Source organism: Leptidea sinapis, chromosome 36 (assembly GCF_905404315.1).
Source record: "Leptidea sinapis chromosome 36, ilLepSina1.1, whole genome shotgun sequence".
Lineage (NCBI taxonomy): Eukaryota > Metazoa > Arthropoda > Insecta > Lepidoptera > Pieridae > Leptidea > Leptidea sinapis.
The window spans coordinates 6,869,051-7,013,229 of NC_066300.1; the positions used below are offsets into that span (position 1 = coordinate 6,869,051).

At 34.4% G+C, this 144,179-nt stretch overlaps 1 protein-coding gene across 1 annotated transcript; it reads left to right on the top strand.

The window, feature by feature from the left end:
* Positions 1-2,977: 2,977 nt before the first annotated feature.
* LOC126975453 (F-box/LRR-repeat protein 7) lies at positions 2,978-89,897 on the top strand. Its single transcript, XM_050823365.1, has 8 exons — positions 2,978-3,167; positions 60,903-61,127; positions 65,880-66,071; positions 70,888-71,032; positions 73,874-74,059; positions 79,231-79,376; positions 80,657-80,830; positions 85,219-89,897. Exons 2-8 carry the CDS (start codon positions 60,912-60,914, stop codon positions 85,429-85,431), a joined length of 1,272 nt encoding a protein of 423 aa, XP_050679322.1. The 5' UTR covers positions 2,978-3,167; positions 60,903-60,911; the 3' UTR covers positions 85,432-89,897.
* Positions 89,898-144,179: the final 54,282 nt, after the last annotated feature.

Consider the following 144,179-nt stretch of genomic DNA (forward strand, 5'->3'; position numbering starts at 1 on the left):
ATAAGTGAGCCACAATGACTAACATAAATTACTTGACTCATAATATATTACAAAAATACCTCATACGGCGTACGGAAGAAATGTTTTAAAATTCCAAACATACCTACAGGCTTTCAGTTCAAAAATCTATGGGAAAGTTATTCTTGGAATGAACGATAAGCATACTTCCTCTGCAGCCGTCCCTTTCGCACGCATATGATATGCTACCGACGAAAGATATAAACAACAAAGAATGTCCCATACTCGATACAGAATCGAGCATTATTCAATAGTGGACTGGAGACGCGTGGGTGGACATTGTTATTTTTATCAAATTGTAGTTATAAGGCCCTTGGCTAAAGTGGAATAGTAAATAATTGTAAAATACTTGAAGAGAAATCAAACTGTTTGATTTTTTTATTTTATCAAATATCAACATTCGAAAATGTATGTGTCAGACTTGAGAAGAAGAGCCTTTTATTTTTTTTGTATCAAATTTCGTTACAGGCAAATTTATTATTTAAATAGCCTGAGGGCAGTCCCGTGTCACCTGATGTTAAGTGATCACCGCCGCCCACATTCTCCTGCAATACCAGAGGAATGACAAGAGCCTTGCAGGCCCTTTAAACCTTTACCTATAATTAATTTTTGTCATAAAATACCCATTGTGGTTTATGAATATGAATTTTATCCATAATGTATAGCGGATTTATTGTCTATTTAGATGAATGGATGTTTCTTATTGATAAGATAAATATTTTTGCAGAATATATATGGTTGGTATAAAGTAGTTTCTGAGAGCGTATTTTTTTATTTTGTTTTATTTATATTAGAAAAAAATATTCAAAGGGCTATATCGGCTGTTCAAGCTAAAAGTTGAATAACATTAGCACATACTTATTTCTTTTCAAAAACCTATTACCAAAGAGGATGTAAATACCACGTAATAAGAGGAGGCAGTGCCAAAGTAAAAATTGCAGTTTAGTTTAGTATGAAACGCGCAGTCATTTGACATGAGTGAAATAGTAGTAATTACAGTATAGCGATTGGCGATGAAGTATAATCCGGCTAAGTTGAAAGCGAACAGTTGCATAAGACGTAGTGGATTTCGTCTTTCTTTGTTTTTTACAAGATTATAGCCGTCATCTGTCAATCTATCAATGACTGCACGTTTACTACAATCGAGTGAACCGTTTTTTGCGTTCTCATTAAGTTACTACTGATATACATCATCCCACAGATGGGCAAAGCCCCCCCCATTTCCTCCATTTATTCTTATTATTTATAACATAACATAGTGATTGGTATCTTGTGTGAGGGATATTTCTGTGCGAACATAAAATATTTAAAACGTTTTGTTTATTATACAATTAATTTTGAAACATACAGAATAAAATAAAAATCAGAATTAGGAGAATTATAAAAAAAAACTATATTAAAAAAACCGACTTCAAAAACTGAAAAGTATCAAATAACTAAAAGTTGAATTTAATACACCTCTTATTACCGATCGAATTGATTTTTTTATTTAAAATAAAACTACTCTTCAATTAAATAACAATTTCTACTTTTTTAGCGTATTTTTTAGTTTTTTATATAATACGAATGGTACGAGCTTGGATTAGTTGTGTCGAATCTCTTACACCCCACCACAACCACTTAAAAGAGATAGCTATATCATATATATCACTATTTTTTTAATTTAATGATCAAAGGGGTATTACATAATTATTATCTGACACGAAGATACATATTCGAATATATACCACTCTACCAATAGGCTAGACAGCATTATTACCAACATTATTTTAACAAACTCTTTGTATTATCTTAAGCTTCTAAATCAAAAGAAATATTCCTCTCAACATATACTGCTTCTAATAACATCTTCCAAACTGCGCCAGATTCGATTTCATACACGTCAAAATAATTTTGATCGTTAATAAATGTCACATCAAGCTCAGCTAAATTACAACGGTAACGTGAATCTGGAGTTGTCCCGCTCTATTGTACGATATAGTGGAGAATGGAGCGAGACAGAAGATACAAGAACTTGGCTAGCGGGACTTCGACCAACATGAGAAATCTTGATCACTTGCAATAATATTCAAACCGAGAATTCTTCTTTTTTAATAATCTTTATTGTTATAATAACTTTGATTATAAATGAGTTATATGCATGCGTCAGATACTTAAAGTGTTTCTCTACAAACTTATTATACCAAAGACAAAAATCTATACCTAATTCTTGACGCGAAATTGATTTAAATAATAAATATGCGATTGTTTCGATAAAAATTCTCTTTTAGCATACAAGGTAACACTTATAAAACAGCAGTTACAAATTGTTATATTTGCACTAGCACTAGTTGTCATAATATCACATAAAAGAAACAGTCCTTAATGACAGGATTAGACTTACTTCTTAAATAAAAGCCTTCAATCAAATAATCAAAGTCCGAGGGACTAGGAAATTAAACACATGCGCTCGTGTACCTTCAAAGATTCACGGATTTAAATCCATCATATAAACATAAAAAAGGGATTTATGTACCTTAAAAATGGTAACTACCTGAGAACGCAACAAAAAGAATGTGAATTACTAAAATTTTACGATTATTTGAAACTTTTGTTTAAAAAGCTCTTGTTTAAAATCCCTAAAAAGAACCTTTCTCAAATTAGACTAATATGTTCATAAGTCGTATCTTTTACAGTGAGTTATAACACTAAGCTTAAATTACGATTACAAAATGAGACGATATTAAAAATGCAGGCTTCTATGTTGTTGATATTTTGAGAAGCCTCTATAAAATATTATGTTACACGTAACTACGGTGTAGTTCGCCGGCTACTTGCCCCATGGACATCAACAAAAACTTTGTTGTGTCCATGTGTGTGTGCGCGCTACTTGAACACTGAACACACACAGGCTCACCGCATACCGACTGCGCGGGCGCAGGGAAACTTGGAACTTTTGCATCAGTTGTAAAACGACTTTTAGGGTCATCATTCGCTTTATAGCGTTCCTGTGTGTCAAATTTATAGAAATAATGTTAGTTATGTTATGATGGATTGAAATATAGTGTTTGTGCATGTGTTGTGAATACGATGTGTGATTTTGTGCGGATTTGAAGATGTGGGATATTATCTACGCGAAATCCGTGAGGAAAAAGTGTGGTGTATAACAAGTAAGGCTTTTAAGTTCTAGATATCTATTATCGGTCTACACTTCTATATGTACAACTTTACTTTATCAATAATAAGTTGCTTTCGCATTTTTGTTATACAAAGCTAGTTCTAAACCTAAGATTAAATGTGATATTAAAACTTTGTTCAGGTTAAAATTTGAATTAGATGCAACGAAAAGAGTAATGACCTCTTCATGTTGCGATACAAAACTTCAGATAAGAATTTTGTAGTCAAATTATGCTTTCTTTATGACAGCAAATACTGTATTTATATATCCTTTATTAACTATAGACAGGGTAGTGTTTTACTAATAAAATAGCTTACATCTACATTACTCGTTATTCTGTTGTTTTACAGATGTGTTTCGAGGTAATTTTTAAATTAAGAGGCATATCTAGTTGGTTATTAAAAAAAATATGAAAGTATTTTTTTTATATTAAAATTATACCCGACAACCCGAAAAACGCGTTAATGCTTGAACATTACTCGAATAATTTTAAACAAAAAACAAATTGAAAAAACAAGAAACAAATTGAGTTTGAATTTATACACAAAATTACATCTAAATCTGCTTAAACATTCGAAAGGAGCCGAGTGACAAATGCTCGTTTGGGTTCAGAAGAATTGATTTCATAATTACATTTAAGTTTTTATATATTTAATTGTTGGATAAACAGAGTATTGGATTATTCCAGCTTTTCAAAACCAATGAGTCTTTATAAATACCTCGAACTCAAAAGAGTTTTTGACTTGGATGAATCTAAGGTCAAGTTTATTTTGTCACTGCAGCAAAACCATAGAAATTTAATTAAAAAAAAAAAGTGACACAGCCGCGTCAAAGATGTCACTTAACTGGTGTCTTATAGACCACCAGCGCATAAGTAGTGATTTAGTATTAATCGGAACGGGTATGACACAACGCGTAAAATATCTATACTTTGTTATTAATAAACGCGTATTCAATCTTTCAAATTTAAAATTTTAAACCTTATGTCTTTATCTTACGTTTGTCACTACAGAATTACATGGCAGGGAGTTGGAGTGACTTTTCATTGCGTTTATAAATGAGACAGTAGAGTATTGTTGTATATTTAATTGCGGAAACTCTTCCACAAGCTGCAACTATATCACCTTCGCACGACACGCCACAAGTTAGAATATCATCCCCACCACCTGGATGTGTGGTGGTCCTCCACAGTGCGGTTTTAAAGGAGCTTTCTTCCTTGTACTACAAAGCTGTAGAATGAGGTTCCTTCATTTTGCATACAGTTGCTGTACAAGTCCCTCAATATCCGTTGAATTGTAAGTGTACGTAGCAATGTAAGGATCATCATCATCATCAGCCGGAAGACGTCCACAGCTGGACAAAGGCCTCCCCCAAAGATTTCCACGACGTCGGTCCTGCGCTGCCCTCATCCAACGTATTTCAGCGATCTTGACCCGATCGTCGGTTCATCTTGTGGGGGCCTACCAACACTGCGTCTTCCGGTACGTGGTCGCCATTCGAGGACTTTACTGCCCCACCGGCCATCTGTCCGCGGAATTATGTGCCTTGCCCACTGCCACTTCAGTAATGAAATGTAATGATATGAACTTTAAAAAAAAATCAATAACTCTTTAGATTTCAAACATTTTGTAGTATCAGTATAGGCAAGTCAAGAATACTTTATGGCAATGTATTTAATTGTTAGCTTACTTAACCCCAATGAAAATGAATCACCAACTTTGTGGAGCCTTAGGCTAAGATCTATAGAGCCTACTTAAAATTTGCTCAGACTTTACTTACGTTAAACGTAGCTGAGTGTGATAGAACACGAACTTGACTTTTGCATTGGCCTGTCTTGGCTTAAACATTTCACTCAAACAAATAACAGCTGTGAAATGGCTATTAAAACGAAATCAAAGATTATGCTAAGCTCACACTCAGCTGAGTTTTACGTAACTAAAGTCTGAGCAAAGTCTAAGTATGCTCTGCAAATCTCAATATAAGATTTGGAACGGCGAGCTTGAATCTACTTTTGGTGTTAAAGCTCTGTATATCGGGATTTTTAGAGATGAGATGGATGTATGTACATAAAGTTGCTAGTCTATCCTCAAGGATTAGCACTTATAATATTTTCCTTTACCCGGATTTCGATGAAAAGCACACAGTTGATCACGGATTATGTACGAAATACCATCTGGAACACGGACTTAAGATTGAAAGCATGTCTTAAGCCCATCATAGACTCAACGCTATTCTTGCTATACGGATAGCGGACTTTAGTCCTTTTTGTACATCGTCATGCAGTTTCAAATTCGTTGTCCTCTATGGTGTAATGGAAAGGCATATTTAATGTTGCCTAAAATTGGCCATAGCAGTCACAGTATTATGATCTGAGTTGTAATGGATCGTAAAACGACCTAAGAGCAGGCAGGCTGCAATACAATCCCAATTATATCACTTGTGTAACTTCCGCTACTACACGTAATATAAAATATCTTATATTGCTATCATACAATTGTTTACTCTCTCGCCGAATTTCACCAACGATATAATACAAAGAACGAAAACGCCTAGAGGACGACACCAACCATATGCCTCACGATTTGAATATGTGGTATTTCTAGAGAATGCAGTTCTAGGAACTTTCTTCTATACGAAATGGTTACCTTCACAAATTCTATACAATCACCTAAGGTTAGAGAGTGTGGGTGAAGGTGATCACTTTACATCACGTCACAGGTGACCCATGCAAATGTTTGTCCACCTCTTCCATAGGTTTCATGTATAAAAGCCCTAGGCGTAAGGGTTCAATCTGAACTTGTTCGGATTTAATATGCTATAATATATTTGGTAATCATGTTAATGCTCATGAAATGGAAAATTATGATCTGGTCTGTTAGATTGTAGTACCAGAGAATCGAAAATAAAACAGGAGTTGAAATAATTGCTAAGTAAGATCAACGGATGCCAGATGGTTGGTGGGCCTTGTCGATTAGTGACATCTTCCGGCTGATGATGAAGCAATCTCTTCAGTAAATTTTGCAAAATACCCTGATCAATGGATGATGGTCATGTTTGCAGTGATGCCCATTTAATTTATTCACCTGGCCACCTTTGAATGAATGAATGAAAATTCACCAGAGAAAATAACAAGAGCACTGCCGTCCCTTATATTAATTCCCGCTTCAGCAAGGCAATTCTATAAAAATCTATGAATACAGTTCAAAATGCTTTATAAATTAAAAAAAAAGTCTTCTTTCAGTAAATTATTGGCATTGGGACGCCATGTATATACCTATATATATATATAATAATAATAATAATATTGACACACTTTTTTTTACACAAATTATCTTGCCCCAAATTAGGCCTTTGTTATGGGTTGCAGGACAACGATATATTTAATACTATATGCTTACTTAAACATACATAAATACATATAAACATCCATCACTCGGAAACAAACATCGATATTAATCATATAAATGTTTGCACCTACCGGGATTCGAATTTGGGACCTCTAGCTTAGTAGGTAGGATCGCTAACCATACCGGCTATACAGGTCCAATATATATATATTAGCTGACCCGACAGACGTTGTTCTGTACATAATAAATAAAATATTGTTTTTTTTTAAGAATTAGTCAATAATAATGCAGAACATAAAGAATTATTTCGTAAAATATGCTGCCTGCTGTTATAATGAAACTGGTTCACAGGCCACAGCAGAACTGTCAAACCGTGCATCAATAAATTCTCTCATAGAAAATGTGTCCATACAAAACAAATATTGGAAATAAAAATGATAATGGGTCCCAAATCGAAATAAAAACTACTCTATCTCTCAAGTTGAACTAAACTGAACTCCATGAAGTAATCCTCATTAAAATCCGTGCATTAGTTTCTAGGAGTTCACTGAAAACAAACATGGACACTGGATGTATATATGTTTATTAAGATATATTATAAATTATAATAATTAAATAAAACTTAAAGAACCTTTAAAACAATATCTAATTAATGATTACCATTAATGTAGCTAGTAGTTAAGGTTCCCATTATATGTAGTGGTATACCACTACATATAATGGGAACTTTTGCCCTGCACTTTTCCCGGGGCGTAAAAAGAATAGGGGAGTCCCAGGCCCATGGGTGTCGTAAGAGGCGACTAAGGGCTTTTTAGAAGTGGGAGAGTCCGTCTTTTGACGTCAGCACAATCGGGCCAGACTCGTCCGGGTTAATTACCACACTCGCACAGAATACCGGCGGCCTAGTGCCGCTATGTTTCGCATAGGTTAGTGTCGAGGACCGGTGGCCATTCCCCCCCCACCCCTCCACCCGAATATGACAGCGGTAATCAAAAACATTTTACCCCAGGAGAGTACCGGCTCTACCAGAGTTGGAGAATCCCTCCCCGGGCACTCTAGCTCGGGCTGCCCTTCGTATTCTGGGGAGGGCACAGAACCGCGCATGACCAAGGACAAACGAGGCAGTATCACCACGGCACCCCGCTCCACACTCAACGTGGACTTTTGCAATATCAGGGGAATTCACTCTAATTTAAACGCGGTCCACCACCACCTTGAGACGGCGCAGCCGGCCTTGTGTTTCCTTACTGAGACGCAGATATCTCGACCTAGCGATTTTTGCGAGCACAATTTTTTGCCTCATGCCGGGGTATGTGTGTACGTTAGGGAGGATATCTGTCGCCGTCTCGGCAATTTTGAGGGTAGGGACCTGTCCACTCTCTGGCTCCGCGTAGATTTAGAGGACCGCGTCCGCATCTATGCGTGTGTCTACAGGTCCCATAGTGGTAACGCTGAAACCGATCATCTCATGGGCTGCGTTCAAGCGGCAATTGACGACGTACTTGCACAGATCCCCTCTGCTGAAATCGTAGTCTTGGGTGATTTCAACGGGCACAATGCCGAATGGCTTGGATCACGTACCACAGACTACGCAGGGCGATCTGTGCACAATTTTGCATTGGCGTATGGTCTGTCCCAATTGGTTGAGTCGCCAACGCGGCTCCCGGATGTGGATAGCCACATGCCGTCCTTATTAGATCTTCTGCTACCTACACATCCCGATGGTTACCAGGTCTTTGTCGACGCCCCTCTCGGAACGTCCGACCATTGCCTGGTCAGGAGTGTAGTGCCTATCCGACGCCAACGTCGCAGACCACCAGCCACCCGCCGCGTTTGGCACTACAAGTCAGCAGATTGGGATAGGATGCGTTCCTTTTTTGCAACCTACCCTTGGGGCAGGGTTTGTTTCCCTTCGGATGATCCTAGTGCCTGCGCCGTTGCAGTAGCCGATGTGATACTACAGGGTATGGATATTTTTATACCAAACTCTGTAGTACCCATCGGTGGCAGATCACAGCCCTGGTTCGATGCGTCTGTTAAAGCAGCATCTGACTGCAAAAAACAGGCGTATCGAACTTGGGTTGCGACGCTGGCCACAAAGGATCCGAACTGCACAGTTCTTAAGAGGAAATACAACCGTGCCTCCGGATGCCGTCAAAACACGTCGTCAAAATCAGCGAGCAGCTTTCCAGTTACCCGAGCGGAACACGCAAGTTCTGGTCGTTGTCGAAAGCTGCTCTTGGTAACTTCAGCCAGCCGTCCATGCCGCCGTTGCACATGAGGAATGACACCCTGGCCCATACGGCAATAGAGAAAGCCGATCTCTTGTGCACTCTTTTCGCCTCCAACTCGACTCTTGACGACAACGGAAAAACACCGCCGACCATCCCGTGGTGTCAGAGCTCTATGCCTGAAGTACAGTTCAGACAGAAAACAGTTAGGCGAGCTCTGTTTTCGTTGGACGTCAGAAAGTCGAGCGGGCCGGATGGCATTTCTCCAATCTTGCTTAGAACGTGTGCCCCTGAGTTGACGCCGGTGCTAACGCGTTTATTCCGGCATTCTTATTCTAAAGGCGTAGTCCCTGACTCATGGAAGTTAGCCCTTGTCCATCCGATCCAAAAAAAAGGAGACAGTTCGGATCCGGCAAACTACAGGCCTATTGCTATTACCTCCCTGCTCTCCAAAATCATGGAGAGCATAATTAGCCGTCAGCTCTTGGTATATCTAGAGGGTCACCAGTTGATCAACGACCGACAATACGGATTTCGCCATGGTCGGTCGGCAGGTGATCTTCTGGTATACCTAACACATAGATGGGCAGCGGCTATTGAAAGCAAGGGGGAAGGCCTGGCAGTTAGCCTGGATATAGCGAAGGCCTTTGATAGTGTATGGCACAAGGCGCTCCTCTCCAAACTTCCATCATTTGGGCTTCCCGAGAGCTTGTGCAAGTGGACCTCCAGCTTCCTCACTGGGCGCAGCATACAGGTCGTTGTCGACGGATATTGCTCGAACCCGAAGCCCGTAAATGCTGGAGTGCCCCAAGGCTGTGTGCTGTCTCCCACGCTGTTTCTTCTGCATATCAATGATATGTTGGACACCTCCAACATTCATTGCTATGCAGACGATAGCACTGGTGATGCCGTATACACTGGCCATGCAGGTCTCTCTCGGGAAATCGTCGACCAGTGCCGGGAGAAACTTGTGTCTTCTATCGAGTCGTCTCTTGAGAAGGTCGCGGAATGGGGTAAATTAAACCTTGTCCAATTTAACCCCCAGAAGACTCAAGTTTGCGCGTTTACCACTAAAAAAACCCCATTTGTCGTATCACCGCTCTTCGAGAACACTTCTCTTAAAGCCGCGCCTAGTATCGGAATACTGGGTCTCGAAATCTCGAGCGATTGCCAATTTCGTGGTCATCTGGAAGGCAAAGCCAAATTGGCTTCAAAGAAACTGGGCGTCATTAATAGAGCACGGCAATACTTCAAGCCGGCCCACATACTAGCGCTCTACAAAGCGCAGGTCCGGCCACACATGGAGTATTGCTGTCATCTCTGGTCTGGCGCACCCCAGTATCAGCTCGATCCATTTGACCGCGTGCAACGCAGAGCAGCTTGAATTGTCGGGGACCCAGTGCTCTATGAACGGCTGGATCACTTGGCGTTGCGTAGAGACGTCGCTTCATTGTGTGTCTTCTACCGCATAAATGCGGTAGAAGACTCATAAATCACGGGGAGTGTTCCGAAGAGCTGTTTAACCTGATTCCTGCCGCCGAATTCCACCTTCGCACGACACGCCACAAGTTAGGATATCATCCTCACCATCTGGATGTGTGGCGGTCCTCCACAGTGCGGTTTTCAAGGAGCTTTCTTCCACGTACTACAAAGCTGTGGAATGAGCTTCCTTGTGCGGTGTTTCAGGGACGATACGACATGGGTACCTTCAAAAAAAGCGCGTACACCTTCCTTAAAGGCCGGCTACGCTCCTGTGATTCCTCCGGTGTTGCAAGAGATTGTGGGCGGCGGTGATCACTTAACAACAGGTGACCCGTACGCTCGTTTGTCCTCCTATTCCATAAAAAAAAAATACCATCAAAATATAGGAAGATAAGATAATTGACTTCATCTTTATATGCAGGATTATAAAAGAGGAGTGGCCGATATATTGTTATTTAATTAATTGATTACATTGTGGTAATATTTATAGAACCAATCAACATCAACACATAAACCCATTTTCGATTTGATACAGACTTTCACTATCGCGCTACTAAGGCAAGATTATGCCGGTTTCTAAGTTTATTAAATTTATTGTTTTGCCTTAAGGTAAACATATTTATTTTATAAAAAAGTGTCCGTGTAATCTTTACGCGCGCTTGAATTAAAACTTAATAATAATTAACAGATACATTAATATATTACATTAAATAAAGCCTTGTTACCAAATAAGCACTCACGTATTACTGAGGAGCTTAGTTAGATTTTTTGCTATTTTTTTTCTCGGAAACGTTAACGATATGACTTCATCTTTTGAGCAAAATTGGCATTTTCTCTACCTAAAATAAAAGAATGACGTTGTAATAAATAATATTATTTAAGCAAGTGAGATTTTATATATTTTACAAAGAATGATATAATGTTATATTTTGATATTATTATTATCAGAACATAAACACTTAAACTTTTTACAGGTGAGGTCATTATCAGGTTCTTGATTTTCTCTTTTATGCTTCTTTAAATGTTCTTGGGATTCCGCTATTTTATTTGACTGGTTATTATTTTAATTTTTTATTCTATTTATAATTCATTAATACCATTCGCACATTTTGAAATATTCACTCATTAAATAAAACAAAAGATAGTAAGAAATTGAAGGTTATCAAATAGGACTTTTTATTGAATATTAACGTATGTGGCTGTGTGGGCTCGAACCCTTTGCCTATTCTAATAATGGACGAAGAAACCAAAAACAAATTAACGAATGTCGCTGGCGAATATGTTTTAATCGCAGGTAAATAGATAAAAAATAAACACTATAAGAATAATATGTTACAAATAAACATATTTTGTATGTATGTATCTAAAATAATTTGAGGGTAGTTAAAAAAAAAACTAAAAAACACGCTTTTTATAGGTTTTTTAGTTTGGTTTATCTATAAGAGCGTGTGTTTTTTGTTGTTTTATACTTGCACTTAATTTGTATTGCTGAATTAAAAATTCCCTTTGGGATTCGAAAATTTCCCAATATTAGATAAATCAGTTAAAGATAATGGCTGAAATTTAAAATTATATAAATTAACAAAAATCTTATATCGCAAATGGAAAAATGGAATATTTTTATCAAGTATTGTCATCGGCCTCGATAAGTCTACGAAGTTTGAACGAATTCTGGCCGTTTAAAGTGGATCAAAAATATAAGTCTAAATGAGTCGGTTACAAACAAACATACATACAGGTGAAGCTAATAAGAAGCGTGTAATCAAATTTGACACTAACATTTATTTTCATCGTAAAACTATACGTAAGTATCTATCACTACTCTATAGTAAAACTAAAACTCTGCTACGTTTATACAAGTCAGATTCTTTATAGTTGGAAATTGCATTTATTTTTATGAAAGAGGAGGACAAACGAGCATACACGTCTCACCTGATTGTAAGTGATCACCCCAGCCCATACTCTCTTGTCACACCAGAGGAGAGGAGAGGAAGGAGTTGTCGACGTTATAAAGCGTCGAGTACATTATGAATTCTAAAACCGAATACACATTGGTACGTGGTGGGCGAGGATCACGGGCTTCGTGGTGAGAGACAACGGTTCAAACTATTACACCACCGACGCTTAAAAACTTTACTGACGTAAGCAGTTCTTGGCACTCAGTGTTGGAGTTTGGAGCGTCGCCGCGCCATCTTGTGACAAATTAGGGCAAAATGCAAAGTGCGAAAAGGCAGATTAATGCGAAGCTGTGGCATGACTTTGTCACCATCCTGTTGGTACTTAGCCAATCCTTCAATATGAGGTAGCAACTCCATCATAATTTGAAATCACGAGTAATACCAATAAATCTAGCAGATTCTACAGTTTTTTATTCCTTTCGTGTAACAACTTATGGTGGTACATCTATAAACAAATTGCTATTACTTACTTGTGTAAAGCATTAAGTATTTGACGTTTGAGTATTTTTAAAACGCATTTGTTGCAACATCTTACCACGGACGAGTAAAATAAGAAGGACTCCGTGTCACCTTACATAACAGTGAGGCACCAAAACAAGCCGGTAAACATGTAAATATATAGCCACACGCATACACTTCCACTAATACAAGCCGATCGTCCGCCATTATGAGATTTGCCATCGTCTGTGACAGATCAGTTTGCGTCGCAATAAAATATTTTAAAAATGCCATCGTGCGTTGTGAAAAAGTGTAAAACAATACTATAAAAGTATTTGTGGATATATGATTATTTAAGGGAGAAAAAATTGTGTACCTGGTATATCCTGTAACCGCACACACACTAGCATAAAGGTGCTTCACTTGCTTATATCACGGCGCGGAGTCCTTCTTTTTTTACTCGTCCGTGCACCTTACATAACATATTGTAATTGAAATGATTTGTAAAACGATGAAGAGGGGCAATGAGTTTCTTGCCACTTCGTCTCATTAAGGTTGAGCCTTGAGCGTTGAGCCGAAGTGGTGGTAAATGAAAACAGAAAACTAAACTGGATATTCATTACTATCATTTCCTTGACACACATGAATAAAGTGACATTAATTTGATAATCTATTTATTTAAAAGTCGCAGCCCTGTTCGAATTTTATCAAGACTACAACGCACATACCCCATTGGTTAAAATCAAACCCGCAAATGGAATCTTAAAGATAAGAAGTAGCAGCCCATCGGGCTTGCCAATCAGGTTTGTGAGAGTTCAGTGCTACTGTGTTACCAGCGTTGTTAATTAATTACTTCCAAAATACACTAAGGTCAGACACTGGTAATCACGGCTTTATTACACACAGGGCTTCAATTAATGCGCTTTATTCAGTTTATATTACAGTAAAGTACATTACAACTTATGCATCAGCATTTTAATACGATTTAAGAGAGCGAATACTGCGAAATACTGTTACTTTAAATAATTTAAACAACTATATTGGGGATAATTTCTTTATGCAACAAACATATTGCTTTTTTGTTTGTTCTTTTTTTACGAACCTTAAAATTAAGACAAGTATTACTGTAGACTAATATCTAAATATGTCATATTTTGACATACGTATGTAAACCTTTAAGATCTTAGTCTACTATAGTCCGAAAACTTCGTGCGCGACCGTCCCATGGGGTGACATACGGTGGCGGCAACGGAGTTCTACAGATGTCAGCGGTTAGCGGGTTTACGGCAGTCTTCTGCGTTGCCCTTCCCCGCAACACCACTCGCTACCCACTGGCATCTTACGATATTGTCGGACTATAATAGTCGAGCAATCAACCATCATTCCGCTACTCTCGGTAAGACTCTTAGAAGGCTTCAGCAATCTTGGGGCATAAATACCCCCAGAATGGTCTGATGCAGAAGGGCTACGGGAAACCTCTGTAATTTTCTTTCTCAAGAGAATTGCCATGCAAGTCGTGTGACTTGAATGAAGGAACGAAATTTAATGACAGCCACGATCAATCTGTCCGAAGTAGCCCAGGAATCGGAGATATTAAATTCAGATTTTATATCAATAAACTATTATTCTAAGCAATAAATGAATGTGTTTTCTTGAGCTGACACTTGTGAGTTACATATTTTGTCTGCTGACAAATGACAATGTCGAAACTACCTACCTAACCTACGTGGCCTACTTGAGATAAAAATCGTAACTATCGTTGACTTTTCTGTACCAATAAACTTATCGACGGCAAATTCAAACTCAAATATTTTTATTCAAAATAGGATGTGACATCACTTATTGAAAGTCAAAAAAAACTTCGACCCATTCTAAAAAGAATGCCTCAGGCCTGAGAAGAATGGGCGCAACAAACTCAGCGGGCTTTTTGTTTTCATCAAAAAAATATGTTTACAATACTTTGTAAACATATACAATATTACTATATTGTACAATTAAACTTATCATTTAATAACCTGAGGGTCGTCGCTCCATTCCCAATCTGTGGTATCATTAAGAAAGTCATTTTTGTTATAGTAACCTTTAACCACACAATTCTTTTGAATAACGTTACACTTTTGTTTTGAACATTTTCTGGGATCTTGTTGTAAAAGCATATACATCGCCCCACAAAAGACTTACTAACTCCACTTAGCCGAGTAGTAGGCATTATAAGCTTATGTCTGTTCCTGGTGTTAATATTATGGTTATGACAGTTTCTAGTAAATTCACTTATGTGCCTATGAACATACATTACATTATCAAGAGTATATTGAGAGACAACGGTCACGATGTTAATTTCTTTGAATTTTGCTCTCAGTGATTCTTTAGGACCTTGGTTATAAATAGCGCGAATAGGCCTTTTCTGCAGCACAAATATTGTATTAATATCGGCAGCGTTGCCACATAGCAATATACCATAACTCCTCTGATATTGTATAGTATTATTTTTAATATATTTATAGCAATATTAATTTGTAAATAATGTATAGTACCTAAGGTATTTTATCTGAAAATAATAGTTTTCATCAATTTTTTGTGTCAATTTATTTACCTACATTTATCTTAACCATATCAAATATCAAAATTCTCGTGTTGTACAATTTTTAACGTGATTCATTTCCCTACCATAAAATAAATAAAAACTCTTTGACGTAGAACATGCAAGAAAACTTCCAAAGTCAATCAATGAAAGAAAACTTGAAGCTGGCGGATGCATGAAATGTGCGAGCCGAAAGCTCCAAAAAGGAGTGAAATGAAAAAAACTCTCCAAGAAAAAGGCACGTATGAAACGTGCAGTAATTTAAAGATTTACAGATGATGGCTATAATGTTGTAAAAAACGGAGATAGCCGAAATTCACTACATTTTAAGCAACTGTTCGCTTTCAAACTAAGCTGTATTATACTTTGTCGCCTATTGTAATAACTATTTCAAACTTATGTTAAATAACTGCACGTTTCATATTAAACTAAATTTCAATTTTTACTTACGCAGTTCAGTGTTTACATCCTCTTTGATAGTATTTGATACTTATGTTGTGAAACAGGAATTCTTTTTCCAACTTTCTTATTTATAAGTCAAACAAAGTTTTTTATTTATAACAAAAATTAAGTCAGTTTTAAATTTAAAGTAACATGCAGCAGCTACTCATACTAATTATCTATAGCAATAGACATAGTGAATCATAAAAAAAAAGACAATGGAACTGTAAGTAATTTATTTACGGCCACGGTGAACAAGTACTTAAATACTTCTTGAAATATAATTTGTATTCCGTTAGATGCAAAGCAGTTGAAGGTACATCCATCCTGGACACCTGTATGCTGACTTGACAGACGTTGTTCTCTTCCTCATAAAAAGTGCTGTTTCTATGAGCCATGATGTCAAAAGCCATCTATTATGGTTAAGGCTTTATTAGAATTTATACTGTAAACGTCGTCTTTTCCTATACAATAATAAAATATATACAACACTCATAAAATTTATTTATTATCAAAACATTTATTTCTTCCGTATTAAACCTTATTCTGATACTTGAAGGCGCTCAATTATTACATCAACCACATCAATATCCGTTCCCTTTTGTTGTAAGAATACTAGAACTGTCAAACGTCAAAGAATTCCTTTCATAGAAATGTTTACGAATCGATAGATAAACTTTTCCTTTCTTTCAAGTTAAACTAATCTCCACGCACTCACAATAGGTTGAGTAGATTTAACGACGATTAATTTTTTATATGATAATTCAAGATGGACGAAAAGAATTACGGAATGAATACCTTGGGAAGGCTCTAGACAAAGAGGGAGACATAAGAGAAGATGGAGTGATATTTTTACTCAAACGGTCCAAAACCGGACTGGATGAGAAGAGCCAGAGATAAAGCGTATTGGAAAGGCTTAGGGTAGGCCTTAGCCGTAGAGGCAACAACTACTTAATAATTTATCTAGTATAGTTAATTTAGTAAGTACTAATTAATATTTAATTTATACTTAATTTAATATCTAAGTTAATTATAAGTATTTTTTTTGTAAATATTTGAAAGTTGTAGAAATATAGGCTTTTTTATTTCTAACTTATTTATTTTATTTTAATTGTTATATACTTACTAGAAGACTCGACAGACTTTGTTCTGTTCATAATAAAAAAAAAACTCTTGAAGTTTGAATTTCATAAAATCCGTTCTTAGCTGATCTCGGCGAAAGGTATACTTCTACCAAATTTCTGATCTCTACTCTACGCCTTATATTTCCGAAGATATCGTGATGAATCAATACACAGGGAAATCTCTTAAATATAAGAGATATAAGATTTATATTGATTATACTTATGAATTTCTATGCATTATGTTTTATAGTTATAATTAGCAGAGAGCAAATTGCGATACGTCTTAAGACTAATCAACATTTTCTAACTATTCGATTAGTGTGAAATTGTTTAACACTCAAAGATTCAGGACAAATTTACAAGTTCACATAATGCGGAAACGAAAGTAGGCTGGGTTGGTCGGTGTTAAGATGCGGGTTACCACAACCGCAAGGTTCTCTCGTAGTGGCTAACGAAGCAATCAGCCTCACTTTATTACTGTTTAACAACTTGTTGCAATTTTATTGCGATTGAACTGGAATCGTAAAATGATTCCCAGTGGGATCAGTCTTTATATCATTGAATATCAATTATATTTAAAATGAATTAAATAAAAAAAAACAGACTAAATATGTAATATAAACTCGAGATCTGTACGCTTAACAAAGTGGAATGTCGACGAAGTATAACCACTTGGTTGAAATCTATGAATTTTGTTGAAATGGAAGAGCTTTTTAACTAAACGGAGTAAATTTTTAAATATACCTTCTTAATAACACAATAAGTAGTGCATTACAAAACTAACAATGACACACACCACACTCACGCACAGACACACACTCACATACTCACACACACACTTAGACAATCGGTTCGCATAATATTTTTCTTATATTTTGTAAGAATACATAATATACATGACCCGTGACTGAATTCTTGCTTTGTGTCATCCAAGATAGGTTTGTAACTACATACATAGTTATAGGTGAGATGTGCTTGAGTCGTGAGGAGGCGAGAGGCGAGAGCGGGTCGCGGCGGGAGGACACCGATTCCAAAAATAACAATAATCGTAACTAGAATTAGATTGTATAAAAATACGCATATATTTTCATAATTTTTAGTGCATATTATATTTATTGGTTTGGAAGTGTTTTTGAAGTCGGTTGTTTTTTTTTGTTAATTTTTTTTACATCTTATTTTATACAATGTATAGGGCTGTCCCGTATTACATCTTCCTACCCTTGGTCCAACTCGAGAACCTTCTGTTCTTATCAATCGGATCAAGTTATGTGGCTAACGCATAGCCACTTCAACTTACTAATTAAAATTATTTATGCTATTACAATAATATATACAGTTAAAAACTGTCTTAGGTACAATTCCTTCTTTTTTTTTGAAAAAATAATATTGGCAGCTCATCATCATCATCAACGTCCATTGCTGGATAAAGGCCTCCCCCAAAGAACGCCATTACGATCGGTCCTTTGTTGCCCTCATCCAACGTATTGCGGCGATCTTGATCATATCGTTGGTCCATATTGTGGGGGATCAACCAAAACTGCGTCTTCCGGTACGTGGTCTCTGCCCGAACAGCCATCTGTTCGTCGAGCTCTGTACCCTGCCCCCTTTTCGCAGTCATTTTTGGTTATTAGCGAGTTGTCCATAAAAATGAGAGAGTTTGATGAATTTCCTTTACTAAGGATCGAATCAAATTCGCGTAAGTAGTTATTTAATGATACGTTTTCTCACACTAAAAGCCATTTCCTGTAAAGTGCACAGTCGATAAGTTTACACATACAGTTAAGAGTTCCATATTTAAATATTTTTGAAATAAATATTTAATAAGAAGATCTTACACATACAATAATGTCCCAATTTAAATATGTTTTTTTTTTTGCATTTTAGATATTTAATAAAACCTCCATGCTTCGAACTGTCATAGTCCTAGCATAGCTTTCTCCATATCTCGTTGAGGCACTTTGAGCACCTGTTTTAGACCCAAAAAGTGATAAAATCATGGAAGCCAATAAAGTTATTTCGGCATTCTGTTCGCCGCTATTGAATCGCTAATCATTACAAAGAGATCAAAACGGATGCGTTACGAGTTCCCACGAAATCTCGCCGCTCGCGTGTTCCGTAATAAACAATTCAAATAACATTCAAGCACGCGATACGAATTTTAAAACAATCGATTCCATTTATATTTGATTATACAGTATATTGTTATATTGATGGAATATGTGTAAGATGGAGTTTGTTTTTCTAGAATATTTATTAACTTTTATTGAATTGTTTTTTTTTTCATTCTTCATTATCTTATCACACCCGAGGAATCACAAGAGCGATGCCGACCTTACAAAACGTCGAATTACGAACGTCGAAACTTTTGAATTTTGAAAACCGAAAGCATATGTACCTACATGGCGGGCAAGGATCAAATCGAGGGCATCGTAGTCAACGGTTATAACTGTTGGTTTGGTCGATTTAACAATATTAGGTTGTGGATAAGAAACGAGCGTACGTGTAAGTGACCACAGTATATACTTTCCTGCAACGTCTGAGTTTAGACATGTGTTACCGGCCATTCAACACCAGAGGAATCATAGATTACGGGCAGTTCTCTGATGGTACCCATACCATTACATCGTATCGGCCTGAGAGTAAAACGATACAATACAATGTTTTTATTTTCTCTTTATAAAGGTTCTTTAAGAAGGATGTGAATATGGTATGATACCGAGGCCGAAAATATCAAAATATCGTGGTATACTGCAATTGAAGAGATCTCTTTTATTGAATTATGTTCAGTCCTATGGGAAAAGGCGCAGTAAAATACTAATTTAAAAAAAAATGTTCAAGAACGAAATGAAATTTTCTTCAAGCAATTTCCAGTTTACTCCACAACTCAGGAAATCACCGTTCGCGTAACGCTAGCGTTCGTTCGTAACGAAGTTTTACTTCAAAAAGTCATACAGACCGAGCCTACAGATTTAAATAGTAGTACAGATAAATAAAATATGAGAGACAGTTAATTTTAACCGCAAAACTACATCATACTAGATTGGAATCAATAAGAAAGATTCTGAAATATAGTAATCACAGGAAGCTAACGTTATTATAAAATAGTTCTACGTAAATATAGCAAATAATCGCAAAGCATATCAGACAACTGCAACTATGTTGTTACTTTGATCACAAATAAGCAATCGCTTAATCACCGCGTATCCAAGTAAAGTTTAATTAAAACCTTCTTCTATTTTCCCCACTTGAAGGTAACAAGTTTCACAATAATTAATTACCCGTTACACGTTTACCGAAATAATAAAAGTGTAACAGCCGTTTTCAATAACGTATCTCTAGTTACGGATACAGCAGGTAAGGGACGATACGAGTACGACGTTCAGCTGATGGTAATTGATACGCCCTGCCCAGTACAATGCAGTGCCACTCAGGATTCTTAAAAATTTCTCCAAAAATTCTGAGCGGCACCGCGATTGCGCTCGTCACCTTGAGATATAAGATGTTAAGTCTCGTTTGCCCAGTAATTTCACTAGCTACGGTGCCCTTCAAACCAAAACACATGAATGCTTCCACATTACTGCTTCACAGCAGAAATAGGCGGCGTTGTGGTACCCATAATCTAGCCGGCATCCTGTGCAAAGGAGCCTCCCACTGGTAAATGTAAGTGAGGGATACTAATAACAAACTGTTTAGATTTGCAAGAGCGACATTTCGAATCAATTTTCTAATATGCAATTATTGGGGTTGAGCGGATTATTTACAGTAAAGTAGATCCTGTAGATCAGTGGTTTTAGACCTTTACTTGGCCAGAAACCACTTCGTTTTTTTCATTGTTAGCAGTGACCACGATGTACAAGAAAAATAACTGAAACAATCCGCAAATAAACTTTAATCAAAAACTAGAGTTTAAAAATAGAAATAAATATTTATTTTTTGTTAAAAATCAAATCAATTTTAAATCAATGCTATTTTTGAGCTTGCATCTTCAAGCTCAGTAATCCTAGGACTAATATACTTAAAGCCACGCGTAAATCATAGCCTACTTTCAATCGATTCCTTACTTGTTTACTTACTTGTTAGTGGTTACTAACAAAGCAGAAAACCCTTGGTCGCAAACATAGGTAATAGAGAAAATCATTAGATAGCGCAGGGTGATTTCACGAATTTTGGTGTGAGGAGTTACTTTTTTAAACCAAAATTTCTTCATTGAATTGCATTCAAATGCATCCTAACAGTTCCTATCATTATGAAATTCTATGAGTTCTTCTTGGATTTCTACTGTAACTCTGTTCTGGGAAGTAACGAATGAATTCATCAATCAACATTTGTAGATGACTCTTAAGGTTTTCTTGTACTTTTGCCATGTTTGCGACATACTTTGCATCGTCCATAAGTACTTTGTAACCGACTTCAAAAAAGAAGGAAGTTCTCAATTCGGTATGTTTTTTTTTTATGTTTGTTACCTCAAAACTTTCGACTGGGTGAACCGATTTTGGTTTTTATTTGAAATCTGGTGCTTCCCGTGTGGTCCCATTGTAATTAGGTCCAGATCTGAATGGCATCCATGAGAAAACCATAAAAGTCTTACATTTGCTATACATGCGTGAAAATAACAATAATCATAACTAGAATTAGATTAATTAATTAGATTGTATAAAAATACGCAATTATTTTTATACTTTTTAGTGCACATTATATCTATTGTTTTGGAATAGTGTTTTTGACGGTGGCTGTTTTTTTGTTAAAAAAAATGTAATATCGCAAACTCTGAATAGTTGTTCTCCCTAATTTTGCCTAATCATAACTGAAGTTTGTAAATAAAAGCGCGAAGTTTATCTTCAAATATAAATAAATACATCTGCAAGGTCTTCTGCTTGTTTCTGGAACCTTGTAATTGTAACTTTAATTTATTTATTTTATTGTGTGAAAATATCAACAAGATAAGACAAATTCATCTGAAATGTAGGATCACTGCACTGGAAAACTGCTTAGCAACTCTGACTGGATTGATTATCGTATGTGTAACTTATAAACTTCAAAAAAAGGGGATAAAGCTAAGGTACTGGGCGAACTTTCTGCTCCTTTTCTTGTCTCTGAGAGCTTCATTTGTTTGCGAAGCAGTGGTTATGCTTCATTGACTTCTGAATTCTGAGAAAAAATATATTTTTTTTTGTAACAATGTGAACTTTATAACTTATATGTTAATACGTTGGTAGAAATTGATCTCCAGAATAATATATTTACTAATATTTAATCGAAACATACATACCCGAGTATCACAATTATATTTCAAATGTCCTGAGAAAAAATCCTTTTAGTAATTTAAAATTAAACTGCTGTTACCTACAATATGTAAAAATAAACATTGAATGCTTATTGCATCAAATTTGATGCAAAAATCTAATAATTATTGTCTTCGTAGATGAGCAGATAAAATGGATTACCATAACTTCCATAATTATTCATGAAATTTAATGATTAAAACACCATTTTAATGCTTATGCTTGTCGCTCGTAGCTTCTGGGACGATACGACATGGGTACCTTCAAAAAAAGCACGTACACCTTCCTAAAAAGCCGGCAACACTCCGGTGATTCCTCTGGTGTTGCAAGAGAATGTGGGCGGCGGTGATCACTTAACACCAGGTGACCCATACGCTCGTTTGTCTTCCTTTTCCATTAAAATAGTACCTATAAAACTAGCTTATTAAAATTATAAATTTAACGAAATATGAATAAAACAGTACAATCTGCTGTAAGTATCTATAATCATTGTGTTGAGGATATTTGGGTTGTGATAGGGAAGTAAGATAAGGAATTTAATATCTCTCGGTTTAAATTCAAAACAATCTAATCCCGAGAAATACTTCTGAAATTCATACCAATAAGTCTCGAACATGTTTAAAAAACCAGCCAAGTCCAACTTGCACACGTAGGGTAAACGAGTTTGTAAAAGAAACATTTTTTTGCACGGCAGCCATCTTGGAAGTGGCTTTCTTTGTTTTTGTTAATATAGACCAAATTGTAATAGTAATTATATACACAATTGCCAGAATTACATCTGTCTTACTATTGAAGTTTATGAGATACGCTAACATACTGAAAGATGAACAATGAATTGTTAGTAAAAGAGCTTTAAAAGCACAATTAAAACGCGGCTTAAATGCTTAAGATGTATAAAATGCCGCATTCCCGTTACTTATATAAATAAATACAATCAACAGCAATCTTCGTTTACAGCTCATTGCAATTTATTATCGACATTCCTGTGACAGAATGGCTTAAACAGTGCAAAAAGCAGACCCTAGTCGAGTTCCTTCACCTATCGCGGCACCGAGGTGCGAGTGCGTATTAGAACGGACATTTTTATATCTGCTTTGATTTACAACATACTGGCTACGGTTCGCTACACCTATTTCATAAGTTATTGCTGAGGTTGTTTTATAAAATGATTTTTCATTCCGATTTATTGTTTATCGCGTTGTTCTTAGCCTTAATATATGAGATATAAATAGATATGTGAAATTTACCTGGCTTAAGATATTGAATTCAATTCAAATATCAACATGTTATGTTTGATTCATTCATTTTTACTGAACACTCAAATAACACAAACTGATACACCTTTTTAATGTAAGGATGGGAACATGTTTTTCTTCGGCACCGAGGATTCCGTAACAGACTGTAAGCTCCGAACTAAGCAATGGAGAAACTATAAGAGAAAAATTATTTGTATAAATTCACTATTTTTGTTTAGTATGGTTGTACACAGCAAACGTGCGGACGCTACTTCAGAAAAAGAACTTCTAGGACACAGAAAAGGTCCGCGTTACATATTTTCTATTGAAATTATTTATTAATAATATATTTTTTTACTTAATTGCGAATATTTCGTTACTGATTGTATTAATTTGTAATGGAATTATATTTGAACGACAAAATATTCCTAATGAAAACATCGCCATTATGATGTTTTTTCGCTTCTGCTGTGTCGTAACCTCACGCCTTTTTTTGTAAAAAGGCATAGCGGCCATTTTTTAAATTATTTTTTGTATGTTATAATAAAAAGTAAAAAGAATGACTACTTTAAATTTCCATAGATGGATAATCGAAATGCCGAAAGCGGGAAATGAATTAAAATAATAATATTCACCCAGCTTCAGCCGGGGATATACTTTATACATATATTTTATATATAATCTCTTATTAAATGGTCACAGAATACCTTTGTTTATATACGGTTTGTGTAGCTGATGCAGCTACTGTACTCAATAACTTTTGTTTTGTATTCATTAATTACATTTACTATTTTGACTTACTCGTGTAAGGCATTGACTATTTGACGTTTGAGTGTGTTTGTTGCATCACTTTACATATTATATTGTAATTGAAATCATTTGTAAAACGATGAAAATGTAAATATTGATTTAAAAGAGTAGCCACTCATCTTCTCTTCTAGCTCAACTCTTTACAAAGTAGCGGTAGATTTAATAAGATTTTTTTTAAATTAATTCATAAGTGTTATTTCCGTGACCTACATGAATAAAGTTATTTTGATTTTGATTTTGCTTCAGGGCCGCAAAATACTCATCATAAGATGTTGAGAAAAAGGGTTTCATTTTCAGGGTTTCGTACCTACCGAGTGACCAAAATAATTCTCTTATATAATTTATACGTCAAGATAGAGTCTCTTACTGTTAGAGAACCGATAAAAACTGGCCAGGTTAAATGCTTTAGTGGGCATGACAAGCTAAGCAGATTTGTATATCACTTTGTGCTAGTGTGCGTGCATTGCTCAAAATAAAGGTGAACTATAAACTCAATTTTTTTTCGACGTTTTCAAAGCAGTCATATTCTATCTAAACGTATTAACGATCTAAGGTATTAAGGTATCTATTACTCACGTAATGCAAACAAAATACAATGCAAAAAAAAAATTATTGAAGTAAAACACAAAAATAACATGTTTACATTGTTGAATGAGCAAACAAATTTGGTCCCTACACCATTGTTACGTATCTCTTCCGGGGGTAATACGTCACAACAGCCGACCAATCACAGCGCGTCATTTCATGGGACGAGGGTATAAAAGAGCGGCTCCCGGCTCATTTAATTCTGTCCCGTGCCAGAGTTTTGCGAGTCAACATGTTCTGAGGGTGCCTCGTGTAGATGCGAAACACGTGTCGAATTGTTTTAAGACAAATATTGGCGGAATTAACACTAAGGAAAACTCCAAACATTTGGATGCAAAAAAACAAAATATTACCTACTCAATAATATTACAATTTCTTGTAAGATACTAGGGATCCCTATTTATTCGACTCACACTTGACCTGTTCATTGCTTAGATGCGGAACCATATAAAATATAAATAATATAATACTTGTACAATTGACATCGTATAAGAGAAATACTTAAACGGAATTATTGGAGCGGTAAATGGAATACACGAAGACCTATGTAAACAGATACCTCGAAACATAATATTTGTATTTTAATGTGTTATTTTTCGTAAAAGAGTTGTATATTATTGTCTGATAAAGTAGACTTTTGTGAATGCTTAATAAAGGTTTCCGATGTGCGAATAAGCATGTGTAGTAAAGCAGTATTTTTTTTTGAAGAGGAGGAAACAGGAGCACCAGATGGTAAGTTCTCACCACACGAGCAATGCGGCCATTTTGAGTGACTGTTCGAGTGCTGGAAACACCGCACATGGAAGCTGATTCCAAAGTTTGGTAGTAGAAGAAAGTTCCTTGAAAACGAGGAAAGCCACACATCCAGATGGCTCTGATAGTTTTATTATTATCATGGAATTAGTTCTTTGCGTTATATATTTTTTTTGCTTACCTTGGTTTCCTTTAGCCTATTTCATGATACTTACCTTCGAATTTGACGCTGCGTCTTTGGTCTTGTAAGGACTATGTAAGGACTTTAATTTCATATTTATTCTCTTATTATTTCGTTTTTGTTTATGGAATTTCCAAATGAAATACACTTCTTTAATTATATTATAACTGCACGTGTAGGTTACTCTAAACTACAATTTTTTTAATCTTATAATGTTGCTTATTTCACATTCAATCTTGAGAAGAGGACTATATTTTCAACTAATCTAAGCTTTTTGAGGATTTTCCTGTTTATGTTTTCTGTTTCATGAAAGCCACGCCTCTACGTGTTTGATTATTGATCAAATGATCACAAACGGCTTACACTTTTGCCGTTAGTTTTTAGGATGTTTATATAAGTTTTTAGGGTTTCTTGATGGACCACTTCCTATAGGTTATCGTGGGATATATGGGATATTATGCAAAGGACTTTCCTTTGCATAATCAATAAAAGCTGGACATAAGGGCTATTGTTGGGTGCATGGGAAACACATGGAGAAACACCATGGGTTGCTCATGAGCAACCCATGGTGTTTCTCAATAACTTGTTTCATAGTTTAAGTTTGAAATTAATATGGCTACTCCCGTACGATTTCCCTTCACTTTGCACACCTGATGAGCTGTAGCAGTTTATATGTATCGTGTCTAAGCACACGACTGAGATACTCTTTCTTCCACTCCTTGATACTAAGTATCATTTTTCTGGCCATATGAGTTTCCTGAAGCATCGTTTCATTTTTCAACTTTTGTGTCCTGTTGCGTAATATATGGCGGTACCACTACATTTCGAAGGCTTGCAGGTGTCTTGCTGTGACCTCAGACAAGCCCAATATAACTTTGAAGTAGCTGAAAAGATTATCTAAAGCTACATAATAGAGAGCCTGGCGCCAATGTCATAGACTAATCTATCGTTGAAGTGAATTTTAAGTAACCTCACAAATAAAACGGCTATCTTTAAAACCACGACAGCACCGTCATCAATCAAATGATGCTTAACAAAAACAACTCTTATTATAATAACGTAAACGTGAAAACTGCCTCACGAATTACAACAATCTGGGTTGCAAACATGCAGAGTAAAAACGTCTTTATGTCACGTTGCAATAGTGTTTTGAATTGTGTGAATTTGCGTTGTAAATGCTTGGTACCGATCTATGACTTATGAGGTCTGCAAATCGGTTTACTGATGCATTGTTTTCAAAGAGTCGTTTTTGTGGAATGCGACCCACGGTTCAAGAGAGTTCTCTGCTAAATTAATACAAATAATGATACTTTGTAAGATATTGCTCTCCATTACTTGTTTTGACAGCCGTTTTAAGTTTATTTTAATTTTTAACGAGCGATGGATTCGAAGAAATTGTAGAGTCTTGCTTAATCACTTCTTTTTACTAATTTATCTTGTAAATATTATTTTAACATTTTCTACCTCTTCTTGCCAACTCCTCAAGGTAATTTATCAAACCTCTAATGCCATCAATGATTTCGGGTAGAGTTTTCGGTGTTACGGGCTTGTTGGTGGCCTGACATCTGCACAGGGGACTGTTGGTGACACCTATATTAGAGAGATTTTTGTCAAAAGGACCGTGTGGTTATAATTTGAATTATTTTAAGTAACCAATGGGAGGCCCCTTTGCACAGGATGCCGGCTAGATAATAGGTACCACTACGACGAATATTTCTGCCGTGAAGCAGTAATGTGTAACCATTACTGTGTTTCTGTATGAAGCTAGTGAAATTACTGGGAAAATTAGACTTAACATCTAATGTCTGAAGGTGACGAGCACAGTTGTAGTGCCGCTCAGAGTTTTTGGGTTTATCAAGAATCCTAAGCGGGACTGCATTGTAATAGGCAGGGCGTAGCAGTTACTATCTGAACGTCCTGCTTGTCTCGTCCCTTATTGTCATAAAAAAGATTAGGAGGGCTAGCTTTACTAACTTACGGTCGATGAATGGTAGAGATTTATTCACCAGTCTGGCCTAGATAGTCACCTTCTTACAATGTTTATCATGTAGCTCCTTGGTGTGTTGCCATTGACTGATACAGGCCATCCAGAGAGTAGGTATTTTATATAAATAAGGGACGAGACGAGCAGCACATTCAAATATTTTTATTCAAAATAGGTTTTAAAATCACTTATTGAACGTCAAAAACTACCACACATTCAAAAGAGACTGCCTCAGACCTGAGAAGAATGGGCGCAAGAAACTCAGCGGGCTTTTTTTATATAAAAAATTGATACGCCCTGCCCATTACAATGCAGTGCCGCTCATTATTTTTGAAAAACCCAAAAATTCTGAGCGGCACTACAATTGCGCTCGTCACCTTGAGACATAAGATGTTACCAGTAATTTCACAAGCTACGCCCTTCATACTGAAACACAGTAATGCTTGCACATTACTGCTTCACGGTAGAAACATATAGGTATAGATTCAGATCCATTTACTATAATCCTTTACTTGGTAAAAAGCGATACAGAAAGAAAGATACAATGTAATTATTTAATTACTTAATCCAAGCATAATTTGTCTAATTATGGAAAAAAAAAATTTTCATTCTTGTGTTGCTAAAAATATTGTTTGTGATTTTATTTAATTAAATAGAAAATAGAATATTATCTAAGTTAAAGTTATCTGGCAAAAGATGCGCTCATTTAATGTAGTGCTATTAGGCATATATTGAATAAATATCACTTAAAGAAACTGTGCTCCAACCATAGACTTAGTATGTATTAGCGAAGAACTCACAGCTCCATAATACCTGACCAATTTTGATCTAATAGCTAGTTTTTTTTTTAATAAAAATAAGGGACGAGACGAGCAGGTCGTTTAGCTGATGGTAATTGATACGCCCTGCCCATTACAATGCAGTGCCGCTTAGAATGATTGAAAAACCCAAAACTGAGCGGCACTACAATTGAGACATAAAGTGTTAAGTCTCATTTGCCCAGTACTTCACTAGCTACGGCGCCCTTCAGACCGAAACACAGTAATGTTTACATATTACTGCATCACGGCAGAAGTAGGCGCTGTTGTGGTACCCATAATCTAGCCGGCATCCTGTGGAAAGGAGTCTCCCACTGGTAAAATGGTACCGGTTCCCACTGGTAGTTGTTGAATATTCAAAATACTATGAAACTAATGCATGAGAGGCTGAATGTTTTACGACTTGTCAATAAAAATCGGTTACACTAACTATAGTAGGCTTTAGATTCGCCGTCCTTTTCTATCTTGTTGTATCTCCGTTAGAGATATTCTTCTCTTTCGCACTCTTTGTTTATACACTAGTATATTAAGTCTATGGTTCCAACAATTTGAGTCAATTGATAATGATAAAAAAAAGGATTGTGTGGTTTTCTGACACCATGGTAAAAGTGAAAGTTTTTTCATATTATAGACATTTAATTAAAAATTTTTTGGAATAATATTCCATTAAGGGTAATCGCTTTATCAATCTTAATGTTATACTTGGAAAATTGGAATGATAATGGGAAATAATAAAAGTAGACTAAGTCTCCAACTAATATTTTATCTTAACTATAGGCGCCGCCCGACCGTCGCGCGACATGCAACACACAGACGAAAAAGTTTGAGACGATGTAATAAAAGTTTCACTTTAAAATCGTGTTAACTCAGTTTATTCAATAAAACAGCACTAAATTAACGAGACATTTACTTATGGTCAGATAAAAATTAAATAAAAAGTTCTCCAGTTTATTTTAGGTTCTCAAGCCTTTTATTAGATATATCAATACGAGCTTCGATTAAGGATTGGTCTCCGCTGCGCTCCAACTAGATACCGCAGGCGTAGACGTAAAGTGCGGCAGCTAATACTTCGCCCAAGTGGGCGTGTTCGCGCCAGTCTCGAATAATGTGTGACGTTGACATGCCACATGTTCTGGGGTTGCCACAGGTTGAGTAGTAAAACTTTGTAAAAATAATAAAACAAGAAAGACACTGGGATCCCATATCATCAATAAGTTTAATTTTGTACTTACTTAATTAATTTCAATTTAAAATAACACGAATCGTATGTTAAAAAAATTGAAAGGTGCCATTGAGTTGTCGGGGACCCAGTGCTCTGTGAACGGCTGGATCACTTGGCGTTGCGTAGGGATGTCGCTTCATTGTGTGTCTTCTACCGCATTTATCGCGGGGAGTGATTCCTGATTAATTGACTGTTAACCTGATTCCTGCCGCCGATTTCCACCTTCGCACGACACGCCACAAGTTAGGATATCATCCCCACCATCTGGATGTGTGGCGGTCCTCCACAGTGCGGTTTTCAAGGAGCTTTCTTCTACATACTACAAAGCTGTGGAATGAGCTTCCTTGTGCGGGGTTTCCGGGACGATACAACATGGGTACCTTCAAAAAAAGCGCGTACACCTTCCTCAAAGGCCGGCAACGCTCTTGTGATTCCTCTGGTGTTGCAAGAGAATGTGGGCGCCGGTGGTCACTTAACACCAGGTGACCCGTACGCTCGTTTGTCCTCCTATTCCATAAAAAAGAAAGTGTCAAGATGCCACGCACACAAGCATCTAACAGTTGCCGTAATAATAGAGCTATTGTTCTTAGGTAGTGCGGTATCTCGTTGGAGCGCAGCGGAGACCAATCCTTGATCTAAGAATATGAGTCAACATATGAATATTGTATATATGTAACATAAGCCAATAATTTAACATTTCTCAACGCTTGCGTGATCAAACTTGGTATTTATTGATCCTAGAGACATATGCAAATTGTAATATGCCTATGAATTTTCAATTGCCTTTCGAAGCACTTTAAACAATCAATCAATTGCAGCCTTAAGATTAACATAGTGCAATTAATTTTATTACTGCATTTGACGTTTCGAATAAGGTTTTATATATGTTTGTAGACTATCAACAATTTATACAATTAATATAATCGAAAGTTTTTAATGAAATATTATTTCAAGTAACAAAATATACAAAATTTTATACCTTAATGTCATTTTATTCATAATATACAAGTAGGTCGATATTTGCTTGAACAAACATTTCCTAAGTAACTGTTATCATTTTATGAGACACTGATAGTCCAACAATTGTCATATATTTTTTTCGTGCAAATATAAACCTAATTGTTTCAAAAGAATTATCAGCAATGAGGATCATGAATCAATTTTGTCGATGGTACTAAAGTTACTGAGACCAAAAAATAGTTTTTAAAAAAAATTCTGTCTTCGTTTGGCATGCGAATCTTAAATACGCCTTACGGCCGTTCCCAATATTCAGTCTATCTCTTACTTGAGATAAAAATCGTAACTATCGTTGACTTTTCTGTCCCAATAAACTTATCGCCGGTAACTTACCTTATCCGAACAAACTGTATGTCAATGGGACGACGTATAGCTTACCAGCGATAGAAGTTTGTATGAAAATTGCAATTCACGCGTCCCAATATAACGCGATAAGAATGACTTATCGGGTATATTGGGACAGCTTCAGATTATTGACAGCTAATTACCGACAGTAGAAGGTAGAAATTTATCTCTATCTGTAGATAGTATATTGGGAACGGCCGCGAACCGCTTAAATACGATCTGATCCATTGTGACAAACGCGTAAAGGAAGTTATTTGAAGTATAACATGCGAAGGAGTAAAGGAAATTAAGTAACAAAAAAGCTTTTTGTCATAAAATACCGTTTTTTAACGTAGAAAAGGACGAAAGATTGTATTATTCTTTCTTTGGATTGTGTTGGTGTTAATACGTTTTATTTTTAATGAAAATAAGGGAAGAGACGGACGTTCAGCTGATGGTTATTGATACGCCCTGCCCATTACAATGCAGTGCCGCTCAAGATTATTGAAAACCCAAAAATTCTGAGCGGCACTACAACTCGCTCGTCACCTCGAGACATAAGATGTCAAGTCTCGTTTGACCAGTACTTCACTAGCTACGGCGCCCTTCAGACAGAAACACAGCAATGCTTACTCATTACTGCTTCACCGCAGAAATAAGCGTCGTTGTGGTACCCATAATCCAGGCGGCATCCTGTGCAAAGGTTGTGTAGCGTAATGCTAGCTTGCTTGTAGTATCTATTGGCATATAGTATCCGAGTTATATATCCAGAGATTATCGCGTACAAAGACACAAAAATAACTATTCAGCTTTATAATATTAAAATAAATATACGACAATTGTTCGGACACAAAGTTTATGGATATACTAAATATCATGATAAGAATACATTTGATCTTAAAATATCGCACGCTCTAGGAGGATAGAGGCAATATTTAAATATCTTTATGGCCATATTGCGGCTTGAAATCAATTCTCCTTAAGGCGATGCTAAATGCCAGCGATCTTGAGGGAGTGGGGAGGAGCTTGAGTCACTCCCCGTGACCGCATCAAGTAACCCTCATCCAGCAATGCACTTTTTTATTCCAATATGCTAAGTAAGCTTTCGATAGAGATTTTATAATATTGCTATGGTTAAATTAAGTTACTTACTTCATTAATTGTTTTTTAGTGATTTAGGTTTACAAATCATTTTGGCGTGCACTTATGAACAAATTAAATCGTGGTATAGCCCGAAGACTAAATGAAAGCGCCTACTACAGTGTTCAGCAATTAAGTGCCACTCTTCGACAACACTTTCTTTACAGCCTCGCCTTGTATCAGAATACTGGGTCTCGATATCTCGAGCGATTGCCAATTCCGCGGCCATATGGAGAGTAAAGACAAATTGGCTTCAAAGAAACTGGGCGTCAAAAATAGAGCACGGCAATATTTGAAGCCGGCCCACATTCTAGCGCTGTACAAAGCGTTGAGACGGCCACATATCAAAAATTAAAAAAAAAAATTATTTATTTAGCATTTTAGTAAAAAGTATTTGAAGGACTTCCCTTTTAAGTTCACAGAACCTGTGTAATACAAATGGAGTATTGCTGTCATCTCTGGTCTAGCGCACCCCAGTATTAGCTCGATCCATTTGACCACGTGCAATGCAGAGTAGCTCGAATTGTGTAGTGCTCTGTGAACGGCTGGATCACCTGGCGTTGCGTACAGACATCGCTTCATTGTGTGTCCTCTACCGCATGTATCATGGGGAGTGCTCCGAAGAGCTGTTTCATCTGATTCCTGCCGCCGAATTCCACCTTGGCACGACACGCCACAAGTTAGGATATCATCCCCACCATCTGGATGTGTGGTGGTCCTCCACATTGCGGTTTTCAAGGAGTTTTCTTCCACGTACTGCAAAGCTATGGAATGAACTTCCTTGTGCGGTGTTTCCGGGACGATACGACATTCAAAAAAAGCTCGTACACCTTCCCTAAAGGCCGGCAACGCTCCTGTGATTCCTCTGATGTTGCAAGAGAATGTGGGCGGCGGTGATCACTTACCATTTAACAACCCGTACGCTCGTTTGTCCTCCTTTTCCATAAAAAAACTGCAAACTGTCGCCCGCAACAAGATTATGTTCATGTGACCTCAAATATACACAGAGAATAGAAAAATCTAGAACACAATGAAATTCAATATATACATATAAAGTCTTGTTTTCGCTTCCACATAGTATGCTATTTACAAGGAATTTCGTATTTGATTCCCTACAGTCATAAACTCACCAAAGAACCTTGAGCTTAAGTACGGCTTCACACTTCCAATGCAAATATGGCCCGGGCCCGTCGCAGCTTAGGACCGCTTCACATTATAGAAACTGGTATGAAGTGGTTAATATGTGACCGGTGACCATTACGACTACATGTGATAAAATCTTAATTTATGTCCATTTTGACACTTAACATTTTCATCTTAATGGGGATTATTGAATTTTTATAGGTAAGTCGTAGGCAAGCAATGTTTGGATAGTCTATTTGGTTTAAGATTGTCGATGCTTTGATAATCTTTATAATCCGTTGCATTAGGTCTCGCCCCGGTAAGGCTGTTTGACATAAATAGACTATCAGGTTTTTGTTTGTGAAAGCTTACATAAACTCAATTAATAATCGAAAACCCGCAATATCTCCGTCTTAGATATCGGTTACAATCATTAGTCAGACAATCTTGACTATTTTAACTAAACAAATGCAATATTGTTACGAGGAGTTTGTTACAATATGTCAGTAAAAATCGCTTTCTAATGCTTTCTTAGCGCCATTTATTGCCTCTAATGAAATTCTGATGTTATTTTTTATTTTTATGGCTTCATGTACCATCACTTACAGTTTATCCCAAAGGCAGCTTCAGTCCCCCAAAGCTATCCTTCAAGGTCGATAAGCAATTTGAAAATACGAATACAACCTTAATAATTATAATCATATCTTTGTTAAATTTAATTTATAGAAATTACATATTTGCTCTTGCTTCACTATATATTCTTGTTAATGTATGTATACAGACACATTAACAAATTTTCTAGAAAGTGTGATAATCACAATTACCTATATACATATATACATAGAATATACATAACTTTTTTATACCTACTACTCGATTAATGGCCGTTCCCAATATTCAGTCTATCTCTTACTTGAGATAAAAATCGTAAATAACTCACCTCACCTCACCGTGTAAGGATATTACACGCTGTCTGTTAATGGGACGACCGCGACGTATAGCTTACCAGCGATAGAAGTTTGTATGGAAATTGCAATTCAATGCGTCCCAATATAAGGCTGTAAGAATGACTTATCGGGTATATTGGGACAGCTTCAGATTATTGACAGCTAATTATTGACAGTAGAAGGTAGTAATTTATCTCTATCTGTAGATAGTATATTGGGAACGGCCGTTAGTCGAGTTAGTAAGTCTTTTGTTGGAGGTTAAACGTTAGTTAAAATCTTTGTTAAGCTTATGAAACATAAATGACTTTCTGAATAGTACAACCCTAGATCATTTATACGTCTAGATAGACTATGACAGCTGTGAAACCGTCGTAAAAACAGACTTTAGAACTAACCTCTATTTTGAGCAATTCACGCACTCTAACACAAAGTGTCATACAAATCGCGAGTGTAAGATGAAGCTTGTCACGCTAAAGTTACATTCCTGGCCTGTTTTTATCGGTTGTCTAACAGCAAGAGACTCGATCTTGCCGTATTAATTATCTAAGAGCACAACTTGGGAATGGAGCAACCGCCGCCAGGCTATTTAATGAATAAATTTCATTGAAATGAATTTTTAGAGAGGCCTGCTGTGATTCTCGCGCCTTTCTAGTCCGAACGGGTGGTAGTTTGTGACGTTCAATAAGAGACTCTGAAATTCCATTTTGAAAATGACCAATACCTAGTTTTATTGAACCCGGATATAGTGATCAGAACCGAACGTTTATTGGCCAGCTTGACAAGCAATATATAGCTCAGTTGCACGATAAATATCTGGCACCAAGTTTGGTGTGTTTGTAGATATTTCCTACATTCGCCGACATCAAACAACGAGTTTATATTTAATAGTGTCTCTCTTATGTAACAGCGATGTGGGCTATTGTTTCGTAATTCCGCTGGGTGTGTCCAGATGTAATTCGTTTTGTACAGTACTGAGGCAAATTGAAAGCAAAGTAATACTCAGCTTCGTTCGCTTTAGCCAGGAAACACGCGCCGCACAGTGTTTTATAATTTTTTTATTGTTGCTTTTTAATATTTATAGAATAGAATAGAAAACACTTAATTAGCAACAAAAACACACACAGTACAACAACTCACAAAATTAATTAAAATCTTAAAATACTTTATTACCCAGCTAAAAGGACTGAGCTGACTGACTGAAAAGGAATATTATCTAACATATAAAATTCTCGTGTCAAGGTGTTAAACTTTGAACTCCTCCGAAACGGCTTGACCGATTCTCATGAAATTTTGAGTGCATATTGGGTAGAACTGAGAATCGGACAACATCTATTTTTCATCCCCCAAAATGTTAAGGGTCCACACGATATTTTTTTTTACATTTTTTTTAGTTTGATTATGAGTCAGCATTAAAAATACATACAACTTCAAATTTTCACCCATCCACGATCAACAGTTACTTTTGTATCGCGATTTTAATATCGGCAATACAACGTTTGCTGGGTCAGCTAGTACTTAAATAAATAAATACTTTGTTGATTCTGTCATTATATTGAGTATTATTGAGTACTTAAGATTCTTATTAATCTTATAATTTTTTGTCACTACTAAATTTATTCCTTTTTATTGATAGAAGTCAGTTACACGATGGAGGCTTCTTTCCGGCTTTCTTGCTAGACAGGTGGTCTACGACAGCGGAACCTTTTCATGTTGGTAAAAAAGGGTTTTCATATAAAAGTAAAGTCAAGAATAAAAGAGGGGGCTATAGACCAGTGGAACAAAATTGCTTCCAATCACATGAAATAATATCATTTTATTTTTGTAATTTAATCTTGCAATAAGGCAACAAGTGTGGTGTGTGGGTTGATAAGATAAAATTCATTTTACATTAATTTTATCATAATATTCATAATATTTTTATATATTAACCTATTTAAATATAATTTTCACTACCTTTAAGAATTTCTGTGAACTTGAGGTTTATGCACGGTCCAATAAGTAACCTATTATTTAATAGGATTTAATTAATGCTAAGCCAGACATTTTTGGACCATTTTTTACCGACGGGCATGTAAGCTTTATTTGTGTATCAGTATTAAGAGCACTCTCTAACGGCCGTTCCCAATATTCAGTCTATCTCTTACTTGAGGTAAAAATCGTAACTATCGTTGACTTTTCTGTCCCAATAAACTTACCGACGGTAACTCACCTCACTTCACCGTGTAAGGATATTAAACGCTGTCTGTTAATGGGACGACCGCGACGTATAGCTTACCAGCGATAGAAGTTTGTATGGAAATTGCAATTCAATGCGTCCCAATATAAGGCTGTAAGAATGACTTATCGGGTATATTGGGACAGCTTCAGATTATTGACAGCTAATTATTGATAGTAGAAGGTAGTAATTTATCTCTATCTGTAGATAGTGTATTGGGAACAGCCGTAAATGTGCCTAACGCAATCGCAGTGACAATCAGAAGCTTTGGGTTTTCCAGAATCTTGGGCGGAACTGCATTGTAAGTCAAGGCAAATGACTTGACATCAAATCATCTTACTCGACTTGTGACTGCTTTAATTAAAAAGCGGCCAAGTGCGAGTCGGATTCGCCCAGAACGGGTTCTGTCGTATAAGATAATGGTTCAGGGTTTTTCTTTATGAAATGTTTTTTTTTTATATTTGACTTGATTGAATGAAAGGTAAATTGCGGTTGACGATTTATGACGTATTAAAAAAAAACTACTTCCTAGATCCCCCAAAATCTATTGTTTTGAAAATCTTAATATGGTTCACAGAATACATCTACTTACCAAGTTTCAACATTATACTCGTAGTTCTTATAGTTAAAAGTGGCTGTGAAATATGGACGAACAGACATGATGAATCCATAAAGGTTCTGTTTTTTTACATTGGGCTATGGAACCCTAAAAATGAAGTAAGACAATCCAGATTAAGTCGGTCAACTTGTGACTGGTCAACGGTACCGAGTCTAAGCACTACAGTCTCATTAGAAACCAGTTCTAACAAATAATATGACATGATAGTTTAACCTTATGAACAAGAATGCAAAGTATAGATACTTTTACAGCAGTTACTAAATTATTAATGCAGGGAATAGCTTGGCAATATTTAGATCTATATTATACTGCTAAATCAGACAAATTCAAATTCAAATATTTTTATTCAAAATAGGATGTGACATCACTTATTGAAAGTCAAACTACCACCCATTCCAAAATGAATGTCTCAGGCCTGAGAAGAATGGGCGCAACAAACTCAGCGGGCTTTTTTTTTCATCAAAAATATGGTTTACAATTAGAGTAACATTTACAAAGTAACATTGTACAATTAAACTTATTATTTAATAGCCTGTAGGCGTTCGCTTCATTCCCAATCTGTGGTATCATTAAGAAAGTCATTTATGTTATAGCAGTTTTTACCGCACAAACGTTTTTTAACTACTGGGATCCTGTTGTAAAAGCATATACATCGCCAATATTGCAGATATCTGGAATTTAGCAATCAAATTTCCCAAATGTATACCATAACCATATCTATGGCAAACTTCAATTCGCTTAGAAAATAATGCAATCATGTAGCTGGTTGAAACAAAGTGGAACTGATTGCTTAATATTACAATTTTGATAGCCCAGAAATATCCCAGAAATATCCCTGAAACCTCCAGACACATTAGCATGCAATAGCATAGTCTATCTGTTAAGAGGAAATATTAGCGGCCTTGTTTCATACAAGCGTTCTTGGCTCTTTTTTCTTTTGTTTTTTAACACTTGATCATAATTATTTTCTTATTATGTATTTCTCTCTGTTTCCATTTTGAAATTTTTATTTTTATACGTGCGTCTTCTTCTAGTCTTCTTAGTGGTCGTATTATTTATTTCTTAAGGTCGTGTCCGTACTTCAAAGATTTTGTAACTTTGGTCACTAAAGCCTTCCACTCCTTTCGGTCCTCGGCTTTCCTTATTGCGGTCGTAAGTGGTAGGGCAGTGAGTGTCTTGATGTGGTCCGACAAGCGGCTCGGTCCTCCGCGTGGTCTTTTGCCCTCCACATTGCCTCTGACTATCATTTTGTCTAAATTACTGGGAAACCGTCGGGCAATGTGGCCAAGTACCCAATATCTTTTGGTAGCAGATTGTGGGCAATCTAGTGCCAATGCGTGCTATTTTTATTTTGTGGTACGTACTCATACCTTAAAATTGCTTAAAATAGCTTAATCACATAGGCTGCAAACAGAAGCTTAGCAAACAAAGCCGACAACAATATTTTTAGTTATTAATCACGATTTTGAGTCGGAGCTGCAATTATCCGTATCGCACTGATGACTGTCTCGCCCGCACTTAGCACGACGGTATGTTTTTTTAGAATTCTTAAATCTAAAAGAAGGTTAACTTACCTCTTAAAACAGGCAATATACAGGCGCTGTAGCCAGTGAAATTAGTGGGCAAATGGAACCTAACTTTCAGATTAAAGACTTATATCAAGGTGACGAGTGCAATTATTGTTGTGCCTCTCATAATTGTTGGGTTTTTCAAGAATCCTGATCGGCACTGCACTGTAATGGATAGGGCGTATCAATTCCATCAGCTGAACGTCCTGATCGTCTCATCCCTTATTATGATAAAAAAGATATGCCGGCAATTATTGTAGTATGAATAGTGTTATAAGATTTTTTTTCACTATAATAGATAGTTTATATTAAATTGATAGTGTTGTATTAAATATTAATTTTAAGCACATTAATAATTGTCATTCAGGCTGAGATGGACGGCTAAGGACCTTCTGAAAACCAGTTATAAACCGCAACAAATGCTGATAAATGGTTCTATTCGGCATACTACAATATACACAACATCCCACACCATAGTTAAGTCCAAAATTGTATCTTATTTGTGTATTTCTAATTATATTTCTGTAGCCGCTTGCTGCTATAAAAGTTTTGCCAAGATTTTTGTTAAGATTTTATATTGCAAGAGGACAATGAGCAGAGCGGAAAATCTTGTTCGGATTATGAGTTAGATGTTATCTACCATCAATTGATCTTTGGCTGTTTTGTAGATGGCAATCGAATATATTTGTAAGAGCTGCTAAGCCAGCTCTCACAAATAATTCAAGTCCAATTTTGATCTATCACGACGCCCTGACAGCTCACTACAGATTGATACTAATCGCAATCTGTCGGGGACTTCTCTATATAGGCCAAGAATGTAATCTCGTCCGTCCTTTCAATTTACATGAATAATCTTGGGATTATTCAAGCCTTTTGTGGCGTGAATATTTAATATACACAAATACCTTTTTGGTAGTGCAATGAACCTCAATTTCGTAGTTTTTTCTTTTTAAAGCGAAACTTTTATTACATCGTCTCAAAGTTTTTCGTCTGTGTGTTGCATGTCGCGTGACGGTCGGGCGGCTATTAATAATTATTAAAAGTTATGTATCTCGTACTCTCCCTGATTAAAAATATTGATTGAAAAGTATTGGGAATCAGTCACCCCATGTAAACTGTATATCTATATATATATACATGACAAAGAATTGCAAGTATTCAAAAGTATTCAAATTTCATCATTTTTAATCCTTTTCAATCAATATTTGTAACAAGGGCTGAGATGAGTTCAATAAAAATATTAGAGACATAGTCTACTTTTACCAAGCATAAAATTAAGATTGATAAAGCGATTTTTATACCCTTAATGGAATATTATTCCATAATTTTTTACTTAAATGTCTATAATGTGAAAAAAAGTTTCACTTTTACCGTGGTTTCATAAAACTACACAATCCTTTTTTTTTATTCTATTGCTTACATGCAATCTTTTTTTTCGAAATTTTTTTAGTATCATTTTGTGTATTGACAGAAATCCCTCTAAAATTGAAGATTTGGTCACTGAGAGATTTCTTGTTTGTACTAGTTGTTTTTCTATTTCAAGTTACTGGAAATGGGTAAAAGTTTCCTCTTAATAGTGTGACAAATGCCTGTAATTACGCAGTTTCCCACAACCTAGAAACCAGAAATGATCACTGGACCGTTACGTTTCTGTAGGAATAGTTGGTAGCAGTACTACAGCCCTGAACAAACTCTACACCAAATAGTTCTTTGGTGATGGATGCTACCATAGACTTAGGATATACTAGGTTATATATCCACGCCTGTTACGGTTACAAAATACGTTTCAATAATAAAAGATTCTTTCATTTGGTAATATATGTGTTTGCTAGTTGAAAAATATTCCAAATACTAAAGACCTAAAATCAAGCTGGCTGACTGTTTACGACTTTTCACCCAAAATAGGTTACAATAGTAAAAGATTCCTTCATTTGGTAATATATGCGTTTGCTAGTCGAAAAATATTCCAAATACTAAAGACCTCAATCCAAGCGTGGCTGACTGTTTACAACTTTTCACGCAAAATAGATTACAATAGTAAAAGATTCCTTCATTTGGTACTATAATATGCGTTTGCTAGTTGAAAAATATTCCAAATACTAAAGACCTAAATTCAAGCGTAGCTGACTGCTTACGACTTGTAAAACAAAATAGATTACAATAATAATAGATTCTTTCTTTTTCTGTCTTGCTGTATCTCCGTTAGAGAAGTTCATCCAGGTTGAAAAAAAAATCGTATACACACCACGTGAGATAAGTAGGACATTGCAACCCGCGTTTTTTTACCCTCGCCTTCAGCTCGGGTTTCAATATTCCGCGGGTGAGAAAGACCTACTTTTCTCCCTAGGTGCGTAATATACTATTCGGCACTCGTTGACTTACAATATAGTACATTATAGCATATTAGAAAAACAAACCATGCAAGAAGAAGAACATCTCTAATGGATATACAGAACGATAGAAAAGGAAAGTGAATCTATTGCTACCTACTTTAACAATTTTTTATTGACAAGTCGTAAACAGTTATCCACGTTTGGAATAAGCTGCTTCACATTTTGAATAATATTATTAAACCAACAACCAACTAACATACGCTGTAAGGTGATTTATACGTTCGTATATTCTAAGCCTATGGATCCTAGAAACATCTTCGTTACGATAGCTACATGTTGGTATGACCTCTACTATTAACCACTGGACTGGCGGCTGCCAAAGTGCTTTTGTGCCTGTTTGATATTCCCACATTTTGGCGCTGTTGGCCATGTAGCGAGAGCGCGGTACTAAAACAAGCAATGACAATCTCAGGCAAACAAACATCGATAGATCCACCATCTAAACTATTTACAAAAAAACGTGTACTTTATTTCGTTGATTCCTGAAGTATAAATAACAAGGAAAACGATTGAAATTATTTCAAAATGTAAAAATACTTCAGAGTATTGTATGCTTCTCTCGCAGTCATTTGTATCATACGTCATCACTAGTTCTCTGGACACTCGCGCTTTAAATAGGCACAAAAATTGCTGTCAAACACATGTAACAGCCTGTACAGTGGTATTTAAACAGGTCAGTGATTGACGGTGTCACTATCTTTGAAATCTATCCCTATTCGAATAATGATACTATCTCTACTTCACTTATGTTCGCCTGGTAGCAATCACAAAATTGAACCGTACCTGTATGTAACTTCTCTATCTCTCATGCAGCAGTAGAAAGATGGCGACTAGAAATTTAATTCCAAAGTTCATCATTATCATGCAGCCTTATTAATCCGAAGGTATACCAATGAGTTCCTGTCTCTTGTTTCTATATATTCTTTTTTATGGAAGAGAGGACAAAATGAGCGTATGGGTCAGCTGATGTTAAGTGATCACCGCCGTCCACATTATCTTGTAACACTAGAGGAATCACAATAGCTTTGCCATCCCTTTCAAAAAGTGTCCCCGCTTTTTTGAAGGTACCCATGTGGTATTTAATATCAGTTTAAAAAGCCAGTACCTACTTATAATATACATACATTAATGTATAGTCATTTCACGTGAACATAATTTACAAGGAAGCTAAACAAACTCATTTGCATTCTATTACGAATAATTTAGTTTCGTTACAGTACTGCTTATTGTTAACCAGTATTATCTTATCATGTATGTCGCATTGAAAACAGGGAACGGGTATGAATTCATTGGATAATATCGATTCATTTTGCAGCACTATTTTGCACTATTTTGCTAAGGGAATATTATTCAAATCACTGAAGCAGTTGAATGATGCTTAATAACATCTAAATTGTCAGGATAATAAATACTGTAACGTCTAATAACGCTATATTTAACTCTTACTTTTAAATATCCCGATATTTCGACGCAGTCACAGACATTATGATCGGGAATTACAGTATTAGTGACTTCAATCAATTTAGCTGCAGTATAAGAATAAAAAGGCTGAGAAAGAGGGTGAATATTCGTTAATAGGTTTGTCTTGTTCAAATCTCAGGGTGTGGCTTCATCTACAGGATCTACTTTACAGTTGATACCTGCTCAACTCCAATTTGCATGTTAGGAAATTGACTTGTTACCTCATTTCTGGGATTAATGTTTATTACTTAACTGCCGAAGGAGGGTAATACAAAACATATTCTTAAAAAATCCAGTTAGTTTTTATCTGCGATATTATATATGTTAACTTTGTTCTTTAAGTCTAACTGCAAACCAGATCTAACTGTATTTTAATTAGTGCAAAGCGTAAATTAATTCCAATTGTTGTACAAGCGCTACATTATGACCTTTGCCGATCGTGATCGAAACAGAACCGATTTAGAATCGATAATTGTAATCGTATTAACTCGATACTAATTCACGGTAATCTACATAAATTCAAACCGCTATAAAGCGAATAGCTCGGTACATCACTCGATGCGCAACTTTACGACTATCCTTTGACATTAAACTACATATCTTCGATAATACGAGCGATTCGTGACACCTATTTAGTATATTAACAAATTGCGATTGTCACTTAGCTGAATTAGAATGGAAAATCGTTTAAGGTTCGTAAAATGGGTAATTTAAAAGGCATACAATAACTTTTTAACATCTTATATTATTGAAAAGTAATATACGTCAGGTATTGGAATGAAGTTATTTTACGCGGCTTATAGTAGAGTCAGAGTGAAATGGGTGATATCGTTACGAAATGAAAAAGCGTTATAGGTTACGCTTATCAGATCTTTTTATTCGTAAACCACCCCGTAACGTAACGCGTAACGGCGCCAGCCTGTCTGGCTTCCCTTTCTCTCACGCATATGGCAGCGGTATGGCTTCTCCTCTCTCACTCTAACCAATTGTTACTTTAATAGGATTAAATAATGATAATCATAATGTATATACACAAAATTCTAATGTACATATCAACTGTAACTAACAATAAAATAAATTTTATAACCAATAAAATATTTTATTAATATATAACCTTTCCTTGCATTATCATTTTAATGTACATAAAATTTAAGTATTAAATAGTTCAACTTACATGTTGTTGTATTACGTTGTTTGTATATATGTGTGTGTTCGTGAGAGTATCTAGATTCGAACTGCATGGCGTACGCTTTATTTTTTTATTGCACAGACTGCGCTGTCACGCTATGAAGGCCCGTTCATGTAAAGTTTTACCAGAGTAATTTATGCACAATTATAAATATATTTAATGTAAATATTATGACATTATACAAATAGAATAAAAAAAGTTTTTACATTTTATATAATTAACTGCAACTTGATAAAGTTCTTACTTCTGTTGTGGTGTGTCCACTGCTTTATTTGATACAGTATCAACTCAAGAGTTTAAAGCAAGAATCTGCAGCAAGTGCAAATAAAAATAATAATAATTAAATCATGTTTGAGTTGAATAGGAACGTCGACCCCGACTGCACAAAATGTGCCTCAAAATTTATTAAAGTGTAGCTTTTATTACATCGTCTCAAACTTTTTCGTTTGTGTGTTGCATGTCGCGTGACGGTCTGGCCGCGCCTATAGTTCGCAGGAGCTGACCGTGTAGTTTATCGACTATTACTCATTTGAGCTCCACGCTATTTTGTTTGTTTTTGTCAGTGTTTAATGTAAATGTTGTTATTTATTAAAATGAAACTTTATTCAATATTTTTGACCAGGGCTAAGACACAGAGTTGAATAAAAATATTAGTTGGAGACTTAGTCTACTTGTATTATTTCCCATTATCATTCCAATTTTCCAAGTATAAAATTAAGGTTGATAAAGCGATTTTTATACCCTTAATGGAATATTGTTCCAAAAATTTTTAGTAAAATGTCTATAATGTGAATAAAAGTTTTACTTTTACCATGGTTTCATAAAACCACACAATCCTTTATTCTTTAAGAATACCTTTTTGACCTTCGTCAGTTAAATCACTACCATACTAAGTTATCACCGCTCTGAAAAAACAATGGCACTTTAAGATAGACTGTACGGTGCAAGAAATTCTTCTACTGCTCTTATATGAGCTTTAAAACGCCATTAATACTACTATGATGTGCATAACTTTATAGTTACGGTTTCCATTATCATTTTTGAGCGTAGTAATGTACCTTCTCCACGCCACATGTCAAGGGTACCATATATATATATATATATATATATATATATATATATATATATATATATATATATATATATATATATATATATATATATATATATATATATATAAAAGAGAATGTATGTTTGTATGTTCCTTAATAACTCCTAAACTATTCGACCGATCTCAATGAAATCTTTGTAATAGATTCGCTCAAGGAAGGTTCACATATATAATTTATATGGCAAAACAACGTTTGCCAGGTTAGCTAGAATATAATAGAGACCAAACGACACAAAGACGTATGAATTACTGAGAGCCATGAATCTTCTCTTAGCCTAATAATAAACACTCTTTTTTATGAAAATAAGGGACGAGACGAGCAAAACGTTCAGCTGATGGTTATTGCCTTGTATACGCCTTGCCCATTACAATGCAGTGCCGCTCAGGATTATTGAAAAACCCAAAAATTCTAAGTGGCACTACAACTCCGCTCGTCACCTTGAGACATAAGTTGTCAAGTCTCATGAACTTAATATAATCAGCCCGTTTTCAGTTACTTTAATCCAACTTACTTAATCGAGCAACATAATGCATTTATTTAAACAATTATCGATGCTTTGGTGTTTATATCAATAATTAAAAACACCTTTATGATTAAGTTGATCAATGATGTATTACAAATATGGTAAAAGTTCATTTAAATACAATATTAAGTGTCGTTATCGTTAAAATAACCAATGAACATCCGAATTGTGTTATTAAAACGACCATTGGCAATGAAAAATACATTATTGAAAGAGAACTGTTATTACGTTTACGTATTTACGCTTCGGTGTCTTGTCAGATCAGGATTTAAAGTCTCCTAACATTGAATGTCTTAATTAATAACATACGCGTAAACACACTCTCAGTTTCACGAAGTTTTTACAAAGCTATCAAAAGTCTATCACTAATTCCTCAAAAGATGAATGAGAATCGTTATGAATACAGGCTTAGGAAACTAAACCGTTTACAGAACATCGGATCCCCAGAACTCGAAGAGTTTTACCTTATTTGCGGTCGACTCAATGATGCGGAGATTCATACATTTATCTGACCGAAACATCTATTTGTTCACCATACTCCTTCAGAGATAATTGAACTTTACACGTGAGTTAAGCTACTGGGCTATTATCAACACAATCTATGTCATGCTTATTATAAATGAGTCATTCGGTATACTTTATGCGTATATTTAATAACCATTATAGGTTCAAATTGGCGCCAACATTCACTAAACCCACGCCAAGCCTTGGCGCACCTCTTACATATTTGCGTTAACAATCGTAATGAGGTAACGATACTGTCAGTCTCGTCGACAAGATTTTTGTTACATTTACTCAAACGCAAATAACTACTAGTTTAAGGAAACCAATGGCTGGGAGAGATAATCAAAAATTTTATGAACCTTAAGGTGCGTACAGACTGGTGAAATGTAGCATGAAATGAATCATTCTACCTTTCATTGCATGTTCGCTCCAAGCGTGGAAGCATAGCGCGCTCATACCGAGCATTCACTGCGAACCTCCCGTGTTCGTTTCTGTGAACGGCTGGATCACTTGGCGTTGCGTAGAGACATCGCTTCATTGTGTGTCCGCTACCGCATTTATCACGGGAAGTGTTCCGAAGAACTGTTTAACCTGATGCCTGCCGCCGAATTCCACCTTCGCACGACACGCCACAAGTTAGGATATCATCCCCACCATCTGGATGTGTGGCGGTCCTCCACAGTGCGGTTTTCAAGGAGCTTTCTTCCACGTACACACGTACGGATGATACGACATGGGTACCTTCAAAAAAAGCGCGTACACCTTCCTTAAAGGCCGGCAACGCTCCTGTGATTCCTCTGGTGTTGCAAGAGAATGTGGGCGACGGTGATCACTTAACACCAGATGATCCGTACGCTCGTTTGTCTTACTTTTCCATAAATAAAAAAAACGTCAGTTTCCGCCATTCAGCCGCGAACGTGCGCTTTTATATTCGTTCGAAAAACCGACAAATCACGGGTTGCTCCGCGCGCGGCATTTAATGTTTCGCACGCAGAAGACGAACGCACAAACTATGAGAAATTGTTACAATGTTATCTTTCTTTTGCGATTGCAGCGGTGTATACGGCGAATTCTTTTATTGCATGATACATTTCATGTTACGTTTCACTAATCTGTACGCAACTTATTGCATTGAGCTTCCAATGCACTATCAGTTTCTAAAGACTTGACAGTACTTTTAGAGCACACCCTCAACTCAAAAAGATAACTAGAGCCTCTAGTATACTGGTTGAAGCCCATGTTTTCCCCCTTTGAAAATAAAGATGTGAGTCATTCGCTCATGAAGCGTCCTAGACATATTTATTTTATTTTTAATTTATTTATTTATTTAAGGACTTAAAAAAGTGAACACCATTTACACCATAATTTATAGACCAAAGCATTAGACTAAATCTTAAGGCTGGTGATTGCAACTGGCAGCCCAATTAGACCTAAGCCTGTGCTAGGGCTGTCCAAAAATCCTCGGCTTAATTGTTAAAAAATAAAATATTAAAGCTTAGATATTAAGTATTAAATATAGTTAAAGAAACTTAAATACACGCATACTTAAAAAACATTAAATATAATCAATTAAATCATTACTCCTTAAATTATATATATATATATATATATATATTATTTTTGCTTGTCTTAAAATGATAATTTCGTAGCAACGAATAATCGCCTTTTTGGTGTGCGCACACGCCATGGTTTTCGGCACAAGGACAATACCGGGTATTGGATATAAAAAATCCCAAATTCTGAAGATCCTGATAAGTATGTGGGACAGACTCTATCAGTTATTGAGAGTCCAATCGTACTTAGTAAGTGTGCATAATTTCAAATGAATTATCTGACGTTTTGAAGGGGTCAAAAATCACGCTCGAATTTCACCGTACAGTTACCTAAAGTAAAGTAAAGTATTTAAAATATTCATTTTGAAGAGTGCAAAGTTTCACTTCAATATGATTTTGGAGGAAAATCAAGTTCAACAACTCCATTACTTAATAATATAACAAAATAATAATCATTGACGTACAATAAACAAAGACACTCACAATAACATTCAAAAATTGTCTAAAGCAAAACTCTGCCTTCGCGTGTATTAAGCAGGGTTTTCGTTCAGTTGTGTTTCGACCGCGCTTTGAATACAACGTCACGCAATAACAAAGTGTTCAGTGAAAAAACTGTACGAATAACAGCATATCGAAACTTAAAAAGGGTGTCGTATTTCAAGTAAGTGCTCAGTTAAATTAACATAATTATCGCATACATGTTGCTTAAGGCTATGTTACTTCTTGAACCTTATTGCTCAGATTTCAATGAGAGTCAGCAATAAATAACATGAACATGATAGACATGGAGTTCCATAAATTTTTGCTTACTGCTCAACCACGTTAGGAATTGATCTCCATGCAAATTTTCTGGGCGTAGATTTGTACGAAAAGGTTTCTATCCAGTTGTTAAAGGCACTATTCAAGAAGGTGTAGTATAGAAAATATATGTTGAATATAAACTTCAATATTTGATAGCGTCAATTGATCATTGTTTGATATACAATGATGGCTTGATAATAACTTAGATTTGAATCGATGAGAGGTATCATAAATAACCAGTAGTGGGCGTCGAATACTGCAAACGACACACGAATGCGGCTTTTGAACTAGCGCGACCTAGACTGAGACGAGTTTATTTAAGCACTAGAGATATTTAAAGAGAATAAACCGACACTACAAACTATTCTGAAGTCTGCTTTAACCAATTTTTACGGGAATATGGGTGTGGCGTACATGACACAATCAAAAGTAACCACCAATGAAATCGCTTCCTGCTACGAGAGTTATAATAGAACTATATATTATACGACTAAGTTCTATGATAATTCTGTTGTGTAAATGCCCAGTAGCAGCAACTCTCATGATTTGGTAGTATTATACACTGTAACATAAGTAAAAATATTTTTTATTAAGTAAACTAAGACAATCGTATTCATTGATAGGCAATGTCACAGTGAGCTTTGGTTTGAGCTACTGCTCCAGCCTAGCGAAACTAACTAAAAGAAAAAAGCGATTCACTCGATTGTATGAAACGTACAGTCATTGATATATTGACAGACGACGGCTATAATCTTGTATAGAACGGAGATAGCCGAGATTCACTACGTTTTAAGGAACTGTTCGCTTTCAAACATAGCCGGATTATAAAGCGTCGCCAATCGCCATCCTGTAATGACTTCTATTTCAAACCTATGTCAAATGACTGCACGTTTCATACTAAACTGACGACCTGTATAGCCGAGGGTCCTACCTATTAAGCTAGAGGTCCCGGGTTCGAATCCCGGTAGGTGCAAGCATTTATATGATGAATATGAATGTTTGTTTCCGAGTCATGGATGTTTAAATGTATTTATGTATGTTTATATTAATTAATGTATGTTTAAGTAAGTATATTGTATTAAATATATCATTGTCTAGTAACCCATAACACAGGCTATATATGCTTAATTTGGGGCAAGATAATTTGTGTAAAAAGTGTGTCAATATTATTATTATTAAACTAAATTTCAATTTTTACCTAGGCAGCCCCGCCTCTTATTACGTAGTATTTACATCCTCTTTGTACTGTTCGATCTTTACACCATAAAACGTCCCAATTCGGCATTTCTGTCGCTTTTTGTCTCGCGTTGCGCGTTCGGTGTCTAAATGCCGACTGCCTCTTCTCTTTAAATGTCTTTGTTAAGCACCATTAAGTCAAAATATTAAACTTCAACCAAATATGTATAGGATTAAAGGTGACGGTCTTAAAACAGCAAAAGAAAACTTGCGGATGCGCCTAAATGAAGACATACACTGATACAAAAATCGCTTTTCTACATTGTAGCTATGAATGTTGAGTAAAAAAGAGAGAGAGTGAGATTAATAGCTGAGCGGGACGGCCCATACCCACAAAATGACGTGTTCAGTGCGTCTATATAAGTTTTCACTTTAATAAAAAAATATTGCACAGCGCACTTCAACGCAACAATGACTTATCAGCGTAAGGCCTCCTCGTCTTCTGCCAGTGACCCTATTTCTAATTTTCGTAAAAGCAAAAGAAAATGTGAGACGGTGTTATCAACTCAAACAGCGAATAACGAGCGAATTAATTTATTATTTTTCATTAAACCTTATGTAACATAGCCAAGCATACCTTACAAATTCATCGATATAAAATAAGTTGTGTATTTTTTTCAATGGTACTCTTATTAAAAAATCTATACTAATATTATAAAGCTGCAGTGTATGTTTGTTTGTTTGAACGCGCTAATCTCTGGTACTACTGGTCCGATTTGAATGATTCTTTCAGTGTTGGGTAGTCCATTTATCGAGGAAGGCTGTAGGCTATGTTTTTTTTTCAAAATTAGGGATCCGTAATAAAATTGCAATTTTGTAACACAAGGTGTAAAATCGAAAACCTATTTTTGCGTGCGCTGCAAAAACTATTGACAATAGAACAAAATGATATACAGGCTATAATATAGGCAATATTTTATTACTTATAAAACTATCGCCTGAATTATACTTTATATGGCAAAACAACGTTTGCCGGGTCAGCTAGTATACAATAAAATAAATTGAATTTGTATTTTGTAATGTTGTGATATAAACATTGTGTATTTTAAATATATTGTATTGCTGAATGAACTAAACTAACTAATAAGAGTAAAGAACTATCTAATGAATGTTACGTTTAACGGATTGGCTAATTGTTCTTTAGTCATTAACAGCCGGTTTTAGATACGATAAGCTGGCTGATTTGACCAGATATCTTCGACATCATATATATATTTTTCCATTTTGTATTTTTACATAACTCGACTATAAAAAGCCGTCAATTATTAGAAACTTGTTAACCGACTTCAAAAAAGGAGGAGGTTCTAAATTCGTCGGTATGTTTTTTTTATGTTTGTTACCTCAAAACTTTCGACTGATAGATACATAATTAATTTGGTCCAGATCTGACAATGGCATCCATGAGAAAAATCATAAAAGTCTTAAATTTGCTATACATACGTATAGCAAATTGGATGATAAATTTACGAATAACTCAGTATCGCGCCAACCGATTTCGATGATTCTTTTTTTATTGGAAAGGATATACTTTAAAGAGTTTGGTTAGGTTCTGATTACGGAATCCATGACAAAGTAACGGAACTCTTCAATTAAGCGCTTACGTTCATTGCTGCATTGAAAAATTTAGTATATCTGCACAAATTTAGACAAGTTGTTACTTAGTGTACTTCAAATTCACTAAAAAATAAAAAAAAAAATTAACAACAAAACAACCGACTTCAAAAACACTATTCCAAAACAATAGATATAATATGCACTAAAAAGTAAAAAATAATTGCGTATTTTTATACAATCTAAATCTAGTTACGATTATTGTAATTTTTGGAGTCGGTTTCATCCAAGACAGGCTTGTAACTACATACATAGTTATAGGTGAGATGTGCTTGAGTCGTGAGGAGGTGAGAGGCGAGAGCGGGTCGCGGCGGAAGGACACCGATTCCAAAAACTACAATAATCGTAACTAGAATCATATTGTATAAAAATACGCATTTATTTTTATACTTTTTAGTGCACATTATATCTATTGTCTTGGAACAGTGTTTTTGAAGTCAGTTGTTTTTTGTTATTTTTTTTTTCTTAAAAGTTTCCTGCACCAAATAAACGTAAGCGAAGTCGGGTAAATCACACTACACAATCACACACAAAGAGCTTTCGGCGAGACGTTGTTAAAATTACCGACCAACACTTTACAGATTTTAATTGGCTCAATTTTTTGCGTAATAAATCTGAGTCGTCTGATAGTTTGCGATCATAGATTATTTTGTATTGTGTTAATAAGAAGTCTCGACTCTCTTGAATACCTATGTAATAATAACTTTGGTTTTAAGGCCATGCTGCGGTGAAGTGCAAACGGGCGATAAATAATGATTTTTAGTGGGTAATTAAAGTTTTATTAACTCATGAATAGAGAGGTTATTTTATCACGTGTCAGTATTGCTAGAATCGAAACTAAACGGGACTGTGTTATTAAGCCTAGTCGTTTTAGGCTTTATATATTAAAATGGTATGAGTGTTATTACTTGTTATGTTTTTAATGTGATAACCCTCACTTCTAGGATTCAACTCCCAAATGATATTAAAATATTACCTATTAAAAAAATTAAATGTATCGTAAAAATTTAATTAACATCTAAGGCCTATTATAATGTGAAAGATTATTTGAATGATAAAGATAGTTGGAATTTATGTTCTAAATTTTGTTAATGAATATTGTTATACTCATTTGAATGCTATTGTAACTTTTGTACTTCATCCTGACTTGCACTAAATAACTTATAAATTTTTTACAGTGAATAAAGATTTTTATGCCTTTGACTTTGAATAAAATTAAACACACAATTACATTTGATTTGAATTCTGTTTTTTTAGTAAACTGATTCTGACTGGTCGAGGAGCTAACTATCAATTAATATAAGTACAGATTCCATGTTTCGGTTCCATTTTTAACCGACTTCAAAAAAAGAGGAGGTTATTTATACATTAACCTCTACATACTTTTAAAGATTCATTCAGCTTGAGTGATAATCTCTTGAATATTCTTATATATTGTTGTTGGTCTATTTTCAAGTGTTTTGAATTATTTATGTGTTTGTTACTTCAGGGCTCTGCTGCTTATAAAGCAATTTTAGTTTTTTTTTAACGAAGTCTTCCAGATTTAACCTGTTTTAAAAATGTGATATAGGGAGAAGTCTTTTCTTATTTTATATGTATAACCACAGAATAGAGATTGATACTAGCAAATCATGTATGTAATAATGACTTTTTTTTTATGAAAATAAGGGTCGAGGCGAGCAGGACGTTCAGCTGATGGTAATTGGATACCCTGCCCATTATAATGCAGTGTCGATCAGGATTCTTGAAAGATCAAGACAAAAGACCAAAAGAAAATTCTGGGGACACTACAACTGCGCTCGTCACCTTGAGTATAAGATGATAGGTATTATTAATTGCCCAGTAATTTCACTAGCTACGGCGCCCTGCAGACCGACACACAGTAATGTTTACACATTACTGCTTCACGGCAGATATAGGCACCGTTGAAGTAGCCATAATCTAGCCGGCACCCTGTGCAAAGGAGCCTCTCACTGGTAAATACAACAGAAAGTATTAAAGTAGAGAATAAAACTGTTTTATTTCGGATAGCCGAACTCGTAATGGTCTACACAAATCGATTTTTTTTTCAATTTTTTTATTTATTTACTAAGAGATTATTAGAATAGAAAATAAGAATAATAATACAAGTTTTACTTAAACGCTAGTTAACACTGTGCCTGAACTAGGTAATCCTGTATTTCAGGCGTAAAGAGGTTATATTAAAGAAAAAGTCTCTCAAAGAAAAATTTAAAGAAATAAATATTATGACTGTTTATTGTCAGTACATTTATGAAAATTTAATATATGTTCACAAAAATCGTCACCTTTTTGCTCTTAATAGTGATTTTCATTATTATAACACTAGAAATAAGGGATTGCTTGTAACTAATTCTAGTAGGCTTCATAAGATACATAATAGCTTTAAGGGTAAATGTATACACTTCTACAATAAAGTCCCAGCCACTGTTCAGGCATTATCTATAAATAAATTTAAATGTTTTATAAAAAAATGGCTCTGTCGTAAATCCTATTACTCCACTGCTGAATATCTAAATGAGCCGACAGCCTGGGACTAGATTGTGATTATTTTATAGCAACTGTACAATATTGTATATTTTTATTGAAAAGAGCGCAAAAAAAAGAATGCTGGGAGAGTTTCTTGCGCCGCTTCTTCTCTCTCAGAGCGCCATTTGTTTCCGAAGCGGTAGTAGTATCTAGTAGTATAAGAAATGACATCAAAAAGAATTCTAAAGGAATCAATTTTGAGAAAATAAATGCCTTTTATGCCTTTTTATTAAAACTAAATAATCACAAAAAAGCGAAACTTGATAAAGTAAAAAGGTATAAATTAATCTACATGTTAACGTCCTTACAAATAAAATTGGCATAAAATTATAACTAAGCATAAACCAAGAATATGCAAAATGTTTACAAATAGACATTTTGCTTATGATTGGTTTATTCGGACATATAACGTTTCCCGCGTTTATTTGCAAGACTGCTTGTCATTCAGAAAACTTCAGAATTATCATTGTATTGACAGTGTTGTCAACGATATTGTTAACATTTTGCATATTCTTTGTTTATGCTCAGTTATAACTTTATACCAAGTATATTTGTAAGGCCGTATGTATATAAGTAAATAATGTCTTCAAAATTAATGACTATTAGCTAATACAAATAAAATAAAGATAATGTTTATTTAAACACTAATAGTGATTTATCTGTATCTTCATAGATTGATTTTTACAAAACTAAAATAAACAATATAACCTAGGACTTTTTATTTTGTCAAAAAATAAATAATTAAAGCTGGAAATTAGAAATATCTACAGAACATAATAAACAAGAACGGGAAATACAGGAATGTAGTGTGGCGATTGGCAGTGTACGTTTAAATTTATTTTTCTTATCTTTATTCAGCCATGTATGAAAAAAAAAGTAAATAAAAGAACATACCGACAAATGCAGAAGCTCCTCCTTTTTTGAAGTCGATTAAAAAGTTTTCTCAATACTCATTTACTACCATAGCAATGCAAATTACTTTAGATTAGCCAGTTCTAAAAGTATTCTTTTTATGGAGACACTGTCCTAAGATATCGATAGTTTTAGAAAGCAATTTATACTTCCGTTAACCATTACTAAAACTAGATTATTTATAACCTCCAAAACGGACACGTGAGTAACATTTTAAAACAGAGATAATATGGACATAATTATTATTGCTTGTTTTAAAATTTAAATTTGTTAATAAAATGTTAATTAACACCAAACACGCCTACACACTAAGTTTACGAAAGACATTTGATTTAGATAAATAATTTATGTTTCGTTAAATTTCTGTATTCTAGTGGGTTTCTTGTATCGAACTTCCCGAGCGGTTGAAAAAATTGCTACAATTTGAAACGGAATTGCATTTATAAAAAAATACGTATTGTGGTTTTCAAACCTTTTGAACCATAACTGTAATAATGAATTTAATAGACATTATTTCAAAAAATGATTACAACTGATTCTTTTAGTTATGCTGAATGAATTCTGTTATAATAATTTAATTCATGATTAAATGTTTCATAATTTTTAATAATTTTAATTAGAGATTCCATGCGCTATGTTTTATGGACGATAAGACATTGGCAGCGCCACTGTGATTCCTCGGTGGTGACCACTGAACATCACCCGACTCTCGTGACACGACCACTTGTTTATACACCGCTTCAATAAAGAAAGTTATTAATTAATAATTGATTGGTGTTATGTAAAAAGTTGTTAAAAAATTGTCGCGAATTTTTCACACTTGGATCGCAACTGATAACTGTGACCGCGTCTCACAGGCAAGTGTAGAGCCGGCCTAAGCGTAACTTTAACGTGGGGGCTTCAATTAGCATTAAATTTCTCAATTTAATCTGCGATTTCCAAATGTTCTAGCGTCATCAACAAATTTATAACCAATTGTTTGATTTTACTGCGAAATAAGGTCAATAGGTTCACACGGCGAAACCAGCAATTACGTGTGTAAAACTTTGATATAAGTTGAATGGCGAATTAATTATCTGGTCGACAGATTTATGATATGTCGAGCCTTGGAACTCGTGGAAATTTCATGTTAGGTGCTAGCTTTCAAATCACGCTCTGTCAATTATATGGTTAACCTACATAATATTGATTTAATAAAATGAATAAACATTACATACAATAGCATAATTAATTATAAATGTTTATTGTACGATATCACATTGTAATCCATATTTTTATATTAAAAAAAAAACCCGCTGAGTTTCTTGCGCCCATCCTTCTCAGGTTCAGAGGCAGTCTCTTTTGAATGGGTGGTAGTTTTTGACATTCAATAAGTGATTTTGAATCCTATTTTGAATAAAAATATTTTAATTTGAATACAAACTTAATTTTATTTTACTTCTAGATAGGCTATACCTATACTATATACTATACTATATAGTGTAAGGAGTAGCTTGTCACGCACTCCAAACTAATATTCCTGGCCTGTTTTTATCGGTGATCTAACAGCAAGAGACTCTTTTTAAACGTATATATTATTTAAGCACACAATCATGTTTTCCTGATTAAGTAGGCAGAGATTCTGAATTTCTTTTTTCTATGGTGTTGGCTATGGTCTTTTCATCATCAAACATAGATGGTGTCTTGTACCATTGTAATAGTTTCTTTATTAATGGAATCAGCTGAAATATTTTAAATTAATATTTTCTATTTAATATTTTCTTAAGATGGGTATAAAGTGTTAAACTCGCGTCAGGACATGTGCCCTGATCGAAAATTCGTAAGACACTCGTTGAAATTATGGATGAACGATTTAGCGTAATCTTCTGTCTAATTTTTCTTCTAACAAGTTATAGTTCAGCTATTTCAACTTAATCATCATATTACGGTCATTGGACCAGTCATTGAATCATTGTGATTGCGAAGCCGAAACACCGCGAGCTCGAGAGACCGAATCTCAGCTGTGAAATATTTTTACAGTTTATTATTATGGATGCAAGTTGATATTTCTGAGAGATAAACATTTTAATGTAAAATAATTGAAATAGTTTTGAAGTGTTAAATTTTTTATGTAGCATAAATTTGTCAGTATTATATATAACTACATAAATGCTAGTACTTTGATACTGATAGATAATTCGTGCCAAATTATTCTCTTACCATTTCTAAAATATTCAAAAATGCACAACGTTAATGTTCAAGTTCTCACTTCTGCCGGCACTCTCGGAGTGCAACCCGTATTTTTTGTTTTTGTTTCATCATTCAGTTTTTTTTTTTTTTTTTTTTTACGCGATAGTGCTGTGACATAATTATTATTAATGACCATAATCATGAGTGTGTCGATTTTCAACATTGTTTTTAAACTCGTAATTATTATGAAGGGTACTCACAATATAAATTTTATTAATAACTAGCTGACTCGGCAAACGTTGTTTTGCTATATAAAGTATAATTCACGCGATAGTTTTATAAGTAATAAAATATTGCCTATATATATATTGTACATCATTTTGTTCTATTGTCAATAGTTTTTGCAGCGCACGCAAAAATAGGTTTTCGATTTTACACCTTGTGTTACAAAATAGCAATTTTATTACGGATCCCTAATTTTGAAAATAAAAACATAGCCTATAGCCTTCCTCGATAAATGGACTACCCAACACTGAAAGAATCATTCAAATCGGACCAGTAGTACCAGAGATTAGCGCGTTCAAACAAACAAACAAACAAACAAACAAACACTGCAGCTTTATAATATTATTAGTATAGATTTGAAGCCGACACTTCGATTCAATTGCATGAATCGTGCTTACGGTTGATTTTTAAATATTACCTACTAACATTATATAACGAATGATATTATTTTTATTTATCTATTTTATTGATGACTCACATAGCCCAGTGGTTAGTGACACTGCAAACTGACCTAGAGGTCGGTTCGAATCCCGATAAGTGCAAATATTTATATGATGAGTATGAATGTTTGTTTCCGAGTAATGGATGTTTATAAGTATTTATGTAAGTTTAAGTAAGTATATTGTATTAAATATATCGTTGTCTTGTACTCATAGTACAGGCTACGCCTAGTTAGGGGCAAGGTAATTTGTGTAAAGTGTGTCAATATTGCATTATTATTATTATTATTATTATTATTATTATTATTATTATTATTATTATTATTATTATTATTATTATTATTATTATTATTATTATTATTATTATTATTATTATTATTATTATTATTATTGTTGTTGTTGTTGTTGTTGTTGTTGTTAAATATATAAAATAATAATAATAATATATTATTGAACTAGTTGACCCAGCAAACGTTGTATTGCCATATAAAGTAATAAGAAAATTAGTAATTAAAATTTTTGGGGTATAAAAATAGATGACGACCGATTCTCAGACTATATAATATTTAGGTTATATAGTTATTTTATAATTATCTAGGCTAATCATTTACGGGTGTGCAAAATAGATGTCATCGGGAAACAGCTGTTATATTTCCGAATGTTGGCCAAGAAGTGCTTAGTATCATTTAGAATGAAAGATATATAAAATCTAATTAGTTATATATTTTAAATTATTGTTTCAATTTGATTTCTGAACGACGGGGGACACATCAAAGGAAAAATATTTTTTTTTAATTAATTTTTTTCCGAGAATTTTCATATTTATTCACATTTTAAACAATCCATGGACTTCCACAAATAATTCAACACCAAAATAAGCCAAATCGGTCCAGCCGTTCTCGAGTTTGAGCGAGACTAACGAACAGCAATTCATTTTTATATATATATAGATATTACAAGAATTTTCTGATAGATTTAAACAGTACGTAATATTTTGTTTTATTCTCTGTTTATAGATATTTGATTTATTTTTAATATTTATTGATATTATGTAATGGATTTATTAAAATATGTAAAGTAATTTGTTGAAATGCTCGATATTAATTAGATAAATATTTAATAAAATTTTATTGATATAATGTTTTACTATTTGCATGATGATAATCTAATAAACATGCAAATAAGAAATTGTAAATTATGAATTTTTTAAGTATAGATTTATAATTCTGCTGAGAATCTTTTAAATTAGGTATTTTAATTAAGTGGACTTTTTATCGCTACAGAAGGGTTTCGTGTTAAAATAATTTTCTACTTATTTCAATTCATGTTTTTTTGAACTTCTAAAACTACTAAACTACCAAATCTCTATAGTATCATAGTTACCAAACCAATAAAAGCGCCATTTCTTGTTATTAAAGAATAAATCCATCTTTTGTAAACATGAAGTTTATTAATAAATTTATGGAGCTTACAAATTAATATTATTAGCTGTTATTTATTTAAGCAAAATTCAACAAAACTATGTAAGTACTAATAAAATCGTAACAAACTAAAAACTGTAGGTAGCTACATCACGACATATTATAAAACAGAGTCATCCGCCGCGTCTGTCTGTCTGTCTGTTCGCGATAAACTCAAACTTTCATGCACCAATTTTCATGCTCTTTTCACCAACGGATAGCGTGGTTCTTGGGGAAGGTTTTGGTATATAATTTCATATGGTTTTGTGTAACTTTTTGTATAAATCAACGATATTTATTGTGTCGGATTAAAATTAGCCGTCTGAGTTCCTTCAACGAAAACATTATCTATACCCTTTGAGATATAACGAAATGATGTATGGTGGAATTGTGTATCTTATATAGGTCTACAGAAAAGTCGTTGATGGCATATGTCTATCTCTTAAGGATAACATACTATATCCATTTTAATACTTAAAAAAATTGGCAATTATGAAGTGGTAATGTTAAAAATGTTTGCACAAACACGATATTAATCCTAATCATTTTGTACCACATAATATTATAAGATCATTCAAATATCCGTTTTTTTTCATTTTTGTATGATTACACATTTACGATGGCTTTAGACTACATTATTTATTTATATATTTGGGCAACTAACAATTTACTAATAAGAGTTATTAATTCACTTATAAGCTACCACAGCATACATAATTTTTACTACGTTTATGAGACAGTAATTCTAACAATTTAAAATCCAAAATCTATAGATATTCTTAAAATAAAAATGAAATATGAAAACAAGGTTTCTAAGTCACGTGTGTAAGTTAAGTATTTTCTTTTTATATTGAGCAAGCGGAATGAATAAATCAATGTTCTGCGAATTGGCCAGTGAGTTATATGACCTACAGAGCCTAGAAATAGTTGCGTTTTGACCCAGATTAGTCTTAGATTGTGGTACTACAAACAACGATTATTATATTATGATTATTCCCGAATACTTACAGAACTTTTTTCGATTGACGTCGTAGAACATCGTCGGTTGGGATTCACAAAAGTTAAACCTTATTAACTCATTATTACCACGAACCTGTAAAAAATAAGGACTCCGTGTCACCTTACATTGCAGTGTAGCAAAACAAGCCCATTAACGTGTAAATACATAGCCCCCACGCACACACTTACACTACTACGGGCCGATAGGCGGCCATTATGAGAATTGTCATCGTCTGTGACAGATCAGTTTGCGTCTCAATAAAATATTTTAAAAATGCCGTCGTGCGTTGTAAAAAAGTGTAAAAACGATACTGTATAAGTAATTGTGGCCATATATGATTATTTAAGGGAGAAAAAATTGTGTAACTAGTATCCCACGTAACCGCACGCACACTATCATAACGACGCTTCACTTGCTAATATCACGGCGCGGAGTCCTTCTTTTTTCACTCGTCCGTGATTATTAAATGGCATTCAATATCATCTTCAGATCGAAATATTTTAAGCCAATACGTAACATTTCTTAGCGATATTGTACTCACAGTTTTTTAAATTGTTATGCGTTAAATTTATATAACCCTATCCGTCCAAGACCGCATGATGCTGGCTAGATTATGGGTACCACAACGGCGCCTAATTCTGCCGTGAAGCAGTAATGTGTAAACATTGCTGTGTTTCGGTCTGAAGGGCGCCGTAGCTAGTGAAATTACTGGGCAAACGAGACTTAACATCTTATGTCTCAAGGTGATGAGCGCAATTTTAGTGCCGCTCAAAATTTTTGGACTTTTCAAGAATCCTGAGCGGCACTGCATTGTAATGGGCAGGTCGTATCAATTACGATCATCTGAACGCCCTGCTCGTCTCGTCCCGTATTTTCATAAAAAAAAAAAGACCGCCATGTCCTACTATATATATATATATATATGTATAGCGCTAAGTGCAAGTATTTGATATGAGAGGTTACATATAACAAAAGTATAACAATAACCGCGATACGATCTCAATCACATAGTTTGAGCCTGTCACTATGCGACTTAAATATTGAATATCTCAAGTAATAAGAGTTCGTGACTGTTATCTCTAACGCCACCTATTTATTTATTTTCAGGTGACCATCATGTCAAGTGGTGGTTGTTCAGCCCCAGGGCTGTGTGGGGGAGCTCGGCGTCGACCACCTCCACCTCCGGAGCCAGCCCTAACTCTCGCCGCAGACCTGAGCGAGTTGAGCCTCGATCAGGGCTACCACACGCTAGCAGACTGCGGCCCTCCGAGAAGACGAAGAGATAACACCCTGTCTGATGCTCTGTGGCTCAGAATTTTGTCGTATTTAGAAGTGAGTTTGCAGTTTGTTATCAGATGTGACGTTGCTTTAGTTGCATTTTCCAGAGATTTCTTTCAAGCACTAAGGTAGCAAGTGTACCTCATGTTCCATAATGTCCCTATTCTAAACATTTTTTTATTTTTAAAGTGATCTCCCTTACTTCTGAGATTAATTATACAAATTAAATTTATAACCAAAATTTATGAATGTCTTTTTCAACTCTCAGGTTGTAAACCAAGACATACCTAATACATACATAATGTTTATATGAATATTTGTATGTTTCAGTAAGTATATTGTATTAAATATATCGTTGTCTTGTAACCCATAACACAGGCTATATTATATGCTTAACTTAGGGCAAGATAATTTGTGTAAAAAGTGTCAATATTATTATTATTATTCCAAGATTTACGAACCATACGTCACTCGGTAAGACAACTCTTTAATTTGTATAATGTCCCTATTATAGAGGAGGATAATTGTTATTATACGCTTTATATTAGCTTCACCTGTATGTTTGTATGTTTGTAACCGACTTCTTTGGGCGCGATTTTGACCCACTTGAAACGGCTAGATTTCGTTCAAACTTTGTAGATTTATCGAGGACCGATGACATTACACTAATTTGACTAAAAAATGAAAAATAAATAATAGTTAAAAAAAAGTAAAAAGCACGCTTTCTATAAAATTCAACTAAAAAATAGAAAATAAATTTAAATTGAAAATAGTGTAAAAAAAATATATTTTATTGTAAAAAAAGCGTGGGGTGCTTTTTAAGATATTATTAAAATAATAATTCTTCTACACCCACGCTTTTTTTTTACAATAAAATAATTTTTTTTTACACTATTTTCAATTTAAATTTATTTTCTATTTTTTAGTTGAATTTTATATAAAGCGTGCTTTTTAGTTTTTTTTTAACTATTATTTATTTTTAATAACACAGAATGTAATAAATGGAGTCTAACAATACAAGCGATGTTTAGTATGTTCACTTAAATTTGAATAAGTTCGTAATGTTTTATGTAATTTCATTTCTTTTTTTGCTTAAAAGTGTTAAAGCGCTTTTGCACTACGTCCGATCAGTGTCCGATCCGTATACGTGAAAACACCTTCCGAAGTCGTAGAACTATCCGACTTTAAATATATAATAGTTTAGTTAGGTTCTGCTTATGGAATCCATAACAAAGTAACGAAAGATTTCGATTCTTAGGAGCAAATTAACGATACTAGGCAGAATCTTTTTTATGCTATCCGGATATTTGAGTCACCTACCGTCACGTCGTTATGGTCAAGTAATTGTGATCAATGGAAATGATGATGAATGATCAATGGAACTCCTTAACGACAAAGAATAATAATAATGGAAGAGAATTGGCGCCAGTTGGAAGCAAGAGAGAGAGATGTGAAGAAATTTACAAACCAAATAATCATAATTATATTTCACCAATAATAGATTTAAGTGTCTTGGATTTAACCACATTTAAAATTTGACAAAAGCTGTCATACAAATATAAAGTGATGACCGCTTACACTACATACACCATTAACTTAACATTTAAATAACCAGTTTAACTAATTATTATATTTAAATAAAAATATTATATTTGAGTATAAGTTTCTCTCATTAAAGGTTACCTTAACTTATTAAATCCAAATCCCTTTAGAACGTAAAGAATTAACAAATATAAACACAAGCCTATAAATAAACATACAAACTTTCCCCTTTATAATATGAATGTGATTTTTCATTAAAAACGTAAAAAACCTCCGACTAAATAGAACTTGATCGGAAAATAGGGAAAGACTGACGAACGTCAAACTTAAAGCAACCCTCTTTTTCGTCTGGATTTAAAAAAATACCTAACTGCTACTAAACTAATGTCTCTGTCCAATACGGGTTCTAAATTCAAAATACGCACTTGAATCTGAAAGTGTGTACATTGCTGCCTATTGAACAATAAAATTTTAAAAACTGGAGTAAACGCAGAAATGTATAGAAATATCAGTTGAAGCTTATTATGATGTCATTTGAGGCATGTGCCATATTTTTTTTGATTTTGTATGAGGTGCATAGTCTATATGTATATAACGTCATTGGATCCGACTGAAAATTTTCAAAAAATTACTAAAGGATTATAAAATTTAACAAACATTAAATTTGAAAATAAGAGTTAATTTAATTTAACACCAACGAATAAAAAGAAGATAAAATAAAAATATTTTTATGTTAAATTTTTTCACGAGTTGCCTCAGTTACATGTGGGATAGTGTCATTTCGAGATAGGATTACTTTCCAGAATATATGCTTGCATGGTCGTACAAAAGGCTTAAGATGTTAACTTGTTTAATGTAAACCAGCCCTTAATCGTATTATGAGATTGCACCCCGCCGACTAACAACTAACGATTTAGGGATAGTAGGCTTCCGTACAACATGGATTTATAAGTCTGCTTTCACAGAAACTCCGTGAACCAAAGAGATTTATTACTAAACAATTTGTTATTCTTAAAGTGATAACCCTCACTTCTGCGATTAATTACTGGGATCAATCAACTTTTATTAAAATAGATAGAAAAATTTAATTTGAATACGAAATTTATGATCGTTGCGGGACTCGAACCCGCGACCTCTCGCGTTCCGTGCGAGTGCTCTTACACTGAGCCAACTGTTCGAGTAACGTCACGTTCATAAATCTTGATATGTCTTGTTCAACTGTCATGTTGTGGCTTCATCTACGAGATCAACTTTAGGTACACTTGAAATTAACTTGAGATATCCCTCTATAAAATTTGAATCTGAAGCTACAACCTGAGAGTTGTCGAACAGTTGGCTCAGCGGAAGAGCGCTCGTACGGAACGCTCGGTTTTATAAAAAGGAGCTTCTGTTACACTGGCATGTTATGTTATAATATTTTCACATATATATATAACTTATTCTAAGCGACAGTTGTCCGGAAATCATAAAATTTCTGATACCTTGTTAGCCTTTATACCTTAGATTTTTATGTGTGCAACAATAGAAAAATATTGCAGCTATTATTCATAGGTACAGTATCCGTGCATAGTTTCTGTAATCGGAAGAAACCATTGCTTACGAATCTTGGAATCTTTTAATCCAAGAGGCTGGACTGAAAACAGCAGGCAATCACATGTGGCAACCATACAACAGTAGGAAAAACCGAACTCCAAAGGCTTTTCTCATTTCTGGTCTCAGTGGTGGCAAAAACTCAATTTGTGAGTGTTCTTAAGATGTAAAAAGTGTGTGTGTGTAATTGTGTACGCACGCAAGAATTTATACTTCTTTGGCCTATCGAAGTAAAAATCATTAAAATGATTCCTAATGCTATTCTACGTTTTTATAAAAAACAATTTTGTACAAATCTTGCAAAGATGGCTTTGACAATTAATTATTTTATAATGAATACGGCGGTATGGGCTTGAACCCTTTGCCTGTCACCCTAATAATGGACGAAGAAACCAAAAAAATAAATGACAAATGACGCTAATGTAAGAACAGTTTAGGAACCAACTTCAACCTGTTACTGTCTGTCTGTTCACTGTCATAATTTTTTCATAACGCCTAAAGAAGTATAACTTCAATAAAGAATTCATTCGTCTTTATGCCACACGACAATAGCAATAGTAGATGTCTAGTTTCCTCCATACATTGTAAGCTTCATGCCAAGAGAGTTACGAGAGATGTCTGCCCATGTACCATAAATTGTATCTTTGAGCAATAAAAATGGCACATAACGCACTGGAATTTGATCTTGAACTGCAGTAAACAGATTCTATAAGTTAACAATATATTGACAATCATATGTGATCACGGACTAGTAAAAAAAGAAGGACTCCGCGCCGTAACATTAGCGATTGAAGCACCTTTATGTTAGTGTGTGTGCGGTTACGGGGTATACCAGTTACACATTTTTTCTCCCTTAAATAATTATATATCCATAAATACTTTTATATTATTATTTTTACACTTTTTCACAACGCACGACGGTATTTTTAAAATATTTTATTGCGACGCAAACTGATCTGTCACAGACGATGGCAAATCTCATAATCGCGGCCGATCGGCTTATATTAGTGTAAGTGTATGCGTGGGGCTATGTATTTACACGTTTACCGGCTTGTTTTGGTGCCTCACTGTTATGTAAGGTGACACGGAGTCCTTATTTTTTTACTCGTCCGTGTATATGATATTAATGTATTTATATAAGCTTCAAAATGGTTTGTTAGGTAATACCACAGAGTAGGGATGTATACTTACGTATTTAATACGTTAGTCTGTAAACAAGTAAATAAATAATGTTAACACCAGGAACAGACATAAACTTATAATGCCTACTACTCGGCTTAGTCGAGTTAGTAAGTCTTTTGTGGGGCGATGTATATGCTTTTACAACGAGATCCCAGAAAATGTTCAAAACAAAAGTATTACGATATTCAAAAGAATTGTTAAAAAACTTTTGAGTCGAAAATTAATGAATTTTTTAATGATGCCACAGATTGGGAATGGAGCGACCGCCCTCAGGCTATTAAAGAATAAGTTTAATTGTACAATATAACTTTGTAAACATATTGTTTGATGAAAAAAAAAACCGCTGAGTTTGTTGCACCCATTCTGCTCAGGTCTGAGGCATTCTTTTTGGAATTGGTGGTATTTTTTGACTTTCAATAAGTGATGTCACATCCTATTGTGTATAAAAGTATTTGAATATGAATTTGAAAAGTTTCTTATTTTTGCCCCTAGGTGTCAGACTTATGCCGATTGTCGAGGGTGTGTCGTAAATGGTCGCGGTTTGTAACACGTCTGCTGTCGAAGCCGGACACCTGGCGAAGAGTCCGAGCAGCTGGACCCCTGGAGGTGGCCGCAAGGTGTGCAGGTGCCAGGGCAGGCCTGTACACTGGTGCTGTACGAGAGTGGAGATCGAAGAATTGTGTGGTATGTCTGGCAGTAGAAAATGGGCGTCGCTTATTTCGTGCTTTTTTAGATATAGTATATAACACCTATACATAATTAATGCAAACTAAATAGATTAAAAAAAATACCCTTTTTAAATAGAAAAGTTTTTTATATAAATAATAAATTTGGAGAGTTTGTCCTATAGCGATGTAAAGTACTTTTAAATTATAATAAATGAGTGGACTTAATATAGCCATAGAACGAACTATTATTATAAATAATTTATAGTTATTTCTTAAAGCATACTTTTTACTATAATTTATTTTATTTGTTTTTTAAGTTTTAAAATATTTTCAAACAATTTTCAAGTAGGTTTTCTTATAACACTCGTTTGGGTACACTCGGCCACGCTGACTAAAGTAGACATATTCCGTTTGACACATTTTTAGAGGCGGACAAATGAGAACACAGGGTACCTGAGGGTGTGTGATTACCGCAACCTATACTCTTTCGTCACACCAGAGGAGAGGAGAAGAGAGGAAGGAGTTGCCGACGTTAAACGTACATTATGAATTCGAAACTTGAAAACACATTAGTACGTGGCGGGTGAGGTTCGAACCGGGGGCTCCGTGGTGAGAGTCAATAGTTATATCTATTGCGCCACCGACGCTTTACCAGCGTGCACCGTTTTTTTTTTCAACATAAAAGGCCTTTATGTTCTCAAAATTGATTCCTTTAGAGTACTTTTATGTCATTTCTAACTCTACTACAGCTTCGGAAACAATTGACGCTCTGAGAGAGAAGAAAGGGTGCAAGAAAGTCTCCAGGTATCTTTTTTGTGCTCTTTTTAATAAAATATACAATATTTTACTGTCATTGTTTTTGCTATAAAATAATAATAATCTATTCACAGGCTGTTACATCACTCAGATATTCAGCTGTGGAGTAGTAGGATTTACGCCACAGCCATTTTTTAATAAAACATTTTAATTTATTTATACATAACGCCTGAACCTTAAAGCTATTATTTGTCTTATGAAGCCTACTAGAATGAGGTTTTTTATGACAATAAGGGACGAGACGAACAGGATGTTAAGCTGATGGCAATTGAAACGCCCTGCCCATTACAATGCAGTCCCGCTCAGGATTCTTGAAAAACCCAAAAATTCTGTACGGCACTACAATAAGTTACAAGCAATCCCTTATTTCTAGTGTTATTATAATTAAGTAAGTATTATTTAGTTGTATTATTATCTGTGGTTTGTGTTTGTTATTAATAAAGTTTTCATTCATTCCTTCATTCATTCATAAATGGAGCAAAAAGTGTGTAATGGGTGGTACACGTTTTATTTATTGATTTTTTATTTATTTATTAAAGCACACCACATCATATACAATACAATTTTCTTTATCTAATGTTGCAATTAGTAGTTCTAAAGTATACGACAATTATGGTGAACATAAAATTTACAAAAAATACTCCCTAATTACTTCTGAAAAATAGAACTAATACTATCTAAGCTATAATAAAAATAGAAAAATAAAAAATGAAAGTACAAATTATAACATAAACTTATTAAAATAATTAAGATGAAAAAAAAAAAAAGAAAAACTACTTATTTGACAAATGCAGATTGAGTACCAGCTAAGTGTTTAACAACACTTTCTTTAAACCTGACCAGCCCACCACCGAATATATCAAGTTCTGAATTGGTATCGTTTAACTTATTGTACTCGCGAAGAATTCGAGCGAGAGACGCCTGAACTCCCAGGTTGGTTTTTACAGAACGAACTTGGAAGATTCTCTTGATTTTGAACCTTGGGAATAAATATGAGACAGCAAGGTTAATATTCTGTAAGTGGTTACTACATTGTATTTGACTGTTTAAGAGTTTGTACAAAAATATTACTCCGGCAAGAGATCTCCGATCGAAGAAGACAAATACTGATTTGTGTATTACCGCGCTATTTTTAACTGTTGGTCAAAATTCAAGATAAAATAGTACTGTTCTGTACTCTAGCTGCTACGGACTGCATCGACATACTTGGTGTCGAAATATCGAGTGACGCTCAAGTCCGTGGTCACTTGGAAGAGAAGGCGAAACTAGCCTCTAAAAACCTTTTTGTAAGGCGAGTCAGTGCTTCACTGTAAGCCACCGCCTGCAACTATATAAGGCGCAAATTCGGCCTCACTGTTCTCAGTCGGCTTGATTTATCTCCAGTCGGCTTCATTCTTTGGCGTTGCATAGAGATGTGGGTTCTCTCTGCATCTTCTGTTCGGGTTGATTCCAGCAGCCGAATTCCACCACCGGACATTACGTCAAACTGCAAAATACCACCCGCATCACGTTGACGTCAGGCATTCCAAACCGCGCGTTTTCTTTTCTTTCTTGCCTCCCACAGACACTTTGTGGAATCAATTACAAGCTGCTGTTTTCCCGAACCGATACAAGTTAGAGACCTATAAGAAAAGGGAATAGTCCCTACCTTAAAGGCCGGCAACGCATCTCTTTACACCTGTTGTTGCGGATGTTGGGCCGTTTGCCTCACCTCTCCCCATCCCGTGAGCCTCTTGGCCGGTTGCCCCCTCTTATATAAAAAGAAGTACAATAGTAATAAAAACAGTAACTTATCTAAACAAATATAACAACTTCGATCTCAGAGGTCAAAAGTCTGAAAGAAATCTGTGGAATATTCTAGAGGGAATCCGTAGTAAGCAAACTTTGTTTGCGAACAAAAGTTTCTTCTTTCCTACCTTTGTATTGGTTTAATAATATAAAAGTGTAAGAAGATTTTATCTTTATACGAGATTAAATGTGCTCTATACTTTTGCAAAGTTATTGTATCACGCATTCTTGTGTGTGAGCTGAGCCGGACTTTTACTTAGGTGTGTTTCCTGTTAATAAAATTCAATTCCTTATTCCACATTCATATTTTACAACATTTAAAAGACAATGTAAATTAATCTTATAAATGTCAAGAGCATACAGCAGATTCCTAAATGCACACACATTGTAAATAAGTAAATATGTTATGCGTACATTTTATTAACATACATAAATAAACAATCATAAATATTTAAGAATACCTCAAATTTTATCATTCTCAATATCATCGTCTTGTCGCGTGGAATATCGAGGGTAACCTACCTCGACAATATTTCAGAGAAGGGAACGACTCACCAACAACAACAATAACACGAATTAATCTGCATAAATATTACTGATGTTTGATTAGTGTGCTAGTTAAGCTTATCACATTAAAAAAAGGTATAAAACAAATAATACTCAATTAAAATTTGAAAAACAAAATTTTATGAACGGATGCAGGACTCGAACCCACGACGTCTGGCGTTCCGTGCCAGTGCTCTAACCAACTGAGCTAACCGTTCGAGTGATGTATCGTCATAAAATCTTGTAAGTATAGTTTGTTCAACTCTCAGGTTGCGGCTTTCTACAGGATTTACTTTACAGTTGATAACCTGCTGAAACCCCAATATTTGCATATTAGGAAATTTACTGGAGGCGTCGCTCTTGTAAATCTAAACCATTTTGTTGTGGGTTCGAGTCCCGCATCGTTAATAAAATTTTGTTTTTCAAATTTTATTTGTGTATTAATCCTAGAAGTGATAACCCTTATCACTTTAAAACATAACAAATTGCTTAAAACAAATAATATTGTCGGGTGAGAAAGAATTGTTGTTGCTTGAGAAAGAAGAAAGGAAGTTAGGAAAGACGAAGAACCCTCCGGAAGAAGAGGTACCCTCCGGAAATCGAGAGGAAATAGGGGTATACTGGATACTATTAAGATGATGGTTTTAAGTGGATAAAAATCCCACGATAACATCGTTTTTATGTAACCACTTCGTTGTTGTCTTTGTCTTGTCCTTTTGTATATTTTCCTGCTATCTATTCTAACGTATAAGAAATGTGTATATGTTCGTATTATATGCGCTGTTATGGTGTTCATTCGTTTGCGATAAAACACTGCCAACATATTGTTTGCACTTAGCGAAAGCATACCAGTAGTCAAAAAAAAATACTTGAATGAATGAATGAATGAAGCCAATAATTGCTATAAAGCAAGCAAACTAAAAATGTACATTCTTAACTTGTACTACAACTTAATATACTTAATGGCTATCATTATATTTCACCTAATATATACTATAACTTATGTTAATCATTGATCGCTTGTACGCCGACAAAGACCTCCTCCAGATCTTTCCACATTTTCCTGTCGTAAATTGTTCTTCTCCATGTTCGTCCAGCAATCGCTTGAAATCATCTTCCCATCGTATCGTTTGTCTCCTTCTATTTCATTTTCCACATCTTGAATAGTTACCACCCTATAATGTCTTTTTTCCATTTGTCTTGTTTTCTTCTTATCACATGACCTGTCGAACGCCATTTTAGATGCTTAATTGTCTTTTCCACGCTTTCCAATTTATATTTTCTTTATTATGTTTATTATTCTTACTTTATCTTGCTTTCTTACTTTCAACATGATTCGCTCAATCCCATGTTGGCACACTTTTAATTTGCTAAAATATTTTTGTGAGAGATCAAGTTTGGCACCCATAAGTCATGCATGGACGTATATATACACGTATTAAAAACTATTGTCATTTGTTTGAGTTTTTTTTTTGTGATTTGTTTGAGTGAGCAGTATCTTGGCCAAGTACTTGCTATTCTTTGTTCAATTTCCTTATTCACATATAGATCTTTAGTAGAAATTACCTGTGCCAGATACACGTATAAAAAATACTTATTGTATCATAAAAATAAGGCACAGTGGTCGGGCTTAGCAAGTAATGCAGTAACAATCAGTAATATTTTAACTGTCTTATCTGCAGGTTACCGTGGCGGGTGCTCAGCTCTTAGTAGCTACCTTCAGGAACCTCACGCACCTGGCTCTCACCAACTCCATGGTGATGGATGCGAGGACCCTGGCGCCGATAGTCACAGACCTGGTGGACTTGAGGCATTTGGATCTCAACGGTAACTTAAACATTTTTGTTATTAAATAATATAATATAATAAAACACACACATACACAGTTAATTTTATTACAAATTCATCTTATTTTCTACATTTATATATATAACATATTTATAAAAAAACAATATTACAAATATAAATATAAAAAATAGAGTCCCGCCGGCGTTGGTTCATGACAATTCTGCCCGTGGCTAGGGCGACAGACTGAGGAACTTCCGCACGATGCGTGCCGTTCCCAAAACAGCTGCTTTCTGTAACTGACCCTTTATCCAGTTATTAAGTGAGAGCCTCTTGAGATGATGGTCGAGGCTCTTTGCTATAAGACCGTTTACGGAAACGACTATTGGGACAATTATTGTTGAATCAACATCCCACACGTCAGTAACCTCGTGTGCTAAGTCTACGTGCTTCGACAATTTGTCTATTTCAGCTTTCACAAGGTTATCATCACACGGGATGGTGATATCAACAATAAATGCCCGACGCTCTAACCGATCTACCAAAACAATATCAGGCTTATTAGCAATGTTAGTTCTGTCCGTGATGATAGATCGGTCCCAGTAGAGCTTGGCACGGCTATTTTGTAATTTTATTTATTATTAATAGTTTCGTTTGACATTGACATTTGCCGAGGAATCACTGACCGGTCCATCCCTTTTAATATCACTGCAAAACTGTTTTTCAATGTTATTATTATTGCAAATAGCGATAAAAAGATGTAAATACTTAGTATTTTAAGTTATTTGCAGTATGTGTAAATAAAATATTATTTTTATTAAATACTCAATTCTGATAGTGTATTATTTTAACGTGAGATATTGGTAAGGTTCACAAACATACATATTATCCGAAAGAGGGCATTGATATAAAAATAAGCAAGAATTATACTCAATAAACTCTTACAATGAATATAACAATAAATAGTGAAAAACAGGACACAATATTACTAAAATTGCAAAATTAATTGACTAAAATTGAGCTGGATAATATAAGTTACGGCAATGGCAATAGCCTTAGATGAATTTCGTTTATACAAGGGAAAGGCATAGGCAAAAGTGTATAGCAAAAGCCTTCAACGTAGTTTCAATCCCTATCCTACTGTGAAGACTAGATACATATGGGTGTAGGGAATTAGTATGTTTAACGTGTTTATTGTGTGTGAATTATTGTACATTTTTTTTTTAATTTTATTGTTCAAAATATACAACAGACAAACTTCTAAACAATTTAAGCCATCCTCATGAAACTTGAAAAACAATGTTTTTGTATAAACAACCGTTAAACTTACCGTTTAGGTGTTAGTGATATCAAATCAAATCAAATCAAATCTAAACAGTTAATTGAAAGTTGGGTTTTTTAAAATACACTTTTTCACGTGAAATCATTATAAAATAATAATTTATACGTCATCATTAGAAAATGTAAATAATATGAATATAAAACGTATTAAATAATATGGAATCTTTAAACGTTATTTTCACCCACTATAAAAATTCCGATTTAAATGAGAATTTGCAAGCAATCAAGGACCGACACAATATTTTAATTGGTTAAGAATGAATCAAGTCCATTTAATTTTAAGTAAATTTTCTGTTATCTTCATTTCTTAAAATATAGTCTAAAAACTCTCTTTTAAAGAAGAAAATAAATATGTAGAGCGTTGGAATCGGTATAAAGTAAACAGAGGATATTATTACTTATAATAAACGAATATGAATTATTTATAATATAAAGGATGTTCTTTTAATACGTAGGAACTAGTTCTAGTAATTTCAACTTTTTAATCAAACTTTACTAACTTACAATCGAGTCAATAAACCGCATTTAAGTGGCATTCTGAAGAAAAGGTACCCAGGAAGCTGGTGACAATAGCTTTCGAATTTTTATAATATTTTTATAATAATAAAAACAAACAATACAGTAAAGTCTTCCAATGGCGACAACGTACCGGAAGACGTAATGTTGGTAAGCCCCCCACAAGATGAACCGACGATTTGGCAAGATCACCGTAATCGGTTGGATGAAGGCAGCGAAGGACCGATCGTCGTGGCGATCTTTGGGGGAGGCCTTTGTCCAGCAGTGTACGTCTTCCGGCTGAAATAATAATGATGAAAAACATGGTGTAGTTTCGCGTTAATGTAGATAACATTAAATCAAATGCTAAATAACAATATAAGGCAGTCGATGAAATCATCGAACCCCGCGGCCATTGCATAAATAGTAACTGTTATAAACATTTATGCCGTCGATAGATCAATGTAATGGCAACACTAGGCTATAAGGCGTTGTTCCACGTTGTTAACATGGTAATTACCTAATTATTTAGCTTCGCGATGTACATTTCACGGTGAATTAAAATAGTTTTGTACACCAGCTAGACTGGCTCTATTTATATAGGATGATTCATATAATATCGGGAACAAAATGAATTGATACTCAGTAATCGAAGTTGATATATGATCATAAATGAGTTATGACACAAAAAAACTGCTTAGTATTTCATGAATTAAATTAAATCATCTTTTCTGTGGACAATATGAATAAATTTTACTTGTTGCCACATGGGAAGAAGCCAATTAGCGATGATGGAAGGATATTGTATAGTTTGCAAGACCTCGCCTCGCTACTCACTAAGTTTTACGTAAGCAAAGTCTGAGCAAAGTGTAAGTAAGCTGTATAGATTTCAGCCTTAGACTTTGCTCAGACGTAAGTAAAATTTGAAAATGTGTTACTCAAAACTAAAATAAAGTCGCTTGTTAAATTTTATTGATCAACATAAAGTGATTTCTAAAACTAAATTGAAACTAGCCATTGATGCTCTTATGATGATGTCTTCTTCAGGATGTCCAAACGTAGACTGGCCAGAGTGGGCTTGGTTGGAGAGCAGGCTTGCGACGCGAAGACCTCCGCTAGAGTACGTAGACCTCACGGACTGCGCAGCCCTCACAGATGCAGGTCTCTGCGCTCTCCTACACACCTGTCCTTCTCTTCAATATCTGTACTTACGAAGATGTACTCTAGTCACTGGTAAGTTTGGAGCATTTTCATTTTGTAGAATTCTCACTTGGTAATCAAATCGAGCATTTATACATTACGGTAAAAAACTACTCTTTTGAATGTCAAATTTAGACATCCTACCATTCACCACTTTTATGAGCAGAAGTTTTAAGAAATTATCTGCCATTCATTTGACCAGCTGTCGCTGCATCAGTGACGGTTATATCAAGCCCGACAGCTTTAGCATACAATATGGGAAACCAGTCGTCGGTTCCTAAAACATCGCGCGGTCAAGTTACTACAGATTATGGGTACCACGACGGCGCCTATTTCTGCCGTGAAGCAGTAATGTGTGAGCATTATTTTGTTTCGGTCTGAAGGGCGCCGTAGCTAGTAAAATTACTGGGCAAATGAGACTTAACATTTTATGTCTCAAGGTGACGAGCGCAATTGTACTGCCGCTCAGAAATTTTGAGTTTTTAAAGAATCCTGAACAGCACTGCATTGTAATATCAATTACCATCAGCTGAACGTCCTGCTCGTCTCGTCCCTTATTATCATAAAAAAACTTGGTACGCAAAGCCATAAATATGAAAGACCTTGAGTTTGGAGAGATAATATTATGTTTGGCTGAAAACCGAATGGTGATTTAAACTTAAAATGTAAATTCAATTTTATATTTCTCTTAATTTTTTTTGTTTAGATAAACCATTATATTCAGAGTATAGCTGGATTTGAAGCAGTCTCGTCTATTAAATATGGGCTGGGTGAATACTTACGTAAAAAAGTAATGCATAAAGTATGAGATGAAAACAAGCAGATATAATATCTGATGTATGACAAAAAATTCTCACAATTTCTTTATGAACGGATACACGAAGGAATCTGAAATGCTCGTTGAATATTGTCGACGGATAGAACGTCGCTAGGGAAAACTGTTGGATATTTTTCCTTGGCTGGGCGCGAAAGTTATAATCAAATCGATGCTGTATTTGATCCAAGCACGATTTTATTCAGTCCAAGGGTTTTATTTTCGTTTAATATCAACAAATTTCACTCGCCAAAAAGAAATATCCTCGAATATACAAAACATATACGATATTCATTTCAATGCTTTGTAAGTATTACGGGAATAGTGAAGGCTTCATTAAACTAAATTTGTAGTTATGTACACTCGAGTACTACATACCCACTCAGTTGCAAGACTTCTTTAAATATTTGCGTAGTGCACATTAGCTACTTTGCCTTATATTATTTTGAATATAATTTTTTATAAATTTCGCGACGAATCTTACTATGCTAGTCTAGAATCAAGTGGACTAATGGTGTGGTGCGGTAGACACATCTTAGTGCAATTTTAGAACACATGGTCGAACCTAGTACGACCGGACAATCGGACGTTCCAGCGGTCGGTCCGAACGGTAATGGTGCACTACCTTCAAAAGAATTGTTAGAAAACGTTTGTGTGGTAAAGGTTACTATAACATAAATGACTTTCTTAATGATTCCACAGATTAGGAATGGAGCGACCGCCCTCAGGCTATTAAATAATAAGTTTAATTCTACAATATTAATTTGTAAACATATTTTTTGATGAAAAAAAAAAACACAACTGAGTTTGTTGCGCCCATTCTTCTCAGGTCTGAGGCATTCTTTTTGGACTGGGTGGTAGTCGGTAGTTTTTGACTTTCAATTAGTGTTGTCACATCCTATTTAAATATCAAAAAATATTTCATTTTGGTACTATTTCAATTTTTATACATGCTGTCTTGTTACATCAAATGAGTTAACGTAGCGTTATTATCCTCAACGAATCTGTTATTTTAATACAATCATTTCTTGTCCATACAATTCCAAAAAAAAAACTCATATAAAAGGTCAAAGTCTGTCTGTGAGTGCGGCGCGAGAGGTTTGAAACGATATAATGATAAATGAGATATGAATGGCCAGTAATGCGCGTCTATACTTTTCTTCGGCTGTATAATGGAGAAAAAATTATGAATCACTCATTGAAATTCGTATTCATTAAGTGAATTAGATAGGCTTTGCGTGTCTTATTTGTTGATAAACCACATAATATTAGTACACATGGTTCACTTTCAAGCAGTACGTAAGCTAAGTTACGTTTTGAACATTAATTTAACAGCACATAAATAAAACTTACAAAGAGGAATTTAAGAATATCATCATATCAAATGAATATAAAAAAATATTGCAATTGTTCACCTACAACAGATGTAAATGTTTTTGTACTATCACTCGATACTAGCTTTTGCACAATGGTAATAAAACAAGCTTTATTATAAAACTAATTTGTGCAACATAATATTATACTTTTATAAGTTTAAATAGAACTAAATAAAACTTAAAAAGAGGGATTTACGAATATCAATACATTTTAGGGTGGACGAAAGCATATGGTGTTCCAAAAAAATATAAAAAATATTGCATTTGTTCATCTACAACAGATGTAAATGTTTTTGTACTATCACTCGATACTAGCTTTTGTACAATGGTAATAAAACAAGCTTTATTATAAAACTAATTTGTGCAACATAATAGTATACTTCTATAAGTTTAATGGTGATAAGAAAAAATATACAAATTGGACAGAACTAAACTAAACCCAAGTAAACTTAAATGAGTCATCTCTATAAATAAATGTTTTAACTCTTTAATTTCCCTGATAGATAGGGGAAAGATAAAAATTGATTCTTCTTCTTCATGACATCTTTTGGAGCAGATGTGATTCGCCCCACGAGCATTCGCCACTTTTCCCTGCTGGCCGACAGTCTGGTACACTCGTTCAATGAATCGCCATCCGTCCATCGCATTGGCGACCTTCCTCGCCCTCTGGTGCCCTCCACGCTCGATGGACACACTCTGGCGCCGAAAGACGTGTCCGAAGAACTTAAGTATGCGACTCTGTACGAACACCGAAAAGCGTTGTTTTATTCCATGGAGAATTCCAGAATGGAGACGTTGGTGTAAAACTCGGTCCATGAAACTCGCATGAATCGCATCAATTTTTATTTCTCTACTGTTCTGTCATGCATCTATTTTTATTAACAAGTGATAAATAGTCAGCCACGCTTGGCATTGGCTCATTAGAATTTTGAACATTAAACCAGCACACATTGACTATTGGTTAAGCATCATTAGGGACTACGCGCACTTATTCAGCTCCATTCGTGTTTCGCTGAACGATTTTGGTCACATTTATACAGCTCTGCTTCTATCAGCCGCGTACGGCGTCGTAAGAATGAGAACAATAACTTTAAATCACGTCTGCACTCTTTAATCTTTGCGTGCATGATGATTACGTCAAATCAATGCAGGAACAATACAGGTCGCAACTTGTTGACACGGAGTCGCGAACCATCCCTGTAAAGAGCTGTTCCGCCGCATTCGACGACGAACAGCGCTGTACGCGGCGGAACAGCGCCGAACGCTCTCTATAGCACTCGCATAATAAAAACACATTTATCCTCATTTTAAGCTGGTTTGCCGCGAAAGCAGAATGGACGCGGAAAGCTGAATCGACGCGTACACGTCTCCATACAAAATTGTTGTTTTCTATGGACAAAAGCTGAAAAGAGCTGAATAAGTGCGCGTAGTCCCTTAAGCTATATAGTCGCCTATATTCTAATGTATTCTCAGTCTTTTTACAAAAACACACGAGACAATCCATCTTAGGTGTTATTATAAAACTCCGCTCTTGTGCCAAGCCAAGTGCCCTCATCTTGCAGAAGGAGGGAGGGAAATCTTGGCGTCGAATTAAAAAGTAGACTAGGAAATTTATTTAATTCGTGAAGAACAAATACAAAGTTATTAAGTTACGTTAACACAACACGTAACTAATCTATTAAATCGTTTCGGAGAGTTTCTTGCGCCGCTTCTCTCTCAGAGCGCCATTTGTTTCCGAAGCAGTAGTAGTGTCTAGTATATTGGAAATGACATCAAAAAGAATTCTAAATGAATCAATTTTAAGAAAATAAAGCCTTTTCTGCCTTTAATCGATAGCACGACAGCTACGAGACCGTATCGTATGTAAAATCGGTCTGCCACGCGACCGTCTTAATTCGGCCACTTAACACAACGATTGTGTTGCTAACAGCTCTGTTTTTACAACAATACCAAGATTTTAAGATCATTCGTCGTTCGAATGGTTGGTTTGGTTGGTAAGAGTGCTGGGGCGTATCTCGAGAGTCCCTCATTGTCCATAATTTTTGGTACCAATTAAATCTAAACGGTACATGCAGTGCCGGATTAACCACGCAGCAAGAATGTAATTGCTACAATCCGGCGCAAAAGAGGTCCCGCATATCTAAACTCATATATCTCTGCTTGTGCGTAAAGGATGATGGCGAGAATGCATGAATGTTTGGGACCTACTGAAATAGGTACATCATGGGATAATAATTGTAAAACGTAACATAAGTAAGAAAAAAGGAAATCGTGAGTAAGTTTAAAAAAGTGGGAGAAAAAAGATATACCTACTAGTAAAATATAACCTAAAATTATTAATCAATATCTATTGTTAAATCAATAATTTGTATTTTTTGTCTATGCCTAATTACTGTCTGCTAATAGATAATAAAATATATATGCGGAAGGTTGGCCAGCAGCTAATAATTGAGCATTCACAATTCATTCTTTTTTCAAGAAGGTATGGAATCTCTTAAAGATACTTACCTACTGATTTTAGTATCAGAACACGATAATAATGTAAATCTTATTTTCAATTACTACTGAATTATTGATTTGAGTAGGTATTTTGTTATTGTTGTAGATAGTTTGATGGTATCGGAACATCCATATATGTCAATTGCACAAAACGTTCCGTTAGTGCAAGATGACTTATTTTTTAAATAAATAATAATTATTTATTTCTTTTAACTTAGCTGATCTTAGCGCCCCAATAATTTTTGTATAAACATCGTATAAACTTAAGTTTATAATTAATATAAACTTATACTTGTACGATGCTTCTTTAATTTTTAAATTATGTGGGGCCTTTCTCACCATCCTCCCTTACTTGATGTCATTTAAACGTGAAAGTCAGTCACTAAGTAGCCGACTATTTCTAATACTGATCAAGGGCTCTTTGAAAGAATTTGCAAGGGGCGCCTCGCTTCCTTAATCCGGCACTGATTACGTGCATGTGGATCTGATGATTTATTCCCATATCAATGTTACAGACGCAGGCGTTAGATGGATACCATCGTACTGCGCCCTGAAGGAACTCAGCGTGTCTGACTGTACGGGCGTCACAGACTTTGGTCTGTACGAGCTGGCCAAGTTGGGACCGGCCTTGCGGTACCTTTCTGTAGCCAAATGTGCTCAGGTAAATGTTTTATTTACAACATGGTTTAACTTAAAAGCATTTACCAGCGGGAGGGTCTTATGCACAGGATGCCGGCTAGATTATGGGTTCTACAACGGCGCCTATTTCTGCCGTGAAGCAGTTATGTCTAAGTATAATTGTGTTTCGATTGGAAGGGCGCCGTAGCTAGTGAAATAACTGGGCAAATGAGACTTAGCATCTTATATCTCAAGGTGACGAGCGCAATTGTAGTAGTACTTGAATTTTTGGGTTTCTCAAGAATCCTGAGCGGCGCTGCATTATAATGGGCAGGGCGTATTAATTACCATTAGCTGAACATCCTGCTTTTCTCGTCCCTTACTGTCATAAAAAAAAGAAAAGATGTATACCCTGTTTGCTTCGCATGTATTTTTTTAAATTTGTGTGAAATGGGCGTGATGGCAGTATTTGGAATAGTGGTAATACAATAGCGACATTATGGACACACATGTAGAGCTGCTTCGCCTTAATCATAAATAATAAATTAAAAAATTAAAGTAAATAATAGAAGTTTTGAAATTTTGAAACAAAGATATTATACATTTAGGAACAAGGTGTCAGTGCCCACGCTTGCGCGCGGTTACGATCACGGCCGCACGATACAAAGCTAGTAGGGAAGATGTTCTACTTACTAGCAGCCGCGCGCTAAACCTGCACGATACAAGGCTAGTAGGGAAGCCCTAGAGTAAGAAATACCCTTCCTCAATCGGTGTCAATCGCTCTCTCCCTTGAACAAAAACGTCTCAAATTTCCGTGACGTTCTTTTCCGTTTCATTTGTAAAAATTATATGCTCATACGCCTAAAGAAGTTTCAGAACTTCAAAATGCATAAAAATATCACAGCATTTCGTACTCTTGCGCAACCGTTTTTATAAAATATTACGCGGTCCTTCCGGGGTGGGGTCGTGGAGCCGCATCGCTCGGCTAGTGTGTCAGCCATGCCCGCGTTGAACGTATATCTAACTCTATAGATAAATACGTTCGAATGATTTTTGCCTAAACTGTTGGGAAAACCTCGCCTTAAGTAGCAATACCCGTGTATTCATTTAAAACCGCTATTGTAGCGCCATACTGTATTAGAAATTATTCTTAAATAAAACCCGAATGTGATATAAACATACAATGAATTTGTCATAATTAAATTCCTAGCGCTTCTAACACAAATATTTCAGTATAAAATATACATAATTTCTTGATAATCTAACTTTATCTTGAACATTTTGAAGACTATGTTCATAATATTAAAATAAAATCTCATTCAGGTGTCAGACTCAGGAATCAGGACCCTGGCTCGACGATGCTATAAGCTGCGGTATCTTAATGCCAGAGGATGTGGGGCTCTAGGTGATGATGGAGTGGAAGCAATAGCAAGGGGGTGTTCACGCTTAAGGGCGCTGGATCTTGGTGCCACTGACGTTTCGGAAACTGGTTTACAGGTACAATAGTTATTATCGCATACTAAATACCTATGATGACTTACTGTAGCCAGACGTGGTCGCTTATGAGAAAGCTCATGGTCGCTCAGAAGACAATGGTGGGAGAAGGCTATGATCGGAGTCTCCCTACGAGATCCAATCAGAAATGAAGAGATTCGTAGGAGATAAAAAGTCACTGACGTAGCCCAGATGATTTAAAACTGAAATGGCAGTGGGCAGGGTACATAGCTTGACGGACAGATGGTTGTTGGAGCAGAGACGTCCACGAATGAACCAGAAGACGCGGAATTGGTAGGCACCCCATTTGATGGACCGACGATATGGTCAAGATTGCCGGAATACGTTGGATGAGGGCAGCGCAGGACCCATCGTCGTGTAGATCTTTGGGTGACACGTGTGTCCAGCAGTGGACATCTTCTGGCTGTTGATAAACTGCCGTTGAATTCCAAAAGTGCACCACATATCATTGCTACAGACCAAAATATCATCCTTGACATTTGTATGTGTGGCAAGCCCACGTTAAGTAGTTCTTAAGCAACTCTCTTCAATATATAATCAATATTTCTATAATAAAACTTCGTAGAATCAGGCTAAACAGCTCTTCATCGTGTATAATACTCACATAGATAATATTGTTAGCAAGGGTTGTAGGACTCTTGGCTTCCTCTTCCGTTATTGTGAGCAATTTAAGGATGCTTGCACTAAAATAATTATTTACTCAGCTTTGGTACGCAGTATCATGGAATACTGCAGCGTTGTATGGAATCCACAATATTAACTCACATAGAATCGAAAGGATACAAAAGAGGTTTCTATTGCATCTATCTTACGATCATAATCTAGTTAAAACATTTAGGAGTTATGAGGATAAACTAAATTACTTCAAACTACAGTCACTCTCGGATCAAAGATCCTCGATCTTACTTTCTTGTATAAGTTTGTCAATGGCGTCATTGGTAGTTCCTATTTATTAGCTCAATTAAATATTCGTGCCCCACTAAAGACAATAAGGGCGTCGTCTTTTATGCCATTCGTAGAAAAAAGCAGACGCTCACGTCAAAGGCGTTATTCTCCGAATTATCACATAAGAAATGTATTGGTGTCATAACAACTACTGTTAATAAATTGATATTGATATTTTTCAGACAATATTTCGTCATTTAAACGGAATTTATTTCATTTATATTCATTAAATAAATAAGTTAATTAAATTATAGGCAAAAAGTATATTTTATTCAAATAATTAATAAGTTCTGATAAGTTTAAGTCTGTTTTATATAATTATGAAATGCATGATTTAATTGTTATAAAATAAATTTATATACGTTGAATTCAATTATAAATATTTCGATAATTTTTGCATTCATTTTAATTCAATACTTGGGTTTGTCTTTATGTTTTTGAAATGTGTGTAACACCTATAACTGGCTGACCCGCCAAACGTTGTTTTGTCATACGAGTATAAATGAATTTTAGAGTTAGATCGTTTCTTGGACATTGCAACATTACTTTATTTTTTAAAATAAAATATTTTTTCTTAAATAAACGTAGCCTAAGTTACTCCTTCTTACATTAGCTACCCGCCGATAAAAGTCCCGTCAAAATCGGTCAGCCATTAGCCGGAACAAAAAGACAGACAGACAAAAAGACATACATGTAGTAAAAAACGGTTATTTCAATATTACAAACAGACACTCCAATTTTATTTACATGTATAGAAGATGTATATATTGTATTAATATTATTATGCTTTTGTTAGTGTTTGTCTCGTTGGTGTTAAATAAATAAATAGTGGTAGTTAACACACAAAGATGTTCACAGAACCATCCAATACGTAATTGGCAATTTTTGCGTTAATTGATTATATATCAATAATTTTATTTCACGAATATTTATTTAATACTATATTATACTAATTTAGGATAGTTTAGGTAAATCTTTTCTTTTATCTAATAGTAATAATTCTAAGGGCCTCGTTCACCATGTCCAAGTAAAGCTCTGATTAGTAACTTCTCAATTAACGTTAATTGGAAGCTACATGTTATGAGTATCTTTTGCCAATTTCACAAGCGAAAATTATGTCTTGAGTAACTACTTATTGGTTAAGTGAGTAATGAATCTATCACTCGTCATATTCGTTAAATTTTACGTCAAATATCACTTGTCAAACGTCATTGCAGATTGTCATCTATGATTTTGTTAAATGTTGAGCGTTCATTTCATTGTTTAGCTCCAGATGCTTGTTTACCTTTGAAACTAGAAAGCATCTGGAAATTGTATAATACAGTTTTTGTCATTTAGTGGTTACTTGTGTGATTATCATTATTATGGATAAAATTAAAAGAGAGAGAAGTGCATACTTTACACGAGAGGGATATTTTGGTATTATTAAATAGAAATATGATGATATCTTGGAATTTAAATATACGCATACTTGGTTATTGTTCCATGGAAGAATAATCTTAACTCGTCCAATTGATGACCAATCAAATCGAATAAATCCATATCTAATAATTTATTTTTATGCTACCTCTGAAAAGATGCACAAAACAACAAATGATAATAATAGTAGGCACATAATATCATGCAACTGTCAAGTAACCGTGCTAATTGGCAGAAGATGTGGCAAGTTAGTTACGGGACAGTTAATCTTAAGATTAGTGTTACTTTAAGGTCGTAAAATTCGCATGTTATGTTACTATTGACTTTACACAGTGATTAGCTTACTTGATAGTTTACTTGAATGTGGTGAAAGAGGGACTAATAATGTTTAGTTTTAAGTTATAATAATATAGTTTAAAATAAGTAGTCAAAGTCAAAGCCAAAAAATCTTTATTCACTGTAAAACTTTTATTTAGTGCAAGTCAGGATGAAGTACAAAAGTTACAATAGCATTCAAATGAGTATAACAATATTCATTAACAAAATTTAGAACATTAATTCCAACTATCTTTATCATTCAAATAATCTTTCACATTATAATAGGCCTTAGATGTTAATTTAATTTTTACAATACATTTAAATTTTTTCATAGGTAATATTTTAATTTCATTTCGGAGTTTATTATAAAATATAACACAATCATTCACTTTAAAAGATTTAGCAATTTTACGGAGCCTAGTAGATGGAATTGCGAGTTTATGTTTGTTTCGAGTATTGACACTATGTACATCACTATTCTTTTTAAATTGGCTAATATTTTTATGATCCTATAGGAGGTTCTCGTATATGTACTGGCAGTGTACTGTCATAATATTTATTTCACTAAACTATTCTCTCAATGAATCCCTTGAACGCATTTAGTAATAGTGGTTAAGTATGTACACATAATTAAATGTTTTTAGGCACATTAACTTGACAACAAACTGTTAAAGTTTGGCAAGATATATCAATAAATTAAAAGTGTACTTTTTAAATTTAAAAGAAATAATAAAAAAAAGTCATACTTATGTTTCTATTACTTGAAAAAAGCAATTGTCTGTTATGAAACCACTGCTCAAGTGAAACTTTTTTGCATAAAATAACATATAGTAGGATTTACCAGCGGGTCCTTTACACAGGATGCCGTATAGACTATATGGGTACCACAACGGTCCCTTTTTCTGCCGTGAAGCAGTAATGTGTAAACATTATTGTGTTCGGTCTGAAGGGCGAAGTAGCTAGTGAAATTACTGGGCATACATAACATCTTATGTCGCAAGGTGACGAGCGCAATTGTAGTGCCGCTCAGAATTTTTAGGTTTTTCAAGAATCCCGAGTTGCACTGCATTGTGATGGGTAGGGCGTATCAATTACCGTCAGCTGTACATCCTGCTCGTCTCGTCCGTTATTCTTATATTAAAAATATATTTTTAATGAAAATCAGCATAATAAACGAATAAAGAAACAAATTTATATATATTATAGTATACTTGTTCATAAAATAAAACCGTGAAGCAGTAATGGGCAATCATTATTATGTATGTAGTGAAATTACTCGGCAAATGAGACTTTATATCTTATGTCTCAAAATAATCAGCGCAATTGAGATGCCGCGTTGTATTTGTGAGTTCAATCAAGAACACTGAGTGGCACTGAATTGTAATGGGTAGGGCGTATCATCACGTCACTTTATAGGTATGATAAAAAAGTTAAGCGTTTCCTGTACTACTTACTTACTTGTTTAGGTATTTACTATGTGAATTTCAAATAACAGAGTCAGTATTGACTGACTAAGGACATTAAACCTGGATTTAAAATAAACTAAAATGAATATTGAAACTGTGTGTGTATTGTGGTGACCAGAATCACTTCTCTGATCTTTAAAAGTGCTTTAATTTATTCTCCTGTTATGATCATCGAGATAGAGATGTTTTTTCCAGTGTTTTATATATTTAAAATGTTTTCAGATCCTTGCACGCTGTTGTCCAAATCTCAAGAAACTGGCGCTCCGAGGATGCGAGCTAATCGGTGATGATGGACTTGATACGGTCGCGTATTACTGCCGGGGGTTGACGCAGCTCAACATACAAGATACGCCAGTCACCCTACGAGGATACAGGGCGGTAAAGAAGTACTGCAAACGGTGTGTCATTGAGCATACCAATCCCGGATTTTGTTAAAAGACTGATAACTTATTATCTATAAGAGTTCATTCACACGAGTGTAAAAAAGCGTGGCGTCAACTACAGAAACATGAAGTGTTCAATATGTATCAAGTTGTATCGCAGGCCGTTACGCAATATTGTGTCCTTTTGTTATAAATGATACTGTTTAATAGAAGGTATATGCTTGTTCTGTCATTTATTCCAATAAAAAAAACACTTTCAAGACAGACTGACAGGAAAGATTTCGTAACATCGTACAAGATATAATAAACATATTTATTCAAACAAGACAAATCTTATAACTATATTTACAATACTATGATTACATTAAATTCAGCTAAATTGGTGTCGAGATACTTGGCCCGTGGGTCGCAGAGATGCGGAGAATGTACAAAGTACTATCTTCTCTCCTCAACCCAAGCTATTTCGGTCAACGGATCAGCCTAGCTATCAAACGTGGAAATACTGCCAGTATTCTTAGTACACTTCCACGTAATGATATTATAAATTAAATGTGATCTGTAAATATAGTTATAATATAGAATAATATGTACATACTTTATCAAATGAACAGACCGATAGACAGTGGTGACTTAGAAATATGGTGCCCATTCGAAAGTCTAAATAGTTTACACAAAGAAAACCGTCTGGTACATTAAACCTTACGTCTACAACTCTGTGTTATTTAGCAGTAAAACGAGGATATAAAAATAGGGGTTCAAAAGAGTCGAACAGACTTATGTTTTTCAGCAAATTTTTTTTTCTTTTATCGCTTTTTTACAGACGTTGATCAACTCTCGTGTGGATGAGGCTTAACGGCCGTTTTCAATAACCTATCAATCTTTAGTTTTACTTACTAGAGGTATATAAATCTATCCTTTTACGATTACTTGCATTTCAATGACTATTATAGACGATTGGACTATAACTATATTGGACATAACTATCAGCAATGTATCCGCAACTAGAGATACGTTATTGAAAACGGCCGTTAATAAACAAACGGTTAGGTCGTTGCCATGAAAATGCCATTATGTTAAGCTTTTAATGCTGTTAAAATACAAAGTTATATTTAAGTCCATAATGGATCTTTTGTAGCTCTAACATATTTGCTAATTGAAACACGACATATGATGCACAATGCAATTCAATATATCTAGGGATGGTAGAGAAAAATAAAGCTCTGAGCGGAAAAATAAGTTAATTACTATTGATATTCAATAAAATGTATATTTTTAGATAAAAAATCGAAAAATCTCCGGTAAAATTAAATTTGGGTTCGAAGCCGGAAATACATTTACAAGGTGGCTTGTTTCACGGTATTACGGATTTCATTTCGAGGAGTGTATCCATGGGCTAAATCCCTTCCCTTCATCGGATGACCACATGTGGAAGCTTCCATCCTTATTTTATAAGTTACGAATAGACAGAAATTGTATTGTTACAAGTTCTATCATGCGATCAGTTTAGCTGAAGAATATTAAGGACCGCAGCAAATAGTCAAATTGTCGCGTTCTACATGCAAAATTGAGAGGAAATATAGTACCATTTTTTCAAATTAAATGGGTTCCGGTCGTGCCTTTGACAATTCTACAAACATCCTTCCCTTTAAAAAGACTACAGATTGATTCAATAAAAATTCTTTATTTACCAATTTTGTTTACCAGTAGGAGGCTGCTTTGCACAGGATACCGACTAGATTATGGGTACCACAACGGCGCCTATTTCTGCCGTGAAACAGTAATGTGTAAGCATTATTGTGTTTCGGTCTGAAGGGCGCCATAGCTAGTGAAATTACTGGGCAAACGAGACTTAACATCTAATGTCGCAAGCAATTTTTCGGTTTTTAAAGAATCCAGAGCAGCACTGCATTTTAATGGGCAAGGCGTATCAATTACCATCACCTGAACGTCCTGCTCGTCTCGCACTTTATAGTCAAAAAAAAATATCGCGCTAGATACATAGTAACTTTAGTTCTTTTTGTTTTTTATTTTAATTTTTTAATTACTTCTGTACAGTCATTCATCGCTGGTGTTAGCCATGGTACGTTGACCCTTCGTAATTTGTTCTTAAAGTAATAATTCATAATGCAAAGTTTGTCGAATCAATCAAACCCAATTCTCGACTAACAAGCTTGTAACAACAATATTATTACTGTTTAAATTTGAAAGCACAATAACAGGAAAATACTTTTATAATTTCTGTATTTCTACTAGCTTCATAGTTGCACAGTTGCAAAGCATACCTACTTTGAAATTGTGTGAGATCCTAACAGTGGGTCCAGTTTCACGTACAAAAGTTTTCTTAATAGCTAACGAGGTTGTCGGATAAGAGGAAGCTGAGTCTTTCAAGTGTTTTATAAACACTTGAAAATTGTCTAACGTACGTTGAGATTTCATTCATTTGTAATGAAAGATCTTTTAGAACAATCTTTATTTCACAATTAATTATTCAATACTCAAACTTGAGTTTGAAGAGAAATCTAGGGAAATAAATCAAATATTGATTTAGGAGCTACTCTGACTAGGGTTCACTGAATAATTATGAAAGTTCTTACTCTTTTTATCCAGGAAAGTAAAGGCTATCGCTCACATAAACACCAATAAATATTAATAGTCATTTTTGTAGACTTGATTTTTTTGTACAGAAAATGTAACTGTCTTATTCATAATGATTAATCGGAGATTTAAAACATCGCTTAAATCGTTAAAAAATGGTATTCATAATCGCATATTAGAGCTAAAACGATCATTATCTCTAGGACCCTTCTATAAATCTATTTTATGCACTCGAACGCAAAAAAACATGGCCGACATCGATCACCTGTTCGTTAAGTAATGTGATAAATAGCTTCCCGCTCAAAGTTTAAAATTATTTTGAAATCGACTTTTGACAACTGACAAACCATTGACATTGAAAAGATGTCTGTTTCCATTGACAGTTACTCGTTATATTAGTTAAAATTATGTTTTTTTGTACGAAATAGCAATATTGCGCACTACAGAGAGTATTAATTAGTTATGGGAGATTTATCTAACGAATATGAATAAGGAATTTTATCGAAAGTTTGATAGGCCTGAAACACGTTTTAACTAATATAGCTTTATACCTTCGAAATGCGTTATAGAATAAGGCAGTTAATGTTTAGTGAAGGAAACGATTTAAAAAAATCCTGAATAGGAACAAAGGGAATGTTAGATTTTCCTACCATAATGTAGTATTTTACTACGATGCCTGCTTTATAAAAACAAATGAAATGAAAAGAAATTAATATTAAAATTTCTCAGTAAAATTCTAAATTTTAAAATTACGAAAGTATTTCGCACGACAATTTTTTTTAAAGGTTGCATTGTATGAAGTTATAACTGCCCAGTATCCTTTTTTCCTAAAACCAAACTATTATTACAAATGAAAATGTAAGTTTGTTACGCTTTCACGTTTTAATTATATGATCTATTAGGCTACAATTTTGCCAACACGCTACCAGGTAGATACAGGAAAGATTTTTTTTATTTTCCTCTTTTTTCATGTTGAAATCCCAAAAATCACAAATTCAGATTCAAATAGGTACTTTTATAGAAATATACTTAAAATCACTTATTGAACGTCAAAACTACGCTAAGTATGCTAGTACTACTTGCTTGGAAGAACAGGCGCAAGAAACTCAGTGGGCTTTTTTAAATTTCGTTTTAATATATGTAAAAGTACGAGATCCGACTGCAGGATTAGTGCGCTCATCGGTTATTTGCTAAGAACCAAATTTTTATGTATATTTATAATTAGGAGAATATATATCTACCAAGTTGCCTATAAAATTTTGGCCGCTAATATTTTTAATTCAATTCAATGGCTTAAAACCGCCGCACAGCCGGCAATCGCTATCCTCGTCTGACAAATGATGTCACGCGCTAACTCTCTTTCACCCTACCTTTAATATTTATCATCTTTAACAGCCAGCAACCCTTATTTGCGGCCAGATTTAATAAGGTAACCATATATGATAATTAAAAGAAAAAAATTAGCTTCAATTTGATATATAATTAATAAATATACGTTATGAACGTATATCGAAATCATACCTGTTTACACCTGGCTGCAAAGAGGTGCGGCCAGGTGCGCAATGGCAACCGTGATTTTTTAAAATCATTATGTAAATTGCCGTGATGTAGACGATATTTTATTTAAAAAACAAGTGAACGAAATTTTTTCCCAAAAATCTTGATAGGCAACTTAGTAGATAATTATATTCTTCTTATTATACATATACATAAAAATTTAGTTTTTAACAAATAACGGATGAGCGCACTAATCCCGCAGTCGGATCTTAGACTATAATATCGTATTGTAAAATTTAAAATTAAATAGCTTGAGGGCGTTCGCTACTTTCCCAGTCTCCTTTGCCACACAAAAGACTTTTAACAATTTCGTTTGAAATTCGTTACACATTTGTTTTGTTCATTTTCCGTGATGATGATTTAAAAGCTATATACCCTTTATATAGCTTTTAAATCATCATCTTTTACATCGCCCAATAAAATACTTACTAACTCGACTACCGGCCATTTTCAATAACGTATCTCTAGTTACGGATAGACTGCTATCACCGTTTAATGAGAAGATGTTATCTATCCATAGCTATGACCAATATAGTTATATTGTTAGTTATAGTCCAATGTTATTGAAATGTAAGTAAGCGTAAAAGGATAGATTTGTCTACCTCTAGTAAGTTAAAGTAAGCATCGAAAACGGCCGTTAAGCGAGTAGTAGGCATAACAAGTTTATGTTTGTTCCTCGTGTTACAATAATGGGAAGACATTCTTCACCAGTTACCATATTTCTTTTCCATGCAATTAGTCGCGATGCCGTCATATTTACTGCTTTTTATGTTCCCTGAGTTTTCATCTTACAATGTGGGTGTTTTTCCTTCTCAGTGTTACCCCACGCCTTAAATCGAAAGTAATTAAAACTCAAAAGACGCTTGTTACCCATTCTTATAAAGTAACCTAATTATTCTCTTCAAAATTAAGCAGTAAAGATATTTCTAACGACAGAAAAGTTAATAACAAGTTGAAATTTTTCAGGACAAATTATAATCAAGACAGGGTAAATGTTTAGAAAAATTCAAATGCCTATGTTATATAAGAATTAAACATTCAATGGTTGTCTCTTAATTTATTTTTAACTGGCAGTAAAACTTTTTTAATGTAAAGGAGAGACAAAACGAACAAGACGACAAATGGGAAGTGATTCGTTCTACACACAAATCTAACAAAATCTATATGTCTATATATACATACATAATAGTGTTTAAATTCCTTCGAAGTATGTTCTGTCTCTAAAAACATACAGTCTCATCGTGTAGTCACTAAAATATGGAAGGATTGTCACAAAAACTTTTTAACCTTACGCCCGCGTAGCAATTTATAGGTACGGTACGTATATTAAAATCAGAAAAATACTAATTTGATAATAAATTTCACAAAGTAATTAGTAAAATTGTATTGAAGCTTTAGGATACGGATAAAGGAATTTATAAGTAGGCACTACTTGTCTGACCCGAGTGTAACGTTATAATATGTTGAAAATTAAAAAGAAGAATACAGCGAGAAATTATTCAAAGTCATTAAAAGGGGGAGCTGGAAAACCAGGTAGAGCGGCGCGAGAAAAAAAAACATTTTCTTAAATTATCCACAAAACAATGAAGATAATTTTGCCTAATACTGTAATGGCGAGAAAGACGAAAAACATGGATGAACTAATATTACCGACAAATCGAGGAAAATTTATTTGAACACATACAAAAGTTGTATTCAATGGAAAATTAAAAAAAACGTGAATACGGTTTTTGAGAATGCGTATTTTTATCTTCCATTAAATCCATATTTATACAGAATTGCTCCAATTTTAAAAACTCGACCATGAAAGAAATTTTTCCCTCGGCTTAAGTAGATATATATATATATATCTCGGGACCGGAATAGGGCTACGTATTTCGTACAAATTCTTACTCATTTGTAACGTGGCACAATAAAAAAATGGCAGTCCTACTGACAATCCTTACATGACATAATGACTTAGTAGCCCAACCCACATGTATACAATACACTAATATTTATACAACTTTCAACACGATTTTTTTTAAATATGATGTTTGTGGCTTGGAACGTTTTTCAGGAACTACGTCCTATTGATTATACTAGCTATTGGATATTTCAATACTGGCCAGCTGCATTATATACACAAACTGCCTTATAAATGAACTGGCATAAAGTTATACGTGAGAATAAACCAAGAATATGCAAAATGTTGCAACTATACCACTGACAACAGTGTCAATACAATGATAATTCTGAAGTTCTCCGAATGTCACGTTTTAAACAAACGCGGGAAACGTTATACGTCGGAATAAACCAATCGTAAGCAAGTTATTATGTATTGGTAAACATTTTGAATATTCTTAGGTATAACTTTATGCCAATTTTATTTCTAAGACCGAAAGCATGTAACAGACTTTCAAAGATCTATGAAGGTAAAAAAATACATTAAAACATGTTTCTGCGTTCAATTTGTGTATTTGATGTAAGCAATCTATTCGTTAAAATTACAATTATTTCAATTTCTCGAAGGTGTAATTTAACACTATGTTATACTTGGTAGAAAGTGCTTTGCCCTGACTGGTTATAATGAGGTTCTACGCTTCGCATCATGCCTACAAACTGTTCCTTCGTAGGACTGCCATCCCTGGGTAAACATTGTCCAATTTTTATAACTATTTGTAAGTAACACATTTTTACTGCAGTCTCTACCTAGAGATTATGAAGAGCCATTTTCTTGAGAAGTATATTTATATATCTTGACCTGACGTTATGTTTTTTTTTAATTTTTTATTTTAATCTCACATAAAGTGAGCGATTTTAAATAAAAAAGATAAAAATAACTTTGAAAAATAAAAACTTTTGATTAGACCATATAATTAAGTATATAAGAAAATACGAAGGTACCGATTCAGGCAAAGTTGGTATTTTTTTCTTCATCATCATGTGATCGTTTTATTTGTACGGTAGCTTTGTAAGATTAGTCCCTGACCTTAAAGCCTCAATTAAATAAGTAAGCAGCTTGAAATTGGCGCCATATTTCTTATTCGCGCGCTTCAACCCGGAGATAACCAATAGAAAAACATGCGTAGATTAATATGTGTGTAAATGAATTTATCAATGTATTACTTCGATTAACTGAGAACGACTTAAAATAAATCTTTTTGGCGGGAAGCTAAAGTAGCTATTTCTTAAGATGGTGTGACCAAGTGAAACTTCTGTACTCTTTTCTCTTTATTCTGTGGTTTAGGTAACCACGATTTATCTTATCTGTTTTAAAACCTAAAACGAATCCTATAGACTATATTCTTACTGTTACAAACAAACATAAAGATAGTTAACAGATCGTAAATATGCTGTCAGTACTGTGTGTATTGGTAAATAGCAGAACTATTGGTAAACTACTTATAATTATACTTAGTACCTTAAATTATGGACAAAATCAATGCAAGTGTATAAAGAAATCCTGCCTATGGGAGGCGAGCGGGATTAAAAGTAAAGCGGGGCGAAGAGCTAGTGATGTATTAATAAAAGTGTCAATTGAACGTAATTTGACAATTATTTGCGAAGTTCGGGGGATAATTTTTTGATTTTGTTATTTTTTCATAAGTGTGTTCAATAATGGTAACAAACCATTTTTAAGGTTATTTTAAAATAACAGTGTATTGAATTTAGGTTGTTTGCGATAGAACTGGATAAATGAAATGTTATTGTAAATAATGTTATGATGGATGTAATTATTACATGATAACTGATATTGTAAATATATCAATCTTATTTTTAAGGGGTAAAATATCTAGTTATAAGGCTTGTATAGAATAAAAATATCTTCAGAAGATACATGTTTATAAAATATTGGACTTAAGTCAAAGTGTTAATTGATTTATTAAAATATAATTTATTTTTAATTTGTTTTTCATTTTCTTTATCCACCTACTTGTCTTATAGTTGGTTTCAATACAATAACTAATATTCATTTATTCCATGAAGATGAAACTTTAGTTGGAATTTCATAAAAATTATGATTATCGCCGCCTGAATCACCCATTTCATTCCACTCATCAGAAGGTGCTGTTGCCCAAACCGGGTATATTGGGGGTCTAGGCTTCCCCTCATGCCTACAAATTGCATCCTCCAAGGATACATACATACCCCCAAAAATACATTTGGGAAGGTTGTCCAATTTTCACACGTTGTTAAAATTGTAGAACGCATAAACGATTTTTACTAGGGTCTCAAGCTCACAAAGATTATGTAGAGCTCTTTCTCCGAGAGCTATATTTACCTTTCCTAATTATTATTGCAGTTCTCAAGGCCTTAAGGAACTTTACTCCATGTATGTACAACTTTCGTTGGCTTTCTTAATAGTAGTGATTATCGCCGCCTGAATTACAGGATCATTGCGCACCATTTTAAATTGACCTGAAAATCACACTAAAAAAGGAAATACTAAATAAGAAAAGTAAGGAAATACCTTACACAATTTGGTTGTTGAACGAAAACTTTGAGAGACGAATTCTTCCATGGCTAATCTACTCAAGCAATTTCGCTCAAAGCCATTTCAGATTCTGAATTCAGATCACATATAGGCTGTCCTAAGACTATGTCTAGATATTTAATAGGATCAATAAAGGCTACATTTGGTCTCTAATTCTGAAGAGTTTCCAAGGCCAATCAGCCGATATTGATTGAAGAAGCGGGCATGTCTCGTAGTTATAATAAAAAAAACGTTCGTACCTCTTAATACATATGCAATAATTTCACCACTTCACTCTTACCTTCTTTCCTTTTTGGGCTCCTGTGGTAACAGTAACAGTACTATTACATAAATTCATCAAAATATATTATATCGCTAATCTAAACAAATTAATTCCGAGAATCCCTAAAGTTCTCAGATCATTGATTTAGATACAGGAACCGTTCGCATAATTAATCATAGCTATGCCGTTCCACGTCAAATTTATGGAGTTTATGTTCTAATTTAGTAGTAAGTTTAATTTTGTGATTCGACTTAGGATTTATAATTTAAAATATATGAAAATAGTAAGATATTAATAACAGCTATTTATTGATTTTTTATTTATTGATTGGTTAATATATTTCAACAGGTAAATACTTAACAATTGCTTAAAGTTCAATAAAATGACTTAACATTGAATTTTTCTTTATTTGGGGATTGTTTTGCTGAAAATGGAGCAAGGAGAAGGCTGATAAGTCTCATATACATTTAAATGTACGAACATATCAGAAGATATTAAATAAGGTCAAAATAAATAAAATTAAGAAATGTATAAGCTACTCAAAATGTATGGGAAAAAAATCAAGCCCGATAAAAACGAATTGTTACTCATATTAAAGGTATAAATGAATAGTTAGAGAACTTAGAGTCGTGGTTGTGTTACTGTTGACATGCGTCACTCTTACGTGCCTCCATGTTTGCCTGATGCGGACATTACTTCTCTGGACCTACTTTTGGAAAAGTATACAACTCGAAAAAAGTTAAGGGTTTTCTGCTGTTATTTTCCACAAAACACACAACAAAGTAACTCTCAAGCTACATTTTTTGAATATTTATCTGATATAGTAATTAAATTCCCAAATGATAAATTCATAGTATTAGGAGACTTCAATGTTAAGGATGCAACATGGCTGCATGTTCCCGAAGGACATATTGCCATTGTAAACACTTCTTATAATAATTTAGTTAATCAGCTATTCGCATTTATGACATTTACAGGATTTAATCAGTATAATAATATTTACAACAATAATAATAGACTATTAGATCTTGTTTTATCTAATACTGTTTGTGTGGTCAATAGAACAAAACCATTAGCATTGCCAGAAGACGGTCATCATCCATCCTTAGTGGTGAAGGTTGAGAGTGAAAAAAATAACATGTACTTACGAGCACCGACTCGTATTGTTCGTTGTTATCACAACGCCGACTACAATGCAGTTAATGATGAATTATCAAAAATTTACTGGGTTGAAGAGCTCTCATCAGATATAACATGTGCTGTAGGAAAATTTTATTTTATACTTAATCATATTATAGATCGAATTGTCCCTACAAAACTAGTGTATGAAAATGATAAGTTACCGTCGTGGTACTCTAGATCTTTAATAAAGTTAATTAAGAAAAAACTGAAAGCTCATAAAAAATGGAAAATATACGGAAGATCTAGTGACTATGATAGGTTCTCGGAATTACGCCGTGAAACAAAACGTTTAGAAGCAGAATGCTATGATTTATTTATTGATAAGGCCGAAAATAATATTTATAACAATTCTAAAAAATTCTGGGCATTTGTAAAATCTAAGCGAAGTAGTAATTGTATTCCAGACTGTATGTACTATGATCATGATACTGGATCAGACGGTCAAATGATAGCTAATATGTTTAACATATTCTTTAGCTCCGTTTTTACAGCCGATTCTAATACTAGATTTAGCCATGATAACTTACCATTAAGCTATACTCAAACTTTTGCAAGAACAATAGACATTACACGTGAAAAGGTAGAAAAGTACTTGTTAAAACTTGACCCATCCAAAGGAAGTGGTCCCGATCATTTACACCCAATTTTACTGAAGGCTTGTAGTAGACAAATTTCAACACCTTTAGATATACTCTTTAGGAAATCTTTACATTCAGGTAGTTTACCATCAATATGGAAAATGTCTTTAATTGTCCCCATTTTTAAAAGTGGTGACAGACATAATATTAAAAACTATCGTGGGATTTCAAAGATATCGGTCATCCCAAAATTATTTGAAAAAATAATCTATAACACTTTATTTGTGTGTGCTGTGGAAGCAACATGGATTTGTAAATAAACGCTCGACGGAAACTAACCTTTGCGAATTTCTAGATGAAGTATTGGATGCCTTAAACAATGGATTCCAGGTAGACACAATTTATACCGACTATTCAAAGGCGTTCGATAAAATTTCGCATGCCCGACTATTATTTAAACTTGAGCGTATCGGTATTCAAGGAGACCTTCTAAGATGGCTGGAGTCGTATCTCCGTAACAGAACACAAGCGGTAGCTGTTAAAGGATTTATTTCTAGTTTTGTCCCTGTTACATCTGGCGTTCCTCAGGGCTCTCACCTTGGCCCATTGTTATTTAACATAAGATTGTAAAACATATATAATAAATATTAATGATGTTTTACAATCTTTTCAAAATTCTAATATTTTACTTTATGCGGATGACACCAAAATATTTAAAATAACAAAAGAAAAACAGGACTGTGTTGAACTACAAAGCGATTTAATTGAGTTAGGAAACTATTGTTCCGCTAATGACTTATACCTCCATGTTGAAAAATGCTGTATGATAACATATCGAGGAAAAAAATGCCAATTTTATTAGAAATATAAAATAAACAATGAACCCCTTAAAAGGGTTTCAGAAATAAGAGACCTTGGGGTAACGCTAGATTCGGCTCTCTTATTTGAAAATCATATAGACAATATGACAGCAAAAGCTTATAAAATGCTTGGTTTTATATTCAGACAGGGAAATGACTTCAAAAATATTCATACTTTTAATCTTTTATATAATGCTTATGTCAGACCATATTTAGAATATGCCTCGACTGCTTGGAACCCACGTTATACAAAATATATAGATGCTATAGAAAGTGTACAAAATAAATTTATTAAAAATTTAAATTATAAGTTTCAAAATTGTAATACTCCTCAATTTAATTACCTGTTTTTACAACAGCGTAGAGAATACAGAGATCAAGTTTTCCTTTTCAAAATATTACATGACTTAATTGATTCCAATCGTATTTTAAGTAACATTAAACTTAACTGTCCAAAACATTATACACGTTCTATAGATACATTCTTTATCCCTGTTCGTAGAACTAATTATACTAGCAATTGTTTTATTATAAGAGCGTGTCACACGTATAATAATAATTATAGTCACTAAGACATTTTTCATAGCAGCTATCCAACTTTTACTAAAAAATTAAAGAATATCTTAAACATTCTTAAAATATGTCCAACCGATAAATTTGATAAATTTTGTTTCAGTTGTGTACTTTTTTCGCCTTATGTTTAATTGTATATAAAACCGTTATATTTTGTATTATATTCACTCCTACTTTGTTTATATTTAAGTGGAAACTTTATTGGCTTGTGTAATATAAATTATGTGTTACAATGTGTATATAACTTAAGCTGTTTGTTTTCCAATAAATAAATAAACTTGCGGTTGGAAGCGTATATTGTTTCAAGCACAACTAAGTACAACTTAGTCATTTTATATTGTCAAGATTAACATTAAAATAATTAATGGTAAAGAAAAATGAAACAAGTTTATTATATTTTTATTAATTTTCAATGTCTACAACTACATCATCCAAAAATGAAGCGGGATGATTGAAATGTTCTTGATGTCGAGCCCATCCTAAGTAATATAATACGCTCACGACATGGGCGCAACAACCCAAGTAAGGCTGTTTGGCTTAGTACCCTTGCCTGCTCTCTCGAGCGACTAATGAAAACAACCAATGTTCGCCTCCCTTGAATACAAGAACAGTTATAATCGAGTATGGCATGCTGATCATTTCCTATTTTATAGAGAACGTACGTGTATGCGAAACCTTATGAGGACATAGCTGTTATCACGCCAATGGATTACCTCAGTAAGTCGAAAACTACAAGTTTATAGCATTTTTAATAAGAAACTAACTATTAACGTTCCATTTACTACAACATTGAATACCGACCCCAGTCAAAGTTCAAATAGAAATATCACACATTTAGCCAATTATATTCTGATTATTGCTCTAATCTCTGGTCTTGTGAACCACAGTATCAGCTCCTCTCCAGTGCGGTGTTCATACAACTTTTTGCCAAGATAAACCAGACTGTGGTATGAGCTTCTATATGCGGTTTTTGAAGGCAGATACAAAAACGGTACACTTTCCTAAAAGGCCAGATACGCTGTGTGTCACGCTCTGCCCTGTGCTTAGCGCCTTAAATGCTCTGTGATTCCCCGGAGCATAAAAAGAATAGGAAAGTCTCAGGCTCAAGGGTCTCGTAAAAGACTACTAAAGGCGTCTACCAGTGGCAGGTTCCTTTGCACTGGAAGCCGGCTAGATTATGGGTACCACAACGGCGCATTTTTCTGCCGTGAAGCAGTGATGTGTAAGCATTATTGTGTTTCGATTTGAAGGGCGCCGTAGCTAGTGAAATTACTGGGGAGACTTAACATCACATGTCTCAAGGTGACAAGCGCAATTATTGTGGTGCTGCTCAGAATTTTTCGGTTTTTTCAAGAATCCTGAAGTACCAATCAGCTGAACGTCCTACAAACTCTCTCTTATTGTCATAAAAATGCTCCTGTTATTCCTCTGATGCTGCAGGGGATTGACCACTCGTCACCATCGTTCATTTAACCTCCTCCATAAAAATATACAAAGCTGATGGTAGTTCATATTTGATCAAAGCTTCTACCGCGTTTACTTCCCTTTTAAGAATATCTTACGCCAGTCTTATTTAGTACATTTTAAACGAACTGACACTAGCAAATTAGTGTTCATGAAGATTGTCATACCCTTGATTCACGACCCCTATAGCCCAGTGGTTAGTAACCCTGCCTGCTGAGCTAGAGGTCCCGGGTGCGAATCCCGGTAAGTACAAACATTTATATGATGAATATGAATGTTTGTTTCCGAGTCATGAATGTTTATAAGTATTTATGTATGTATATAAGTAAGTATATGACGTTGTCTTGTACCCATAGTACAGGCATTGCCTAGTTTGGGGCAAGATAATTTTTGTAAAAGGATAATTTGCACATTATTCTAACGTTAATTAATCCAAGACTAATTATAAATACAACTTTTTAGTGAAGGTGCTTAAAAAGTTTTCTATTTTGCTCCATTATAATATTAATGAATTGGTTAACCTTTTATACCACGCTACGTCATGGGAGTACCATAATGAATCTGCGTAACAAGAGGGCGGCAATTTCATTTTAACTTTTAATTAATTTTGAATTGGTAAACACATAACAAAACGCAAAAATAGGAATTTAAAGGGTCACGTAAACTTTTGCCACATTTCGGGTTAGTTGTATCGACAATTGTGTAATGGTTTTTTGGACATTGTAATTAATACCATCTTTCACTTATGACATTATTAATAGAATAATTAGCTGTCGTTTAAAATTATATTATATTGTATCAGTTTTTATATTTAGTATATTTTTAGTAATTCTCTTACTATTTAATCACGTGCTTAAGTGTGTCGGCACCTTTTTAACCGACTTCAAAAAAGGAGGAGGTTCTCAATTCGTCGGTATGCGTTTTTTATGTTTGTTACCTCAAAACTTTCGACTGGGTGAACCGATTTTGATAAATCTTTTTTCTTTTGAAAGCTTGGACCAGATTTGACAGTGGCCTCCATGAGAAAACCATAAAAGTCTTAAATTTTCTATACGTACGTATAGCAAAGTGGATGATAAATTTACGAATAACTCAATATTGTGCCAACCGATTTCGATGATTCTTTTTTTGTTAGAAAGGATATACTTCAAATATAGTTTGGTGAGAGTTTGGTTAGGTTCTGATTACGGAATCCATGACAAAGTAATGGAACTCTTCAATTCTTAGGAGCAAATTAACGATACTCGGCCGAATCTTTTTTATGGTATCCGGATATTTAAGTCATCTACAATAACATAGTTATTGCCAAGTAATTGTCGTAATCGAAAATGATGATCAATGTATATGCTAACTGCACATCACTATTGACAATAAAGAACAGTAATTTGCTTCTTCAATGTAATTATTAATTAATATGAAACTTCATGAGTGGACAAACATCAAAACGGCCATCATAGCTTGCTGTATGTATTGTAATAATTGCGAGCACAGCATAGGTAAAAAATAAAAACAGGTATTTTTTGTAATTAATGTTAACAAGCAGGACAGCAAATAGCAAAATTTTAGAAAATTAATTAATAATTTAATAATAAATTTTAATTTAAATATATAACATAATTGTACACTAGATATTAAATTAACACAGTTATTGCTAGTGACATGGGAGTTTTACATCCAGCATAACATAATAATATGTGGAATAGCATAAAAAAAGTATATACAGAAATTCTCATGCTGTGTTAATCTTTCAAGGGATTGCAGTGATTGAGTTAATTAAATTCTGAAACAAACTACATACTATATTACTATGATATAATAATCTATCAGAGCACTTATTACAGCAACAGGTGGTCAATGATGCTCTTTCTTAATAAATCTTAATCCACAATATCCACAAGAATGATCACCCGGTTTGTCCTGAAAAAAATCATTATTTTACTCAGCCATCAATAAACAGGTTTATTATAAAGAGTACTCTCACGAGAGTACTCAGAGAGTTGCTTAAAACACATGAATGTTTTTTTGATAATACAGTCAAAATCTGTTATAACGACATCGAAGGGACTACTCATATTGAGTCGTAAAAACCAATAGTTGTTGTTACCTATTAATAATAATTGTAATTGTAATTAACTATGTAAGTATCAGAATTTGTTACTGTCTGTAATCAAATTGCAAAGCGCTTACGTTCATTGCTGCATTGAAAAATTTCGTATATCTAGCCAAATTGTTAGATAGTCAAATTCACTAAAAATCACAATATAAAAAAAAATTAACAACAAAACAACCGACTTCATAAACACTATTCCAAAACAATAGATATAATATGCACTAAAAAGTATCAAAATGATTGCGTATTTTTACACAATCTAATTCTAGTTACGATTATTGTAATTTTTGGAGTCGATGACATCCAAGATTCACCAACAATAATCGGAACTAGAATTAGATTTATTAATAATTAGATTGTTTAAAAATACGCAATCATTTTTATACTTTTAGTGCATATTATATCTATTGTTTTAAAATAGTGTTTTTGAAGTCGGTTGTTTTTTTGTTAAATTTTTTTTATGAATTTGCGTCATTGAGTTTGTAGTATAAGATTTTATATGTTATATTAAAAGGCATAAGGCATAAAAGGCATTTATTATCTCAAAATTGATTCCTTTAGAATTCTTTTTGATGTCATTTCTAATAACTACTAGATACTGCCACCGCTTCGGAAACAAATGGCGCTCTGAGAGAGAAGAAGCGGCGCAAGAAACTCTCCCAGCATTCTTTTTTTGCGCTCTTTTCAATAAAAATATACAATATTGTACAGTCATTTCTATCGCTATAAAATAATCACAATCTAGTCCCAGGCCGACCGATCATTTAGATATTCAGCAGTGGAGTAATAGGATATACGACGGAGCCATTTTTTTTATAAAACATTTAAATTTATTTATAGATAATGCCTGAACAGTGGCTGGGACTTCATTATAGAAGTGAAGTATACCCTTAAAGCTATTATGTATCTTATGAAGCCTACTAGAATTAGTTACAAGCAATCCCTTATTTCTAGTGTTATAATAATGAAAATCACTATTAAGAGCAAAAAGGTGACGATTTTTGTGAACGTATATTAAATTTTCATATATGTACTGAGAATGAACAGTCATAATATTTATTTCTTTAAATTTTTCTTTGAGAGACTGTCTATAACCAAGCTGATATATAGCACGAACAGCTCTCTTTTGCAGAGCAAACACTATATCAATGTCAGCAGCATGACCCCATAGTAAAATAGCGTACGTCATGATGCTGTGAAAATAACTGAAGTAAATATTAAGTTGGTAGTAGATGGTAGTGGCGGACACAAATTGCTAGCAGTTTAGAGAGGAGTTCCATAGGAGCAGTCGAAGGTGGTGGACGTGCTGGTCACCCGACTGCCTAACTATGAGTTCTTTTTGATTGGTATTTGAATGAAAACATTTTCAAATGGTATTATCCGCCGCGATCGCAAGCGTCCTGAGGGAATGACGCTGGTGGCTTGGGCACGGGGGAATTCGCTGGTGTGCGACGCAACACTCTGGCTCGTTCTCATGTCCGCCCTTCAATAACGCTACTGGAAACCCAAGCGCTGGCAGCTATCTCGGTCAACGGGTCAGCCTAGCTATCCAACGCGGAAACGCTGCCAGTATTTTAGGTACGCTTCCACGTAATGATAGTTTTAATTTTATGTAGTCATAGTATTGTAAATATAGTTATAAGATTTGTTTTGTTTGTATAAATATACATTTGTATAAAAAAACGTTTTCTATGTTGTATGGATTAGGAAATTGATTGGCATATTGATTTTCAGATTCTTGGTCGAGTGATGGATAATATATAATCTGGATTCTAAGTAATCTTAAATTAGAAATCCGTAATTGAGAGCGACCGTATATGGCACCACGTAATATCGAACTGCTTGACATGACAGGTGGATTCTGTCATCGTGAACATTTGTTTTGAGCCGTCACAGCTTTAAATCAAAAAATTTCAAGTAAATTAAGCTGTCACAGCTATAAACATATTTTCGTTAATTTTTATATCACGTTGAAATAAATATGCCTCGTATATTGAATTTTTGTTAATTATTAATTATTAATTATTAGTCATTCCTCCATATATTTTACTTTGCTAAACTTAGTTGGGCTCATTGTACTTGCTGTTGTCCTAGGCGACCTGTAACAAAATAAATATATATAAAGTCTTGATCTTATGATATTATAGTATTAAAAGAAGTAGATATGTCACTAGCGCGCCTAAATGGAGTCAATTGGTTCCTTTGGTCGTAGTCGCTCTCTCGATACGAAAACGGTATGCACGTGTTTGTTGTTGACAGAATTGCTTATAATTTGATATAGGCACACCATTAAAATTCCGTCCTGTATTATGGGAAGATGCAGTAATTACGAAAGTAAAAAGAAATCATAGTTTTACATACGCACAGTTAAGAAATCATGAATTATGACATTTTATTTGATTTCATTGATTCTTTAACAAAATAAATATGACGCCATTACATCGCCGATCGCCACCAAGCCGAGTCAAGCCGAATGCCTGTGACTTGGGCGAAATATTGATGCTGTCTGTTTCAAGATGATCGAGGTAGTATATTTTAGGAAATGATGTAAAAAAAGCGTTGTTTCAGTGAATGTAATACGAAATGTAATAATAAACAAGTGCGTATGTAGGTAGCTGAACTATCAAACTACAAAAACAAGTTTTAGGGTTGTAGCGGACGTAGACAGTGAGTGCTATTTGCTTACGTAGGAGTTTTTTTCAGTATCACTGTCCCTTTCGGTATATCCCTTGCTAACTGCAGAAGAATCAATGGATCATGTTATTATTCTCCTATTATCTTATTGTAATAAACCCTAAACAAAAAGACATTCATCATAAGAAACAAAAAATAATAATTGTGAACTTAAAACTTTTTGGGAGCCGTCGTTAATAAAATTGTAAAAATGGGAAATTACCCTGTATACTGTAAATAAATTTCGGTTTTGTTTTGTTATGTCTGTATGTTTTTTTTATAAAATCAATGACATTCTATTTACCTAATTTCAATGCAGTTTTACTACTTTAAAGTTTTACTACATGAACTCATGAATGAATTGCATTTTAGGCATAAATCACGGTATACGGTCTGATGGATGATTCTGTATATATCTATTCAAATATGAAGCAATTAGCAAATTAGATTTATCTCTTTTTCGCTTGCGATAATTCCTTCTTTGATGTGTAATCGTAATGCAGTGTGCTATTGCAATGTTAAATTATTCATGTGTGCGTTAGTGTATCATTTATAAACACCGAATGTTGTCTAGGTTACCTATCTATACTTTTAAATATCATTGGCTAGATCGGAGAAAAAAGGCTTAAGGCATTTAAATATTTTTTACATTTTGCTCAATAAAGAAAGTGGAATTATTAATTTCAAAAGAGTGACAGTGCTTGCCATAAAATATGTAACTTTTAATATTTACGAGTCTTAAAAATATCCAAGTGGGCCGTCTCTATACCTGATTCACCACCACCACGCCACCCTATTCGTGATTTTGCTACTATTATTGGCTTATTCGATAGATCGTTGCCAGATAATCCCGTAGAATGAATTTTATTATTTATTACTCAAACATTCTTACCGAAATATCTTACGGCCGTTACCAATATACTTTTTACAGATAGAGTTAAAATTACTACCTTCTACGGTCAGTAATTAGCTGTCAATAATCTGAAGCTGTGCCAATATACCCGATAAGAATGATTTATTCGCTTATTACACGTCTTAACTTCTATCGCTGGTAAGCTATACTTCGTCCCATTGACAGACAGCGTGTACGGATATAGTGAGTTACCGTCAATTAGTTTATTGGGACAGAAAAGTCAACGATAGTTACGATTTTCATCTCAAGTAAGCGATAGACTGAATATTGTGAACGAATGTTAATGTGTGAACGAATTGTATTGCTCGCCGCTATTGGTGTCGGTGACGATATTCGAGACAGTAAACATATCGTTAGTCTCTCCATATCTATCTGTTTCTGTTATCGTCTTATCCAATTACAATAATAAATGATCGATTCTGATTGTATAATCTTTAATGAGCCGACATAAGTATCTCCTTTCAGATCGCATAATTTTCCTTTACACATTTTATTTTTAATTTTATTAGGCATAGTAATTATTCTGATAACACGTGTATTTTTTGACCAAATAATCTTGATTAAGATTAAATTATTTAAAAACGATAGCAAGAGTGTACTATATCTAGAGGTGTATTCGTATCAAGTAGTGAGAACAAATAAATATTGATTTTCAGGAAATATTTTGAAAAGAAAGGATTTTTTAAAGGTTTTTGTTATGAAAATAAGGGACGAGACGAGCAACTGATGGTAATTGATACGCCTAGCCCTTTAAAATGCAGTGCCACTTAGGATTCTTGAAAAATCTCAAAAATTCTGAGCGGCACTACAACTGCACTCGTTACCTTGAGACGTAATATGTTAAGTCTCATTAGCCCAATAAGTTCACTATCTACTGCTTCACGACAGAAATAGACGCACCCAGTTAACGTACCCAATTTAAACGTTTGGACACCTCTGCCTGCGGTCATTTTCATTTAGCCCCGCCCACACACCCATTTCATTCATGTACCTGCGAAGGGCGGGAATGACCACGGGCTAATGGTCTCTCAATCAGCTCGACGTAACCACTGACTACGATTAGTGCAACACCATTGGCACAATTATATATTATAGTCCAATGCTTTATGTCGATAGGTTATTGAAATGTAAGTAAGCGTTAAAGGATAGATTTGTCTACCTCTAGTAAGTTAAACTAAGGATACACAGGTTATTGAAAACGGCCGTATATCGGTGACAACATGTTGGCAAACAGTCAGTCTCGTGCCAGATTTTGGCGAGACAACACGTCCTGAGGATGCCTCGTGTAGAGGCGAAACACGTGTTGAATTGTTTAAAGACAAATATTGGCGGAATTAACACTAAAGAAAACTCAAATCATTTGTATTTTTGATAATATTACAAATTATTTAATTTATCACTTAAAATTTTACTACGGAATGTTTTGAATTTTACTACGGAGTGAGTCCCCAAAAGGATCCAAATGTTTGCAACTATCGGTTAGTATTTTTGATATCTTGGAAATTGGTGAGTTATTGAGTTCAATATGTTTGGATCGCGGCTATTATTTCTAATTTTCTTTGTGAAAATAAGTGGAGCACCGAGATAGCCTAACTCATGAAATTTAAATAAGAAGGTTATACAAGTTTTATAATATACTAGCCAAGTTTATTATACAGTTTGTTATTTTTATGCTATTAACCTCAGTTCTGAGATAAAATACACAAATTTAATTCGTACCAAAATTTATCGCGGTACTCGAACCAGAACCTCACGGGTACCGTAAGTATAAGCGCTCTGAAGATAAATATGTTTAAAAGTACCGATTTTTTGTAGAAAAATCTTTGTCCACGTAGAACGCACTGTTTAAAAAAAAACATGTGTCGCATTCCTCTATCCACGCCATTTTTCTTGTTTTGATCAACAGTGCGCGCGTGGTAAGAAATAGACCTACATACTTCTATTATGCCACGGCAGTTTGTAAGCGGCGTTTGAATTGTACATAAATTGTTGCGGGATTTTATAAAATTTTGCCAATGACATATTTCATAACAGCGAACTTTCAATCATACTATATGCCTGCGACATATATATAGATAAGTTTGTCACACTTTTACACAACTTATCTGGCCCTAAACTAGGCATGGACTTTATCGGTGCAAGTTAACATATACTAACAATATTTAACCACACATATTATATAAATAAATACATACAGACATCCATGACTCGAAAGCAAACATCAATATTCTATAAATGTTTGTACTTACCGGGATCAAAACCCTCTCCCTAGGCAGGATTACTTACCACCGAGCTATTTGGGTCGTAAAGATCTCATCAGAAGTGACATAACAGATCGCCTCCCAGGTGACTTATTTCTATAACAGAGAAAAAATATTGATATTCATTTGAAACAATTCTAGCAATTTGATTTCTGAACTACGGGGGACACATCAAAGGAAAAACACAATTGTACGAATTTATTTAATTCCGAGCATTTTCATATTACTTATTCACCTTTTAAACCTTCTGTGGACTTCCACAAATAATGCAAGACCAAAATTAGCCAAATCGGTCCAGCCGTTCTCGAGTTTTAGCGAGACTAACGAAATTTACACCAAAAGTCCGGACTTTACTCGCAGGCTAATCTGCAAGTATACCAACAATGTATTAATTACATTTCATTGGTTTTTTTTTTTAAATTAAACTGCTGTTTATTTGAAGTAAAATGTGTGGCGATAATATATCACTACTAATGATTCTTAATTAATTGCTATGCCATAATTTTGCACACCATTGCTGCATAAGTGTCTCAATAACTGAAGCATTGCACGTAAAAGTAGCAAAGTAATCTTACTTACAAGTAAGGAAATACGATTGAGTAATTTTGTTGCATTACTTTACAGACAATGTTTAAAGAGTTTAAAGTCATAAATAAATTTAAATGTTTTATTAAAAAATGATCGTACATCCTATTGCTCCAAAGCTTCAAAGAATATCTAAGTGATCGGACAGCCTGGGACTAGAATTTGATTAGCAATAACAATAACAGTACAATTGTATATTTTATTAAAAAGAGCGCAATAAAGAATCTGGGAGAGTTTCTTGTGCCCCTTTTTTTCTCTCAAAGCACCATTTGCTTCCGAAACGGTAGTAGTATTAGAAATGACATCAAAAATAATTCTAAAGTATTCAATTTTGAAAAAATAAATGCCTTTTAAAACATAATGAAGAAGAATACTAGAGGCCAGGGCCTCTTCTCATGTTTGAGTTACGTCAGTAGGTACTGGGGCTTCTACTTCAGCTGCCGAAGACAGCAAACGTTACAAATATGTCGGTCTCAGTGAGTCTTTGTGCCGTTTGGTGTGAAGGCACTTAGCCCGTGGGCGGTGGGACCCAGCGACGCGGAGACTGTACAAACTACGCGTATGTACAAAGTATTTAATATACACGCTTTAATAGGGCTGGCATCACAGGCATATATATCATAAATAAACATGGTGTTCGTGTGTCTGGCCAAAGACAGTAAACTAGTATTATTTATTACTAGTTGATACCCCGTGAATTCGCGTACATACAGGACAAAGCATGTAGTAGCTGCATTTCAATTAAATTTTTAAAATAAAAGAACACTTATTGCGTATAGTCGCAACACTTTTGTAAGTAATGATGTGTTCTGCAAATTCGTAGTACATTATTTTATATTGGTAGTTTTCCAATTACAGAGCATAATGCATAATTAATTGAAAAGTCATGAGTTTAAAAATGCACCAGCAGAGTGTGCTTCATAAATATGTTCTTCTCCACGTTACTTCTGAAAAATAAAGTTTATAGTTTCGAATTCTAAAATAATATTGTATTCACGTTTTAAATGTGGAATATTAACGAAAATAGTCAACGTTTGTGCCTTCATCCATACTTATATTCATTTTTTTAACAGTCTGAATTTTATTATTTCCAAAAAACTACGACCATACGAAAGTTAAAAAATTTATAATATATAAATGAAATTTCAAGCAATGGTAACTTAAAGAACAAACATTTGTTGATTTTCTGCCACTGAGTTGGTATCGATTGCACGTGTTTACGTGATACGTGAAAGCAGTAAAATGAGAGTGCTCGATTGTGCTAAGCGTTCTTTTTTTTGCAGAGGAGAAAAGTAAAACCCTGAAACGGGGCACATATGTCGGACTCGGAAGGAGACTCGAACCTCGAACAGCCTGCTCACTAGGCTGGATGGAGAGAAGATCACTAATGATCTAATATACGCATATCTGTTAGTCCAATGGTCTCTGCGTTTGAAGAGACGATGATGTATATGTGTGTTTGTAATTATGTGTGAATGTATGTGTATAAGTGTGTGAGTATTTGTGTGTAGTGTTATTGCATGTGTGTGATTTGTGATGTGAGTGGTGTTAAACGATTACAGGACGATGACTATCTCGTCGGGGTCTAAGAACCCCATTCACACATTTTGTAAGCAAAATGTGTGAATGTCGGAATCCAACATTGAGCATTATGCCGTATAATGTATTTTAGTGCTGTCATTGGAAAACTACCTCTAACATCAATAGTTGTAAAACTATCATCAATAGTTTCCGCAGCACTGCGATGAAAAAAATATGTTTGGTAATTTTTTTACACCTTTGCTTACATTATTGGCGTTTTAGATCTCATTTTTTTAATTTAATATAGCCTATGTCACCCGGGATAGTATATCCCAACAGTGAAAGAATTGTTCAGATCGTTTCAGTAGTTTCGGAGCCTAATCAACGCAAACAAACAAACAATCCGATCTTTATAATATTTTATTTTCTTTGATTAACACGGGTGTTACACATTTAAATAAAACACTTTCAAAGGATTAAAACGCGTGTAATTGTACCTGTTTTTATATAAGATTGTTGCATAAAAGTTACATTTTCATTTTAGTTAACCTAACGTTTCAAGATCTTTCCAGATCTCGTTTTCAGGGGGTGTGTGCTTTATAAAGTGCTTTATAATATTACTATAGATTATTAATATCATAAGAAGGTCCTTAAACTAACATTAAATGAAATGCTGTGAATATGTTAATAGATTTGCGTTAATTAATTCCGTATGTTTTAAAAGGGTGCAAACCTTTCGTTAAACAAACCAAATTATACTTTGGTTGAACCGACAATTTGATGGTTACTGGTCTTTTGCATATGTAAATAGAATGAATCAAAACTGGCATAAATTTAAATACTTTTTGAATATGTTCAGATATTCCAGGATATATATATGTATAATACAGTTTTTCAAAATAATCAGCAACTCAATTTATTTAATTCCACATCAACCTACTTTCGTCATAATGTCAATGACTCCCTGCGTAAGGGAGCTAATTTGTAGAAATTACTATTATTTTTGTTACACTACTTAAATAATCTGTATGTCTCTAAGTCTTTTGTACATGCCAGGTATTGATATTTTTGCTATGTTTTTCATTTTAAGTCTCCTTGTTGATATTTTTAGATTTGTGCATAAATATTGTTGGTTTGTCGAATAAAGTAAAATAAATACTGGATGATTTTTTGAGCTGAGATTTAATGACCTAATTAATCCTATGTGAAATTAAGAAAAGTAGCGTAATGTGTTTGATTAAAAATATATTGCAATATTTTTGATGGACAAAAATGGAGAAGGTATATATGAGCGCAAATCGCCACCTACCGGCAATAGTTCGCAACTATTGAGATAAATTATGTTTTAGTTTATCGTTAAAGTATTATTGTAGAAGTATCTGAAATATATAAGATTTAAATACCAATAGGTATTTGTAAACATAATACCGTAAATGTTTAAATTTATTTTTATTGGAATTAATATCATTATTCTGTAGAAACTTTATTATTTTATGCATACTTCTTTCTTAATTGCATTTCGAATCTTGCTTGCAGCGCCATCTACTTACTAATGTTTGTTCAAATTAATTGAACAAACTATTATATAAATCATTTGAAGTTATATAAATTCACTAAAACATTTATTAAAAATATTAAGCTGTTTTAGAGATTATTTTCTTTGTTTTTTTTTAAAGAAGTTGTATCTACTATATCTGTTTTATCTATTGTAAGGAAGCTATAAAAGCGGTTGTTTTATGTAAAGTCTGCTATCCCAGCGGAAACTCCATAGGGAGTGCCGCTTGCGCCTCTCAGAGAAGGTCGCCTTCGATGTAGGCTTAGAGGGCACCTGCCCAAAGCCAACTGCAGGTGGTGTTTAGTGGGTAGGCACCTAGGTTTTCACGTGAGTCCCACATAACCAACGCAGACTTAGGCTGCGTTGGTATGCATGAGCATTCACCACCTCCCTCCCGTCGTTATCCCGGAGAGTAGCCCATTCCCTGGCTTGGGCGCAAAAAAAAAAAAAAGTAAAGTCTGTTCAGTCCAAGTTCAGTTCTATGCAAGTAATTCTGCGTGAATAAACTGAGAAATTATTGGTGTGATATTTCACCGTGATGGACGCTGATCAACAAAACCCTGGTTTAACACCGGCATATACAATCCAACTTTTTTCCTTTTGTTTCTTACTTGGTTTGATTTGATTTTTTTTTCTGTTTAATAGGGTTTGGTCCGACTGTTAAAAAATAGATGTATTAAGTAATCTCATGTCGTCTACCAACAAGCTGGTGTACCTCCATGCACAGCAAGTAAAATGTTTCCTGGACAGGAGATCCTACTTTATTCTATCCTATTATAGTATTTTTGTGCTTCAAAGGAGCTTAAGAGCATTTATAATATCGTCGGTTTCCTGCAAGAAATCATTAAGGTTTATCATTAGACCACGCTACACAAAAAAATATACTTTGAATAGCTTTATACCACGAGCACTTAACTAACTCTTATAATAAAGATTTTTCTGATATGGATGTTTTTGGGATACCTTATATAGAATTTAAAAAGAAATTAATTCTCAAACTTATGTAAACTTGTTACGAATAGATTATAAAATATAGTTATTGTTAGTTAATTAATAAAATAAGTCTCGTGCCAGATTTTGGCGAGACAACACATCCTGAGGATGCCTCGTGTAGAGGCGAAGCACGTGTCGTATTGTTTTAAAAACAAATATTGGCGGAATTAACACTAAAGAAAACTTAAATCATTTGTATAATTGTTAACTCTTTATTTTATGTTTAGCACTAGGTATTTAATTTAACATTGTAATTTTCGGTACTATAAGTCTTCTCTACAGTAATTATATAACATTAAATTTGTAATTTTGTGACTGTTTGATGTCAAAATTAAATAAAATAAAAATAAAAATTAGTTTTGAGGATAAGCACGGCGATATGCGAAATAGAGACTCGCTTCGGGAAACACAATAAACAACACTAACATCTATGGCATTTCGTAGATTCCTAAAACTATTGAAGTAAAACTTCTTTAGGCACGACTTGGGGGTAACTTAGAATTTTTTTCTGGCGGAAGTAACGCTCAGTAAAAAAGTCAATTGAAACAATTTTTTAAACCGTTATAATTTTATGGTTTTTTATTAAAAACATTTCAATATGCTCAGTAATATTTTTTGAAATTCTCCAAGTGTATAATTGGCTTATTTATAGATTTTTTCTGACATTTGCAACATTCGTTAATTTGTTTTTAGATTCTTCGTGCATTATTAGGATAGGCAAAGGGTTCGAGCCCATACAGCCGTATTCGTTAATACTCAATAACAACGTCATATTAATATGTGCCTTCATATTAGTATAACCTTCAATTTCTTATTTATTTAAAGAGTGAATATATAAAAATGTGCGAATGGTATTAATTAATTATAAATAGAATATAAAATTAAAATAATAATCAGTCAAATAAAATGGCGGAATCCCAGGAACATTTTACTCTTTCATACATAAATAAGCATAAAAGAGAATATCAAGAACCTGATAATGACCTCACCTGTAAAAACTTTAAGTATATATTTTCTGATGAATAATAATATCAAATATAACATTATATCATTCTTTGTAAAGTATATAAAATCCCACTTTATTACTTAAATAATATTATTAATTATATATATCGTTAGCGTTTCCGAGAAAAAAAAGGATTGTGTGGTTTTATGAAACCACGGTAAAAGTTAAACTTTTTTTTACCTTATAGACATTTAACTAAAAATGTTTGGAATAATATTCCATTAATGGTATAAAAATCGCTTTATCAATTTTAATTTTATACTTGGAAAATCGGAATGATAATGGGAAATATTAAAAGTAGACTAAGTCTCCAACTAATATTTTTATTGAACTCTTAGTGTCTTAGCCCTGGTTAAAACTTTTGATTGAAAATGATTAAAAAGGATGAAATTTGAATACTTTTGAAATCTTTCAATTCTATTTCATGTATATATTCCCAATACTTTTCAATCAATATTTTTAATCAGGGAGAGTACGACATACATAATAATTAACAATTATTTAGATTATATACACATATTAATAAATAACAACATTTACATTAAACACAGACAAAAACGAAATAGCGTGGAGCACTGGCACAAATGATTAATAGTCTATACACTACACGGTCAGCTGCTGCGAACTGTAGGCGCCGCCCGACCGTCACGCGACATACAACACACAGACGAAAAAGTTTGAGACGATGTAATAAAAGTTTCACTTTAAAAATCTTACAAAGCTCCTCAGTAATACGTGAGTGCTTATTTGGTAACAAGGCTTTATTATATTAAAGTTGATTAATATTAAGATTACACGCACACACTTTTTTTATATTTTTGTTACTTGCACAGATCAAAGACAGTCCGTGTAGTTTGTATATCTTACAAGACAGTTAGTAGCATGTCTATAATTATATCGAAAATATACGTTATGACCTTCTACGACGACCATAAAGTAGCTTTTGTAAATACGCTAACCCAATATTAGCATTAGTTAGTCTACTACGAACATTACAACATATTAATTAAGCGGTAAACTCGAATGATGTTCTATCGTCACTAAATATACAAAATTCGCTCGGTGACGTCATATACAATCACGACATGTGATAATCCGGCGTGTTATATCTGACCGAATGATAAACTTTTGTAATAAACCTTATCATTGTACATATAATTCACTAAAAATATAAATTGAATCTCGCTACAATCTTATCGTGTTATTTTTATGTTTAGTAATACTTCTGCCTTGAATTGTTAGCGTCGTTGATTTTGATTTTCGTCGGGAAATTGTGTTTTCCTTCATTCCACAGCGTGGATCGGAAGTGGACGGTCGCGGGTTGTGAAGTGTCTTGTTGCGAGAACTTATCTAACAATTGTGTGATGTTTAGTGATGTGTTGTTGTTGAAATCTTTTGAATTTTCATGGTAAGTACTTACACAAATTATCAGAAATGATTTTTTTCTTGTTAATTACTTCTTTACCAGTTGAAAAATATTTTAAACATATATAGACTACTGAAATTTCGAAAAGTTTAAATGCTATTTCGTTCATGTTCATATTTATTTTCAATAAGGGGCTGATAAAAATATTTCGTCATAGATACTATATAGATTGAATGATCCTCTAATACTTAGACTAGTAAAACTTTATTTAAAGGTAATAATAATAATAGTTTTCAAATAGCAATGATGAATTAATTATTAGAATGAACAATTATTATTTTATCGAATAGGGGAACAAAGGAACGTAGGGTCACCTGATGTCCACTCACATTCTCCGCCAACACCAGAGGAATCACAGGAGCGTTGCCGGCAGTTTTTTAAGTATCCATGTGATATCTTATACATAAAATTCTCGTGCCACAATGTTCGTTCCCGTATTCCTCCGAAACGGCTTGACCGATTCTCATAAAATTTGTGAACATATTGAGTACGTCTGAGAATCGGCCAACATCTATTTTTCATCCCCCTAAATCCCCCTAAGGGTGGTCCACACGAAATTTTGTTTTTTAATTTTTTTGACATTTTTTGTTAAATTTTTTTGATTATGAGTCAGCATTAAAAAATACATACAACTTCAAATTTTCACTTTTGTATCGCGATTTTAATATCGGCAATACAACGTTTGCTGGGTCAGCTAGTAATAATATAATAATATTGACACACTTTTTACACAAATTATCTTGCCCCTATTTAAGCATATATAGCCTGTGTTGTGGGTTACAAGACAATGATATATTTAATACAATATACTTACTTAAATATACATAAATACATGTAGAGATCCATGACTCGGAAACAAACATCTATATTCATCATATAAATGCTTGCACCAACCGGGATTCGAACCCGGGACCTCTGGCTTAGTAGGTAGGATCGCTAACCACTCGGCTATACAGGTCGTCAATATATCAATATATATATATATATATATATATATAGATATCGGCCTGGAAACACCGCTCAAGAAAACTCCTTCTTCCGTGAAAGTAATTACCTTGAAGACTGTTTGTGGCTTGTCGTCTTTCTTTTAATACTGCTGAGGTCATAGTAGTAGATATATTGAGTGCATCTTTTCTCTTAATCTTCGTCTTGTTTTGCGCATGCGATAATGCTTAGAACAATGTAATTATGTACATAGGTATAACTTGTTTGTGTATTACAGTACAAACTTATTAATTATATTTAAAATTTTCATTATTTTATTAATTTGAAACCAGTTAAATAATGCGGAAAGAAGTCAATTTGTAAAAACTTCTTCAGGCTCGACTGTGACAACTCTATCTATATCATGAGTTATTTCTTCTATTTTAATTCATTCAGATTTGGTTATTTTAGCGAAATACTCTTGAAATGGTGCTTTGAATTGTCTGCTATAAGTGTAATAGAAAAAATATTAATTGTTGATTTATTTATAAAAATGTCAGAGAAAACTTTCATTGAATTATAGTCGTGTACCGCAGTAAAACAAACAATTTCCTTAACAAATACGACTTTCCTTTTGACCCTGTATAATAATAAAATATAAAATTAAAAACACTAGCGGGTTCGGTCATAACACAAGGCTCTAATTAAAATATCTTTATCGAAATGTTTTAAGTTTTCTTAAGTGTTAATTCTGCCAATATTTGTCTTCAAATAATTATTTTAATGACGCATCTTGAGTATACGTTGACTCGCCAAAATCTGGCACGAGACTCAGACGAGTCGAATTGCTAAAGGCAAATATTGCCAGAATTAACAATTAGGAAAACTTTAAACTTTTTTTTATAAGCTTGCTTTTAGGTTTATTGAATGTTCCCTCAGTACCTAAGATAGTTTAAACTATAGATTTTGATTCTTTAATGCGTGAACAGTGGGAGGCTCCTTTGCACAGGATGCCAGCTAGATTATGGGGTCCAGAACGGTGCCTATTGCCATGAAGCAGTAATGTGTATACATTATTCGAAACAGAATACTGTCTGAAGGACGCCGTAGTTAGTTAAATTACTGGGCAAATTAGACATAACACCATATATCTCAAGGTGACGAGCGCAATTGTAGTGCCGCTCAGAATTTTTGAGTTTTTCAAGTATCCTGAGAGGCACTGTATCGTAATGGGCAGGGCGTATCCAATAACCATCATCGGAACGCCCTGCTCGTCTCGTCCCTTATTGTCATAGAAAACAATGTCAATGTGTGCTTTAGTTAGCTAGTGGTTTAAAATTAAAATACCAAGGATTTAAGATCAAGCGAGGCTGACTTTCAGATCAGATGCTTTTGATGATTGGCGCCCATTTGAGTTGTGACCGTTGCGTTATGTTGTAATGATATTTTTAAACTCTTATCTCATAAAAATCAGTCTAAGATAAGTAATATCTATTGTCTCAACACACTTACGTATATCTAAAAACAACAGATATTTATAGTTCCACTGATATTCATTGTCGAAACCCTCTGAATCATAAGTCGCGGCTTAAAATATTGCTTCAAATTGAGTATTTGACGTTGGAGTATTTTTGTTGCGTCACTTTACATATATTGTTCCTTGCCACTTTTTATGCCAATTCTCCGGTTAGGCTGAATTGGCTTTGAAGAAGGTGGGCGTCACAAATAGAACACGGCAAAACTTCAAGATGGCCCAAATTCTAGCGCTCTACAAAGCGCAGAGCCGGTCACATATGGACTATTGCTGTCATCTCTGGTCTGGCGAACCCTAGTATCTGTCGAGGCTTTAAGAGAAGTGTTGTCAAAGTGTGGTGGTACGACAAATGGTTTTTTTTGTGGTAAACGCGGAAACTTCTTTGTATAAATAACTATCCGTTCCCGCCCGCTTCGCTAGCGAATTTTAAGCGGTAGGATCCTTGGAATTCAACAAATAGCAAGCCATAAACCATTTAGGATAAATTTTGCTTCGAATGGTGGTAGTTTCATGTCGATACGATCAGTGGTTTAGGCGTGATTGGATTTCATTTTCATTATATATATAAGAGTTAAGTATTTTATTTGTCAAAAATGTCCGCTGGTGTTGCTAGCAGAACAATACTTGCTTGATCGAGCCTTATGACATACTATATGCTAATGAATTCCTACTAAGATTATAAATGTGAATGTAAGTTTGTTTGTTACGCTTTCACGCCTAAACCAAAGAGGACATAGGCTACCTTTTATCGTAAATAAGAGGTTTGGAGGGGTTGAAATATGAGGTCGGTTTGTATGGAAGTTCGTCAATATCAGTGATGACACCATGTTACTTTGTATGTAGGCACTTTATAAGATATTAATTAATAAAGAAAAAAACGTACTTTGTAAAAATGTATTAATCACAGCAGTTTGTATGTGTTTTATTTGCAAAGTAAAATTTTATTCCAAGCGGATGAAGTCGCGGGTAGAAGGTAGTAAATTTATATTTATAGGGCTAAGTTACTTAAAGTTAAGATTTCTGTGTTATTACTAGAGAAAATAAAGGCATTACCATATTTACCAACGTTATCAGATAATAACCAAAGAAATCTAAAAGTTATTAATATAGAAAAACATACGAGCATTAAATTTCTTTCTTTAAATCTCGATATCAAATATTTAAATTGGCTCAGTTTTGCAGGAGAAAAAATATTTAGATTTTTATATTAAAAACGCAAAGGAAGACTTACGAGTTTAATACTCAAATACATTCACAAAAATTTTTCCTTGTCAAAATTCCCAGCTTCACAGGAAAAGAAAGTAAAGGTTCCCTTGAAATTTCGGAGTTGAATATTTAAGCGCCGAGGGATTGACAAGAATTAAGTTTCGAGTTGCGGCTACGTAAATCTTGAAGGTGGTTAATTAAAATAACATCCAATTAACACATATTTTTCTTAAAAAGCTATATTTTTTTTTATAATTATTATTTTTATAAATATTGATTTAAAAGAGTTGCAACGAGTTTCTTGCCAATTCTTCTCATTAAAGTTAAACCTTTTTCGGAGTGTTTGTAAATGGTAAAAAGTGATTAATTTTTGATTTATAAGCACATAATTAGGTATTTTTTAATTTTCCCTCATTACCAGTGGGAGGCTCCTTTGCACAGGATGCCGGCTAGACTATGAGTACCATAACGGCGCCTATTTCTGCCTGTGTTTCGGTCAGATGGGCGCCGTACTAGGCAAATGAGACTTAACATCTTATGCCTCAAGGTGACGAGCGCAGTTGTAGTGCCGCTGAGAATTTTTGACTTTTTAAGAACCCTGAGCGGCACTCCATTGTAAACTGCACGGCGTATCAGTTACTATCAGCTGAGCGTCGTGCTCGTTTCGTTCCTTATAATCATTAAAAATACCTAAGGAAGTTGAAACTATAGACTTTCAATGTACTAATATATAGACAACCGTTAGTTCGTGATCAACTTTTGAATTGTCAATGTTAAGTAGATAGTGGTTTTATATTCAAAACACTAAAGATCTAATGTCAAGCATGGCTGACTTTTTACGGGTTTTTTTTCTATTAACTTCGATATTTAGCAATATATAATAAATAGCAATAGATAATAGCAATATTAGCAAGGTCGAAAGTGTTTTTGATGTTAAGCGCCCATTTGAGTTGTGAGCATTGTGATTCGATATTATTTTTAAACTTAAGAATAAAATTCTTATCTCATAAAATCATTTGCGATAGTGTCCAAGATAAGTGATCTGTTGTCTTACGGCCGTTCCCTATATTCAGTCTATCTCTTACTTGAGATATAAATCGTAACTATCGTTGACTTTTCTGTCCCGATAAAATTATCGACGGTAACTCACCGCTGTCTGTCAATGGGACGACGTATAACTTACCAGCGATATAAAGTTTGTATGGAAATTGCAATTCACGCGTCCCAATATAAGGCGATAAGAATGACTTATCGGGTATATTGGGACAGCTTCAGATTATTGACAGCTAATTACTGACAGTAGAAGGTAGTTATTTATCTCTATCCGTAGATAGTATATTGGGAACGGCCGTTAGTGTGCTTACGTATCTAGAAACAAACATATATTTATAGTTTCACCGATATTTTTATGTTTACTGTGTACTTGACATTTGAGTATTTTTGTTGCGTCAGTTTACATATATTGAAGTTGCAATGATTTGTAAAACGATGAAAATGTTGATGCAAATGTTGATTTAAAAGAGTGGCAATGAGTTCCTTGCCACTTCCTCTCATTTAAAGCTCAACCCTTTCTAAAGTAAATATAAGAAATAAAGAAAAGAAGTTTTGAGATTCATAAGTGTCATTTGCTTGACCTACATGAATAAAGTCATTTTGATTTGATTTGTCAGTGTTTTACCGACCTTGACAGATTGTAAGATTAGTCTTAATAGTAAGTGGATTAGTGGAGAAAAGGTTAGTGCGGAACCTGAGAATAATTTTATAGGTTTCGTCTGAAGTTGACGAAATTGCAGTAGCCTCACAGTAGACGTCGAGTTATCAAAAGTAGAGTTATTAAAAGAATTAACATAGTCTCCAGTGATTTTTAAAATCAGGTAACCGAAATGCTCTCTTTTCTTCGGATTCCTAAAAATGTGACGATAAGTTTGTATGATCAAAACAAATACAATAATCTGTTATTAGTTTTTTTTTTGAGAGGAGAAAAATACATTTACGTATTTAGATCTCAGGGCCCAGGTGTCGAGTGCGGGTGTCTCGCTCGCGTAAGCGGACAACCCCTACTGTCTAAAAACCTCTCCTATGCTGACAACTCGAAAGGTTTTCCAGCGTCATGGGACATGAGCCGTGGAGGCCGCAATACTACGCAACAACAGTCGCGGGGTGTCTCTTAAGGAGACTCGAACCTCGGACCGGCTGTGTGCTTGTGGGTGAGAAGAACGTCATTGGCTTTGGAGCATGAATTAATTATTTTATTTTTGAATATTTCCAATTTATGGGTGAGGTAGACGATATTTTTTCTCAATCCATAATTCTTTATTTGCGTTAAACATGGTCTTGCCATAAACACTGAAACAAAGAAAAAAAAAACTTTTGTATTGAAAATAACATTCATTACTTTTACAGTGTGTTAGTTGAATACATAAATATAAAACAATTTAGAATATAAAAAGTATGTTTGAAATAGTCGCCATTGGCTGAAATACAGTCCTTTAAACATTGAGACTAGTTATCAACAGAAGCACACACTCTTTCCATGGGAAAATTCTTCACTTACACGTACGGATTGTTTTAGGGACTCCAAATTATCATGGCGTTTAGAGCAAGCCGTACTCTCTAAAACTGACCATAAATCATAGTCCAGCGGATCAAAATAGACGACGGCAAGTCTTCAGCTCTGATGAAGTCCGAAACGTTCGCTTCCAACCAAGACTGCGTAGACCAAGCTTCATGACCCGAGCGGCGGAGTCTTGTCTGAAGGACCATTCTTGATTATAGAAAATGGCGTTGTTAAGGGGCTTCACTACCTTCTTAAGAATGGTATCTTGATACACTTATGCCGATGCTTTGATACCGTTTTCACAAAAGTATGGCTCAGTCACTCCTTCATAGCTAATACCTCACCAAACCATCACTGAAGTCGGATAGTGCCCGCGTTGCACTTTGTCGACTAATTAGGAAGCTTCCTTAGAGCTTTGAACATAAATACAGTCATTTTGTTCGTTAAAACCTTACCCAATTGTAAACATTTTCTCATACGTAAACAAATTTTTTGTGTGATCTCCCTTTGCCTAACGCTTCAGTAGTTCTTTCGATTTTACCATCCTATTCTTTTTTAAATTATCAGTTTAGAAATGACCGGTACGTCTTATATAGGCTGAGAGTCCTAAGTCATCTTTTAAAATATGCGACATGGTTCTAAGTGCTATCTTCATCTTCCGAGATAAAAGGTTTTGCTTTCGGTCAGGATTTCTTCGAATTCTTTCCCTTACTTGCTTTGACCACCTTTTTTCGTACGAACACTACGCAGACGGCCAGATCTTTTTCTGTCACAAACAGAAGACATCTCACTAAACGTATTAATAGCCCGGTACACATAGATTTTTAAAGTTAAGAGAGTTTTTAAAATTGCATTTGGCTCCATACCTACTATGTGTAATGCAATCACACCAATTCGGTTGTCATTATCACCCACCCCAATCCATTTGAATATCGAAAAATATTGTATAATGTATGGCGCTAAAATGAAAAAATTTAATGAACAATCCTATAAAAATTACAGATTCCAAATTTAAATGTTATATTTTGTTTATTTTTAATTGTAACACTACTTATGACCAGACTACGTAAATAGGTATTACAATCCTATTTATATCTACTTAATCTAAACACGAGTATATATCTTCAAATGTAAGCCAAAGTAAAGGTTCAACAGGAGCCTATCTTGCCTGCGCTCAAGAATAATGTTTAAAAAAGCGCTCAAAACTTCGTAGCTACTTTTTCGTAGTAACTTTGACGGAAGCAATTTTTCATGCTACGCCATTTGACTAAAGGTTCTTAAAATGTATATCGCTTGAACTATAAATATCTGTCGTCTCAGTATTACGAGTACTCTTTCTGAAGTGCCTTTATAAGAAAAGAAAGTTAAATAATTTCTGCGTAAATATTTTATGCGACATAGTCTTTTTTTGTCAATGTGTGTGAGTATTTATTTACCTATTTCCTGCGAGTTTTTTTTAAATATTGTGATTATATTATGGTTTAGTTGAGCTAAGTTATTTCCGCATTCATGATTGGGCCATCGTTCCCATAAATTTATCTCCCTAACCCAACAAAACCCCAGAACAATGCAGCCTTTTCGGACAGATGCAGATGTTTGGTAGCGATGATTATAGAATAATGTGCACTGATATACAGTAATGCTCTTGAGCTCTGTAAGTATATTAAAATTAAAAAAATCTTTATTCACTGTAAAACTTTATAACTTACTTAGTGCAAGTCAGGATGTGGTACAAAAGTTAAAATAGCATTCAAATGAGTATAACAAAATTCATTGACAATAAATTTAGAAACATTAATTCCAACTATCTTTATCATTTAAATAATCTTTCACGTTATAATAGGCCTTAGATGTTAATTAATTTTTTACGATACATTAAAGTCAAAAATATTTTATTGACATAAAATCTTTTTTTAAATGATTGCTCGTGTTGACAATCTTTTGATTTTTTGACGTTGGTCAATCACTAAATATACAATCTAGATACATGTTAATTACACAAAAGCTTAAACATATACGTATTTTTAAAATAATGCTATCCACTAAAACGAAAGGCTGAACCTAAAATCCATTAAAAAAAACAATTATAATACTATTCAATTCCAAATTGTACTGTCGCTTACGTAATCTTCAATACTGTAATAAGCCTTCGACATAAGTCTGTGTTTAATAAAAGATTTAAATTTATTTATTGTTAATTCAGATACATTTTTTAATATCATTTGGGAGTTTATTTTTAAATATAACACAATCCACCTTAAAAGATTTAGCAATTTTATGGAGTAGATGGAATATATATTATGAATGTTTTCCAAAATTTTACCTCCTACCGACAATAGGACGAAGATATAGCATAACACGCACAGTCAGTTCGACAACCACACACGAGAAAAACAGACGTGGAAAGCTACAACTTAGCTATTCACATAATGATTCAACTAGGATATAATATATACAGGTTTATTGGTTATTCAACGTATTCCTGTTACGGGGTGATAGGAGTGACAATTTGCGATAATTTTATACATACATACATACACACTTACGCCTTGTTCCCGTCGGGGTAGGCAGAGACAATAGAATGCCATTTGCTTCTATCCTTACAAACCTCACGCGCTTCCTCTACATTCATTTTTCATACATGCTCGCTGGTTTCGGGTGCTTCGGATAATAGATTCGTACGATAATTTTAACCCCCATATTTGAGTTATCAGGTTTTTTTTTTCAAAAAAAAAGTCAAAATTACAACTCTGTGTATATGCGGCATTTCTTGCTTTTAACTTGGATGCAAGGAGATTTAGGTGAAATCCAAGTGGAAAAGCCACACTTCAATAAATTGTCGTCAAATGATTCGGCGCTGATGGACTAGATATATATTAGACTAGATGTATAGGACCAGAATAGAACTTCTATGAATATTGATATACACGAACTCGATAACAGAGAACACTTCTCAAGATACTTTCTTGTAAGTACAAGGAAAATGTTATAAATGAGAGAAGTCTGCTTATGATATATTTTGTAAGCCTTTATTTACTAACGGCTTAATCACTTTGTGATTGATGTAATAAAATATATATATGTATATATATATATATAATGATATACATAATAGCTTTAAGGGTAAATGTATACACTTTTATAATAAAGTCCCAGCCATTGTTCAGGCATTATCTAATAAATTAATATAATAATAAATTTAAAAATTTATTTAATTTTATAAAAATGTTTTTAAAAAAATGGCTCTGTCGTAAATCCTATTAATCCACTGCTGAATATCTAAATGATCGGACAGCCTGGGACTAGATTGTGATTATTTTATAGCGATAGAAATGACTGTACAATATTGTATATTTTTTATTGAAAAGAACGCAAAAAAGAATGCTGGGAGAGTTTCTTGCGCCGCTTCTTCTCTCTCAGAGCGCCATTTGTTTCCGAAGCGGTAGTAATATCTAGTAGTTATTAGAAATAACATCAAAAAGAATTCTAAAGGAATTAATTTTGAGAAAATAAATGCCTTTTATGCCTTTTAATGGTAGGGTAATATAAGTGGAATACATCGTCGAAATATAAATACTCATATTAAAAAATTGCAGTTTTTAATAATTAATGCTTATTTGATTACATATTAAAAGGCACGCCGTTGTTCCTGTTTTCAATATTTGTAGGTGGAATAATCAAAAAAGACTGAATTTTGAAGTTCATATTTCACAGCCCACGATTGAGTTTCTACCAAGAAACATTATTTATTCATTTATTAGGTTTCTTTACAATCACTTACAATAATATACACAAATATAAAAAGTAGAACTTAAAACTAGGAAATAAATGTAGTGATTACTTACAAATAAACACAGCATGCACAGAAATAATTAATTTTTGGTATTATATAGAATAAGTTACGAATTAGACATTTTTTTTAAATTATTAAATGAGTAGGTTACATAGTTATACACAGTTACATTAATTTTCCAATTATTAAATTATTAAAGATTACCAATGATGCTGCAAATGGTCTTGCGGAATTTGGCTAAGGTATCAGAAAATATGTCAATATCAGCTACGCTATAAGAATTTAAAATTTTACATAATCGTGGGACTGGGGAATTGGTACCTAGGATCGTTCGACGAAGTGGAGGACAAAATGGAGTAATAGGCTTATGTGGCTTATGTGTTCTCTTAGACTAAATTTATTTAGCAATTCGGGGCAGTCGATAAAGCCGTTCAATAGTTTATGAGTAAACAGAAGATCCAGTTAGCAAAGCTTGTCATACGAAATAAATAGCACAATTTGTTTTGTTCGGATTACGTTTGCACTCAAGAAAATTAGGTAAATCCTTGTCGGATTTCAAGATCTGTTGCTATGTTTGTTCGCACTGAAGAAAAACATTAACTTTGTCATGTTTTTTGTGTCGCAACTTATCTAAAGTCTTGTTATCATTGTTTTCCAATACCAAGGCCGGTAAACATTTGGTTGTTCACAAGTTGGTTTGATATCTAAAACTATTATAATTGTTGTATGCTAAAAAAGGAGACCTTATATTATTGTTCCTAAATCCATGGTTATGTTAACAAAATTTATATAAATTTCTATAATTTTCTACCGTGGGGTTTGTGGTACGCGACATTGGACATTCTGAGAAAATTCCTGTAAGCTACATCTTGAATAAGTAACTCATTCAATAATTAATTTTAGGCACCATGTGTTTCTCTATTTTTTTTTTGATCACGTTCCAGTACCTCGGTTTATTTTTAGGTTGTTGCCGTCCTAGGTATGCAATACAATAAATCTTCTTCATCGCTTGAATGCATGGAATAATATATTATAATATGATAGTATATGTAGTAACCTCCAGTACGTCAACTGTGATGACAGGAAGAATGTACATGTTGTGAGATTAACTGAGAAACATGTTGAACAAAATGGTTGTTACGTAATTTGATTGTAGACATGTCTAGACTGTGAAATGTCAAACAAGTTTCAGTTCAAAAAGTTATGTGACTCAGGGTATGTTCCGATATGCACTGCGAGCACTGCACAGTGCTATCACTGTAGAAAAAATCGTTCCGTTGTGGACTACCCTAGGGAAATATATGACGTCATAAATCGCCGCCATATTCTACTGTGAGCACTGGCGTTTTCGAGGTAAGGTACTCGCAGTACTTTGATCACGTGATCAGGCAAAACCACTAGAGTGCCTAACGTTTTATAAACAATTACAGTTTATTCCCTAATATTTTTAATTTGACAGTACTACAACAATAGTTTATTTAATGAACTAGAAAACTTTAATACACTCAGTTGCTGAAAAATGCGGCTGAAAGTATACGGGATTGCGTTCCGTTTTAAATAGTAACCAGTATAACTGGCTATAAAGGAACGGCTTCACAGTATACTAAATTGACGTCACACTGTACAGTGGTCGCAGTGCATATCGAGACATACCCTCAGTTACAAACATTGACAGATAATACAGTTTTCAACATGTTTTAATGAATAACGGGGAAAGGCTGGTAGCATGGACAGGATTCTCGTGGTTGCCTATTGTTGTGCGCATTTAACTCGACAATAAAACACAGTCTTATAAATACACGGTATAATAATTAGCAAGAGGCGTTTCACTTCACAAAGAAAGCTTTAATATATTAGGTAATAAGAACATGGTCTTCCGGACATGCGCGTGCGACACAAGCTCGACACTCGAAAGTTCTTCCCTGACTGCCTGCTCGACACTTACCCGGCGCCCGCTCTCGCCCGCAATCGCACGGCACACCTATTACACCCGCGCTAAGTTGAATACAAATTCATTTTCGTACTCACTTTTTATACTCGAAGTTCTTGACTATAACATGTGTATATTTTGTCAGTGCAAACCCACAAATGTGTCGTTGGCAATTATTTAAAAAATATTACAGCCACAGTATACAAACATCAATAACATAGAGAGAATCAAAAATGATTCGTAAGCAATGGATGATGTATAATAATACTCATACTAACAGGCAAATGGGCCAAGATATATGATTACGGTCGATGGTATTCAACAGCATTGTACTTTGCAACGTTGATGTTGACAAGGGTTTATTTACACTCAATTTAGATGGAAACAGGGTAAGCTTTGTGTAGTTGTGGTAATTCTTTTCACGCCAATACGACATAAAAGAAGTTAAAAGTGTGGCATTTTTTTTTCAAATAATGATTCATATGAAAAAAAAATCTGACCCAGCAAACGTTCTATTGTCATATGTATGCACGCTTACACTTCTTTGGCGTAACAAAGCAATAATCCTTAAAAGTATTTAATCTTCGTGGTATTCTACGTTTGAAAGAACAATATTGTAAAAATCTTGCATCGATGGCGTTGACAATTAATTATTAAATAACGAATACGGCTATACGGGCTTGAATCCGTTGCCTACCCTAATAATGGACGAAGAAATCCAAAAAATAACGAACGTCGCAAACGTCAGAAAATTTTACGAACCAACTTCACCCTGTTACTTTTGTGTTACAGGGATACGCACGCATCTTAAAATTTCACTCACATAATTTTTTCATAACGCACCTAAAGAAGAATAAATTCAAAAATCAATAATTTAAATTTTTGGGGTATAAAAAATAGATGACGATCGATTCTCAGATCTAGAAAATACTTACATCGTCCATAAAATTTATCGTACTACAATATTATACAAATGGATTTCCGCAAAGTAACGCCTAATTCGTACTACAATAATTATTATATTCTTTATTGCCATCTTGCGGATAGATCAGAATAATATTAAAATCGCGATACAAAAATAAGTGTTGTTCGTAGATGGGTGAAAATTAGAAGTTGTATGAATTTTTTAATGATGAATCATAATAAAAAAAAATGTGGGGTGGGCGTAATAATTTACCCTTCTTATCATTTAGGGGTATGAAAAAACGATATTGGCCGATTCTCAGATCTACCCGATATACACACAAATTTTCAAACAAATTGGTAAAGCCGTTTCGGAGGAGTTTGGTAACAAACTCCGGGACATGAGAATTTTATATTTATAAGTTAAAGCGAAAACCTAGTTAAGTAAAGTGTTTATATAAAATACTACGTATAAGTCTACCAAATGTGATGTGTACATTTCCATACTCCTCGGATTTGACACAGGAGCAAAATAGAAAAATATTTAAATTAAATACAACTTTGCATAATGCGACATTCCACAACAATGAAAATTTAATTTTATTTGACACAAATAAATTCATTAATTATAAACTGAAAATAACCAATGGTAACCTATACCTACCATTTAGAGCTAAGCGACAGCTGGCTAGTTTAGTAGCTTATAGTCTTAGTCAACAAACTACTATAGTGTGTGGAGATTTTAATATAAACTTGCTTGAACCTTCGGCCAATTGTACTAGCCTTAAAAATTTATTTCAAAGTTTTAATTTGTTCAATGTATTTTGGGAACCTACTAGAATCACTTCTACAACAGCAACCTGTTTAGATAATAGTTTTACAGATGTAACTATTACTACACTGGCCTGCAAAAGTAAGTATCACACTTGTCAAATTAATTTTTTTTCTTAACTATAGAAGGTAGAGATTTAAGATTAAAAACGTTTTGTTGCAAATTTTATAGGCTTTAATTCTTAGAAACTAAAATTATACATTAGTAACATTTTTAACTTAAAAAAGATAAAACAATGAAAATAGACATTTTTAGTTTAGTGTAAAAAAATTCAACTAAAATGTGTAACATGTTATTTAATTTTTAATAACTGGTATTGCCTCCTCGAGCTCTGATTACAGCTTCGAGCCGGTTTGGCATGCTGAACATTAGGTTTCGGAGCCGATGTTGGTGAATATTCTTCTACCAGAGCCTGCTTTAGTGCCCTGAGGGTAGTAGGTGGTGGTCTGCGATTTCTGACTAGCCTCCCAAACTTATCCCAGGCGTGTTCAATCGGGTTGAGATCAGGACTTCTTGATGGCCAAGCCATCACGCTGATACCGACCTCCTGAATATACTCTTGTACGATATGAGCCGTGTGTGGCCGAGCATTATCATGCATCAGCATCGATCCATCACCTATATTTGCTAAATACAGCCCTGCATACTCATTGAGAATCTCTTGAGCATATCTTTGCCCAGTGAGGGTGCCATTTTCTATGGCTACTAGCTCTGTGCGACCTTCTGAAGATATGCCAGCCCATACATGTACACTGCCTCCACCGTATTGGACTCTTTCTGAGATGCAGGCTTGAAGGTATCGCTCACCAGGTCGCCTGTAAACATTTCGCCTTCCATCAGAAGTGTAAAGGGAGAATCGACACTCATCTGCAAACAAAATTCTTGACCATTGTTCTTCACCCCACTGCATGTGTTCACGGGCGTATCGCAGTCTCGCTACTCGATGCTGTCTCTCGAGTTTTGGGCCACTCGCTGGTCTTCGGGGTTTCAAATTTGCTTCAGCAAGTCTTCTTCTCACTCTACTGTCACTAATGTAGGTAGTCCCTCCGGGTCTGAAGTAGCTGTTGCTGGACTTCAACTGCATTTTGGTGGAAATTATATAACGATCTTCTCGGGCACTAGTACACCTGGGTCTGCCATTACAAGGTCTCTTCAGATGGTGTCCAGTCTCTTCGTACCTTCGCTTTACCTTCTGGACCGTTCGTAACGTCACACCTACCATTCTTGCAGTGCGACGCATACTGATGCCTAGTTCCAGAAAAGCCATGATCCTAGCACATTCTTCAACTGAAAGAGGCATGATAAATAAATGTTATGTGCTTTTTAGCATAAATTTTTAAAACAAGACCCATCGATCTTGAAAAAATTTAAAACAGAAAGAAAAATGTGAATGGTAAAATTGTAATTCGGAAACGTCCACTTTGAAAAAGGAATGGTTTTGTTTTTGAAGTTTTTTTTCAGCCAATTCTTAAGAGAAGGTTACCGACTATAAAGTTTTTATGTACAAAATTAAATCCTCTTTGGAGACCTTTTTATTTCGAAAGTATATCTTGTGAACTTAAAACGTTATCCCAATTTTAAAAGTGTGATACTTACTTTTGAAGGCCAGTGTAGTAAACTCATAATTAATAATCTTCAGTCCGACCATAGTGGGCAACTTATAAAAGTAAATACAAGATTGGACAATGTCACACCAAAAAAGGTGACGATTATACCAGTTACGGGTAGCCGTCTTGAGAGGTTTAGAAATAATTTGGTAAATGCGATACCATTTTTACACTGTGATGAAACTGCTAATTTTCACTATAACTTAGTCTTCAATTCTTTCCGTGAGGAATTTGACAGGATTTTTACTCCAGTAACGGTGACAGTAAACCACAAATATTGTTTAAATGATTGGGCAACAATGGGTATCCACAAAAGTCGTAAACGCTTATATGACCTTTATTATGAGAAACATTACAATAATAGTGAAGAATTTAAAATATATGTAAAAAAATACTCCAAGCTCTTTAAAGTAGTTTGTCATGAAGCGAAAACACGTTTCATTGCAGATAAAATTAAAAACAGTAATAATAAAGTAAAAGCTTCTTGGAGTGTAATTAACAATGAAACTGGTAGATCGAATTGCCGTAACACCTCTTTCTGTTTAAATATTAATAATCGCGTTATAAATTCGGAAATAGAAATTGCAAATGAATTTGATAAATACTTCTCCGAAATCCCAATTGTCACGACCAAAGAACTTAACTCTTCGTCAAAAGCAGCATATGGTATGCTTTAAATTACACGTACCAGTATCTTCCACTGATTTGAAATTTGAGTATGTTACAGGTAGCGATATAATAAAAATCTTCAAATTAATTAACCTAAAATATACAAAAGACCTATGGGGCCATTTGACTAATATTGTAAAATACATACTTGACATTATAGCACCTGAATTAGCAATAATATTTAATGAATGCATAGATGAGGGTGTGTTCTCTGACCTCATGAAATACAGCAAAGTAATACCTATGTTTAAATCGGGCAGTTCTTTTGACCCTGCTAATTTCAGACCTATTTCAGTGCTGCCTGTTTTTAGTAAAATTTTTGAAAAACTTTTGCTTCAACAGCTACAAATGCATTTTTCTAAATTAATGAACAAAAATCAGTTTGGTATCACTAGGGGCTTATCAACAATTAATGCGGGTACTAGACTCATTGAGCACATCTATGACGCCTGGGAAGAGTCACAGGATGCATTGGGCATTTTTTGTGATTTGTCCAAAGCTGCGTCTGCGACTGCGTCCACCATGAAACTTTACTCCTAAAACTAAAACATTATGGAGTGAAAAATAGAGCCCTAAATCTGTTAAAATCATATTTAAGCGAAAGAGTTCAGATAGTCGATGTAAATGGCAAACGGTCTTCGGGTAAACCTGTGGGAATAGGTGTTCCACAGGGTTCTATTCTCGGTCCGTTTTTGTTTCTTATATATATTAACGATCTGCCGTTTGTGGTAGATGATAGCTATAAGATTGTATTATTTGCTGATGATACTTTACTTATTTTTAAAGTGAAGCGACGTGCGGATATTGATGACGAGGTAAACTATGCACTCTCGAAGATAGTGCGTTGGTTTGAGACGAATAATCTGCACTTAAACAGTAAAAAACAAAGTGTTTACGGTTCATTACACTAAACACAGCGGAGGTACAAACCTACGTACTTATAAATGACCAGAGATTTGTACTTGTGGACACTACGGTCTTCTTGGGTATCACGTTAGATAAAAAGCTTCAGTGGGGTCCACATATTGCCCATCTAGCAGATAGACTCAGCTCTGCGGCTGCGGCAATGTTGCGACCGCTAGATTAGTGTACTTCAGTTATTTTCACAGCATCATGACGTACGGTATATTACTATGGGGTCATGCTGCTGACATTGATTTAGTGTTTGCTCTGCAAAAGAGAGCTGTTCGTGCTATATATCAACTTGGTCATAGACAGTCTCTCAAAGTAAAATTTAAAGAAATAAATATTATGACTGTTCATAGCCAGACATTTATGAAAATTTAATATATGTTCACAAAAATCGTCACCTTTTTGCTCTTAATAGTGATTTTCATTATTATAACACTAGAAATAAGGGATTGCTTGTAACTAATTCTAGTAGGCTTCATAAGATACATAATAGCTTTAAGGGTAAATGTATACACTTCTATAATAAAGTCCCAGCCACTGTTCAGGCATTATCTATAAATAAATTTAAATGTTTTATAAAAAAATGGCTCCGTCGTAAATCCTATTACTCCACTGCTGAATATCTAAATGATCGGACAGCCTGGGGCTAGATTGTGATTATTTTGTAGCGATAGAGGTGACCGTACAATATTGTATATTTTTATTGAAAAGAGCACAAAAAAAGAATGCTGGGAGAGTTTCTTGCGCCGCTTCCTCTCTCTCAGAGCGCCATTTGTTTCCGAAGCGGTAGTAGTATCTAGTAGTATAAGAAATGACATCAAAAAGAATTCTAAAGGAATCAATTTTGAGAAAATAAATGCCTTTTATGCCTTTAAACAAAATTTAAGCATCAAATATTGGAATATTTATAAGAAAAATATGTTTTTCCATTAGACAATTTTAATCGTCTTTCGCTTTCAGATATTTATTGAACAATAATGTCAAAGACGATCTATCAAATAACCAGACCTGAACGTACAATACGGAATGAAAAAAAGATAAAATATTAATGGCGTTCTTAGGCCCAAAATAAAAGCGTGACTAAGTGAAATATATTTTTACTTTCATATACTGGAGTTTTTTATTTTTATGGAAATGGAAGACAAACGAACGTACGGGTGGTGTTAAGTAATCACCGACGCTCACATTCTTTTGGAACACCAATGGAATCACAGGAGCGTTGCCGGCCTTTAAGGAAGGTGTACGCACTTTTTTTGAAGGTACCCATGTCGTATCGTCCCAGAAACACCGCGCAAGGAAGTTCATTCCACAGCTTTGTAGTACGAGGAAGAAAGCTCCTTGAACCGCTCTTTGGGGGACCGCCTCATATCCAGATGGTGGAGATAATATCCTAACTTGTGGCTTATCATTCAAAGGTGGTAGGAATCAGGTGAAACAGCTCTTCGGAACACTCCCCGTGATAAATGCGGTAGAAGATACAAAAATGAAGCAATGTCCTTACGCAACGCCAAGGGATCCAGCCGTTCACAAAGCACTGCGTCCCCGAAAATTCGAGCAGCTCTGCTTTGCTAAAATTGGTATAATTTATAATTAAAATCTATTTAATTTTTTATTTTTTTGTGATGGCGGAGGAGGATAAACCTGATGAAAAGTGATCACGTCTCACTCACATATGCCCTTGCAATGCCTCGATCCCTATGATCGATTGAAGGTTCCCATGTCGTATCATCCGGGAACAATAAAATCCTCGCAAAATACCTTTATTTATTTACGGTGTGTGTGGATTGTTGTGTACTCAATAACTCTTGTTTTTACGTAATAATTTACATTTACTTTTTTTTTACTTACTCGTGTAAGGCGTTGAGTATTTGACGATTGAGTATTTTTGTTGCGTCACTTTACATATTATCTTGTAGTTGAAATGATTTGTAAATCGATAAATATTGATCTTAAAGAGTGGCACTTCGTCTCATCAAAGCTAAACCTTTTTTGAAAGAAGAGAAAACTTAGCATTCATAAGTGTCATTTCCTTGACCTACATGAATAAAGTTATTTTGATTTGATTTAATTTTGAAAGTGATCACCACCATAGGCACCGGTTAAAGCGTGTCGTATCATATCGAAAGATCATTCTAAAGGTGAGTTGTGCTTGATTGTAAGTTTCCTGACAACCGTACTCTAGACGAACAGATTCAGAGGGTGAGAATAATAGTTAAAGAAAATAAAAAATTAAAATAAATTTTTCAATTTCCGCCCTGTCATATTATTTTTAAATCATTTTGTTATTTCAGAAAACTGTACAAGATTCGTTATTATGTAACATATTATTATGAACTGGAATCCTCGCATAGATGTCCTGAATTCTCAAATTCTAAGCAGCTCAATTGAGCTCATTATTAAGACAAGATTAGTTATAAAGACATATTCTTATTAGTTTAGAGGTTTAGGTTCGTATACGAACATAAGTCCGAATTACACGAGGCGTCTCAATATGGATTCTGTCATCAAGTGTATATCATTGACTTTATTTATTTAATTTATTTATTATAATTTCAATTTTACACTAACATGGGTGAATCTAATGCGCTGTGTAGTTGTCCATGCAAATAATTACAATATGTCTGACGAGGAAAGAACCTCTGTATTGTGTTTAAAAGGTGTTACGTCATTACTGTTGACATCACAATTGCTATCTTGCTGAAGATCACTCATTGGTACTTCTAAAGAAAACTACACGAGTAGGTATTTTATTAGTTTCGTTTATTCAACCAGTTTCCAGAGAGTTCCGTACTGATGTCAGAGATCAGAGGGTACTGCACTTTTATTGTGCGGTGTGTTGTAGTATCTGCGCCGATATGTCAAATTAATAGGTAGAATTTAAAAGCTTAGTCATAAAGATTATGATATGCACCAGTCACGCAATAATAATATTATATATATTATATTAGTCACACAATATCAAATGTCAAAACCCGTTGAAATATCATCATCTTCATAAGCCGGAAGACGTCCACTGCTGGACAAAGGCCTCCCTCAAAGATTTCCACGACGATCGGTCCTGCGCTGCGTTCATCCAATGTATTCCGGCGATCTTGACCAGATTGTCGGTACATCTTGTGGGGGCCTATCAACACTGCGTCTTCCGGCACGTGGTCGCCATTCGAGGACATTACTGCCCTAATGGCCATGAACGAACTATGTGCCCTTCCCCAATAATAAACTTCAAATATAATATAAATAATATGTAATAAACACATGATAAAAAAAAATAACAAGTCAGTATTTTGTCTTTATATATAAACAATTTCTAAAATACAAGAGACCGCCTTTGTGAACTCAGTCAACGTATATGTGAACAGAAAGACACGTTGTGATACGGCATTAAGAGTGCGCAGCGCTCGAGTAAGCGGCGCACCAGCATCCGCTGCCGTAGCCGCTCTGCTCTGTTGTCCGGCTTGTATAGTCGAAGCTGTTCTAGGGGAACTGGTTCGTCGTTCTCCCCCGCAATACCATGAAAAGTCAACCAACTTCCCTTCTTGTTTCCAATTCACTGTATCCCACCATACCGGTCCCGCACACCGTGACACGAGAGTTTTATATATTAGAAGATAAAGCGAAAACCTAGATGATATAATATAATAATATAATATTGACAAACTTTGTACACAAATTATCTTGCCCCAAATTAAGCATATATAGCCTGTGTTATGGGTTACAAGACAATGATATATTTAATACAATATACTTACTTAAACATACATAAATTCATATAAACATACATAAATACATTTAAACATCCATGACGCAGAAACAAACACCTACCGGAATTCGAACCTGGGACCTCTAGCTTAGTAGGTAGGATCGCTAACCACTCGGTTATACAGGTCGTCGGTTAAGTAAAGTGTTCATATAAAATACTACGTAGTCTACCAAACAAAATTTAAGCATCAAATATTGGAATATTTATAAGAAAAATATGTTTTTCCATAAGACAATTTAATCGTCTTTCGCCTTCAGATATATATTGAACAATAAAGTCAAAGACGATCTATCAAATAACCAGACCTGAACGTACAATACGGAATGACAAAAAGATAAAATATTAATGGCGTTCTTAGGCCCAAAATAAAAGCGTGACTAAGTGAAATATATTTTTACTTTCATATACTAGAGTTTTTTTTTATGGAAATGGAAGACAAACGAACGTACGGGTGGTGTTAAGTAATAATACTTACTTACAACCTTAAAGATGCGAATCTTGTTTGCACTCTGCTAATTCCAATGGTAGAGAAATCGTCTCAATCTTAAAATATTTCTCAATAAGAGAAAGCTACTTTTAGTGAAAAATACAAGTCAGAAGTTTATAGGACTATTAAAGTTTATATAAACTGAGATAAGACCGAGTTAGGTAAGATTGTATTGGCTAAAATTATAAACAAAAAACAATCATCTCTGTGGAGGTAGTCCGACATAGTCCTCAGCAAAATAAAAAAGCTGAAATATAGATGAACCATGATCTAACTGACCTACAGAGATAATAACGAACATTGAAGCTTGCGATAGTGAAGGGCGAATAGTGAAGCGTGATGAAAAGTTGTTACTGTTCGATAATGGCAAGCGAACACCTCAATGGTTGACTCCAGGTGAAATATCGCAATAATGTCCTAAAACGAATTTCCGATAGAAAAGTGATGATAACTGTTTAGTTTGTATCTTCATCGTATATTAATTCAAAATGAAATACTCAGATTCTGTAAAATAATAACATAAGATGTAATTTTTAGTTTATAAAGTACCTTCAGTTTGAAATAATAGTTTACGTTACTTACATCGCTTACCCGATGAAACAACGATGACTAGAAAACAAACATCAATATTCATCAGATAAATGTTTGCACCTACCGAGAGTTAGATGGCAGAAATGTGTAAAAAACGAGGGTAAATACTTACAATAAACACAAATATAATAAATTCATAAACTATATCAATTATAAACTCATAAAATAAGCCTGCAATTGCATACTTTAACTACCGTCAACTGTTCGAAGTGGGAGCAGACCAGTCAGGTCTAAATGAACTCAGAATTTACACAGACGGTTCCAAAATGGCAGCCGGAATTGGAGCTGGATCTTCTCACAGGAACTGAATATACACACCTCTATACCCTTACGCATACACAGCTCCATATTTCAATGCGAATGCATAGCCATCAAGGAAGCTGCAGACGCGATACTAAGAAGGAAAATACACGGATATTATATCCGTATTCTATCCGATAGTATGGCAGTACTGACTGCGCTGGGGAGCAACACCTATAACTCAGCGCTGATATAGGAGTGTCACCGATCCTTAGAACGAGCTGCCTCTAACAACTGAGTAACTCTGCAATGGATCAAAGGACACAGCGGTTCGTTGGGGAACGATGCAGCGGATGAACTTGCAAGGCGGGGGTCGGAAACGCAAGTGGCTGGCCCAGGGCCAGTCCTGCCGCTACCCTTCAGCCAAATGCGGTCATGGATACGCTCTCTCACCAACAACCTACATGGAACCCGATCGACAAATGTCTCAGGCTGCAGACAGTCGAAAGAGGCGATTCCTGCACTATCGCCCAAACTGACACCTCGACTTATTAGCCTAAACAGACATGACATCCGAATTATGGTCGGCACCCTAACGGCTCACACATCACTGAACAAACACCTATTTACAATCGGCGTTACGGACAGTCCTAAGTGCAGGGGCTGTCTAACCGAAGATGAAACGGTCACTCACGTAATCCTGGAATGTGCTGGGGTGGTCAGCCAACGGGCACAAACCTTAGTAAATATAAGGTCGCTCCAGGAAGTCTGCGAACACCCCAGGAGTGTTCTGAACTTCTGGAAGGAGCTGGGCTGGTTGGAATGACTGGCCAACATTGCACGCAAAATGGACCCAATTAAGCGGTCTAATTGCGGAAACAGGAGCCCTTTACTAATACCAATACTTTAACTACGAGTAAATTTAACACGCGTGCATCGCATATTGATTTGAAATTATTTTAATGAAATTTGTAATGTTGAACTTTTTATTACCAAGAAGCACCAATTCACAAACATATCAATACACCAGACGAGAGTCCCTGCATTTGAATAAGAACGAAACGATCATTTATCGTACAACCCCCCAATTCGTTTTGAATACAAAGCGACTGGTGTCCCAACACTACACAAATGCTCCACAACTTTGTACTCAGAACTACTTCATTTCATAGATTTTCATGTACGCTCTAAAAATTTATTTCATATCTCAAACACCAGGACAAAATATACGTACGTCACTGCACAAAATGTTGGCTCTCCAAAACTCAAGATTTAATGATGTTAATATTTTAGTGGTTAGTTAGATTTTATATTTTAGTGGTCCATTGAAACTTACAAATTAAGAATAAAACAAATCTTGGCGCAAACAGAGTAAGATGGAAATCATCATTTTTCTTCTAAATTGTAAAACGTTAGATTAATTTATTATAAAAGTGAAACTTTTATTATATCATCTCAAACTCACTGTGTGTTGCATGTCGCGTGACGGTCGGGCGACACCTATTTTTCGCAACAGCTGACCGTGTAGTGTATAGACTATTACTCATTTAGTTGGAGACATAGTCTACTTTTATTATTTTCCATTGTCACTCCAATTTTCCAAGTATAAAATTAAGATTGATAAAGCGATTTTTATACCCTTACCCTGTCTATAATGTGAAAAAAAGTTTCGCTTTTACCGTGGTTTTATAAAGCCACACAATCTTTTTTTTAAATATAATTTTAAGTCCTTCAATTTTGTTAACTGGTTGCTTAACTTAGTGTTATTTAGTTAATTAATGTTTAGGGATGTATCTGTATTGATTTCAAATTAATAAATAAATTTGTACAGTTAATCTATTACATTAATTCTCTCTACACGGAAGAAACCATCTCTACATTTCGCTCTCAAAACCTAAATTAAGTCTATATATTGGATCTTGTAGAACCTCCATTACTTTGATAGCTCATTTGATAAAGATCAATCTTATTCTGCTTGCAAATAGTTTTCGTGTTTCACTAAACATTATATCATAATAAACTTGATACAATATTATTTTATACAAACATTTTATGTTTTCTCTGATAATAATAATAATAATAATATTGACACACTTTTTACACAAATTATCTTGCCCCAAGTTAAGCATATATAGCCTGTGTTATGGGTTACAAGACAATGATATATTTAAAACAATATACTTACTTAAACATCCATGACTCGGAAACAAACATCCATATTCATCATATAAATGCTTGCACCTACCGGGATTCGAACAAATATACAAATATTTTTTTAATACAACAAAATATACAATATCAGTGTAAGGGTCTCCCTTCCAAAAAACATAATAATATTATGTAATAGTAAAGAAGTTGTTTGTGGCTTTATTTATATAATACTAGCTGACCCGGCAAACGTTGTTTTGCCATATAAAGTATAATTCACGCGATAGTTTTATATAGCCTGTACATCATTTTGTTCTGTTGTCAATAGTTTTTGCAGCGAACGCAAAAATAGGTTTTCGATTTTACACCTTGTGTCACAAAATAGCAATTTTATTACGGATCCCTAACTTTGAAAAAAAAAATGCATGTTGAGTTGAGAGCCTTTAAGTGGTGTGTACAACCAGTTAGATAGTTGAGTGCACGTAGGCTTCCTAATAAATAAATAAATACTCCAACGGCGGATATAAAAAAATGCAAATTAATTATTTAAGATAACAATTTTACAAATCGAACGAATAAATAGATTATTTCTAATTATTTATAATGACGCGCAGTTCAGGCCTTCAAACTTCAAACTTCAAACCATATGGGCATATGGTGTGTACTATTTCTTTTTAAAGCCGGTTGAAAGTGCGGAAAAATTGCAATGAAAAATCTTGATGACTGCTCGATGCTACATCAGAAGCGTAGCGAGTGACGGGCGCGTAGTTAACCAAATGCACATATAGACTTTTGACTCTTAAATATAAGCCGGAGGTACGTACTTTGGACGGACACGTAAAGAAAAGTATTTACGACAGCCCCATTTAATAAAATTCCAATTTAAATATTTTAATTCAAAGTAAAATGTGATGTGAAAGTCAAAAACTACAATTCTTAATGGTTGGTCTATGGTTTCAAAGTAATATCATACAATTAAACTTATTATTTAATAGCCTGAGCGTGGTCGCTCCATTCCCAATCTGTGGTATCATTAAGAAACTCATTTATGTTACATTAACCTTTACCACACAAACGTTTTTTACAATTCTTTTGAATATCGTTATTGTTTTGAATATTTTCTGGGATCTTGTTGTAAAATCATATACATCGCCACACAAAAGACTTATTAACTCGACTTAGCCGAGTAGTAGGTATAATAATTAAAAATTAAAAAGTTTATGTCTGTTCCTGGTGTTATTATTATGGTTATGACAGTTTCTAGCAAATTCACTTATGTGCTTATGTACACACATAAAATTATCATGAATATATTAAAAGGCAAGTCAAGATGTTAATTTCTTTAAATTTTGCTCTCAATGATTCTTTAGGACCTACACTAAATCATAGTCTTATGTAAATTGTAATTAATTACATAGTGTCGCAGTCTGTCAGAATAATAGTGCAGGTACTTACAATTTACTAGCGTAACTAACCGATTTCAATTTACAATTCGTACACAGTTAGCATTAGCTCTTTAGAGCGCTATTGGACTACGTCCGATCCGAATCCGATCCGTACCCGTGAAAACACGGTCCGATGTTGTCATAGAACTATTTCTACGGATGACGGAAGCCGAATCTAATGCGTAATCTAGCATATAAATAGTTCTTAGACTACTTCGGACCGTGTTTTCACGGATACGGAACGGATTCGGATCGGACTTAGTGCGAAAGCGCTCTTAGTATTTTTCACACCAGAGGAATCACAAGAGCGTTGCCGGCCTTTAAGGAAGGTGTACGCGCTTTTTTTGAAGGTACCCATGTCGTATTGTCCCGGAAACACCGCACAAGGAAGCTCATTCCATAGCTTTGTAGTACGAGGGAGAAAGCTCCTTGAAAACCGCACTGTAGAGGATCGCCACAAATCCAGATGGTGGGGATGAAATCCTAACTTGTGGCGTGTCGTGCGAAGGTGGAATTCGGCGGCAGGAATCAGGTTAAATTTTAATTTATTAATTAATTTTGAATACTAATAACCACTAGCTATCATACGGAATGACAAACCAAAATTGGTCACATTAAATGTCAGGCTATTTATACGCTAGTATATTCTAAGTGTATTGGATTAAGAGCAATTTATTAAAGTTAAATAATGTTATATCTTGTAAAACGTATAAATCGCACTTCATACATTTTAAATTCCCTTAAATACCAACCCCATTTAGCATAATAATAAACCACAAAAGTCATAATATATATAAAATAATTTCAAATGTAAAAGTACTATAAAAGATTATACTTCTAAAAATGTATTATAGTTAATAACATTACTTAAACATCAAGCTAAATGAAGGCACTGTTATTGAAACGTATCATCCGATTTTACGCTACAAAAAATTTAAGATGTTTGAAAATTAATGTAGAAAATATCAAATCAAATTACTCGGGCGATAACAAGTCTTGGATCGAATTTCTTCTAGTTAAGAAAGCTGAAATAATTAACAATCAAATAATAATAATATTGACACACTTTTACACAAATTATCTTGCCCCAAACTAGGCATAGCCTGTACTATGGGTACATGACAATGATATATATAAGACAACTAGCTGCCCCGACAGACGTTGTTCGGTAGATAGTAAAAAAACAACTGTTTTATATTTCAAAACATCAAAAATTATTTCGTAAATATGCTCCCTGTTGTTAGAATGAAATTGTTTCACAGCGGAACTGTCAAACCGTGCGTCACTAAATTCTCTCATAGAAAATATGTCCATACAAAACAAATATTGAAAATAAAAATATTTATGGGTCCCAAATCGAAATAAAACTACCCTATCTCTCAAGTTGGACCAAACTGCACTCCATGAAGTAATCACCATTAAAATCCGTTCATTAGTTTAGGAGTCCATTAAGGACAAACATTGTGACACGAGATTTATATATATTAAGATATACATACTTAAACATACATAAATATAAATAAACATCCATGACTCAAAAACAAACATTCATATTCATCATATAAATGATTGCACTTACCGGGATTCGAACCCGGGACCTCTAACTCAGTAGGCAGGGTCACTAACCACTGGGCTATAGGGGTCGTCTTTATCTTTATTATTAAATATTTTTTATATTTATAAGTTTGATGCTAGCGGAAAATGAAGGCTGTTGGGATTGTTGTAAATAGAAATCCGTAATATCTACTTCGCAACGCAGATGTGGTCCCTTACAATGGCCTTATGAGATGAGAGGCCAATGGAAAGTGCTATGTTGACGTTATATTCGTAGTGCCCCCACAAGATGCACCGACAATCTAGTCAAGATCGCCGGAACACGTTGGATGAGGGCAGCGCAGGCCTGACTGTCGTGGAGTTTTTTTTAATGAAAATAAGGAACGAGACGAGCAGGACCTTCAGCTGATGGTAACTGATACGCCCTGTCCATTACAATGCAGTGCCGCTCAGTTTTCTTGAAAAACAAAAAAATTCTGAGCGGCACCACAATCGTTCACAACACCTTGAGATATAAGATGTTAAGTCTCATTTGCCTAGTAATTTTACTAGCTACGGCGCCCTTCAAACCGGAACACAGTAATGCCTACACATTACTGCTTCAAGGCGCCGTTGTGGTTCCCATATTCTAGCCGGCATCCTGTGCAAAGGAGCCTCCCACTGGTCATCTTTAGGAGACGCCTTTGTCCAGCAGTGTATGTCCTCCGGCTGAAATGATGATTACTTCTCTTGTTAGAGACAAGCTTGATTATATGTATGTTTGTAGCATATTAGATTAATGCATTGTGTATCTATAAAACCCTTTTATTTTTCCCGCAATTTAAAACAAAAGATTCAATATAAAAATTGAACGTAAATTTTGTAGGATTTTAAAGTCAAAAGTCCGCCGAGACGAGTAAATTGAGTTGAGCAAAGTAAAATGTTATTTCTATCGACAAAGTGTGTCGGTGTTTGAGTGTTCGCCTCTCACGTGGTATATTGAATTACTTGAGCTTGTATGTAAAACTTTTAAAAATTAAAGTAACATAAGTTGAGGTCAATAGTTTGCCTCAATACTGCGATGGCTTAACAATACCAAACATTATAAAAAAAAACCCAAAGATAAGATACATTATAGCTTTAAGAGTAAATGTATACATTTTTATAATAAAGTCCCAGCCACTGTTCAGGCATTATCTATAAATAAATTTAAATGTTTTATAGAAAAATGGCTTGTCGTAAATCTTATTACTCCACAGCTAAATATCTAAGTGATCAGACAGGCTGGGACTAGATTTTGACTATTTTATAGCGATAGAAATGACTGTACAATATTGTATATTTTTATTGAAAAGAGCGCAAAAAAAGAATGCTGGGAGAGTTTCTTGCGCCGCTTCTTCTCTCTCAGAGCGCCATTTGTTTCCGAAGCGGTAGTAGAATCTAGCATATTAGAAATGATATCAAAAAGAATTCTAAAGGAATCAATTTTGAGAAAATGCCTTTTATGCCTTTTAAAGCATTCATTGAAAAATAGGAAATAGTAGTTTTGTACGGAAATGGGATTAACAATATGATTTTGATATTCTGTTGGAAAGTCCTGCGGTCTTTTCATGTTTTCATAACAACTACAATTCGATTGATATATTGGGAAAACTAATGGATTTGAATGTGATATTTTAATCGTGAGTGAATTGTGATGATTAAAATAAGTTAATTAAATTATTATAATATTAACTGTTGTCTCTCAATATTTTTTATGACAATAAAGGACGAGACGAGAAAAACGTTCAGCTGATGGTAATTGAAACGCCATGCCCATTACAATGCATTGCCGCTCAGGATTCTTAAAGAACTCAAAAATTCTGAGCGGCACTACAATTGCGCTCGTCACCTTGAGACATAAGATTTTAAGCCTAATTTGCCCAGTAATTTCACTAGCTACAGCGCCCTTCAGACCGAAACACAGTAATGCTTACACATTACTGCTTCACGGCAGAAGAAGGCGCCGTTGTGGTACCCATAATCTAGCCGGCGTCCTGTGCTTAGGAGTCTCCCACTGGTAAATGCCCCTAATCGCCTCTTACGACACCTTTGGCCCTGGAACTTCCCTATTCTTATGCCCCGGGGAAACACAAGGCAACTGAATTAGTTTCAATTCATGATTTATTTATGTTGATGGAAATGATAGTATTGTTAGCATACATATAAATGTTTATCAACGTATGCAGCCTGACGTGATAAGTTTCAAATATAATTAAATTTAACTTTAGCCTTCCAGCTAATAATATAATCTAATATATAAAATTCTCGTGTCATGGTGTTAAACATTGAACTCCTCCGAAACGGCTTGACCGATTCTCATGAAATTTTGAGTGCATATTGGGTAGGTCTGAGAATCGGACAACATTTATTTTTCATCCCCCTAAGTGTTAAGGGTGGTCCACACGAAATTTATTTTCTTATGTTTTTGTACTTTTCTTTTTAAATTTGTTTGATTGTGAGTCAGCATTAAAAAATACATACAACTTCAAATTTTCAACAATCTACGATCAACAGTTACTTTTGTATCGCGATTTTAATATCGGCAATACAACGTTTGCTGGGTCAGCTAGTATATATATAATAATCTAATAGATATATATCTGCAAAAGAAAAATTTCAAAGTTAAACTAAAAATAAAACTATCTAGAAGCTAATAACCAGGAATACCTATGATGTATATTTTTAATATTTCTACTATATGTTAGATTAAGTCTTAAGTAATTAAAATAATTATTGTGATGCGAACTTACCGCTCGCACATAAACCTCAGAGGTTTTGCGAGTATGTCTTTATTATTATAATATATATTAACATAATTTTGTTCATTGAATAAATAAATAAAGACTTTTTACTTTAATACGAGCTCCTTGTTATAATACTATGAAATTATCTTAAGTCAAGTCAGTGAGCCGTTTCTGTACCGGTTGGTTAATTAACGTTGTGGAGCTGATTAATTAGCCAATCCCTTAATGTGATGTTACCGTAATTTAAAACCAACGTTAAAGCTGAATTCATAGTTAGAAATGTATATGTTTTTAACCTTTACCACCATTTCGGAAAAGTTGTGCTTTAATTAGAAGAAGTGGCAAGAAATGA

What these genes read in the sequence shown, in the direction of transcription:
- LOC126975453 (XM_050823365.1), top strand. Translation starts at nt 60,912, where the DNA reads ATGTCAAGTGGTGGTTGTTCAGCCCCAGGGCTGTGTGGGGGAGCTCGG. An exon ending in GAATTTTGTCGTATTTAGAA is followed by an intron (nt 61,128 to 65,879) that starts GTGAGTTTGCAG and finishes TTTTGCCCCTAG; the next exon opens with GTGTCAGACTTATGCCGATT. An exon ending in TTTCGGAAACTGGTTTACAG is followed by an intron (nt 80,831 to 85,218) that starts GTACAATAGTTA and finishes AAATGTTTTCAG; the next exon opens with ATCCTTGCACGCTGTTGTCC.